This window comes from Carassius carassius, chromosome 9 (genome assembly GCF_963082965.1).
Source record: "Carassius carassius chromosome 9, fCarCar2.1, whole genome shotgun sequence".
NCBI classification, from domain to species: domain Eukaryota; kingdom Metazoa; phylum Chordata; class Actinopteri; order Cypriniformes; family Cyprinidae; genus Carassius; species Carassius carassius.
The window spans coordinates 25,508,972-25,629,398 of record NC_081763.1 but is presented as its reverse complement, the minus strand read 5'-3'; the positions used below and the strand labels follow the sequence as shown (position 1 = coordinate 25,629,398).

The following is a 120,427-nucleotide window of genomic DNA, read 5'->3' as shown; positions in this document are numbered from 1 at the left end:
TTTAAATAAAAAAGTAACTGCAAGTGAACATTACCAGGGTAAACTTCTACATACATGTAGGAGAACATAGATATAGATAGATATATATATAGATAGACAGTAAATAAACAAAATAAATTAACTGTAAATAAACATTAAGAAAGTAAAGTTCTACACAGGTAAATGGGAGAGTGTATAACAAATAAATACATACGCAAGTAACTAGAAATACCTTTGAGCAGGTAAACTACTAAAGAGTTATATAAGAGTGTAGACTATAGATAGATAGATAGATAGATAGATGAATAACCTTTAAGAGGGTAAATTTCTATAGAAGTAAATGGGTGTAAATAAATAGACAGACAAACATAAATAACAGAATAAAATTCTATAGAGGTATATAAGAGAGTGTAGACAATAAATAAACTTTAAGAAGGTAAACTTCTATGGATGTAAATTGGAGAGAGTGGTAAATAAAAAAATAATAAAAACCAAAAATAACTATAAATAAACTTTAAGAAGGTAAACTTGTATAGAGGTAAATGGGAGCGTGAAATAAATAAATACATAAATACATTTTAAGTAATTATAAATAACTTTGAGCAGGTACAATTGTATATATTTACATGCTAGAGCAGAGCAAATACAAATTTGCGTTCAAATTTGCTTCAGCAGCATAAGAAAAGTCTATCCACAAGAGGAAGACAATTTAGAGAGAGACGTCAACTTTACGGTGTCTCCCTGATTCTCTGTGCTGTGCTGCCCTCTGATGACGAGAGAGAGAGAGAGAGAGAGAGAGAGAGAGAGAGAGAGAGAGAGAGAGAGAGAGAGAGAGAGAGAGAGAGAGAGAGTTGTTGTGGTGTGACGTTGGAGCTGGAAGGAGAGAGGCAGTAGCGGCCACATCCACTACTAACAGCTCTGTAATGACAACATTACAATGACAACATGCCTCAAGCCGTCCATGGCCAAGACCAAGAGCCAAGCTGTGAGTATAGGATGAAAAATACAACATTATATTTCGAGGAACCGCATCTTTATTTGCACTCTTTAAATTAGCCAGTTGCTATCTTCTTCTAGCTAAGCAGCTTAGTGTTTTGGGAGGGGTTTTACTTTAGTAAGTTTTATTCTGTAAATGTAACTTAGTTAATTTAAGTGATTGTTTCGTTTTAGAAGACGAAGGGCACGGGCTTTTTTTGTTTCAGCATTCCCAATTATTTATGTTATAAAATTTTTTTTTTTAATAAATAAAATCCGTGATTTGACATAGTTTATCGTTCGTGCACGTAGTCATGTCATTAATTTATATAGAGTGTCATTTTATTTTAATTTCTGTGGTTGTTTTGATATGTAGCTACTTTGTCAGCTGACAGGCTAAAAACAAACAGCAGTGCTCGTGAACATGCCAGAGGAAGTGATGCAGCAGCGCAGAGTCGGTTAATGATGGATTTGTTTAATTTGTTTAAGGTGTCCTTAGTACAGTCACCTCATGAAACGGCTCTCACTAGAGACGTGTTCACCTGACAAACAACACCATCAAATTTTACCATCCCTATACAAGATAATGCAACTAAAAAGGCAACTCTGACAGTCTCTACTGCTTTACAGCAGAAGAGAAATGTAAAAAAAAAAGTTTATCATTATAGATCGACACGATTATTAAGCCCTTATACAGAATCTAAAGCCGTGGAGTCATCTAGGATAAAACAGCAAAACAGACTAGAAAACGAAAGACAATTTGAGTGTTTTATTTTTATCTTTTTTTGTATTGTTTTCTCTCTTGGCTGTTACTTTGATTAAAAACAAAATGTCAAATAAATTAGCATGTTTTCTTTTTTTACCAACATGTTTAGGATATTTGTTGCACAAATTTACAATTTTTTTTTTATGAAAACCTGAAAGAGTCATGGAAATTAATAAAATCTTAAATAGTATCCTGTAAAATTTCAATAGAATTTTTCTAGAATTAAAAAAAAAACATTTTAGTATGGAAGCCCATTTCTGCCACAGTTCTTAAATCCATTGCAAAATCATCTTAATTTCTTTCTTAACTGAAATATGAGATACTAAGTCATGATATACAAAACAAATTGAAATTATGGCAAAGAGTAAATATGCTATATTAAGTAATTGTGACAAAGTTCTTTTATCTCATAATTTAGACTTATTATCTTCTCATGATTGTGGTTTCGTATCTCATAATTCTGTCTTTATATGTTGTATGTTGTAGTAAAAATGCTAAATATATTAATTCTAACTAAGATTTAATTATGTAAGCAATAGAAATCTACACAATGATTTTTAAAATACTTATTACGTGTCACAAATGAACTCACTAAAATATATGGGCCAATAGAAAAGGCCCTGTAAATATTTCCTCAAGATGAATATCCTGCCAATAAATACTAATGTTAATTAGACCAATGCAGCTATAGTAGGAAAAGAGTGTTTCTAATCTGCTTAAGAGTGTTGTTTATGTGACCACGTATTTGATAATGAGGCACGGCACATGCAGGAAATTCGAGCTGCATCTCTTACCTACAAATGCACTGAATGAAACAGTCATTGTGGCTGTGTGTGCTAAACAAGTGTTTACAGTCTTAAAGATATTATCAGACATTTGCAGCTTGTACAGTATGTGTCAACATATTAGGCATCTACAGAGACATTAGTGTCTCACAAATGTTTAACTGCAATATGCAGACAAGCTAGACATTGTCTGCGTGTATTATAAGCTGTCATGTGTCTTTTGCTGTGTTTGGTTATGATTAAGAGTTGTTTTTTTAAAACATAAAAGCACTTTGTTTAGACCTTTATGTATGTGAAGGCACTTTATGACCAGGCCTTACGACTCGTTTGCGTTCATGCTTAGTTTGGCAGCCTGTCAACCTTTACTATAATGTTCTCTCATGCATACAGTGCTGTTATTTGCTTTTTAAGTCACCCTGTGCTGCCTGTTAAAATTTCATGTCAGGGTATTGTATTTGTTGATCAAAACCTGACTTCCTAATCTAGTTTTAAATGCGGCGTCCAAGAAAGATGTCCATTGTGCGATCAGATTACAACATGGTACTCTATTTTGAATGCATTGATCCTGAGGGAAGCGGATGACTTATTCTGCAGCTTGTAATCAATCTTGTTTTAGCCATTGTGTTTATACCACTCTAATTTATATAATTAATGTGTTATAAAGCAGGGCTATACATTCCAACCATTTCACTAGTCGACTTCGACTCGACTTACATCACATAAAAACCGACTTTAATAAATCAGAAGTCGTTCAACCCCTAAAGGTGAGTGACAGCTTTAAATGATTATTAAGGGAGTTAACAAATGTGATATTGATTTAATACAACAGTTCAATAAACAAGAAGTTAATTGTAAGTGACTCCCATCCCTCATGAGAATTACTGTTTTATTGTAGTAAAAGTGTAGCAACCATGGTGTATTGATTGCCATTTGTCTAACCACAGTTTTACTACAAATACAACTACCAAACACCTTTTAATTTTGTTATTGATCAGAAGGTGTTGCTGAATTTTTTTGACTGTGCTCCTAAAAAGAAAAGTAAACGCAGAGCCCTGTAAAAATAAGTGATGTAACCTGTTTATACTTGAAGTATCTGTTCAGATAAGTGATCCAAACAAAAACGACCAGTCAAGTTTCATATTGAGCTTATATTCTGACAAACATAATGTCAATTGATATTTTAATTGAAACTTTTAAATAAAAACCTTTGGTAAAACATGACATAAATATGAGAAATTACGAGAAAGTAACTCATTATGAGATAACATGTCCAATCAGATTATGAAATAAAGCAGAATTATGACACAAAACAGTTCAATAATCATTAATGACTTATGACAAAATTATGACCTACAAAGTAATTATGACCTAAAAAGCTATACTTTTTATCTCATAATTGTGACTTATTTTAAAAAATTATAATTATAATTAATTATTTTGAGTTTATGTGGTGGACGTGGCTTTCATATATTTGAGATATTAATTGACAATAAATATTTTGATAATTTAAATACATAAATGCATAATTATAAGAATTAAGATTATTTTGACTGGCTGGTGAACTAAAAATGGCCAAAAATCATCATAGGATGCTATTTTTGTCACTGCATAATGCAGTTTTCATACTATGGATGACTTCAAAAATATTATTTGAAAAACAATTATTCAGAATTTTTTAAATAAATATAAATAGTAATAAAAAAAATTAGAAGGTGTGTGAAAACTGGTGCTGCACTTCTGTCTTTTTCTTTGCGAACAGTTTAAATTCCTTCTACCTTTTAATAGGTCATTAAGCTTTGTGTATATGACACGATTTCTACTTTTTCTAAAAAAAAAAAAAAAGCTCATGTAGCATCCATGTTGTCAGTTACAGGTGGGGGGACAGTCCTCTTTAGTTTCTGTGGTTGAGTGTGTTTGGCAAAGTGCTATTGGAGAAGTGCCTTATGTAGCAGGTGTCTGGAAAGTACCAGGGCTTTACACTAATAACAGAACCTTTTACAATATGTTTTTTTTTCTCTCCTCATTTCTCATAGTAAACAAATGAGGAGGTGATCAACCTGCTGTGGGGAAACAGGTCTTTCTTTTATTTCCATGGCTTTGGGTGTTAAAGCTAAAAACTGCCTCATGTTGATACAGACATAACCTTTTATGTATATAAGAGATTTATATGTCTTTAAGACTTAAGCCTCGCAGGTCACTAAACAACATGCTCCTAACTGGATGGATGAATTATAGTTAGTCTTGTCTATCAGATTCCTCTTTGTGAAGTCATAATTATTAACACACTGATGTCATATTGCCCCATATAAACATAAAATGGCATTTGCAAGTAAATGAATAAAGAAAGAGATTTGCCTACAAGAAAGAATCCTACTGTACTAGCTTGCTCAGTAATAGTTCCTCTGCCGTGAATGGGTGCCGTCAGAATGGGAGTCCAAACAGATGATAAAAATATCACAATAATCCACAAATAATCCACATGAAGTGAAATGCTGTGTGTTTTTAAGGAACAAATATGTTCAATGCTTTCTTCAGTGAAAAGGATGCCGCGTCTGAATCGGGGTAGAAAAATGCAATGCTTATAAGCAAAACCTTTTCAAAAACAGTTCCAAACAAAATGTGTTGGATGGATTTATTTTGATGTGAGCGGACAACAGGGGACAGCCTTTTTTACTAGAGGAAGCATTATTATGGATATATTCTGGCTTGTATTTTAGCCAGAAGCAGTGGTTTAAAGTTAAAACGCTTTAATGATGGTTTTAATTTAAATTGGAGACTGGAGTGAATTTAAACTATTTATGTGTAAAATTATAAATAAGTAAAAAATGACTGAAAGCAGCTCCGAAACGATCACCTCACAAGTTTTGTTGTGGTTAGCATTTAAAGTGTGGTTACACTTAACAGTGCCACTTAACTGAAACGGTGGTGCAAAAATGATGTTTTCGTAACTTCAACAGGGTAAATATTTTGCGTTCTCTGCAATGTAAACAAAGGCAGGTCTGAGTGAATGAATTTGAGTACTCGTAATCCTGGGTGAAAACAAACACAGCCCTCCCCTCTGCGGAAGCTCTACTGTACTTTATCAGCTGCTGGTTACTGCCTCCAAGGTGGTTTTGTTCCTCATTGCACTTGTACCCGCATGTCTGAGTCTGTGTCATGTTTGCTCTCTCTGTGTGTTTTGCTCGTTCAGTACGATGCTGCTTCCATCCGGCCTAGCGTGGTGTTGTGCTCCTGTGCTTCTTCATCAATGGTAAGGACTCAGCTGAACTCCAGCCTTCCTCACTGTCTCAGTATGGAGGTCCGCGGGGGTGAGGCAAGCGTTCAGCCAAAGACGTCTATTATCAAGCCTCCACAGTCACACAAGAAGGAGGACTTCAGCTTTGGCAAGATTTTAGGGGAGGGTTCCTTCTCAACAGTGGGTACAATTTTTTTTTTTTTTTAGTAGCCTAGTCGTCAGGATTTAGCAGTAAAATGTTTAATAACTATTACACAATTAACAGTATTTAATTGGGTTCAAATTGCAAGTGAGTTTTGGTAGATCGATTTGTTGCAATAGCTCAATGCGTTTGAATTGCAGGTTGTACTGGCAAAGGAACTGGCCACAGGAAAGGAATATGCAAGTAATGGGCATTATTGTATAGTATTGCATTGTATTAAATATTGTAAATAAAAAAAAATAAAAAACTAATCTAATGTCAATATGTTTTCCAGTGAAGATTCTAGAGAAGAATCACATCAGGAAAGAGAATAAAGCACACTATGTGATCAGAGAGAAGGATATATTGTCAAGCATAGATCATCCCTTTTTCGTAAAGCTCTACTTCACGTTTCAAGATTCACATAAATTGTGTATCCTTTTCAGAGTTGAACTGTGGTGTTGAGCTGTGAAACTGTGAAATGAAATCAAGTCTGTGTTTGTTAAACTCTTTATTACTTTTTTTCAAAATGTTCTTAACTTCTAATCCATCAGATTTTGCCCTCAGTTATGCAAAGAATGGAGAACTACTTAGATACATTCGCAAAATAGGCTCATTTGATGAGACTTGCACAAGATTCTACACTGCTGAGATAGTTTGTGCACTCGAGTATTTGCACGCAATGGGAATTATTCACAGGTAATTTACACCTTTCACTAACTAATATGACTTGAATGGAAATACATTTGTAATGCGTTTATATATTTATTTATTTAACTTTTTTATTTTTTTATTTAGGGACCTTAAGCCAGAGAACATTTTATTGAGCGAAGAGATGCACATTCAAATTACGGATTTCGGGACCGCAAAACAGTTGTCGATGGACAGCGCTCAAAGTAATGAACAGTTATTTCATAGAATTGCTTTGCTCTGGTTGTTGATTGTTCCTAAAGTCGTTAACTTCCTTCAACCCCCTTTTAGGTCAGGCGTGATGCGTCTGTTATCTATAGATACACTCACAACAGCTTTCAAATAACATAAATATAGGACATCTATTATTTCACTTCGTGCACATATATGAGTTGTCAGCGAGGTTACGGTCACTAAAGATATTTAATTTTGCTTGTGCCCTCCTGAATCTGCTGTGTGTGTTGGTTAACGTCAAGATTTGTCTTTCCAGCAAGAGCCAATTCTTTTGTTGGCACTGCACAGTATGTTTCTCCAGAGCTGCTGACGGAAAAATCAGCCTCCAAAAGGTTTTAGCATTTAATGTGCAATATTGCCAGATTAAGATGTTAATAAGTTGCTTTGAAATCGTTTTTATTATTTTTATTTTTCTCTTTTAGTTCTGACCTCTGGGCACTGGGTTGCATAATCTACCAGCTGGTGGCCGGATTACCTCCGTTTAGAGCTGGGTAAGTTACTGATCAGTTTAGTTCGCTTAGTTTAGCTTTAGTTCAAGTAAACATTCAAAACAATGTGGTGATGGTGCTTTGTGCTTCAGCCGAAGGACTGGAGGTTGATCACTGTTGTAATCGCAGTTTTAAAAAACATGGTGTGAAATAACAGGAAGTGTTGGCTTTGGTGTTTATGACTTGTTTGTGTAGATAGTACAGAGGGCTTCTGAGGAAACCCCAACCACTGGGTCACATGACCCGGTTGCCGTTTTGGTTACATTACAACCAATGTATTGGCTTGGATGGCAGTTGAAAACAAAACGCTCAACCATGTGACTGTTTCTTAACCCTTTCTTTCTCTCAGCTGATTCAGAGCTCTCTGCTAGAGACTACAAACCATTCAGTTGATATTGATTTAGTTCAGTTGGTCATTTACTTTTGCCGTTTAATAGGAATGAGTACTTGATTTTCCAGAAGATAATAAAGCTGGAATATGGATTTCCTGAGAAGTTCTTCCCTAAAGCTAAAGATCTGGTGCAGCGACTGTTGGTAAGAGTCTTGGTTTCTTTTACATATCATCACTTTCAGTCGCACAACTGTGTTGAAGCACACTCATTATTTTCCTTCTGATTTCAGTCTTTGGACCCTAGAAAGCGGCTAGGATGTGAGGAAATGGGTGGGTTCAATCCACTGAAAGGCCACATGTTCTTTGAGACGATCTCATGGGAGAACTTGCCGGATCAGACTCCACCCAAGCTGACCCCTTACCTACCAGCCATGGCTGAAGATGATGAAGAATACTATGGCAACGTTAGTTACATTCGTCATAACTTTCATGCACAATACTGTGAAAAATTACATAGAAACAGTGTTTTGATTTGTTTTGTTGTTGTTTTACAGTTTGTATTTGTATTTTTTATTTTGTTGCTCTTTTTGGGGGGGGGGGGGGGGTTGTTTGGTTTTTTTTTCTATGTTTTTTTAGTTTGATGTTTTTGTTTGTTTTGTTTGGTTGTATTGTGTTTTTTGTTCTGATTAGTTTTTAAATAGTCTCATGTTTGAAGAAATCCAAACTGACCACTTATTAAACCGATAAAAACTGGGTCATACATTACAGAAACCTTGATCATGTTTCTTTGAAGTCTGGATGAGATCAAAATTGATCCTATTTACTTTGTTGGAACAGGTTACTAGTCTTTAGTCTTTAACAAATACTTTGTTTTCCGTAATCTAGTCAAAATATGAAAATGTGCTTCCCCTCCAGAATGGGGTATCTTCTAATGACGTCAGCAGCTTATTCCCTCTCTTCTGACCATCAGTCTGCTGTGAGCTAGAGACGGTGCTAAAATCAAGGCCGCCGTCTATTTTCTCTCATTTAAAATTCTTTTTCACTCTTGAGATGCAAAGTAAAATCGGCCATGACTTGAGCTTAAACTGAAATATTTAAGTGTCTAAGGTCAGTTAAAGGTAGAGACTGTGAGCTAATAAGTGCAGGCTCGCTGGGTCTTGTGTACTGATTTGCTGTTTTATTTGAATCCCACAGTATGAAGATCTCCTCAGTCAGTTCAAGAGCCTGCAGGTGGTCGCATCGAGCTCATCTCAGATCGTCCCACTGAGATCCTGCAGCAATATTGAGCAGTACATCCATGACCTGGACAGCAACTCCTTTGAACTGGACCTGCAGTTCTCCAGTGAGGAGAAACAGCTTCTGCTGCAGAAGCAAACAAGTGGCAACCCTTGGTATGGTATAAGCTTCATTCAGAAATTTGTTGATTCTGGTTAAATATGAATGTGTCATCCTGTAGTGACAGTGCAGTTTAAACACATTCATTTTGTTGTTACACATAGTAATGGAGATAATAAAGGATTGCGTGTGTATGTGCTAATAATTATCTTTTTTATCTCTTGCATTTCCTTTTAGGTTTTTATAGCATGTCGTAAAATGAACTCTTGATCATTATAGTTATGTTTTCAACAACACAAATAGCACTAAATGCCAGCTTGTTATTCATTAACATCTGCTATTTTATCTGCTATCTTAAAGGCACCAGTTTGTTGAGAATAACTTGATATATAAAATGGGACCTGTTGACAAACGAAAGGTAAAAAAACATTTCTCCCTGGTTCTTATCTTATACGGTATCTCGAGTTAAAAACAGGTGCATGTTTTTCTTTTTTTTCTTTTCTTTTCTTTTTTTATAAGTTGAGTACAAAAACAAATAGCACCCTCTTTTGGCTGCAGTTGGTAGTGACAGTAAATGTTTTTGACCCTTTCTTGTTTTTCATTTTTTCACAGGGACTGTTTGCTCGACGCCGTCAGCTTCTACTGACAGAAGGGCCACATCTATATTATGTGGATCCTGTGAATAAAGTACTAAAGGGGGAAATTCTATGGTCTCCAGAGTTGCGTCCTGAGGCCAAGAATTTCAAGACGTTTTTTGTCCATACGGTAAAAATTATATATACTTTTGTAGGTTATAAATGGAATAGGTTACCCAAAAACTTTTATTTACTGAAAATGTATTCACCCTCAGGCCATCCGAGATGTAGATGAGTTAATTTCTTCATCAGATTTGGGGAAATTTAACATTACATTACTTGCTCATGAATGGATCCTCTGCAGTGAATGGGTGCCGTCAGTATTGAGAGTCCAGACAGACACAATGATCCACAAGTAATCCACACGACTCCAGTCCATCAATTAATGTCTTTTGTGAAAGTTACATATTTGTAGGAAACAAATCCATCATTAAGATGTTATAACTTCAAACTGTCGTTTCTAGCTAAAATATGAGTGCTCCATCCATAATATTGTTTTTTTTCCAGTGAAAAAGTCATCTGTGTCTGAAGCAGGATTTATTTCTCACAAACATATAGGTTTTCACTTCACAAGACATTAATTGATAGACTGGAGTCATGGTGATTATTTGTGGATCATTGTGTCTGTCTGGACTCTCAATACTGACGGCACCCATTCACTGCAGAGGATCCATTTGCTGAGCAAGTGATGTACTGCTAAATTTCTCCAAATCTGTTCAGATAAAAAATAAAAAATAGGATCTAGGATGGCCTGAGGGTGAGTACATTTTCATCAAATTATCATTTTTGTGTGAAGTTTTCCTTTAATTAATGCATCATACTGGATGATTACTAAATATAATTTATATGACATAGTATTATTAACATGGTGCTCCAAAGTTATATATCCAAAGAAAACATGGCAATATCATGCTAGTGCTTGGGAGTTTGCTAAATTCTGCTAAATCTTTTCATTGTTTTCTCGTGTGCAGCCAAACAGGACATATTATCTAATGGATCCCAGTGGTAATGCAGACAAATGGTGTAAGAAGATTCAAGAGGTGTGGGGAACAGTATATCACTAGTAAGAGACTACTGACATGCCGGGGCATCAGAAGACCACTGCAGTCAAGGCAAGTCTTAGGGGTCTGAGCCCTTCACCATTCAACTACCAGTCTGGAAGTCAACTGCGTTTATTGGACTAATGCATCAATATTCCTTCTTGAAGAGAAAATATGTTTTGTTTGCTATGTTTTTGTCATAGATAGCAGGTGTAATATAAAAGCAAAGTTCTGTAAAACTCAGCAAATCCACAATTTGTACACTATATATGGGTATATAGATATGTATAGGAAGTATCCCCAAAAGCTTGGGGAAAAAACACTCAATCTGTTGCCTTTTAAAATAATAAGGATAGCTATATAGGACACTCAGATGATCCTACAGGTCAAGTAAATATTACATTGATACAGATATCATTAATATATTTATATTTATTCTCTAAGTCATGTTGTTCACCTGTATAATATCATATTACATGGAAATATTATCATCAGAAAACAATCACCTTAGAGCTGTTTAATGGGAGTAGTATTTAGTATGAAATTTATCCAGCAATGGATTATTATTATTATAATTTTTTTTTGTTGTGGTTTCACATGTGAAACTTGCACTGGGTACCTTAAATCTGCTGTTTATATATATTTATATATATAAAATGTTATTTATAAACATGGTTTAGTTTGAATACAAGTACTTGATAAGGTACGTTACACAGTATACACTGCAAGCGGGCAGCATTCGGTGTTGCAACAAAAGCGGATGGCTGTCATCAGTCATGTTTTGTCATGCCGGGTCACTGTCTTGCAGTGTAAATATGGTGTTATACCTACAGGATTTGAGCTGTGAAGAGAATCGCAACTGTAAATAAGGGCCGTGTTTGCAGATACAGTTTTTGACCACTTTATTGTACATTAAAAAAAGATGTTGGTCCAGCACAGACAAATGGAAATGCTGTAACTAAGTGAGAATCAAACACAGCAGTGTGTTTTTCCTCTTCTGTTGTGTATTCTCCCTGCATTTTCTTTGAGGAATTGTTCAATCGTGTATTTATAATTCGACTAGGTTTGTCAACGAATGTAACTGTGATGTACAGATGATGTATTATTCAGAAAGTAACACAGTGTTACTGGATTTGCACCTTGTATAATTTTATTCTTATATAAGATTATTCGCTGGCAGTTGGCTCAGCCTGTAGTACCTAATATTATTTAAATTCTAATATTCAGAGATTTTAATTGACTCATGTTCAGGGGCCACGTGTTGTAAATATTGAAATGTAAAGCCTTCGAATGTGAATGATCGCTGTAATATTTTGCAAGAATTTTTTTATGTGTCCTAATCAGGTCACTTAAATTATATCAGATTCAATTGTTTATGCCCTTGGGTTTCTGTGCACCTTTAATGATACTGAAGAATGTCCAGAAGAAAATAATGTTAAGGCTCATAATAAATGTGTATATGATTAGTAACATCTTTCTGCTTCTGTTTTTGACAGAGTGTTGGTAGCATGTGCAAGACAGCAATGCTAAGACAACAGCTCCCTATAGACTTTTTTTTTTTTTTTTTTTTACATTTGGTTCTCTCATGCATGCTGGCTGTTTACATTTCTAAACATCTTGCAGCGCTGAAATGAGGTCATACTGATTGAACTCACCATTCAGCTTTCCAGATCTTAGGTAAACATATACAGTAAGAGAATGCCCGCAGGCTTGCCTACACAGAAAAACAACAGCTATGAGAAACACAGCTCACTTTATACAGACAGTAGCAGGACCATCATGTGATGATAAATGCCTGCTATTCACTGTACTGTCATTTGTATGATCAGTCTTCACATGGCTTCGATAATTATTGCACATGAGAACACAATCATGCACACTCTCATAGCACTGATGCATATAAATGATCTGATTAAAACATAGAAGTATGACCTACATAACTGTACTTAGCTAAGCCATTGAAATATGCACTGTTCTGTGTAATTGATTATCAAACTAATCCATTGATATATTAAATGTTAGTAATGTTTATCTGATTAAATCAAAGAAATACTACCTGTATCGTTATGAACGCCCGGTACAAAAAGCTTTTGTAAATCATAATTATGACAATAAAAGTCAAAATGATGATCAAGTCATGTTTCTTGAAAACTCATAAATATGAGTCATAAATCTATGTAATAAATTCAACTTTCACATTTATGTCCTTTGTTTATCTTTCCTGATTTGCGACTTTGTATGTTTTAAATGGCTTTTTATATAACAACTTCAAATTTTAATCAAATAATTATGACTTAGTGGCTCATAATTTATTTATTGTCATATTTGACCTTTTATCTTATAGTAATTTATAATTATGACTTTTTTATCTCATGATTGACTTTTTTCTCATAATATTGACTTTATCTAACACATTTTCATAATCATGTGCTGTAATAAATGGAAAAAGATACTGGTAGTTTTCTACCAGGACATAATCTGTTAAATTTACAGACATTTTCTTTAACCCTAAACACAATGCAGTTTTACTTTCTATGCCATGATTGCTATTTATCATTGAGTTATTTTATAATTTCAACTGTTTATGATTATTATTGACTCTGTATCTAATAATTTAGACTTTTTATGTCATAATTTACTTTTTGTCTCCAAATTTCGGCTTTTTATGTCATTTTTTTTATCACGTTGTTATGATTGGCCAAAGCATGATTTCCCTCACTTATATCTTTCTTTCTTTTTATTTATACAGCACATTTAATGCAACTAGCCTACTGTTGCCCAAAGTGCCTCACACTTCACATAGTTTACTTATGTAAACCTTTGTAATATTAACAATTTGACAAGCGTTAATTTGACTGAAATACTGATTGAAATACTCTTTCATAAGTGTTTGACAGATTTTATTTATAAATTTTTTTTCATAGAGGCCCAAAGTACATCATGTGGCTGTTTTAAATACCCAAACAACAATGACGTCCTTGTCAGTCCACTTCTGCTTTTTTTGTTATTTTAATAATTACATAATTTCTTAGAAATAGAAAACATGAATAACACGGGCAAAAAAAGAAGTGAAAATTCGTGTAGGGTATAAAAAAGTCTTAACAGTTTGAAAAATAAAAGAAATCGAACTGCCTAGATAGGTCATCATCGTTCTGGGCATCTCGGGCGCGGGAACAGTTTTTGGTTGCCGACAGTGCGCGGTCTGGATAGTCAGCAGTGTGTTTGGAGACACAGCCTGTGTATCTGGCTGGAATGGGAGGGCACAGCGAATCTCAAACTCCGCGCACTTCCTGCTCTCGCTCAGTTCTATCAGTAGCGGGAGAACAGTGGAGGGATGGCGGAGAAGAGCCCTGACCCGAGCGGCTCGAGCGCCCGCAGGTGTCCCGCTCTTTTTCTCGGAGAGAGATTGCTGCCGTCTGGAAGCGACTTGTCCAAATGGGTTCGTCTGAACGTCGGCGGCACGTACTTTCTCACGACGAGACAAACGCTGTGCAGAGACCCGAAATCTTTCCTGTACCGCCTGTGCCAGGCCGACCCCGACCTCGACTCTGACAAGGTATTTAACACCGCGAGCTCTTCGCTAGCACACAATGAACAATAACCGTCACTTCGCGTATCTGGACTTAAAACATTTAAGTCAAACCCGGAAAATCTCATGACGGGTCTGCAGTGTTTCATTTCGCTATATTGATGTATTTTAAAATTGTAGCTAGACGGCTAGCTGGTAAAGTTACTATGAATTGAGCTCCTTTGACTAGCTTAGCCTAACTGATAACACTTGATGTAACATTAGGATTGTTCGCCAAATAAAGTCAGATGTAACGTTAGTTAAAGAGGTGGTTTGCAATATATTTTGATTATCTTCAGCTCGTTTAAGCCTTCAAAGTTTAAATCCGAGAACTCCTTTATTAGTACAAACTTACATGCTACATGTCAAGTGCTAATTGAACTTATAACTTAGGCTACTAGTGTTGTTCTCATTAAAGTTTAAGTATTAAACACTACTAACTTAATGCTTGTCCAAGTAAACCTTAAATATTACAGCGATTACTAGCCTTTATTGGTAACCGGTTGTCTGAATGGAAACTTAGAAACTAAGTTACTAGTTATGAGCTACCTGATTAAACCATTGACATTTTGGTAACACAAAACTGTTTAAAATCATAATGATAATAATAAACCATACTCTTACAGCATTTATTATTATTGTTTTATGTCTGCAAATGGTACAATGGTTTATTTTCACACTAATGGTTGTACAATAGCTAACAATTCATGATTATGTATTTATGACCAATTAACCAAGATTATTAAAAATTGACTTGTTGGTATGTTAGTTTATAATATCTATCGCATTTTTGTCTTATGTGAAGTTTTACCGAAATATAAAGTGTTCTTACTAGTGTTTATCTTAATAAACCAAATATTAACTAGTGTGTTAAAATTGTTAAACTGTGCTATACCAACCCAGTTAAACTATTTTATTTATGTTTATCAGACTAAACCGTAAAGATATGAACTATATTAATGTTACTCATTCTATTAAACAATTAGAAATAATTTTGCTAGTGTTTTTCTGGAGTAAACAATGAAAACCATTGGGTTGCTGGTCACTTTGTTTATAAATGAGTTTACTTATAAATGAGTATTACAAAGTAGGGAAATTATATTTTTGTAATATTGTTTTATGTCATTTACGTTTTTAAGGGAGTCATTCCTGCCACCAAAAAGGTAAATAACTAAATTAATAACTCTTTTAGTACTCAAAACACACCATAATTAGAAGGAACTGATCCAGAACCAGAATCCATTAAACTGGTTTCATTGGTGCTAATATATGTTATGCACAGAGTGTGATTATTTATCATGTCAAACAAGTATATTGGTCTTTTTAATAAATTAATAAGTAGTTTCTTCTTTGTGATAGAAGAAGAAATAGGGTTGCCTGTATGCTTTTAAACTTTTAAAGGTCGGTATGCATCATTTATTAGGGCACCGGCGGTTGAAAGCCACTAAAAACAAAGAAATTCTGCTGTCCGACAAAAATATTTCTTATAAATAAAGAAGGGTTCGTTACAAACAGAAATTGCGTGATTTAACTTTACAGTTTCATTTGCTTTTGTTTGAGTGTATGTTTGTGGAATTAAGCTCACTTTTCTGACCTCAGTATTGATCCATGGTAATGATGTTGTGCTGGAGATGGATCGGCGTCCCTATGGGCTCTGCAGCATGCATGTTAAATGTCAGCCACACCTTGTCTTAACAGACACTCTTCAGTACTGATCAGACTGTTTATTTCTTTATAAGCTCTATTTAATAAAAAAAAAATCTATCTGATGAGGTCATTTAAGCCTGATTGAAAAATCCACATTTGAATAAAATGGTGTTTATTATGCTGAAATCCTTTGGACTGATAACACTCTTTCCTCGTCCAGGATGAAACAGGTGCTTATTTGATAGATCGCGATCCCACTTATTTTGGTCCGGTGCTCAACTATCTGAGACATGGGAAGCTGGTGCTGAACCGAGGCCTAGCAGAGGAAGGTATGATGGGAATGCGATCAAGAACTTCAAGATATGTCTGAACATGCTGTTAGATTTCTTTCGTTTTTTCCACTGGCAGCTAAATTCAGTCGTAACTTGTTTGTAAGCTCTACGTGTTCTTGACATAAAGCTTTTTTGTCTGTGGTATGTGGTTTTTGATGAAATAATGAATCCGTTTCATCCATCAGGTGTGCTGGAAGAGGCTGAATTCTATAATATCACTTCATTGATTAAACTGGTCAAAGACAAAATCAGGGAGAGGGATTGTAAAATGGCTCAGGTAAGTCAATTTGAGTTTAAGTTATAATGGCTGTAATTTACTTAATTTTGTTCAAGTTTGTTGTGCTACTTCACTTCTAAAAATCAACATAAGTTTGAGGTGAATTTTAAGTATATTATGTACAATAAGAACAAAATTAATATGTAAATCCTAAAAAATATAGAAAAAAAGTTGTGCTGTAGGGGTATAAAAGTGTATATCCACTTGTGCTTATTGGAAAGATGAAAAAAAGAAGAAATTCCAAAGCACTCAAATGGTTGGAAAAAAAAAAGTTTTAATGGTTTATTTCTTAAAGGCTTTTCATTTTCAAATACTTGAGCAATACCCTGTTTTCATAAATCTCATGTGATTTTTTTTTTTAATTATTCAAATATATCACACATAAATCGTCCATTAAAATAAATAAATTAATAAAAAAAAAAGCAGAGTACATTTATGTAATTCATTCATTAATCCATTCTTGCATAAATTGTTCAGTATAATTCAATCTAATTTTTGGAATTAAATTTATTCCAGAATGTTTGCTTTCTTTCCTTCACAGATTATTTATTATTGTGTTTCATGAATTAGGGCCCATTGATTTCAAACATATTAACAAGTCAGTAAGATTCTGCAAACTTGTTTTCTACATGGGTTTGCCTTTCCAGGTCCTTTCAAAATGCTCTTGCAGTATCCCATGACAAATGTGTCCTTTGAAATCTGCCTTCTCAGCGTAATCTGATGACTTTTATGGGTCCCCAGGAATGACCAAGTCGTTTTGTAGTTAAATCAGAGCTTGTGCCTTGCCTCTTCATATAGTATTCTTTTGTCTTATCATAAGTTTTTCCTCTTCGTTCAGCTCCCCGTGAAGCACGTCTACAGAGTCCTACAGTGTCAGGAGGAGGAACTGACACAGATGGTCTCCACGATGTCAGATGGCTGGAAGTTTGAACAGGTGATTAGAAACACTAGAGAGCATTGGGATTACTCTCGTTTCAGCTTTTTAGCAAACTGTAGAATTGTATTTGGGGATGCACAATATACCAGTACCATATTGGTTACTGGCTGATAATAGAGACTTTTCAATTAAATATACACTACTTTCCAAAAGTTTTGGGTTTTTCTTTTCTGGGAATGAAATGTATATTTTTATTCAACCCTGAAAAAAATTTATCACTGTTTTCACAAAAAAATATTAAGCAGCCCAACTGCAAAAAATTTATTGTAAATGTTTCTTGAGCAGCAAATGAGTATTAGAATGATTTCTTAAGGGTCATGTGACACTGAAGACTGGAGTAAAGAATGCTGAAAATTCAGCTTTGCATCACAGAAATAAATTACATTAAAAAAATATTTATATAGAATATTTTATTATTAATATTTTATTTAAAAAAGTATATAATTTAATATACAATATTACTATTTTTACTGAATTTGATCAAATAAATGCAGCCTTGGTGAGTATTAAAGTAATTTAACAAACCCAAACTTTTAAAGGGTAGTGTATTGGCAAATGTTTTATTATTATTATTATATTTGGGGGGGGGGGGGGGGGGGCTGAAGGGGGGGCATTTTTTTCAAAAATATATATTCATCGCAACTAAAAGTTTGATCATGCACTGTATTTTTGTTTCAACAATTGTGTAATTGCACTATAGCTTACACTGCGCAAGCCTGATTTAGTGAGCTGGATGTGAGGTTCACACATACTCTGTTTGTAGTGTGTTTGTAGTCCATGTCCGCTACAGATACAGCACGGACTGTGCTTTCACTGTTTTTATTTTATTTTTATTTTTTTTGTTACTTAAGAATCACAATGTTGAAAAAGCATTTTATTAAATTTTTTTACACAGTACAGTAATACAATCTTTCATCAATTATTCAATGCTTTTTACTTTTGCATTTACTTTTAGATTTATATAAAGTTGGTAAAGCAAAACATTTAAACTACTTTTCTTACGTTATCACAAACATTCTAAATTAAAACTTACCATTGACAGAAACGGTCAGCTCCACTGCCTTTTCTTTTGCATTTCAATCTTTATTACAAGCAATACTGCGGTTCATAAAGAACTTTAATTAAGAACATTAAAATTATTGCCTCGTTTATCTAAAAGTGCTCTTTTTCCTTTAAACCTGGCCAAAAAACCATAGCCTATGAGTTAGTTGTGAAACACAGTAGACTTTAATTACCGTATTTTCCGGACTATAAGTCACACTTTTTTTCATAGTTTGGCTGGTCCTGCGACTTATAGTCAGGTGCGACTTATTTATCAAAATTAATTTGACATGAACCGAGAGAAATGAACCAAGAGAAAACATTACCGTCTCCAGCCGCGAGAGGGCGCTCTGTGCTGCTCAGTGCTCCTGTAGTCTACACTGGAAACATAGAGCTTCCTCTCGCGGCTGTAGACGGTAATGTTTTCTCTCGGTTCTCGGTTCTAAATAAATGCGACTTATAGTCCAGTGCGACTTATGTTTTTTTTTCCTCATCATGACGTATTTTTGGACTGATGCGACATATACTCAGGTGCGACTTATAGTCCAAAAAATATGGTATATGCATTTATGGTAATTACTAATTTTTAAATGTAATTACAAAATTTTTGTGTCAAGGCATGTTCATATTTACTGCAATCCGCTGTTACTTTTAATTCAGCGCATGCAGCACAGAAAAAATAGACTGTGTGGAAATGATCTCTGCACTGCTACAGACACACACCGCTCCTTAACGCAATGAGAGACCGCAACATTGTGTGCAGTGTGAACGCTTTAGTCCATTAACACAAGCGCAGAAAAAATATGCCCCACATACGCACTGCAAACGGAGTAATGTGAACCTGGCATTATTATGTGTGCGCTGCAAGTGTGCATGAGCGCATGGTCTTGAGCATTGAATGGTTAAAACACTGGCAAGAATTAAAAAGAAAAATTCAATTCATTAACTTTAGTGACGATGTGACACTTCCTCGTTAGTTCATAGGAATATTCCTGTGTCGACTGTGCAGCATGCAGCTCGCTTATAGAGCAGACGCGATGTGATTTGAAGCCATTTGCATTTTGAGAGAGGAAGAGAGTGCACGGTGATTTATTCACGCTATTTGTGAAATCATTTCTCATAGTGAATCTAGTAGTCATTAACTTAATTAACTTATTAATTGAACTTACAGCTGATTGGTCTGTTAGTGAACATTGTACAATAGCATGTGGCTTCCAGTGTGGACGGACGTTAGCCGTTGTGGTCATCAGTTGTGTTCATTGTACACCGGGTCTAACAACTTTAATATGCTGTTCTTTTAAATATTGTGGTTTGGACATCTGTGATCTAAAGCCAGTGGTTGAAATGGGTGCTTCTGCTGCTTTCAGTGGTTAGAAGTTACTTACGGATTCAAATTTGGGGATGCTCATTTTACTGCCCTTATGACAGTTTGCAAAACATTTAGTGTTGACCTGATTTCTGAATCAGTGGGCTTTTTCTTTCTCTTTAAACCATATGAACCAAACCAGCTCGGGTTTGTACACACTGGCATCCATCTATTGAAAAGTCAAAAGTAAAAAAATTGTGAATGGGGATGTTTGCTGTCTTTGTGGTGTCTAGATGGTGTTGGCCAATCATTGTAATATGTGTGGTTTAGAAGGGTTTTCCCCTGCACACTGATTTAGGTGTGTGTGCCCTCCTGATCTGCTTTTGGCTTGTATTGATGTGTTGCCTTGGCAGTTAAGGTGACAGTATGACAGATATACTTGAAAACGCTGTGCATAGAAATTGTTATAGATACAAAGTTGTGTTGTTGTTTCCATCATTAGGTGTCACCATCCAACATTGTTGGATTATTTTTAAATAGTTAGAAGTTTATATATATAAATTATGGCATTGAATTTCTTCCCTCTTTTTAGTAAATCGTGGACACATTGTAATTAATTTGTACATTCATTTTAATTCAATCAAAACAAGGAAACAAATTAGTACAATCTGGCAGTGTTTTACTAAAAGAAGTGAACAAATTCTTAATTCATGGCCACAATTTAAAAAAATTGATGGAACAAGTGTATATTATGGAGGGCTCGACATTAAGCCTTGACGTGCTTGTCCTGTCCTAAACAGTTACTAGTTTTTTGGCATAAATGTAATTTATTCTGAAGCAATGGTCTCGTCAATGCTTTATCAGGTGTTTTTATCAGACACTTTTTTTTTAACTTTATAAAGGGCAATATTTTATTAACCATATTAAATCTACGTGTTGTCATTTAAGTCGAATTCGTAAATTTTATCAATGCATTAATTAGAATATTAAGATGCTGTATGGTTGTTACCATTCAGATGAAGTAAGTATCAACAAACTCCATCTTTCCACTGCAGAGGAAACACAGAAGCTACATCAAAAGTGCCATTTAGTTGTATTTACTCAGACTGTTTAATAAAGATAAGAGGTTCCATAAATGCATTTACACAGTAAAATTGCACATGCATGTTATAAGATTAATGTTCCACTTTTTTAAACATACAAATATGAAATGTTGGAAAAATGCAGTATTTTAAAATATGAAACCAAACCACCAGTAGGTGACGGCAAGTTACTGTCTTAAAGATCCCGTTCTTCGTGATCCCATGTTTTAAACTTTAGTTAGTGTGTAATGTTGTTGTTAGAGTATAAATAATATCTGTAAAATTCTAAAGCTCAAAGTTCAATGCCAAGCGAGATATTTTATTTAACAGAATTCGCCTACAAAAAACGACCCGTTTGGACTACATCCCTCTAGTTCCGGCAGTAATGACGTCACTAAAACAGTATTTTGACTAACCTCTGCCCACATGAATACACCAAAAGGGGGGCGTGGTTTTGTTGCGCTCCGACGGAGAAGAAGAGCTGCGTTTGTGTTTGCCATGTCGTTGAAACGCTGTTATTTTCATCTCGGAGTCCAATCATCTTTGTTTGGGCTTCCCAGGGACGCTGTACTTGGAGATTAATGGTTACAATTCATGTTTAACTCGGTTCCCGAAAATTGTAATCCACATGTAAAACTATGTGCAGCACATTTTGCTGAGGACAGCGATCTTCCTCAATCTCAATCAGTTTAATGCCGGATTCGCACAAAGATTATTCTTGAAAGATGGAGCAGTTCCCTCTTTGTCTGGAGAAGGCGTTGTTTATTGACCACAACCGGTAAGTGTATTTTATTATTTAAGTTGGTGCGTTTAACAGTTTCTGTAATTATTACACAGAGCAACGCTGTTTAGCTTTGTTAACTAGATGTTAGGGCTGTGCAAAAAAAACAAATATGATTTTCATGCGCATCTCATCAGTAAAAACGCTCCTGTGATTATAAGTACATCTCCAGCAGTTTTCAAAACAAATCCTGCCCACTTGCTTCTCAAAACTAGTCCAATCGCGTTTCCAGGAGGGCAGCGTGCGCTCAGCTGGTGTCGCATCACAACACAGGAACCGCTGGCACAATCAGAACTCGCTATGTATTTCTGAAGGAGGGACTTCATAGAACAAGGAAGTCATCAGCCCGTTACAGATAGGTGAATTGTGTGAAAAATACTGTTTTTTTACACACGAAACATGAACACGTTATATTTCACACTGTAAACAAAAAGCTTCAAAAAAGCACGAAAAACGGGACCTTTAATAACGGGACCTTTAATAGACTAACCTGATTCGTTCAGATATGCTGAATCATTCAATAACAAAACACTGTTGTGTGTTGCTCAGAGGTTCGTGACTGCTCTGCTGTAGCTCTGCTTCTCTAAAATGTAAGTCAGTATATTAACTACTTATTGAACTACTGTTGCATAAAGTCATTGTCACATATGCAATCGTGCTAATAGATTGGTTGTGTAATGTTGCTTACCTGTATCATATATTATATAGAAAATTTATCTTTTTTGTTCTACCGTAGTGTGTATATTCATGTTTGTTTCTTTGTGTGTGGTGTTGTTCTTATTAAATTTGATTTCTCTGCAAGTCTTGACCATGATACTGTCAATACATTATCCATTATCAGTCACAGTGCTGCACTAGTTATTGTCTGTTATGAATGTATTAATTATTTAACTTGTCCATTTGGGCAAGTAAAATTCTCTTTCCCTTGCCCCTTCACAAAATCCACTTGTCTGGCACAAGTGGCAAGGGACAAGCATTAATGTTGAGCTCTGTTATGTTAGTATAGTGATAGATGATGTTTGCTTTGAGGGTGGAGCCTCAAATGTTTAGCACTGAGATCAATATCTAGCATCTATGAGGAGTGTTTATTTTTTTGGAAGTTTGCTTTTATTTGACTAGTTTTCTAAACAGTGTTTGCTTTTATTTTACATTATTTTGACAAATGTAAAATATTTTACATATTTTGCATTTATTTTACATATTCATACTCTTGTGGTGGAAGGGTAAGGCTCAGAAACAAAGTGAAGCTTTTACGCTTTGGGTGTTTGAGGGACAAGCTGTAATTTGTGGTGCGATGGGTAGTGTCTGGAGTTCAACAACCTGTGCTGAGTGAAGCATCTAAAGGAGCGTCTGGTGGTTCAGTCTAATCAGTACCTGGAAAGTGAAGAGACCGAGGCATCAGTACTCAAGTAGAGTCAATGATAGCCTTCTTGAAATGTTGCTGATGAGTTTTGCTGATTTTCTTCATCTCACTTGGCCACTTGACTTTTTCCATAATATCGCTCAGTGAAACACAGACATTGACAATTCACCCCTCCCCCAACTTCAACCCTCATGTTGTCATGATTAGAGTTTTTCTTTACACCAAAATATAAACAAATGATTTAAAAAAAAAATTTGCTTTGTGATATAATTATATTAAAACGTTGTAATTTATCTTTATTAAATCAGCATAAACAATTGTATATAAATACAGTTCAATAAAACAAATATTACTATGATGTACAAATACTTGCAATGCAATTTAATTCATATATTTTTTATTATAGTTATCAATAAAATTCAATAAATTAAATATTACTAATACATACAGATACATGCCATTTAATTTCCCCCCATTCATTTCCACAATACCACAAAATTAATGTTATTTTATGCTATGCAAAGGGTTTTAAAAATATACTTCAAGTTAATCAAAACTTATTATTATTAAATTTTATTTTTGGAATTTGTGGTAAAATATGACCTGGACAAATGTATTAATTTTTTTCCAAATGGTTCTTTGTGGTCTTTTTTGATGTAAAGCATCCCATGATTGGGATTTGGTTTTTATGTGTACTATTTTACACACTATTACAAACCAAAGCAATGCAATTATATCTTATGCAGTCAAATCAGTTCACTTTGGAAATACTGTCGTCATGTGTTTTCCTTCCCTCTCTCCTGCCAGTTGGTTAGTATCGGCTCTTCGTACAACTACGGAAACGAGGATCAAGCAGAGTTCCTGTGCGTGGTCTCCAAGGAGCTGCACAATCAGTCATACGGCACAAACAGTGAGCCCAGTGAAAAGGCCAAGGTGAGGCTGACAGAACCCTTCCCTCGTGCACAGACAGAAATAGTCACTTGCGCACATATCGTAAGAAAATATCCCAGAGCTCTGCTCTTCAGATGGTCACATGGCATCACAATACTCAGAGTTGATTAACCAGATCAAATGTGTTCACAACTGAGTGTTTTGTTTCCCTGCATGTCGTGCACACTAAGGATGTGGAAATAGTTTTTTTTTTTTTCGCCAGTGTTTTTTGGTGAGGAATCATTTACATATCACTTAAGCTGATAATTAGGTCTCTGCTGAATGCTGCAGGCAGTGGCACGCGCTCCCTCTCTCTCGCTCTCTCTCTCTCTCTCTCTCTCGCTCTCTGTTACTAATACTCAATTTGATGCATGTTGTTTGCCTGTACTCATGCCTATTAGAAAGCTCTAGAATTCTATCCTCAGCTCATCTAGTCTGCTTTCGGATCCCAGATAATGATGGAAAAACCTGCTCAATATTTAATGCTTCCCCATCAGATACTGCAGCCAGACGTTTCCTTCTGTAGATCTTCTTCTGTGGCTTCATTTGGTTCTGTTTCAGTAGTTTTTGACAGCATCAACAGGGGTCATGTAAAGTAATAAACATGTTGGGATGATATCAGCAGGGCATTGTTGTACACTTCCTGTGAGGTCCACACAATCACTTGTACAAATAAGCAAGGCCTCACTTCAGGGCTGGGTGATTATAGGAAAAACAAAAATTCTGATTTTAAAAGATGTTCAATATTCTTCTTGATATTAATTTATTTATTTTCTTTCTTGCTTGTTTACAGCAAGAAGTAAAACACAGTAGCAAGGCTTCTTTTCCACACAGTTTCTTACAACATAGAGATTTAAGACTAAATGTGAATGTGCATTAATTCATCCCACTCACAAAAAACAAAAAACAAAACAGATTTAGTAATCATCAAAATTAATCAAAACAGTGAAATGCAAACTCAGAATATGACGCAAACCTGCTATAACTAAATATAATAAATAACACAAATGTATCTATTACCATTTTATTAACAGTGTCTTTGCTGCTGACCTTTAATGATCCAGTTCAACCATACTAATAATTAAAAATGACTTTAGATAAACTAACAATTGTGCTTCATTGTTTTTTTTGTTTTTTATTGCTGAAGAGTGTTGAAACTTCTTCTCCTGTTTTCTACTGTACAGACGTGAATTTACTTTTCCTTCAGCCTGAGGTTTATTCATTACACTTTTTGGTGTGAAAGGGCTTTTACATTTGCTATAAATAGAACTTCTTATATTAAAAATTAACGCAATATTGTAAGGCATTACTTTTAAAAGTAACTTTCCCCAACACTGTTCATAATCTATCTAATAACTAAGCATAAAGCTGAACTTATTTTAAAATTAAATAAAAAATAAAAACTTATTTAAAATATGAATCAACTTATAATATCTCAACATTAAATAGATGTTTTGTATAAATTTTATATTTTATTCATTTTTATTTACATTTAATATTTAAATGAATGCTCTTTTAGATTTATATATATATAATATTTTATTTTTATTTTTTTTGACAATGTATTTTGATATACAGCCATATATTTACACATTTTAAAGTGTTTTCAGAAATATGCAAAATACGGTTTTTATATATATATATATATATATATATATATATATATATATATATATATTTATTTAATCCTATATGGAATATTTTATGTCTTTATCTGTTTTATTTAGACATGCTCACTTTCATCATCCAACACATTCATTATCAGTTATTCCTCTCTTGCAGATTCTTCAAGAACAAGGCTCTCGAATGTGAAACAACTGAGATATATATCCTCCCGTCCTGTAATTACGGGCAAAACCAGATGCACCATATCACACTGAGAGACAGACAACTGTCAAGCGGAATGACAACCTATTTGGAATGGTATTCTATTTTGTTTTAGATTAACTGACACTTGTTAGTGCCTGCACAGTTATACTGGACTGTTGTTTCTTGTTGTTCTGACATCGGCTGATCTATCTGAATCGTTTTGTTTGAAAGGTAGGAATATGCATGTCATTAGTAATCTGAGCAAAAAGGGCCTCAATCACGCCTGGTCCAATCATGTTTACTCAGGGTCTCTTATCAACTTTCTCAAAATATGTTTATCATGTCATCTGTGGTCCAGTGAGCAAGTTTTGTCAAAAATAAAAAAACAAACTGAAACCTGTATATTATGCCAGAAAGATAAACCTCATTTAAAATTTTAATTAAGAGCGTGGAGTGTAAAAAAATAAAATAAAAGTATTTTTTGATTAATATTACATTATTAAGGTGGCTTATATATAACATTGACTTGTAAGGGACGGTGGATTTTTATAGCAAGAATTTTTGATTTAGTGTGTTTGTAAGAACGTATTTGATTTTATTTATTTTATTATTATGATTTTTTTTTTTTTGACTTGCATAGTGTTAGTTTTTTATACCAGGAGGGTGAAAGAACATCTGTAACGGTTTGCCTCAAAGTGTCCTCACATTTTGTGAGGTTTTACTGTTGCTCCTTGAGTTAGTTTAAAACAAAAGAGAAAAATGTTGTCTTCCATCCCCACATTTATTCCACTGGGATTTTGGATAAACTGGAACTATTTGTAACTTTTTAATTTGTTGTCAAATGAAACGCGTTGACTTTGAGACAGAGCTAGATTTGGTTTGAAGAATTAAGGCAAAGCCACGAGGGCATAAATGATTTGTTTAGGCAATACCGTTTCGAACAATGCTTTATTTACATGACAGCGACTGTTAATTAATGGCCTTATGTTCACACTTTGGTAAGAGATAGAGACTCTAAAAGAATGACAAATTAACATCCACAGTTTAACACTGCAGTTTTTGATAAGTTTCGGCTCGACTTTTTTCAAAAGTTGATTCCAAATATACATAATCCAGTCGTTTATTTAAAAACATTTTGACAATGTTGCCTTTAATAAACCTACACAAGTTCTGAATTTCATTTGGAATTGTGATCAGGGAAATAACACATAACTTTGCTAGCCTACAAGCATATCTATTTGACGACATGTATATAGACTAAAGAGCATCATATTCAGTGCATGTTATTTTTCCTTATCCTCTCCCTCTCTCTCTCACACACACACACACACACACACACACACACACAAAGGGCTTTTACTAGTGGAATACAAGCTATAATTGTTTTGCAGAGATTCATCTGATCTCTTAATATTGCCTGATCAAGGCGAAGTTTACATGGCTAGTGTTTTATAAACAATAATACTACACGTTTACTTACCTTGACTATGTGACAGCACATGCTAGTTTGGTTTCAAGACCTGTATGTTTACATATCCTCTCAGTTACCTGGTTTAACGTCAACCTTGTGTCTTAGCAGCTAGAGATGAGGTTTGGATTCTTATCGGTGGAGTGTTAAGTTGCTTGCTCACTGAGTCAGTGTCTCGTGGTGAAACGTGCCTCTGGGATGGCCTCCGAGGCTCCACAGCGCGTGGCGTCCAGACAGTGCACTGAAAACGCCCCTCACTCACCACTGACATCCAGGCTGCGACACTGGAGTGTGATGGTCATCACTGTGTTGGGTGCTGCAGCCCTAAAACTTTTTTTTTAACATCCTGCTTCCCAGATCTTGGTGGAGAAAGTAGGATGTGCACACTGATGCACCGATCTCACATCTCCTTTATGTCTGCTGGACTTATGTCAGCAGCCACGGTCTTCATTTCAGTTGCCCGCTTGCATAAACTCATTTCTGATGGGCCCTGGTGAGTGTTGTTTTTTTTGGGGGCAGGTGTCCACCTCGGATTTTTTTATTTCTGCGTTTCAAGCGTGCAATCTGCAAAATGTAAATGCAGACTGAGATGTCTTTTGCTCCACTTTGTCACTGCTGTTCCTATACTTATTATTCTCTAACATGTTTATGTATTTTTATTTTTTTTTATGCTTACAATTTGTGTATTCACATAGTATATTATATATGTAATTGCAAGTTACGACTGGGGAAAATGTATATGATGGTAATGCTAGAACCTGGTCAAACTAAATAAACACTTTTGAACTCTGAAACAGTGTTTTTCTTTCTTTCTATTTGAAGTATACTGATATGCATCGTTTTTGTCATTTTAATCTAAGCTTGAATGCATAAATGTAGAACTTAAAAGCGTCTTAACTGTAGTGACACAACTACAACAGCAGAGGGCATTTTAAGGTATTTAAGAGTTGGAACGGTGGTTTTTTTAATACATATATATTTAAAAATGTTTATATATATTTATATTTTTTATATTAAATTTGTTATTTTATATATATATATATATATATATATATATATATATATATTAGTTATTTTGTATTTGAATAATTAATAATTGAAATATTTCAATTTAGGATTTTCTATTTGTCCTTAATTTATCCAGGAAAATAAACTTTCTGTGATTAAACAGATTAGCGTCTTTTTCTGAAGTGCTGGATTTATTGCCTCCTTGCTGAATAAAAATATTAATTTATAATTTGATACAAAACCTAAACTGTATAATGTTATGAGGATATTTATACACACACACACACACAAATTCTTGAATCTATTCACTTTCCAAAGAAAAAGAGCTAAAATGAGCTAAACATATGTTTTGATTTGATTTTATAATTTTGTTTTAATAATATAATCCCACCATGCATCATAACGACAATGCCAAATTCAGTAAATTGAAACTTTATTGAAACAATTGAAACTATTTCCCCCCCTGTAAAAAATTCCAAAAAACACCTTGCACCTCTTGTGGCCCCCTGGGGGTTCCAGAACCTTTTAAAAATGGTAATAAAAAAACACTACCCACAATGTGCAACGTTAAATCTCTCTTACAAATGCGTAACAAACTTTAACATTGCAAGCTTTTAACATTACTTTGTCCCGAACTGATTCTAGTTTCTCTTGAACAAACGTGTGTTTTTGACTGCAAAAAACATTCTGCTCATGCACATACAGGGAGCTTTGTGCAGGTGCACTTGTGCAATTTCCCATGACATTTCAACATGCTGCGACACGCTTTTCTGCCTTGTGTCTTTGCCTAACGGGGTGCATACTCTGTTCATTAGTGTGGCAATGCCCTGTCCCTCCGATGAGTTACTGCACTTTGACTCTTAGCAACAAGCCAGCCAATCCTTCTATACAACCTGCTCCAAGCTCAGATTTCTATTGGCCAAAACATCAGAAGAGATAGATTTATTAGGGAGCAGCACAACAGCTAAGCATTATTAAAGAGAATTTGCCCAAACAGGACAGCCCTGTTGCATCTCAGCCTGTTTCAAAGCCATTTATGTAAGAAAAACAGTGCTTTTGTAGGCAGAGAAAGCTTTCAAAGAGATTGTTTTCCCTCGTGAGATAGCATTCTGAATGTGCTGACATAACATTATACGTCTTTTTCATGAAAAGGTAGAAAAGGTGATAAATGACTTGCCTTTGAAATAAAGGAGTCATTTTCTGCTTCTGACCTCAGATGACGTATATCACGCAGTGCTTTGAGAATCCACAGAATTATCACAATCCACAGGGGGAAAAAAAGCTATGAAGATATAAATGAAGTCATTAAAGGTCATGCATTTTTAATATGTGTCCTATATTGAGCACCCCAGCTATTCTTTATTACATGCAGAAGAGAACAGTTCTGTGTGTAGATGGAGTGTTATGCAGATGGATGGGCTACAGGGGAAGAGCAGAGAGCTTTCTGCCAGACAGAGATGCTGCTCTCATGTTACACCAGACCATAGTCAAACGACCTTGAATGTGTAACAACTGTGGTGGCAGGCCAAACCAATGCCTGATGGTTCACATTCAGTACTCTTCTACATGTACTTGTACTAAAAATTCCATAAATAAATATACAGACACCCCTTAAAAAATTATTTTCTATACCCACTGTATATATATAAATAACATACAAAAATAGGGTCTTATTGAACAAAAGCATAATGCATTAGTATGAATAGCATCCAGTACCCTTTTATTGATAAATAAATAAACAAATACAAAAATTTCTCCACAAATACTGGCTATGCAAAACCACTAAGTAGGCCACTTCCCAAAGCATAAAAGTCAGTTGGGTTAAAATCCTGTTTGACAAGATTTTCTAATTAATCTAAAACAGGTTTCTTTGCCATGACCGCCTCAGAATCACTTTCCTCTCACATCCTGGATACCGTGCACTGCTGAACATCTAATGTCTTTTCACAGTTTTCTCCACTGTCTTTTTTTTTTTTTTTTCAAATAGTCTTTGAGAGAAATTGTATTTAATGTTAAATCTTTCTCTCAAAGTTTATTTATAATGGCCCTCCTCAGAACGGATTATTTTTAAAACAGCCGAAAGCCTTTAGTTATGTCACGATTGCTAGCCAGTTGCAGTTTTTCGCCCACAATATTAATAAAAAAAAAAATAAAGATAATGCTAAATAGCTGTCCAATAAAATATGAGTCAAAGGGCCACGTTTCTAGTTCGATGAAGTGCTCCTTGGGGCTGTGAAGGTACAAAACCGCTTAGTAAACTGTTTTAAAACTCTTTTATGTTATTGCCGTGCCCTACTCAGTACTTCACAGCTCGAAATCAAAGTATTATGACTCGCTAAAGGTTCAGGACACCACTAATCTACGAACACTACAGTAGCTGCTAGGAACGGACTGCTGCTGGGCTGTGACGTCACATCGCACCGCCGCCCTCGCTGTTGCCAGGTCCGCGGTTTCCCCGCATGGATTGGGTTACTTTAACACTGTTGCCGGAGATGAAACCGTAGACTGTATAAACGAAGCCAATAACGTGATATTTAACCCACGGAAGGCGAATTTTACCAAGGGAACCCGCCAAAAATGTGTATTTTGCTCCCGGAGTAGCAATTGGGCAGGTTTTATTGTAAAAACCTGGCAACGCCCGCCCTGCAGTGTCAGTGATTTTAGAAAAGCGCTCGAGAACGAGACGGCCTACAGACACAAGAAGACCACCATCGAAATCCACCAGACACCTTACGACTGGCCGGCCGAGGAGCAAACCGCCGAGTCAATGAGAACACGCGGAAACGTATGGGATTCGTGATGCACGCCGAACTCTCGCTCGGTCGCGCACATCTGCTGCTGTAGCATCGGGCTCGCGCGGGATATAGCGGTCTGTGCCTGCCGACTGTTGGATGTGAGATCCGAATAGACAAACTGAAGTATCTCGCCTGCGCGTCCAGTCTGAGCGCGTATGCATAATATTTAGCGGTCGGAGCGGAGCGTGATTGCCTGGGTGGAGTTGCAGTGCATCGCACAATTATGCGTGAAGAATCGGCTAGCGCACTAGCATCGCGAGCTAAGCACTGTCCCGTATTATGACAGTGATCTGTATGCCTACAGCGTTTGATCACGCGCGGCACTCTAGCGCATTTGACTTTGATGCGGGTGCTGGACACGATCTCCGGTAGAAATCCACTTTTGGCCGTGATTTAATTGACATGGCAAACGGTTAGCCCGGGCAGGCCTAGCTAGCCACTGTGTTAGCTAGAAGAAATCACTTCACCGGATTAGACAGCATGCAAACCCTAACGGTTTGTTTTTCGCGAGAGGGGCCAGTGAGCGTATAATATACAGTGTGTTATAGATGCGGAGCGTGTAGATGGCGGACAAACAGCTGCTAGTTAGTTAATAACAGGCTGTAAGGTTACTGCCAACTTGACATAACAGGTTTTGATATCTGAAAAAGTGGCAGGCGTGCGCATTTCACAATGCATTTTCTCAAGGCAAGTTCAGGTTGTGTCACTGAAGCAAACGCTTGGATAATAGAGGCACTGCCCCCGGCTAGCTAGCTCTCCGTGACTTTTGCGAAGGGAACATGCAAGATCTTGAGTCGATTTTATGCTCTAAATAAGCAGCCAGCGTTTGCACTCGTTTAGCCTCGACTGGCAATTGTAGCTAGATTCTCGCTGGGAAGAGGGGATGACCTAAACACTCCAAACATGTCCAGCAAAGCTTCGGGTAAAGAGAAGAAGTCCGGCTTCAGCAAGAAGCTGTTCCGCCGGGGCTCGGTGCGCTCCGTGGGGAGCTTCATGAACAGAGTCCTGAAGACCCTCTCCACGCTCTCTCATTTCGGCTCGGAGCTGCACGCGCCCGAGGGCGACAAGGACGATGGGGGATTCACAACCTTAAAGAACGAAGGCAAGGGGTCCGTCGCGTCGGACGACAGTGACTGCGGGGGGTTTCTTCCCGGGGACAAGATCCCCGGAGTGGCCGGTTTGAAAAACCACGGCAATACGTGTTTCATGAACGCTATTCTGCAGTGCCTGAGCAACACGGAGCTGTTCGCCGAGTATCTGGCGCTGGAGCAGTACCGAGGTGACCAGACGGACGACGAGAAACCTAAGACGAACGGGGTCGTGCAGAGGAAGGGCGGTCAAGACGGAGGAGAGGTGACCGAGCAGCTGTCGGGACTGGTCCGAGCCCTGTGGACCTTTGAGTACACGCCGCAGCACAGCCGAGACTTCAAAGTAAGTTCACGCGGAGGGGTCTCGTGACGTCGCGGGCACGCCTGGGAATATTTTACCTGTCTTTAATGTCTCTCTACCTGAGAAATTCCACCCAAGATGTAAAAAATAAAACCACAATCGACATATAATTGCCCTATCTTTAACACTGTATCATCAGGTTATTTTCTCCAGATGTTTTGGGAATGTCCAATTGTTTTTAACCTATGGACTGTGAATTCTGTTTTATCCTTTTTACTACAAATTGATTACACTTCCAATCCAGGTTTATGTCTTCTCAGGGACGATTCTAATTCCTGTATAAATTCCTTTAAGAACCATTCAATGCACCCGTCTCTGTGACAGCTAGGCATGTCGACTCTTCGGAGTCGGATCTTTTCAGTGAATCATTTTAACAGCTTCATGAATTTCGTTCACGAGTTGGAATGAATCAGTTCGAGCTGATTCAATTAACTGATTCGGTTATGTCACTTTATCAACTCGCCAAGATATATTAACGGGAAATTACTGGTTTTGAGTTTTGAATATCTTCTTGGATTCATATTGGAAATAAGTAATTTGTGGAAGCGTCTCGAGCACACAAACAATAACATTTTGTTAGTTACTAGTCAGCTTTAAGATATGATAAGATGTTTTTTTCGTTTTATATATTTTATACATCAGGCTTTTGTGGCACATATAGTATTATATAATATGAAGCTCATACTTAAGAAAAAAAAATCATAATTTTGAGCCTCAAACAAATTGTTGCAGATGTTGTTATTCATATGGCCAAAAAGTAAGATAGAACTTTATCAATCTTGTAAATCAGTGAGATGTAAATAACACAATAGCAAACTACTTGCATAACAGGTATCACTATATTTCTCCCAGTAAGGATTAGTTTTATGACCAGATCTCTGTAGTATGATCAAAGTGTTGGGGAGAAATATAATGTAATGCAAAGCAATTATGACAGAGAAATGTAGAAATAAACATTACTCAAAAGCCTGATCATATGTGATACTCAAAATTTAATGATTTTTCTTATGGACAATTAAGTAAACCTAAGTTTCTTCTCTCAAGTAAATTTTCATCTTGAATATAGTTACTCATAACTTTTAAAGGCCTTTTTTCTTGCTTGAATAAGTTTGTAGGATTATGAAATGACAGTAGGCATGTAGTAGATTATGTAGGTTTAGGTTATTCAGCAAAATATTCACCATGTTGATAATTTAAGACCTTAGTGAATCATGTATCTAATATGATATGCTTTATATGGTTAAAAGCACATTCAAGTAAATCCTTAAAAAGCACAGTTGTCAACACTTAGATGTTTTCTATATCTGATCTTGCGTATGTAGATTAGAAACATTTATGTTTAAATACTTGGACTAATACTCTGTGTGTGTGTTGTGGTAGAATGCTGTGGCCAAGAGTGCCCTGCAGTACCGGGGAAATGCCCAACATGATGCCCAGGAGTTCCTTCTCTGGCTGCTCGACCGTGTCCATGAAGACCTCAATCATCTTGTACACCCTAACATCAGAGCCTCTATAAAGGTATGGCTGATTTCTTAGTGAACTGACTAAGTTGGGTTTAATGACCGAATGTTTTGCTGATGCATGGCTGTTTGGTCTAAGGATGCCATACAGTACGTTCATCTCTTTATTTCAGATGAACTAGAAGACTGTTAACCACTCTAGCGGTTTACATAGTTTTTTTATTTTCTTATTTTAACAGCAGCTCCATAAAAGCTTGGGATTTCAATCATTTAAATAGCAGAACAGGAGAAGAGCCAAACGTGGCTTGATTTATAGAGCCATTCAGGCCTGGAATGGCATCTAGGAGTCTCACATCAGACATCAGTCTGACAAAGAGCAGGACACATGTTTAGGAAACTTAAATTCTCCCCTATATCAAATGCATGGGATGTTAAATCGCATCCTATGGCCTGTTCGGAAGAGGGCTCGTTGGGTTTCTTTTTATAGGCTGTGGTGTCTAGATCAGGGTCAGCCCCTTGGGTCAGCATGCTCTCATGAGGTCATTCAGCTTGTCCGATTGATTTAGTTGTACGTTGTGGCTTCCTGGAGTGTGTGCCAAGAAGCACCATGCTGACTGACAGCACTGCTCTGAAGAGCCAGATGCTTAGATGGATTCTTAAACTTATAGAAGAACACCAGTCTCTCAAATTATTAATCACTTACAGTGTCTTGGCATAATATAGGGCTTTTATTTATTGACTCAAGCTCTACCCTTACGGTGCAGCATAATCATATAAACCTTTACTCTGCCTTCTGACAGCAGCTCTTCTGTGCGCTTGGATTGTGTACTATTGTTTTTAGATTTTTTTTCCCTCACTTAGGCTGAATTTATTTGATCAAATACAGTAAAAGCATTAATATTGTGAAATATTATAATTTAAAATAACTTTTTTTTTCTATTTGAATATAATTTAAAATGTAATTTATTTTTGTGATGCTAAGCTGAATTTTCACCTACTTGTGATTTTCTAATGATCCTGGAGACACTGATTGGCATGCTCAGGTGTGTTTGATTAGGGTTAGAACTAAACTCTGCAGGAAAGTGGATCTCGTGGGCCAGATTTGAGGATCCCTGATATAGGCTGATTTGCAGCTCAAAAACATTTCTTATTATTATCATTTTTGAAAACAGTTGTGCTGATGAATATTTTTGCGGAAACCGTTATACACTTTTCAGAATTAATATAAATTTAAAAGAACAACATTTATTTAAAAACGGAGATCTTTTCATCTCCATTACAAATATCTTTACTGTCAATTTTGAGCAATTTAATGCATCCTTGCTGAGTAAGAATTAATTTCTTAGTAAAATAAAAATAATTCTGACCCCAAACTTTTGAATGGTAGTCTGAAGTTTGTATTTTGTAACTGTTCAGCAAAAATATTAATTGTAAAATATATATGTTCTGTAATATTTGGAGAGTTTATTTTGACATACCCCTTGTGAAGATCATGTGCGCCCCTGCTTTACGTACTTGAACCTTATCTGCCTGTACATGACACATTGGTGTGGTAAGTGTTTGTTATGTGATATGCAAATCTGTCATGCATATTTAATAGTTGACCTTCAGCTGGGTTGTCTTGAGTTACTGACAATAGTGTTGTTAAATAGCACCTAACATTCTCTTGTTTGTCACCATAGCCTCCTATCGAGGAAGATGATGGAGCGTTAGAGGGACCTTCACCACCTCTTTCCGCTGGCTCGTTTGTCCAAGAGCTGTTTCAAGCTCAGTACAGGTAATGATCACTGATGTCTGTCTGTCAGCTGTATTAAATGTTTGTCTGAGTTGAAATTGCTCACTGTGTCCTCTATTGATTCCAGATCGTCACTTACCTGTCCGCACTGTCAGAAACAGAGCAACACTTTTGATCCTTTTCTTTGCATCTCCCTCCCAATTCCATTACCTCACACACGGTAAGTACTGATGTCAGAGAGACCGCCATTTCATTTAATTTCTGTGTGTTTTGATCTGGTGGTGTAGACATAAAGACAGATTGATCAACTGTCATGTCTGTATTAATAATGTGACTGATTATCAGGGGTTGGATGAATATGAAGAAATATGCTCGGTCACCTCTGCTGAGTTTAGATGAAGTGTTCGATTTCCAGGTTCGTTTGGATTTCATGACTGTTGGAATAATGTTGTTAATTTAGTCTGCTATGGACTTTCACCTTATGTTCATATACAAATGTAGGCTTTTTTTTTTAACTCATCAACTTCGGTCCTAGAGGGCCACTGTCCTGCAGAGTTTAGCTGCCTATAGCTTTCTAGTAGTCCAGAAGACACTGATTAGCATGTTCAGGTGACTGTTTGCTGCTCAAGAAACATTTCTTATTATTAATGTTGAACACATTTGTTCTGCTTAATATTTTTATTTAAAATGGAAATCTTTTGCATTACATTACATGCATTATAAAGTTATTTTAATGCAACCAATCTAATGCATCCTGGCTGAATAAAATAATTAATTTCTTCAAAAAAGAAATACCTTACAGACCCGATACCTTTGAACAGTCATGTACTCATTCTTTGAGTATGATGTTTTTGAGATTTTGTTCTTGTTTAAAGAAATTGTGGACTAAATACAATTGAGATCTTGATACAATTGAAAATATTGAGAGCATAATATCATGTTGATTATCAAAGAAAATAATTTCTGAACAAAGGTAAACAAACAAACAAACCAAAGGTTATGTACAGTCGTGGCCAAAAGTTTTGAGAATTTCATAAAAATATTGGAAATTGGAAAAGTTGCTGCTTAAGTTTTTATAATAGCAATTTGCATATACTCCAGAATGTTATGAAGTGTGATCAGATGAATTGCATAGTCCTTCTTTGCCATGAAAATTAACTTAATCCCCAAAAAACCTTTCCACTGCATTTCATTGCTGTCATTAAAGGACCTTCTGAGATCATTTCAGTAATCGTCTTGTTAACTCAGGTGAGAATGTTGACGAGCACAAGGCTGGAGATCATTATGTCAGGCTGATTGGGTTAGAATGGCAGACTTGACATGTTAAAAGGAGGGTGATGCTTGAAATCATTGTTCTTCCATTGTTAACCATGGTGACCTGCAAAGAAACGTGTGCAGCCATCTTTGCGTTGCTTAAAAATGGCTTCACAGGCAAGGATATTGTGGCTACTAAGATTGCACCTAAATCAACAATTTATCATCAAGAACTTCAAGGAAAGAGGTTCAATTTTTGTAAAGAAGGCTTCAGGGCGTCCAAGAAAGTCCAGCAAGCACCAGGATCGTCTCCTAAAGAGGATTCAGCTGCGGGATCGGAGAGCCACCAGTGCAGAGCTTGCTCAGGAATGGCAGCAGGCAGGTGTGAGCGCATCTGCACGCACAGTGAGGCGAAGACTTTTGGAAGATGGCCTGGTGTCAAGAAGGGCAGCAAAGAAGCCACTTCTCTCCAAAAAAAACATCAGGGACAGATTGATCTTCTGCAGAAAGTATAGTGAATGGACTGCTGAGGACTGGGGCAAAGTCATATTCTCCGATGAAGCCCCATTCTGATTGTTTGGGGCATCTGGAAAAAGGCTTGTCCGGAGAAGAAAAGGTGAGCGCTACCATCAGTCCTGTGTCATGCCAACATTAAAGCATCCTGACACCAATCATGTGTGGGGTTGCTTCTCATCCAAGGGAGTGGGCTCACTCACAATTCTGCCCAAAAACACAGCCATGAATAAAGAATGGTACCAAAACACCCTCCAACAGCAACTTCTTCCAACAATCCAACAACAGTTTGGTGAAGAACAATGCATTTTCCAGCACGATGGAGCACCGTGCCGTAAGGCAAAAGTGATAACTAAGTGGCCCTGGGACCAGAATGTTGAAATTTTGGGTCCATGGCCTGGAAACTCCCCAGATCTGAATCCCATTGAGAACTTATGGTCAATCCTCAAGAGGCGGGTGGACAAACAAAAACCCACTAATTCTGACAAACTCCAAGAAGTGATTATGAAAGAATGGGTTGGTATCAGTCAGGATTTGGCCCAGAAGTTGATTGAGAGCATGCCCAGTCGAATTGCAGAGGTCCTGAAAAAGAAGGGCCAACACTGCAAATACTGACTCTTTGCATAAATGTCATGTAATTGTCGATAAAAGCCTTTGAAACGAATGAAGTGCTTGTAATTATATTTCGGTACATCACAGAAACAACTGAAACAAATATCTAAAAGCAGTTTAGCAGCAAACTTTTTGAAAACTAATATTTATGTAATTCTCAAAACTTTTGGCCACGACTTTACAGTAATACTGTTTGGTTCTGCTTCACCCCTGAAGTGCTCTGATGCTATTTTTAAGAGGCCAGTGTAGTGGTTGATCAAGAAGGGCACTTGGTTTAATCCAGAGGCAGTTTTAAGATTCTGAATCTATTAGTAAACATTTATGTTTAAAGAAGCCGTGCTATTAGAAGACAGACAGTGATTTGCAGCACACCTGCCACTCATAGTACAGCAGAGATGATGAACTACTAAATAATAGTCCCTGGGAGAGAAGAATAGCTGGGCAGGTTTCACTTCCACATCATTATTGAGTAAAACCCTTTTGGTGCCTTCATTTCATCCCTAATCCACAAAGTTCTACATCACAGAGAGGAATCGGGGGTGTTTTAACCCATCCACCCATTGTGGGTTTCTGCACTGTCGGCATCTCTAAGCTCTGAAAAAACATAAGTGCAGAGAGAGACTAGATTTGGAGCTCATGCTCTGCCAGCATGAAGAATGACCGATCCGAAGAAGAGGAAATTTCGTCTGGAGGTTCAGCGATGTGCGACTTAAGCGATAATTGCCCTGGTCATCACAGTCTGTGGGAGTAGATTTCATTTGCCCCCTCCTTAATTTTGTTTATCCATGCTTAGCAAGTGCTGTTATCTCTGCATATTATTTCATAGGTCATTTATTCCCTACACTTCCCTGATATGCCACTTCACATGGGCAGATATTGATGAGGAGTTGTTGATTTAGTTAGCTTTCGCCTTCTGGGGCCACTGCACACAGCTTTTCCTCTTTAGAGATGAGTTTGCTTCCTAATGCGTTTAGAGATGTGATCAAGCATCATTAAAGCAATTCCAAATGCTTTTATTCCTTATAGGCTTCTGAATGTAATACAAGGACCTTAAGTAATGTTTTACATTTGTATCAGCTCTAATTTCAATTTTTTTAATTTTTATTAAGTTTAATTATTTTATCCACACCTGAATTACAGAAGATGTTTTTGCGCATGAATGTAGTTCTATTAGCATTAGTCTTTAAAGGGATAGTTCAACCAAAAATTTAAATTGGCATCGTGTATTCACCTTCATGTCATTCCAAATGCATACGACTTTCATCTGTGGAACACAAATGAAGATATTTTTATTGCAACCTTCATTGAAATATCTGTTCTACCAAAATGTTCAAACCTCAATGAGACCATAAAGACATTGTAAACAAATAAATAAATGCATTTCTGAAAAGTCCCCAACCACTTTATACAATAAACAGATTTCATTTAGGCTTTTATTGACATATAAACATTGATCAATGTATATACTTAAGAGCACATCATATGTGGTAAACAAGAGCTCAAAAGTTATCTTGTGTCAAGATAGTACAATTGAATTTGATTGAACCATCTACAACCCGAATTCCGGAAAAGTTGGGACGTTTTTTAAATTTTAATAAAATGAAAACTAAAGGAATTTCAAATCACATGAGCCAATATTTTATTCACAATAGAACATAGATAACATAGCAAATGTTTAAACTGAGAAATTTTACACTTTTATCCACTTAATTAGCTCATTTAAAATTTAATGCCTGCTACAGGTCTCAAAAAAGTTGGCACGGGGGCAACAAATGGCTAAAAAAGCAAGCAGTTTTGAAAAGATTCAGCTGGGAAAACATCTAGTGATTAATTAAGTTAATTGATATCAGGTCTGTAACATGATTAGCTATAAAAGCTTTGTCTTAGAGAAGCAGAGTCTCTCAGAAGTAAAGATGGGCAGAGGCTCTCCAATCTGTGAAAGACTGCGTAAAAAAATTGTGGAAAACTTTAAAAACAATGTTCCTCAACGTCAAATTGCAAAGGCTTTGCAAATCTCATCATCTACAGTGCATAACATCATCAAAAGATTCAGAGAAACTGGAGAAATCTCTGTGCGTAAGGGACAAGGCCGGAGACCTTTATTGGATGCCCGTGGTCTTCGGGCTCTCAGACGACACTGCATCACTCATCGGCATGATTGTGTCAATGACATTACTAAATGGGCCCAGGAATATTTTCAGAAACCACTGTCGGTAAACACAATCTGCCGTGCCATCAGCAGATGCCAACTAAAGCTCTATCATGCAAAAAGGAAGCCATATGTGAACATGGTCCAGAAGCACCGTCGTGTCCTGTGGGCCAAGGCTCATTTAAAATGGACTATTTCAAAGTGGAATAGTGTTTTATGGTCAGACGAGTCCAAATTTGACATTCTTGTTGGAAATCACGGATGCTGTGTCCTCCGGGCTAAAGAGGAGGGAGACCTTCCAGCATGTTATCAGCGTTCAGTTCAAAAGCCAGCATCTCTGATGGTATGGGGGTGCATAAGTGCATACGGTATGGGCAGCTTGCATGTTTTGGAAGGCTCTGTGAATGCTGAAAGGTATATAAAGGTTTTAGAGCAACATATGCTTCCCTCCAAACAACGTCTATTTCAGGGAAGGCCTTGTTTATTTCAGCAGGACAAAACCACATACTGCAGCTATAACAACAGCGTGGCTTCGTCGTAGAAGAGTCCGGGTGCTAACCTGGCCTGCCTGCAGTCCAGATCTTTCACCTATAGAGAACATTTGGCGCATCATTAAACGAAAAATACATCAAAGACGACCACGAACTCTTCAGCAGCTGGAAATCTATATAAGGCAAGAATGGGACCAAATTTCAACAGCAAAACTCCAGCAACTCATAGCCTCAATGCCCAGACGTCTTCAAATTGTTTTGAAAAGAAAAGGAGATGCTACAACATGGTAAACATGCCCCATCCCAACTATTTTGAGACCTGTAGCAGAAATCAAAATTGAAATGAGCTCATTTTGTGCATAAAATTGTAAACTTTCTCAGTTTAAACATTTGCTATGTTATCTATGTTCTATTGTGAATAAAATATTGGCTCATGTGATTTGAAAGTCTTTTAGTTTTCATTTTATTAAAATTTAAAAAACGTCCCAACTTTTCCGGAATTCGGGTTGTAATTCATATGGATTAGTTTTGCAATGTCTTGTTATGATGGAATGAACTTTCAGTAGAGGGACAGATTTGTTTTGATGATGAACAAAATTCTTTTGGAACAACATGAGGATGTGCAAATGATGACAGAATTTTCATTTCGGGGGGGGGGATGGACCCTTAGAGTTAACTTTCAGGTAGTAATGTGAACTAATGGTTCAAAAATCTATGTTAGCAATTACAAGTCTGTAGGTTTGCATGTGGTGATGCATTAACTTTCATTATTAGCACTTGTTTGCTCCAGGGCGACTGTCTCTCTGAAGTTGCTTTGGATTAAATAGTTGTATTACTTGCCATCCCACAGGCCTCTGTATGTGACCGTGGTTTATCAAGGCAAGTACTCTCACTGCATGAGGATCGGTGTGGCTGTACCACTCAACAGCACTGTGTCCAGACTGAGAGAGGCCGTATCACGTGAGACCAAGATCCCACCAGACCAGGTGCAGATTCTACAGGGTTTTTCTTGCACAGTACTGCGATGTTGTTTTCATCAAATTCCAATCTTTGTATAAAGATCTTTTTCTGTTTTCCTGAATACAACATTGATTCTCTGCTAATACTGAAGTGTGGACACTAAGGGTTGATTGCTGTTTGTATGTTCGTCTTCCCACATGATGTCATCAACCAAAGCCGTTTCATGTTTGTTTGCCTTGTTTTACCGAGATGTTAAGTGTAAACCACTTCTGACCATCCGTCTCTCTTATGTCTGTGCAGTTTGTCCTGACTGAAATGTATTACGACGGTTTCCACCGCTCCTTTTGTGACGATGACGACGATCTTGATATCATTCAAGAAAGTGACTCAGTCTTTGCTTTTGAAACTCCTGAGACTTTTAGATTAGAAAACATTCGCTCTAAAAGAGGTACTCTTTCATGCATTGCACTTTGGTTATAGCTCAAAGTATGCATCAGTTTTGATGTGAACGCTTAGCGCACAGCCAAATACTTCTGCTTTCATAGTATTCTCCATTTGATAACATGCAAACACAGATGGTCGAATTGACACGTGTGCACTAGAAAGTTCGATTTTTGTTCAGTGTTTGGTATGTGCCATTTCGCTCAAAAATTTGACCAATAAAAATATTTGTTCTTGTTCAAACTTGTTACAGGTATCTCTTTACTTGCTCATCAATGTAGGCGTCTGTTGTTGTTACATCTCCAGTAGTTTGTTGTTTTTTCAGTTCAGTTTCTTTTTCGACTGTTAAACCATGGGCCGGGCCAGTGTTGCCCCCTTTTGGAGCAATTAATTAGTGCAAAAAAAAAAAATAATTCAAGTCGCCTGTGTACAGAGTACGTGCAGTTAGAAAAATCAGGCTGTGACAGCATTTATGCAACTGTATGCAAAACCCTGGCGTACATGTAAAAACCGAAGTATACTTTGGGCTTAAGAAAAACAATGTTTATCAAGTGATACTAATTATAAGCAATAATTTATCGAAAAATAGCTAAAGATAGTCATTTGTCTTTGAAAACATACAGGTGCATCTCAAATTAGAATGTTGTGGAAAAGTTCATTTATTTCAGTAATTCAACTAAATTTGTGAATCTCGTGTATTAAATAAATTCAATGCACACAGACTGAAGTAGTTTAAGTCTTTGGTTCTTTTAATCATGATGATTTAATTATTAGTTAATTAATAGTTAATTTTGGCTCACATTTAACAAAAACCCACCAATTCAATCTGAACAAATTATAATACTTCATAAAACCAATAAAAAAAAAAAATTGTGAATTGTTGGCCTTCTGGAAAGTATGTTCATTTACTGTACATGTACTCAATACTTGGTAGGAGCTCCTTTTGCTTTAATTACTGCCTCAGTTCGGCGTGGCATGGAGGTGATCAGTTTGTGGCACTGCTGAGGTGGTATGGAAGCCCAGGTTTCTTTGACAGTGGCTTTCAGCTCATCTGCATTTTTTGGTGTCTTGATTTTCATTTTCCTCTTGACAATAACCTATAGATTCTCTGTGGGGTTCAGGTCTGATGAGTTTGCTGGCCAGTCAAGCACACCAACACCACGGTCATTTAACCAACTTTTGATGCTTTTGGCAGTGTGGGCAAGTGCCAAATCCTGCTGGAAAATTAAATCAGCAATTTCAAAAAGCTGGTCAGCAGAAGGAAGCATGAAATGCTCAAACATTTCTTGGTAAATGGGTGCAGTGACTTTGGTTTTCAAAAAACACAATGGACCAACACAAACAGATGACATTGCACCCCAAATCATCACAGACTGTGAAAACTTAACTCTGGACTTCAAGCTACTTGGGCTATGAGCTTATCCACCCTTCCTCCAAACCTTAGGACATTGGTTTCCAAATGAAATGCAAAACTTGCTCTCATCTGAAAAGAGGACTTTGGACCACCATTCCTTGTGAAGTTCACTCAAATTCTTGAATTGTTTTTGCTTGACAATCCTCACAAGGCTGTGGTTCTCTCGGTTATGCATCTTTTTTTCTCCACACTTTTTCCTTCCACTCAACTTTTTGTTAACATGCTTGGCTACAGCACTCATTTTTACAGCCAGCTTCTTTTTCAATGAATGTCTGTGGCTTACCCTCCTTGCGAGGAGTGTCAATGATTGTCTTCTGGACAACTGTCAGATCAGCAGTCTTCCCCATGATTGTGTAGCCTAGGGAACCAAACTGAGAGACCATTTTCAAGGCTCAGGAAACCTTTGCAGGTGTTTTGAGTTGATTATCTGATTGGCATGTCACCATATTCTAATTTGTTGAGATTATGAATTGAGATTACGATTGTGAATTGGTGGGTTTTAGTTAAATGTGAGCCAAAATCATCACAATTAAAAGAACCGAAGACTTAAACTACTTTAATACATGTTTCACAATTTGTGTTGAATTACTGAAATGAACTTTTCCACGACATTCTAATTTGAGATGCACCTGTAGAAACTAAACCTATCTTTTATTAGGAGCATAATAAAAGTAGATTGGAGAGTATGAAATGAATCTTGATACTATTTGTTAATTTTTGTTGTTTTTAGTGATGCAAGTAACATTTTTAACCATTTCCAGGGAGCCTCCTTGCTAATCTGAATCAGAACAATGTGAAATACGGAGTGGAGACAAACCGGACGCCGTCTTTCATGCAGGGAGCAATGAATCCAGTATCTCCTAACAAAAACACTGGATGTGAGAAAATGATTCTGCTGATTTGTAACAGAGCCTGCACTGGCCATCAGGGACGGAGGTAAAATTATTGTCTTTCCGACATGCTAACACAAGAGTTATTTTTGACTCAATGGCTGCATCCGAAAACTGAAAAATGCTGCCTTCGGAGGACGCATTCCAAGGTAGGAAGGCATCAAGGCACGTCCGAATTCAAAGTTAGCTTCACTTCCTGTCTCCTGAGATGCCTTCATCTGGCCGGTTTTTGAAGGCAGCATAGATGTATCCTTCGCTGCCTTTGATATCCCACAATCCTGTGCGTTCCATTCCGTGAGAGTTAAGACAAAAAATAAAGATGGCGTCTGAAAGTTGCAGTTGGGGGTCATTTTGTGTGTAAATGTATGTTTCTGATCAACGTTTTTCACTTTTTATGCCATTTCTAGCGAGAAATTAATATTGCAGTAATGAAATATACACCTAGTTATCACCAAAGCTCTCTATATTTTGCTGTAGATCATTAAACCATTACGCTGCTTCAGAAGCCTGTCCGAAATCAGTTTCATGAGGTGCCTTCGTGCAAAAACGCTGCCTGCAAAGTCATTGCCTGATTAGACAGCAAGACAGCAAGTCACCTGCCTAAGTTTTCGGATGCAGCCAATGTCTTGCATGGAGAAAATGTTATCTCGTTGTACACAAAATAAAAGACAGTAATGTAGCACAAAGTGGAAAATCAATCCAGTACTTTTTGTTTTTTGCAGGTTCGGTCTTCCATTTGTACTATATCTAGAGCGCACTGTGACATGGGATGTGTTACAGAAAGAAATTCTGGAGAAAATGCGTCACCTACTAAGGCCAGGGGTTTACATTCAGGTCAGTGAAACCTCTACTTGAAATGCATCTTTTTTTTTTTTCCTCATGTCAGTACGATTATGACTTCTTTTCTTGCACTTGTAATAAAGAGGATTGGTTATTTTAGGTTGGACCCTTTAGCTTGCGTGTGGTTGGAGTGGTTGGAATCACATATCTGTTGCCACAGGATGAGCAGCCACTATGTCACCCCACTGTGGAAAGGTTTGTAATGCATGACCACTGTGTTCCGAGCATATTGTGTGAACTTACATTTCAGGTGTCCTACTGGCAGATTTAGACATGTATATTGTTAGTGCACATAGACCGTTCTTCCACAGGCAAGCAAATAGTCTGTTATTACAGCAGGATTATTAACTACACAGACCTCCAAAGTCTTTTATATTATGCTAGATGAATTAATGAGTGTAGATGAAAAGTTTATCTGATTCTGATCATTGAATTTAACAAATGTAATCAAACAAAATACAACAATGCTTGATTCTTCATTTTGTTCTGTTAAGCTCCAAAAATAAAAGTTATTTTCTTGGCAAACTTGTCTTTCCTTAATTTTTCCTTATTAGAGCATATAAATCCTGTGGGCCAGGAGGACCTCCTCATGTTAAGATTGTAGTGGAGTGGGACAAAGAAACCAAGGAATAGTAAGTAAAACTAAGCCACAATTAATAACTTGTCTATAGTTTTTGTTTTGATTTGGTTTGGTTTTGGTAGTGGGCCCAAAATAACATTTAGACAATTAAACCACACTTAAAAATCGCTGAACATCATTGCATTAGATCAGAGTCTTCCAAATTGGGAATTTTATTTGTTTATTTTTATTCAACCATTATTTACCCAGGTGAGCACGTTGAGAACAGTTTCTCATTTGCAACGGTGACATGGCCAAGATAAAAGCGTTGAGGTACAGAGAACATAAAATTACACATGTAATTACAAGACAAAGAAGTACACAATAAAAAATAATAACACAAGAAAACAATGTGCAGGTCATCAGATCAAACAGTTAGGAATTTGTACAAATAGTGCAACAGATGTCAATATATGAAGGTAGATGTTTGGTAATAAAATAAAAAATAGGGTCTATGCTGAAATAGGCTGAGATATCTCACTGGAGTGTGCGTGGACAAAAACAATAAACAAAAAAAACACACTTTATGCACAGACGCATCTTGGATATATTTGAATTAAAAACCCCTGGGGGTTTGCGAGGGAACTGCAGGGAGTTAATGAGTAGTTGAAACGCTAATAACAAGATAATTAAATTAAATGATTAAAAACAAAATTAAAATGAATACTTTTTTAATAGTAAAAATTATAAAATAAAAAGTTATTTTTTTAAATGCTTATTTAGAAAGATTTTTTTTTTCTTGTCATGTGACCATTAACTGTGAACATGCAAGTGTATTGTTAAATTATGGAAATATTATACTAAAATCTCAGGGGGGTATTTTGATTTTAGGTCAAATGGGTTCAGCTGAAAGAAAAGTTTGGGAACCCCTGCATTAAAAATAAAAAAGGCTTTTACCCCTGCATTAAAAAATAAAATAAATAAATAAAGGCTTTTAGATTGCTACTTGGTTTACTTGTTTGTTTATGAAATAAGCTTTGTATATATAATATAATAATATTATAAAATAAATCTGTAGGTGAATGTATAAATTTCAATAAAATTCAATACATAAATTTCAGAACTAGAAATTTCAGTGAAGCTAGAAAAGAAGGGTAATTTAAATTATTTTATATTAAAGTTCGACACTTTAAGCGTCAAAGGAGTTTCTTGACCACATGTGTGCATGTATTAAATATTCTCTGGCAGACTGTTAGAGAGAATACCTTGCAGATATATATTTAAAAAAAAAATGGGGGTTCACAGACATGCTTGATTGGTCTGGTTGTTTCCAGTGTATGTTCTGATTTCCACAGCTTGTTTGGACACACTGAGGAAGAGTACATCCCTGATGCTGAGAGTGTGTATCTGCACAGAGAGCAGCACCATCAGCCGCAGGCCTGCACCCTCGCTCAGTGCTTCCAGCTCTACACCAAAGAGGAGCAGGTAAAAGTCTGGCAGAATAGTTTTATCCACTTAAAGGATTCATTTATCCAAAAGAGAAAACTGTCATGTACTCACTTTCATGTCTTTCCAAACCTGTATGACTGACTGACTTTTGTTGAAACCCATAAAATAATAAAAATTAAAGGTGATCATGGCTGTCAAACAAGATTTTCAGTGAATAACGGCTTAAAATTCTGTCTCTTGCTCGCACAATATGCAGTTTATGTTTTTCTGCCATCTTTGGAGCTTGACAGCCCCCATCCACTTTCATTGTATGGAAATGAACAGCTCAGACATTTATCCTCCTGTTTTCATAAATAAAAGAAATCCATACAGGTTTTGAATGACATGACAGTGAGTAAATGATGATAGAACTTTGATTGTTTTGGTAAGCTATCCTTTTAAAAGAGCCCTCACACTCCTTTAATTTCTTTAATTTCCACTTTTCCAGAGCTGCCTTTGTGGGCACATATGCCAAGGTTATTTCTGCTGTCAGTGCTGTTTTAAAATTGCTAGTTTTTTTGCAAACACATCTTTAACTCTGGAATAGGTCCACACATCGTATAAATATACACTGTGGTTAGCCAGAGCCGACTTCGGCCATCAAAGGAAGGGTTTGGAACTGGCTGTACTTTAAGGAAAACTAAGAAACAGACAGATTTGTAAATGCAAAATCTCTCTGACTGATGTTGTTTATGTCTGCTTCCTCTATGCCTTCCAGCTGGCCCCAGATGATGCCTGGCGCTGCCCACATTGCAGGCAACTGCAACAGGGGCGGATCAAACTCAGCCTGTGGACCCTGCCGGATGTTCTCATACTGCACCTCAAGAGGTTTAGACAGGTGCTGTTCTAATCAAATCACATCAACTGCTCAAATGGTGCTATTAGCAAGTAGTGCAAATATGTGTTAGATTGGCCTGTGGTGAAAGTTTGGCGCCCACTCCGGGGAGGATCCTTTGACTGTTTTGAAGGTCTACCTGGAGAGCTATGTATTCACAGTTTTTTTGGATAAAAGTGTTTAATGTGTGTAAATGACTGCATGCTTACTAATGTGTGCACCTCGTGTCTTCAAGGAAGGAGACAGGCGGGTTAAGATGCAAAACATGGTGCGATTTCCTTTGATTGGCATGGATATGGCTCCTCATGTGGTGAAGAGAAGCCAGAGCAGCTGGAGCTTACCCTCCCACTGGTCACCATGGAGACGACCTTACGGACTTGGTCGTAACCCAGACGACTACCTTTATGACCTCTATGCTGTGTGTAACCATCATGGCAACATGCACAGAGGGCATTACACGGGTAACACCTTAGCGCACTAAGAGCTTGGATTTACTTCAAAATGTTATTACCTTCTTGATTGGTGGATTTGATATTTCAGTCCTTTCAGTCCCTGTGTTTTAACTCCTAACAGCATACTGTAAGAACTCCATTGATGGGCAGTGGTATTGCTTTGATGACAGTGAGGTTCAGCCTGTAGCTGACGAGGATGTCTGTCAGCAAACTGCATACATTCTGTTCTATCAAAGGAGGACAACTATTCCCTCGTGGTCGGCAAACAGCTCTGTTGCAGGTGACTCTTGTTCCTCATTGAGTTTTGGGTTGACACAGTTTGTGGACTCATTTGTCTTGTTCATTTGAAAGTCTTGTGAAGGGTCTGGCATGTGAACCAATTGACCCTCTTTTTCCAGCCCAGTGAAGCTGCTTCATATTAGTGTGACACTCTTTGACGAGACTTTTGTAGAGCCCATTTCCGTTCTGGAGAGTAAAAAAAAAACAGAATAAAACGAGTTTGATGGACTGTCTAGACATATCTTGCATCGAAGGGCCTCCAGGTCATTTATGGACATCAAGCTAGGAAAAATGGGATCTTAAGTTATGAGCACATTACAAATAATTCACCCAAAAATGAAATTTTCTAATTTTTCTTTCCACACTATGGAACCAAAATATTACATTATGAGGCTGATTTTAATCTTATCCCCCCCCTCCCCCAAACCAGTTAAGTCCCTGTCCTGCAGCCAATTTAAAAGATTTCAGTGGTCATGTCAATCACCGTTCTGATTAATCCAGTGAGAAATGTAAAGTTTTAACTTTACTTCACAGAGGACTATGTGATGTAGTTGCCCAGTGAAATCAGCTAAATTTGTTTGGGGAACAAAAAGTCATGTGTTTTGTGCTTTGGATAAAAGCATCTCCTAAATGACTAAATGTAAATATCAACATCTTCATATTGAACAACCCTGGTGATCAACATTGTTTAGTCTATAAATTAACGAATCCGTATATGAGGAATACTGTATCAAAAAAGCACTTTTAATACTAAGGGACAAAGAGTGGACAGAAAATGTAATGTTTTTTTTTTTTTTTTTTGTGAACACTTCTGCAACAGTGCAGAACATGGTCATATAAATGAAGATCCTTATTTTAGTTTTGTGTAATTGTCTCAGGCTCGACCAGCTCATCTTTATGTGAACACTGGGTTAACCGGCTTCAGGGCAGCAGGCCGCCCAGCCTGGCCTCCGGAGCCTCCTCAAGACGCACATCCCTGATCTCTTTGGCAGAGTCAGTGGAGTTTCCCGGTGATCGCAGTGAAGATGATGGTGAGGAGCTTAGTATGCCTCTAACATGGATACTCATCTTTCTGATGTCTAATATGTAAATCTTTAGAAGTTAAGTAGTACCATATTTTGCCCTCATCTTTCTTGTGTCCTCTTATTCTGTGTGTTGTGCCAGTGTTTTACACTTGCCTTTCTTTATTATGTCTTCTCTCTCTTGTAGCTTTAGCGCTTACTAACACAGGATCTCCCGCCTTGCTCAGTTAAGACAAAACTGCATGCCAATGCTTTTTTCATTCAGACAAGTGTCAGCACATTAGTTTAAATTTCTCTTCTATGTATTAAGGAGGATTTTCAACGCGGCCCTTCGTGAGGAGCATCCAGCAGCAGAGCTTGTCCTCCAGATCGTCGGTTACCAGCCCTCTGGCTTTCAGTGAAAACGGGATGAAACCTTCCTGGTCCTTGTCACAGAAACTACAAATGAGATCCAACTCGCCCTCACGATTCTCTTTGGACTCGCGCTCCTCCCCTCCTCTCGAGAGGATAGGAGAAGCTTGTGATGACAAAGTGTCCATGTCTTGCTTCGGCAGCTACAGCAGACATGAGCGTCAGCCCAGCAGTAAGGCCCCGCTGGCCATGATGGAGGGTAACGGTAGTGATGACGGCAGTGGGAAATGGATCCTAGACGAGGCCTATTGCAGAGCTCCCACACCGTCCGACCGGAAGAGCTCTAAAGGTGAGCCCATCGACAACAACAACCAAATTAATGCTGTGGACCAGAATGCTCTTGGAGCACTCTCCAAAGAGCAGAAGCATAAGAGCTCCGTGTCGGAGAAGAAAACTGAAGGATCCGCCAGCAAGAAGAGCTCCACCAAGACCAAGGGAGACCAAGAGAAGCCCTCGAAAAAGCGCCAGAGCACCTGTTCTGTAACCAAGTCTCCATCCTCCCAATTGTCTTCCAGTCCTCAAGCGAAGGGCACCAAAGCGACCAATCTAAAAGAGAAGAGCAATTCTCCCAAAAGTACGAAGGGTACACCTTCAGGAACGCCCTCCAAAAGGAAAGAGTCTTTGCAGGCACAGGAGTGTCCAGAGTCTGGAGACACAAAGGGGAAACTGTCCCTTACTTCCACACCCCAGTCCTCTGCCTCTCCCTCGCCCACAACAAAAAAGAGCTCCTCAGTGGCTGAGAGGAACTCTGTGTCTGGCAAGAAGAAGCTGGTGGAAAGAGGCTCCAGTAAGGACTTGGCGCACGCCAGTCCCCTGGCAGAGAGGTCTAAAGTCAGTGCCACTCCTCCGCGAACATCCCAACCTAAAACTGCCGAGGCAAGGCGGCCAGTGAGAAGCTCTAGCAGTAGTTCCTCAATCACCAGCCTGCGTTCCCCAAGCGTCTCCTCGAGAGACCTCCGCCGCAGCAGCAAATCCGAGGACAAGGGACTCTCTTTTTTCAAGAGTGCACTTCGGCAGAAAGAGACTCGCCGGTCGGCCGATCTGGGCAAGACCACGATTCTCGCCAAGAAGGCTGTCGAGAGGACTGCCAAGTCCAGCAGCCAGTGCAGACTCGATGCTGACGGGGGCGAAGGCTCGGGAAACTCTTCCCAGCAGGTCTCTCCGGAGCCACGCTCCTGCAGGGCTGCCACCGATGAGAAAGAGTCCTTGAAGACCTCCACCCCTAACAAACACTCTCTCTTACCAGTAGGCAAGTCCAAGTCTTCCAATTCTGAGGCTAGCCTTCAGTCTCCCATCAATGGGAAGAGACATCTCGAAAGGATCTCATCCTCTAAAAAACTTTCTTCCAGCATGCAATCCTCTGCACGGCCAACATAGACGCCTCAATGAAATTTAAAAAGCATTTCCATTATTTTCTGTAATGCAGCTATTTTTTGACGTGCCTAAGAAGAATATAAAGTATATAGTATATACCTGTATTTTACTTTTCTCAAAGAAAATATGTAAATTATCAGAAAGCGCCTTTCTATCCTGCCATGGAGCCAAATCATTGCCTCTGGCAAGGTATGGTAAATGAATCTACTACTGTTCACGACTCTAAATAGGAATGTTTTAACTTAGCACTTTGTATATATTTTTTCTCCCTGGAATAATGCTTAGATGGTATGGATATGTACAATACTTTTTAACTTGGTACCGTTCCTTTTTATTTGGACAAGTCACTTATAATGAAATTAGATTTTTGCGATATTCCTTGGAGTACTGTACCAATTCACTCCATACCTACACTTGGTGCTATTTACAGTCCAGTGTTCCCCTGGCACTGATACAGTATGAGATTGAGTTACATCATGAAACCTGACCGAATTTGCGACTGTAGACTTAATGGGGTTCAGCAGAGAACAATCTCTTTGGTACTTCTCAAAGCCTGCTCTCCTACCCCAACTTTTGTTTTCTACTCGTGAACAGTTACAAGTGTCCCACTAGCATAACTGCCCTCAGAAATATGCGCAACAATGCCAACTGCAGACCTAGCTGAATTGTTGCTGTATGAATGTGATCTTTCAAATGGTAAATAAGTGGAGGACAATCTTTAAACTCACTCTATTTAATTTATTCCAGCAAAACGCTGTGTGATCTCCTTATCTGGATATTAATGGAGGCAGTGTAAGCCCTGCATGAATTTTTGTATATTTTTGTTTTTATAATGACAGTTTGATAATACTAATAACAGCCACATAATCATACTTGAACCATTTCATGCCCGCCAAATCCAATTCCAACATATATGAACGGTTTTCGTTTGACTTTCTTCGAGCTGGGGATTAACCCTTGTGCGTTTTTATCTCCCATATTTATCTGTGGACAACCAGTGCAATAGTTTTCAACACTTTAGGAGAACGGATATGGCCTTCTGTATTTGGGGAACATGTTGAACTTAGTGTTGCTGTTTAGTGGTGGGAAAAAAACAAAAAAAAACATCTCATCAGTGCAATTTGAAATTATTTTCAGGACTGTAATGGCTCACCACAATAATGGATTCATTTAAAAAAAAAAAAAAAAAAAAAAAAAAAAATATATATATATATATATATATATTTTTTTTTTTTTTTTTTTTGTTCTGCAGAAAGGCCTTTTACGTGCTTGTCAACACCATGGAGTTCACATAAATATATTTTCATTCTTTCTCAATTTAGCCTAGACAAATTCATTCATTCATTTGGACTGATTCAAAATGTTATGTACGACAGGAGAAATGTAGGGTTAAGCAAGTCATTATTGGTACATTTGCATAATAGTGTCATTACGTTGGCCGCTGTTCATCTGGCTGCCCTGTGATTAAAACATTAATCCAAGCGCCACTGACACCACTGTTGAACCAATCTCATTTTCATGCTGCTTTTCAGCCTGAGAAAACCTCTTTCACTTTATCTTAAAATAGATACTTTAGCAATGAACCTAATGTGTAGCACTCTGCCTTTATTTATTTTTTACGCAACAGGCTTATATTGTGTGCACTGAAAAAAGTATTTGTAAAAAAAAAAAAAAGTAGAAAAATCAGTATTGCATAATAATATTAATGCATGCACTTAACTATGCAAGTGACTTGCTGAAGAAGATGAGTCTGGTTATTAATGTCTGATGATGATTATTATTATTATTATTATTTTTAGGAAAACAGAGCATGAATTTATTGCTTTTTTTGCACACTTTTCCAACTTTTAATTTTTTTAATATTGTGATATGAAAGCATAAATTATTAGCTTTAATCATATGTATTCCAAAATTCGCAATTGGCATTGTATTTTCATGCTATTTTTCTTTCTATTAAAACTTTACTTTAATTCATAAGCTGTTCTTTAGGGTTAAGACCTCCCTGTTTCCATGTGATAAATTTAGTTTTTATATTTTTGTAGTCATAGCCTGTTTTGGTTTTACACATTTCGCTGGCGTGATGTGGTCTGGTCATGCTTTCACATGTAGTATGTAGGGAAATGTCATTACTTATATCAGCTATGTAATTTTACCGTCAGCATTCAATCAGTGCACATGATTCCTGTATCGCTTGCAATGCTGAAATACTAAACACTACATTCACTTTGTCACGCTTTCACGTCATTCCATGTTTTAGGATGTGAATTTCTTGGACCATGAATTCAGAGAAGTGCTATAACCCTCTCTTAGTCTTATTGCATATGGGATGCTTTCAGTGGCTCAAATGCTAATATGACATGGTCTTATCAAGTGTTTGGATAGGACAGATGATTTAATCATGTTATTGAAGCTGTATCAGTCTCATGGTATAATATGTGTGCTCATGGTTTACACACTGGACTGTAATGATTTCTCTCGACCCAGAGATGTTTTCATGTATTGTTCACGAACTAGTACCTGCTTTGGTGGGTTTAGAGCTGGGCTGTCATTTTATTATATGACCATCAGGTCAAGGTCAACCAAAAGAGGAAAATAATATTTAGTTAGAAAAAGCGAAAACCATGTAAATGTTTGGTTGCAAATGAGACTGTGTCAAATGCTTTTTGTTAATTTATTTGTATGTTTTATGTGTATGCACTTTTATTTTGAATTTTTTTTTTTTTTTTTATAAAGAATGCATTTCTTTGAAAAATCATTTGTATTGATAATATTGTCTCCCTAATGTAAGTTGGAGGTTGAATTATGATTAAAAAATAGACCTGAATTAGAGGTCTTGCCTCAAATTTGTTCTCGAAGTAATGTTTTGATTTATTTTATTTGCTTGGCTGGGGTTTGACTGTTTCTTTGCCACAAGCACTGTAATATCCAATGCTGACCACAAGATGGAGCTTTCCACCATGCTTTTAAAAATAAGCAGCGATACAGAAGATTTCAGATTAGTTCAAAGCGGGCAATTCTAGACCGTTTTGGAAGTGTTTCGGTCCTTGGCAATCAACTAATATATATACATATATATATATATATCCACTCAAAAATGAAATTGGCCAACTTTCTGGCCCCAATGTCATTTCAAACCTTTTGATTGTCTGTAGAACACAAAAGAAGATATTTTAAAGAATGATGGGAACCAAACAAGTTTGCCTCCTGTAGACTTCCATTGTATTTTTATCGATAGGTACCATTTTACCAACAAGTTACCAACATTCTTCAAAATATTTTCTTTCTTCTGTGGAACATAAAAGAAAGTCATATAAGTTAACATGAGGGTGAATAATGACCGAATTAACATTTTTATGTGAATTATTCCTTTAAGTGAATGTAAACGGACCAGACAGAAGCTAATCCAAATGCGCTAAATGTGTGATATTCACATTAAATTAATGCGACAGCACCAATGTTTTACATTTTCACATGGTTTGTGCATTTTCACACTTGTAAACTCTCCGTCTGAGAAAAGCGTCTGTTGTTCTGTGTGATTGCTTGAATAGTGGCCCAAATGTTTTTGCACTGCAGAGAAAGCGAGGCTATTATTTCATTTTTTAGGCCTCAATATAATCTACACTTCAATCCGAACAAACATTTTTTTCCCTCAGCATCCCAAGCCTCTAGGGACAACTACAATATTTATTGTTTGCTTTTAGCTTAACTTCACTGAGTTTTCACATTGCTCAGCAGCAGTGTTGGGAAGGTTACTTTGGAAATGTAATAGGTTACAGATTACAAGTTACCTTGTTTAAAATGTAATAGTAGTGTAACTTTTTCAATTACTTTATTAAAGTAATGTAACTAATTACTTTTGAGTACTTTTTGATTACTTTTATAAATTTGTGAAAATTAAAGAATAATAAATAAAAGCATATACAATAGGGCTATTCAATTGGCGGCCCGCGGGCCACATGCGGCCCGCCAATCATCTCCATGCGGCCCGACGGCACCAACCTCCCTCCTCCTCTTTTCGCTCCGATTGACCTGAGAAACGTTTTACGTGTGAATATTTCAGCAGTTATTATATGTGTCCCGAATTTATGTCGACTGAACCAGCGATAGGCTACCAATCCTTCGTGAATGAATCATTCTTTTGGTTCGATTCTTTCTAAACGCGCTTGCATAACGGTCTAAAACTATTCGGATTCATTCGGACCGCTCCGTAACTGAATCATCTGAAGCGGTTTCTCGTTCAGTACAGTTACAACAAATAGCGATGTTTTCAGTTGTTTCACTAGTTGTTTAAACACGGCCCAGCGCGGAGTTGCGTTTACTCCCGGTCCCGGGCACACTAATACTATTAAACAGCGTTGCGACAACCAGTGGAAGCGTTTCAGTTCGACAGAAACATTTCTGTTACAAACCACAAATCACTCGATGATTTAATTAGTATTAAATCGGATGAAACAGCCTCAACATTCCCAACAAGACTGATGAGGAAAGCAGGAGAAACATTGTGGCATGACCGAAATTAGAAGACTTTAAATCCCCTAATCACCCTTACAAACATTTACCACATTTACTGTAGTAATTTACCATGGTTGGGCAGAAATGTGCAATATTTATATTGAATACTATGTAGTAATAAATAAATATAGTAAATATATACTATAATATTATTTAGTTTAATAGTAAATATAGTGATTTATATTGCATTGGTTTTATTAGGTGGGTAGAGGAATATATATTTAATGCTTGTTATGAAATTATGTCAGTTTCTTTGTAAAGGTGCGTATAGTTTTTAACTTGTGTTTAGGCATTTTTTATACAGTGGGAGCCTGTGGTTAACAAGTCTCACTGTCAGAATATTTTCATTTAAGCATAACAATTATAAATAAAATAATTATTATTTCTCACCAACAGCTATAAGTTTGTATAAATAATTTATTTGTTCCAAGGAAAATAGTTGTACACAGCTGTAAATTATCAAGTTTTTATTTATTATGGTTTTATATATTTGCATACTGTTGGGTACCACATTTCTAAGTAAATACCACACTTCTTTAGGGTTACTTTAGCTTATTTATTGAAACTGTTATGTTTCAATAAATAAGATAAACCCCCAAACCAACCCACCGGCCCACCTCAACTTTTCGATTTGATAATGCGGCCCTCGAATGAAACTAATTGAATAGCCCTGATATACATCAACTTAAATACAGTTATCTAATAAGCATGTGACGTATTCTGTGTAATAAACTCCTGAAATATTGGTGTTTTTTTTAAACTGCTGTCTCTTTGTATATGATGATAGTTTTCTCAAAATAAGTAAAATGCATGAAGTGACACAGAGCAGTTCTAGAAATTATGTTTATGTGCTCGTGTACTCCTATATTGAGATGGCAGAGGTTGAAAACACTGCGAGCTTCAGTAGGCCTATTGTAAATGAAACCATGTCTTTGCCATTAATTTACAGGAGGGGCGGACTGGGAAAAAAATTCAGACTGGAAAATTCAAACTCATACAAACCAGTTCATGGACAAAACTATTTTTTGTATGGACCTGACATAAAAAAGGTCTAAATCTTTAATTTGGGGACATGCAAAATAATTAAAAGTTGTCTCCTGAACTGCACCTTCACTTCCATTTTTCTCTTCCGTCTCTTTATTTTGCCCTGTTATCCATCTCTCTCATGACTTTAATACTCAAGATTGAACAAAACTATACTTTACAATACAATACTCTACAATACTACAATATCTTTATAGAAAAATCCTAATACTGTACACGAGTCATGTTTTTCCCTTACAAAAGTTAAACATGCTTTTATTAGCCTATATAAAAGTAAAATAACATTTTTTTTTTTTTTGCAAATGGATTTTTAAATAAATACATTTGTAAAATAATTTTACATTTTTGGTTACCACAGTTAACCAATAGTAACCATTTTCTCTGGATTTATAGTTAAATATTAAAATGTTAATTTTCGTAAGGGTTGTGTTGCTGTCTGTCGTAGCTCCCCCTAAACCTATTAAAAAAATCAGATTTTATTTCAGCTAAATTACTACTGTAACATTACAACAGATAATAATGATGTCCTTTATATAGTATTTTGAGTGATGACTGATGAGCAACGTGCTGCTGCTTGATTAAATAAATAAAAAAACAAAGACATAAAAGCATCTTTACAGATGAAACTGACCTGAAACCCTGAACAGTAGTTCTGCTTCTTTGCTCCAGCTGTGCACTTCTACAGTCCACTCTCTCGCATTGATTACTCTGAGTCTGATCCAAACCGTTTGGCGGAGGCGCGGAGAGCGCGCGAGTCATGACTAACACTACATGACTTATTAGAGATTTAATTATCAAATGGCGGATTCGCAAATGATCGCTTTAGTACATTCGGCAGGCAATTATACAATAATGATATTAAATAGTGGGGCAAAATCGGCTGCCAGGCCACCGGGAATTGTCCCGGTTCTCCCGGTGTCCAGTCCGCGCCTGATTTCCACAGACACGCAGAATGTGCAAGTCATATATTGCATTTTTGGGGCTTATATTCACAGACACTAGTCCATGTCATGTTTTGATTCAAGTGTACTGACCTACTTTTGATTTAGTCATCCAAAATGTGGCATATTCCGTCCGCGTTAGGCATTCCGTTTTTATGACTGGATTCTACGAACCAGACTGTATTTCCGCATCCCGGAAATTATCAGGGCGGTATGTCTCAGAATAGTCAATGCAATTTGGGAAATAAATCAGTTAAATCTGTATGTGGATGTGTGTAAATATTCAAATGTAATCCCCTTTGTAATCGTTAAAAATTTCATAAATAACTGTAATTTAATTACTCATTTTTTCTTAGTAACTGTAACTAATTACAGTTACAATAATTTTGTAATTAAATTACGTAACGCCGTTACATGTAACTAGTTACTCCCCAACACTGCTCAGCAGAGGTGAAAGCTGTCTCTAAGCAAACTGCGTCGACAAGGTGTTCAGAAACACTGGCAGATTTAATACATTACCATGTGCTGCATTTCAAACGCCCTGCTCTCTTTTCCCATCTTTTTTGTTTGCTTTTTTTAAATACAGCGTCATCAGCATCCTGCTCCTTTTTTCCCCTCTTCGTTACAGATTCTGACAGCCATTTGTGTTCGTGAACAGCCCAGTTCTTCAGAGTGTTTGTTATCATTAGCAGCTATTTTTGAGAACTGGCAAGTGCCATGAGTGTTGAGTGCAAACGCATTGCTGAATATTTAACATCTGCAATATTAATTTACACAGTCTAGGAAGAGGCTCACCTCAAGTGCTCTTTGCACCATTTAATCCATAGATGATTTACATGATTGGAGGAACTTCATTGATAATACTCCTTTCTTTGTGGCATTTTATGTTTTGCCATTAAGTTAATAGCGTTTCTGTTAATGTTTGAGTTGTTTGAGTTTGAGAATTTCAGTGGATTGCTGCATGTGCATTTGTCACTGCTGTAAAGCAGTTCGCCCTTTTGGCAGGATTTCGAACCCACTCCCCAAACTTGCATACTCCCAGAACAGATGTCTAGGGTGCAGTGTGGGAAAGAAACTGATGCCATTTACCTTGTTAGAAGTCAGTGTAACTTCAGAACTGATACCTCAAGGTAAAAACTTTACCAGTTGCTTAACCAAATTATTTAATAAGAATACGGCTACTCTTTTAATTTCCATCAATGGATAAAGTTACTTTTTGCCCCCAGATGTAGTTATGATATCTACCAGCAGGATCTAATGTGGAGCTTCCAGCAAAGCTAACTGGCTGAACCTTCACTCATTGTACCAGGTAGGCATCTCTCAACATTTGTGTCCACTGCACCGCTGCGAATCCCACCCAGCTGTCTATGATCACAGTCTCAAACTGTCTCCACAGCTGTCTCACCTCCACACTCACTGGGAAGTGAGGGCATCTACCGCTCCTCTGCTGATCAGGACTCTTAAGTCTTTACAGGCCAGATGAAGACTCTGTTCATCGCAATTCAGCCTGATTTTGTTTGCTAATTATGACAGTTAGTAGTGGGGATTGTGAGTCATTCACAGGCCATTAGAGCTTATCCCTTGAGGTGATATCATCTGTCACTTTCTCTGCTCCCCTGCAGTGATCCAATGTCTGTGGCATCAGTCCGCAGCCCTCCCACAAGCCCTGAAACAGGAAGCCCAAATCTGCATCCTAAGCCTTGTGCATTAGTTCCTTCTCTTCCTTTTACTTACCTGACTGGTGGTTAAATTGCACATTCAATATGATCAGGATATCATGATATATATGTAGGGAACAAACCTTTTAAAAGCTCCTAAATGTTCCCAACTGCAGTTTCACATCACAGACCATCAAATTATGCTTATTTACCTTTGAGATGCAAATTTTTCATTTTATGCCGCACTTCTTAGTCAAGGGCAGAGGGATGATAAAGTGATGAAAAATGTGTTGAATACTGATCAACAGAGACCTCTTTGTGTGCATGCTGACCTCTAACCACAGCCAGGCTAAGAAAGATAATGCATTGGTCTCATTAGAGGGACAGGGAAAGCTGAGAATTCTTTGAATATGACCAACAATAATAGCTGTTAAATTATCTGGAAAACCATGGATAAAGCACCGTTCACTGAAAACGTGAAAGTTCTGTCATCATATACCCGTTCCAAACTTGTATGAAGTTCTTTGTACCGTTTTTTTTTTTCTTCTTCTGTTGAGAAAGAGAAGTATGCTATTGAGCTCCAAAAGATGTGTAATGGTATTATAAAAGTGGATTGTACAATTTATACAGTATTTTCCAAGCCATTCTTCCAAGTTCGGTCAATCTGAGGCTTCAAGGCTAGAGTCCTGTTCCGCATTAAATACTAGAATGAGAGAGTCTTGACGGGTTTCCAAGTTCTATCCATTGAAACTGACTGGGATGCACTAGGGATGTCGCAAAATACCAGTTTTGATGATAGAGATATTTAAAAAAATATATATAGATAGATAATATGTTAATACCATACATACAAGGATATCTTCAATAATTCACAGCCCTTAACTCTTCTTAGTAGGTGTTGGTATTGCATCTTAACAGTGGTTGTCACCCACCATAAAACAGAAAAAAAATAAAATAGCATTCTACATTTCTACATTTCTTCTGAAAAAGCATTCTGGCTGAATGGGTGATACATTTTTATAAGTGATTACTTTGCAACATTTAAAAAATATATATGTTCTATTTAGTATGAAAGGGTGTTTTATAAACATTGTCACGTTGCCCACCCATGTCAGTTGTGCCATTCATAAATCCTCTCCCATAGCCTCATGAGATAGTGAAGTGGCCATCAGTTGCGCACTTCAGAGTCTCAACAGAAGTGGAAGGTCATCAAGGTACTGTTTAATGAACACAATGAATTTGGTCACACTATTCTGTTCACATGTTGTTTTTTCCCAACTATATAGTAGAAAAGAATGCATATTTGGATACAGCCAGTCTATTGCTACTAATGGTGCACAAAACCAAAAGTGAGACACCCTACCCCAAAAAAACAACCAAACAATAAATAAAATTAGAATAACTATTTTTTTTTTTACCTCTGAAAAAAGACCAAGTCAAATCACCTTTATTTATATAGCGCGTTAAACAAAACAGGTCGTGTCAAAGCAACTGAAGAACATTAATTAGGAAAATAGTGTGTCAGTAATGCAAAATGACAGGGAGTTCATCACTGAATTGGGGGCAAACTTTCAGTACACCGAAAACAGCAGTGTGAACATTCTGCTAAATTTCTGTTTTGTGTTCAGAGACAGAAATACACACAAGTTTGGAACAACATAAATGTCAGACTTTTTATTTTTGGGGTGGACTATCCCTTCAACTAGATGTTGTTGTGAGTTGAGAACTACAGCTCTTTTTAGTTTGCTCACACACTGCTGCTGTTCTCTTTGGTTTCTCAATCGTACAAGAAGTCAGACATTGTCTGGATCTCTTTACATTGTGATTCAATTAAGAGGTAGACATTAGATGCACAGAGGAACCTATGGTTAAGCTCCACTCCAACATGACAAGGTTTTAAGTGGTGCAGATGGCATCATTTACGAACATTCACCTCGTCCGTCGTACTGTGTTCTTCTTGTTTGCACTCAATAATTTCTCTCTCCCACAGTGAAGCTGGTTACTTTAGTAATTCACCAGTGGTTTTCATCCCCTTTGTCCCCTTTCTCTGTCTCGGCCCTGGAGAGTGAACAGAACGGAGTAAGAAAATCAATATTGATTCCTCCAAGGCTAGAGAGGGCAACTATTCAGAGCCAAGCATAGGAACATCAGAGTGAAGAGGAAGAGGACCTTGTGTTTAACATGCTTGCAACAAACCCTGCTAAAGGTCACCAGTGAGATTCTGTTTACAGCCGCAGATTATCAAAAAGTTCCCAAGCAACTGTGTATTTACAGCTTTGTGGAGATGAGCCCCAATTACTAGGAGGCTGGTTGTTTTCTAAAGGTTATTTAAAGGTGTACATTTGAGATCTTGGTTTAGACTGTATTGTGTGCCTGTGAAAAGTTTACTTGGCATGCTTTGTGCAACACATTTGCATCTCTCATTTTGCTCTATTTTCAATACTACATTGTTTCACCTGTCATTGAAGTTAACATGAATCTTAGAACAGATTTTTGACTGTATCTGATTTTTGACTTTATTTCATCCATTGTTTAATGATTGTAAAACTGGATGTTGCACATAAAAATGAAGTCAGACATGAATGCGAGTTTGCAGTCAGGAAATGTTTGGCAAAAGTAGCTGGACTTAGTACCAATGGAAATGCTTCTGTTTCAGTTTGTATTTGTTATTATTGCTGAAATTATTGTTATAAAGCATTTTTTGAGTTGACTATCCCTTTAAAGCAATGGTTCTGATTTAGAGGGCCTGGATCCACTAGGGGGCCTCAGCACACTTCCAAGTGCCACAAGATGGCTTAAAATTATTAAAATTATATGTCATAAAATACAGAAGCATTAAAAAAAGATAAAACAACCCAAAATCAAGATATAAGCTGAAAGCATACATCTTTTTGTAATTAGTTTCCCTCAGCAATTGCCATTTGTATTTATAAACCGAGGTTCCCATGGCTCATAAGCCTGGATATAGCAGGCAATTGTAAAAGTGTAATTTCTAGACCTAAAAAGTCATGAAAATTTGTAGTCTTGAAAAGTGTATTATGAAAATAATATTTTATATATATAACATCTTAAAATAGTTATATTTTCCTGTAAGTTTAGGTAGTAAATATCTTTAGGGGCTTTTACATATCATATTTGACAATGAAGGCCCTTGAGGTCAAAAAGGTTGACAATCTCTGAGAAGAACTGACTGTTTGTTAACAGTATTGAATTGCACTGGCAACACCAGCCATTAGGAATATGGGTTCATTTCCATTTGAAGAGTTTCATTGCAAAATGAGATATATCCATTTTGAGAAATGTTGGTTATTTGACATTATTATTTAAGACATCAACAGTCAAGTTCATTCACAATTTTTTTTGTACATTTAACTATTACTTGAGCTCAGTGAAGGCCAGGGACACAATATTCTTAAAATCCAGGATATTATTTTATTTAATTTTATGTCCATAAATAGTTCATAAATAAGTCAAAAACCATGCCAAAATGCAACATATTTATCTTAACATTGTCAAACATCTTAAATTGGTTAAAAAACAATACATCATAAATATATGTTATAGTATATACAAAGATTGATTAATAATAAGATTCTGAGTTAGTTTTGGCCAGAACATACACAACATAATTTTTTTTTTTTTTTTTTTGCAAAACTCTATATATCCACCTTAGGCTATAGTCTACTACTGTAATACCATTAAAGGGTAATTAAACCCCTGGTCAGAGCCTGACTCCACCCACTGGCAATATTTGAAAAATGCTGAAAAGTGGGCAGAGCACAGTGGAGATCGAGGGGATGAATTGAGGGCGGGGCTGAGCGGGTGGGGCGTGAACCTGAGACCCGCAGTGACAGATTGATTGACAGCTGCTGTCAGAGTCGCTAAAATGGAGAGTGACTGTAGTGACGCAAGTAGCTTTGCAACAGAGCGTTCATTTGAAGTAGAGGACTTATATATCATATATCATATACCATATCAATTCGAGCCGCTGGTTCAAACTGCGGTCTTAACTCCCGCACTGCGTCGCTTTTCAGCGCGAGCTGTGTGGAGAAGCCCATTTCCACCTCCATTGCATTGGAGAAGCAATCCAGCGTAAAATGCAGTTTGCACACTCCAGCTCTAAGCGGGAACTCGCGGTCTTCCAGGCCAAATACATGCAACCACTGGCGCCTAATTGTAAAGTCTGCTGGAAAACTATGCAGTCCAGCAGTGCTGTCGCAACCAGCAACACTACACCTACGTACCATCCTGACCACTGTACTAAATACAGATAAATCTACGCTAACTTGAAGCTATCCTATCCTAACTGATGCAATACTATGCTACCAACTATGCTTCTAACAATACTAACATTACACTAACAACTATGCTAATTAACTACATAGGCTACACAAAATAATCTAAATAACTATATAATTGCTATGCTAAATAGATGCTATAATAGTCTATCCTGGACGTTTTCAATACTCGCAATTCCAACTCACTGACTCACTACAGTGATTTTGACGGAACAAGATGGTTTTATACTGCCAAGGGCGTGGTAGCTCGTACCAAGGGGCGTGGTGAGCTGGAAACTGCATACGTCACCTGCCACCGCTTACCTCACTTGCCACCGCAACATCCAATAGGAAAAATCAACTGCAGTAGCCACCGTTCAACCTGAAGAGGACAGCACTCAGACGTTTTTACACCATATATTGTAGAATTAAAACACTTTATATTCCAATGTCAAAAAAGTTACTCGAATCAATGAACAGCACTAATAAAGCCCCATTCTTACAGACCATTAACTAAAAAAAGTTGGTTTAGTTACTCTTTAAGAAAAGCTATTGAATCAATGTTTTGTTTGTGTGTGTGTGTGTGTGTGTGTGTCTGTGTGCTTGTGCTTCACATAGGGACAGTGGGCATAAAAAAAAAACAAACAAAAAAAACATGACATTTATGCAAAGAGTCAGTATTTGCATTGTTGGCCCTTCTTTTTCAGGACCTCTGCAATTCGACTGGGCATGCTCTCAATCAACTTCTGGGCCAAATCCTGACTGATAGCAACCCATTCTTTCATAATCACTTCTTGGAGTTTGTCAGAATTAGTGGGTTTTTGTTTGTCCACCCGCCTCTTGAGGATTGACCACAAGTTCTCAATGGGATTAAGATCTGGGGAGTTTCCAGGTCATGGACCCAAAATTTCAACATTCTGGCCCCTGAGCCACTTAGTTATCACTTTTGCCTTATGGCACGGTGCTCCATCGTGCTGGAAAATGCATTGTTCTTCACCAAACTGTTGTTGGATTGTTGGAAGAAGTTGCTGTTGGAGGGTGTTTTGGTACCATTCTTTATTCATGGCTGTGTTTTTGGGCAGAATTGTGAGTGAGCCCACTCCCTTGGATGAGAAGCAACCCCACACATGAATGGTGTCAGGATGCTTTACTGTTGGCATGACACAGGACTGATGGTAGTGCTCACCTTTTCTTCTCCGGACAAGCCTTTTTCCAGATGCCCCAAAGAATCGGAAAGGGGCTTCATCGGAGAATATGACTTTGCCCCAGTCCTCAGCAGTCCATTCACTATACTTTCTGCAGAAGATCAATCTGTCCCTGATGTTTTTTTGGAGAGAAGTGGCTTCTTTGCTGCCCTTCTTGACAACAGGCCATCTTCCAAAAGTCTTGGCCTCACTGTGCGTGCAGATGCGCTCACACCAGCCTGCTGCCATTCCTGAGCAAGCTCTGCACTGGTGGCACTCCGATCCCGCAGCTGAATCCTCTTTAGGAGACGATCCTGGCGCTTGCTGGACTTTCTTGGACGCCCTGAAGCCTTCTTTACAAGAATTGAACCTCTTTCCTTGAAGTTCTTGATGATCCTATAAATTGTTGATTTAGGTGCAATCTTAGTAGCCACAATATCCTTGCCTGTGAAGCCATTTTTATGCAATGCAATAAAATAGTTGACGTTTGTCGCGAAGCTCTCTCCATCTAGAAAATGCAACACTGATATTGATCCTCGCTCTTTTTCTCCTCTTGTCCCAAACTCTTCTTGGGTCTTTGGTTGGCCTATTTACGGGAGCTGTCCTTGTCCACAGAACCAGCAGCAGATGGTAAACAGTAATTATGTTCCATAAATAAGTAACACAATCCACCATAAAACGTGCAAGAAGAAGTAAACAAGGAACTGCCAGAAGCAAGCTAGTGGTTTGCTGGACGCTAGACACTACTTCCGCATTTGTCCAAGTCACTGTTGTTATGTGGTTTCTACGTCAGTAAAGGCGGTCACAAAGGGTAACTGACGTCATTGACAGGCGACTGCCCTGCCCCGTGTCACTGTTTAGAATGGGGATTTTCTCATGATTTACAAGTAGTTGAAAACATTAGAGATATTGTTAGTAATCAGCTGGACAAAATATATAACACTAGCCTAGTGGTTTTTGGATATTTTACTGCAAATATCTTACAAATTGTTCCTTTAACTCTTTCCCCGCCCGCATTTTTGAAAAAAGTTGCCAGCCACTGCCAGCGATTTTGATGATTTTCACTCAAATTTGATGGACTCCGGTATATTTTGCTGTATGAATATTTGAATATGCAATACACCAAAATAAAGTTAAGAGCCTCTACTTTTAAACAACAACAAAAATTTGTTTTATTCTAGCTTAAAGCATTCTCTTGTTTATCTACACTTGAATATAGTTAGGTTTCATAAAAATGCATAATTTTGCAAAAAGCTGTAAAAATCAAATTTTTTTCAAAAACTTCATCTGGCTAATGTTCTGTATGATTATCAAAGCATAAATCCAGTAAATCACTTCCATCAATACCTCCAAAGCTTGCACAGACATATACCACTTCCTGGATCATCATTTTACTCTGTAACATTATCCATTTTTCATTTATATGCTGTCTTTTGCTGATAATTGCATTGTTTTTAATATGCATCTGTTTACATAAGAGACAGCTCGTTTCTCCGTCATGTTCATGTGTGTTTTTGTTTGGGAGGTTTTGTACTTATTCAGAAGATGTGTAATAGCGCCCCCGAGTGTATAACAGTGAAAACACGAAAAGCCGTAAAAACTTGTCAATGGCGGGGAAGCGTTGTCTTCTAAATGACGAGATAACTCGTCAATGGCGAGGAAAGAGTAAATAGTGTGGATTTTAATATCAGGTTTACTGTTTGAATTATACGGTCAGCTGTTTCACTCCATCTCAGTCCATGCCTGGACACATTTCTCTTTCCTCTGGTGATTCTGTCATTAACTTAGTAGAGTAAGAGATACATCAGGAACAAAACACCCAGAGCATGACCACAGATAAAGAGGTCCGGGATCTTTCTCTCCTGTGGTGCGATGAGGTCAACTGGGCCGACAGCTTTTAGATTGATGCCGGACATCCTCCCAGACCACCACAGAACAACACGAGCAGTAAACCGAGACCCCTGCAGGAATTTCTGGACACTAGACTCTCTGTGGTCTTGATGAGCCTCTCCCCTGCTTCACACCCTGATCATCAAGGATTGTTTCAGGACATTTATCCTCTAAACCCTCCCACACTGGGGAAGACAACATGCTCAGAAATCACAATGTGAGCATGCAGGAGGGAAATATTTTGGGGGCCATTGTTCTTGTTTTTGAGATGACTTGCTATAATTTCCTTTTCTTTCCTGTCTGATGATATCCGTAGAAACAAATACAGAGTTTATCTAGCATGTAAACAAAAGCACAGAGTTTGACCGAGATCCCCATAACAGCAATCTAAGCCCAAGCTTGATTTTAATATAGATCTTTGGGGTTCATGTACTCAGCCATTAAGCAGAGCTCAGATGCCACGATTCTATCACTTCTCATGCTGCTCCAAGATATTGATGCTCAATCTGTTTCACTTCATCTAGCATCCAGAGGTTTTTCATTTAAAATTATTTGCTGTTATTCTCAGTCTTTCTTAGTCATTGTCAGACTGTTTCATGTGGGCAAAATTAATATTTTAATAATGAATGCTGCCTACATCCCACAGGATTTTAAACCAGATTCACAAGAAGAATTAGTTAATTTGCAAACTTAGTGTGCTGTGACATTGATAGTAAAGACTTTTATAATGATAGAAAAGATTTTTATTTCAAATAAATGCTGTTCTTCTGAACTTTCTATTCATCACAGAATCCCAAAAACAACACTTAAAAATGATTTTTCAAAGTTGTACATAAAGCAAAGATTATTAAAGTATGTTTTACAGCAAGATGTTATTTCTTCAAGAAAATAATCTTTGCGAAAAATTTCTAAATTTCACATTTACATGTCTTTTTTTTTCTTCAGTGAATGTGACAGTTAAGCAGCACAACCGTTTCCAAAAATATTAAGCAGCACAACCGTTTCTAATACTGATAATAAGAAATGTTTTTGAGCAGTAAATCAACATATTAGTATGATTTCTAAAGGATCTTGTGACACTGAAGACTGGAGTAATGATGCTAAAAAATTATTTATTTTTTATATTATATATTATTACATGTTATTATATAATATAAAATTATATGTAATTATATATTATTATATGTTATTATATATATATATATATATATATATATATATATATATACACACATACATACATGTATATATATATATATATATATATATATATATATATATATATATATATATATATATATATATATATATATATATATATATATATTCAAATAGAAAACCATTTAAATTGCTATACCCCAAAATTCTGAATGGTGACCATGATTTAGTCTCATTGTTCCAAATTGTGTTTTTACACAAATCATTTGCCCCATTCATAAAATGAGTTTGGATTATTTGGTCATGCATCAGATTGATCTGGATCTCCAGGATCAACTTGGTTTCTAATGGTTTCAGCAATGGTTAACAGCACAAGCAGCTTAAATTCCAGTCTGATCGTTACACAAAGCTACTATATGGCCTCACAAGACTTGCTATGGACTTTTTAATGCTGCATTTTTGTCCTTGTTGACGCTTGAAAGCTTTAGTACTCATTCATTTTAACTGCATGGGGGGAAAAAACACCAACCAGCAGTCTTCAGATTGTCTTTTGTGTTCCACAGAAAAGAGAAATTCATATGGTTGAGAACAAAATGAGGGTAAGTAAATGACAACAGGATTTTACTGTCCTTTGAGTTCCAATTCAAAATGGCATTCTGTTTGCTAACTGAATTCAGGAATTTAATCAGACTTTCCAGACATTCTCAATTGGGTTCTGAATGGTGCACAGCCTTGATGTCTGTTACTGTCTGAGTGTTTTTGCTTCTGTTCACAAATAAGGGAATTATCAATAATCAAACAGCGTTTCCACTGGCCTTCATTTGTACGCTGGGAAGCCCAATACATGTAGAACAGCCTAACACAGTTACTTAGGATCAAATCTCATCTTCAGACTTATGCAACAATCATGCCAGCATGTGTGTTTGTGGTTGGTTTGTGCGAGAAAGGGATGGACTTCCTTTTGATCGGCCATGCATAATTACAGCAGTTCACATGTCCTACTGATATATCCCTGCAGAGAACTGATGCACATTCATTCATCATGACAGCAGTTACCGAATGTTTTGACTGCTGCTTCTGAAGCTTTCACTCAGATTTAATGAAGCTTCTGTACCTGTCACTTATGTCATATTACAGCTCTCGTACTTTCACAACTTGATTAATATAATTCCCAACAAAGGCTGATAGCTGGGGTAAACATATTTTTCTCTATGCATTCCACCATTTCCTAAAAATGTTGTTGCTGTTGTTTTGTCATATAGCCTAATATTCTTGGCATCTAATATATAAGTCTTTGCACTGCTCATAACAGGGTAACGTCTCCATGGTCATGCAATGGTGCACCTGGAACACTGTAAATATTTAATATCATAGGAAAGCAGTGTTGTGCCTGAACGCGTTCATTGAACGATAGTTCATGAACGCGTTCATATTTTGGGCGAACGTGAACTGAACGTGCTGTATTAATGCCTGATGAACGTTACTGTGAACTCGTTCATTCTGGTGTCTGTGAAGGGCACGCTCTCTCAGGTTAACTTCATTCAATAGGGTGCCAGATTTTCCAGGTGAAAACCCGGCTAAAACACACCGTAAACGGGTCTTAATATGTAGCGGAAAAACACCCAATCTGGCTACACCGGCCACCAGTGTCGCTCCGCCGCATGCGTGACGCGTCATCAAAAAAAAAAAACAGCAAACGACAGCAGCATGTAGCAAGAAGGCGTATGATCATTTAAAATAATTTTATGATGTTTATGACAAGGTCGGTGAGAATGGGAGACAAAGCATTAAAGCAACAATGGGGAAATGCTGTCCCCTCAATGCTAATGTAAACCCTGGTTGGATAAGGATTCAAAATTGGATATGAAGATGAAACCTGACGCATAGCTTCATTGTTAAAACTGATAAAATAATTGCTGTCTTTGATTCTATATGGGCTTTGGCAATAATTTTGAAAAATAATAGCTCACAGCAACGTATGGAAAAAAGAACTATGAACTAGTTCATTTTTGGAACTGTGAACTTTAGTTCAAAATTTTGTAGTTTGAACTATGAACTGAACTAGTTCATTTTAAAATTTGTGAATTGAACTTTGAACCAGTTCATGTAGAAAGTGAACTTTCCCAACACTGTAGGAAAGGAAGAGGCTGAAGAGGGTACCAAAATGAACACTTGCCAAGTGCCAAATTTGAGAGAAAATTTTCTTTGATGAGCAAATAAATGTTTAGATGTCCAAAAGGGACAAATTTTTTATTTTCTTCTTCTTTCTCTCTCTCTCTCTCTCTCTCTCTCTCTCTCTCTCTCTCTCTCTCTCTCTATTAAAATAAGATGCCAATGGTGACTTTGAATACATTTTTAAATAAATTTTTTTTTTCAAACATATTTATGGAAATAAGGAAATGGAAAGAGGTGAAAAAAAATCAATCAATCAGTTTGAACTGTTTGCAAATAATATTTTTATTTTCAAATATCCACACATTCGTGAATGAGTGAATAAGTATAAATATTATTGCAAAAATATTAAACGTAATACTAGCACCAATATTCAAAAGTTATATTTATTATTGATCATTTTTTCTTTATAGATTATTGATAGATACAGTATTAGATATAGAAATAAACAACTGTATGTTAATCAGGCTGGTTGCCATGGTGTTTACAATACATGCATGCATGTTCTTCAGAAAAACCCTCCAGATCCTGCAGAATCTTCAGTTTTCCAGCATCTTTTGCATATTTGAACTCATTCCAGCAGTGACTGTATGATTCTGAGATCCATCTTTTCACACTGAGGACAATTGAGGCACTCAAACGCAACTCTTAAAAATGGTTCAAACATTCACTGATGCTCCAGAAGGAGGGGGGTGAAAAAGTTTTCACCCCCGTCTCTTCTGGTCGTGGATCATCCAGGCAACCACACACGGGATTAAGAATATCAGCATTTTTTTTTTTGACTAAATGTAAGCAGCTTTTATGTTGAATATCTTACTCAGGACAGTACTAAATAAACAAAAAATTTGCATTTTGCTCTTATTTTGTTAAAATTACTCACATTTTCATAAATTCTGCAAGGTGTTCACAAACTTTCAAGTTTCAAGACTTAAATTTTGATATAAAATTAGCATTTTTGTCAAGCTCCTATGTTCATTTATTTCACTGTAATGTCTTAGAAAATGACCCATGCATTGCCATTAAAGTAAAATCACTGAACCTTAACATAAGAGCCTGATAAAAATGCTAATTTTAGAATATAAATTTGAATGGCCCTTGGGGGCTTTTGCATTTGAGCTATGTGTGTGTGTGTGTGTGTGTGTGTGTGTGTGTGGGATTTTTAATGAAAATTTTGTAAAATACATTTTTAAGGTGTAAATAAAAAAAATGATGGCTAATTTTCTCAGTTCACCATTGGCAGGGTTAGCAAAAATGTTCATCTTGGACGTTGCATTAGGGCCATTTGTCCTTTTTATTGACTTACATTTGTTCAGTCTCATAATTACTTTACAAATAAAATGTACTGTAACAGGAAAAAAAACATTATTACACATCTAAGTCCACTAAACCATCCCCCATCTTCTCAATGCCTCCCTAAATGGACAGTTTCATTTTCATGCAGTCATGGAGGCTGAACAGAGCTTTATCAGGATCCATAGCCCCTTGAGTGATAATATGGGGCTGGGGAGCCAGATGCCCTCATAAGCAGCCCTCAACATTATTTATTTATGGACGAATAAGTTCAGGCTCTTCTAATATTTCTCCAAGCTTAGCTTGAATAGCTCATGGGGAATGTGAGTCTTTGTTCTCTGTTTCTTAATTAACCCTGTCATGGGGATTAAGGTGATGTTGAATTGGGTATTTTTCACTCCTTATTGCTCATCCTGAGTTCATGACTCTAATTTCATTTTCTGAAATATGTTGAAAGATACCAATTGCAAGAATTTCATTGTACTGAAATTGTACAATACATAGTTGTAATATGTATTTCATTCACCCACTTGCTGTTTAATTGCCAAATTGATGTGGAAACTGTATAAATGTATATTTAAATATCTTTTTCTTAACACATGAAGTGATAATATGCAAATGAATGTCCTTGAATACAGCTGCCATTTAACAGCTTGTCTAAGTGAGAAAACTGCCTTTAAACTCATTGTCACTCACGAAGCAAACCTACATTATGGTAGGTTGTCATTAAAGGACTTCTTGCCACCAAGCCTGTGGGGGAATATAAAGGAAGTAAAAGCTCAGGGGGTCTAAAAATTATCTTTAAACTGAGACACTCAAAATGCAAATGCAAATACATTTACTGTTAATGACTTGGTCGTCAACTCTTTCTCCCCCTCACACATTTGCATTATAAATATCACCTACAGCAGCTCTGGAAAGTAAATTGGTGCTTTAATAGATTTGTCAGCAAGAGGGATTTTTCATTACTTCTATTAGGATGCAGCTGCTAAATTCTTCAGTACCAGAACAGGAACTTACAAAGACAATAAATAATTCCGTATTACCTCTGTCTCTTCAAAAGCAATTAAATATTTTTGAACTTATGTAAACCACTAACAAGTCCAAATAAATATAAATTAATGAATCCAAGCAGGCTGAAAGGTATAAGGAATATTGTTTACAAAATTATAATAAGCGCGTACGTCTTCCAAACGGTTTACCTATATATATATATATATATATATATATATATATATATATATATATATATATATATATATATACGGTGTTTATATTTTGGAGCTGTCAGGACAGATTTTGCAGAAATTGTGTACATATGTCATTTGCCCGTGCATTTCTCATTGTATCTGTAAACAGGGAGCAGTAGCTCTGGCTATTTAGGCATGTTTCTGACAAATCGTTGGTTGTTTAAAAAAAAAAAAATGAAAGTGACATAATAAAACATGAATCAACAGTGGCTTGGCTTCTTAGAGTTGGTAAAAGATAATAGCAGGCTGTTTTAACGTTTAATCTATAAACCCTAGTATCTATTTTCATGATACTAGTACTTATTATTTAGATACTAGTATCTTTTCCATTAAGTACTAGCACTTATTCATTAGCTTATTCAATTTGCTTTTGTGCTTTGGCTGGCACAGAAAACAATGTTCTTCCACATAGTTCAGTTTTAAGCAGGATTTCTACTTAAATAATTCTTATAATAAACATGCCTGTATACTGGATATTTAATAAATAGAAATCTGAAGCAGTTTCATAAATTATTTGAGTTGTCATTATTGCACATAAAACTTAATTACACCTTATTATATTTAGCATGTTTATTAAGTGACATCCTTATGCTAAAATAGTCCTTTGAATAATAGAATGTTGCTTTGCATATACTGTATTCATACATTTCCAGTCTTTATTTAAAAATGAATGAATTTATTAATTAGACAATGTGTAAAACATAAGTTATACCCTGGATTATTCCTTCAGGTTCAAGGGAAGTACACTTGCATAATTATTTAAAAGCTTGTCTCGAGATTTTGGAAAAATTTTGTGAATGCTGTGATAGTTTCCATAGTCTGTTAGTTTCATAGTCTCATGCTGTACTTTGAACTGTCATCATAAAGTAGACATTGCTGTTTATTTTGAATCCTTACACAGGACAGGGTTCTCCATTCAACATCAAAGCAACCGACCACAGTGCTTTCTCTGAGGAATGCTCAGGGACCATCTGAGGTCCAGCAAATCAGTATAAACACAACATCTACTGTAATTATTCTCCATTTAGATTTTAATTTGATTTGGTTGATTTCTCAAATTAAACACAGCCAGTTGATTTGATTACGATGGATGGTATTATGAATATGAAATGAAAGATATGAAAGTACGGTGACCCATACTCAGAATTCGTGCTCTGTATTTAACCCATCCAAAGTGCACACACACACAGAGCAGTGAACACACACCCAGAGCAGTGGGCAGCCATTTATGCTGCGGTGCCCGGGGAGCAGTTGGGGGTTCGGGGCCTTGCTCAAGGGCACCTAAGTCATGGTGTTGCCAGCCTGAGACTCAAACCCACAACCTTAGGGTTAGGAGTCAAACTCTCTAACCACTAGGCCACGACCCCCCCCCCCCCCCCCAATGTTGCAATGTTGCTAACATTGCAACAACTGAAAACATAATTGTCAAATGACAATGAACTTGGGTTTCTATGTTTTCCAATCTTAGTTATAACTGATAATACCTCAGTAATAATCATTAAATGAAACTCACTTTTAATTCAGGTCACTAACACTTACATGGCATAGTGTTAACTAAATGCTTCACTCAGACTGTCTGTCTCAAAGAAACTTCAATGCCACGTCCCACAACGACAGATGCCACAGGCATCTTTGCTAGACCTGAGCGTATTGAAACATGTTTTGACTCAGTTGTTATGCCATATTTCTCCTGTTTGAACAGGGCATTTGTATCTCATTTCATTACTTGTCATGTAACAGATGCTTTCATCCAAAGTAAACTGCTGTACGCTAATTGCAGGAACAGTCCCTCTGGAGCAATCTGGGGTTGAGTGCCGAACACAATGAGGGTGAAATTCCCTCAGTAACTTTGGAGTTCACACTGATCCATACCTGGCACTGAACCTGTGATTCTAGCAGCACCAGCTCAGAGCTTTAACAACATGAGTAACATCATTCCAGTCACAGTGTTAATTATTAATGTGCACTTGATGTGAAAAATGTTGCAGGGTTGATTTTAAATAAATAGATATTCCAAAATTACACTTTTCAGGAGCGACAACCACTTTTAAATATGGGAGTGAATCCCCTAAATAATGCTTTTGAATACAGTGGTAATCATAGCTACAGTACATTCTGGCATCTTGAGCATTTAGTATCCATAATTTTTGATGAAAGTAATATTGCAGTATTGTAATATAAACACTTGTTATGTTAGGTGATTTTGACTAAACCACCATAAGAGTCGTCGTGTTTTGTTTATGTTTGGAAGGTTGCTTTGCAGAGTGCACTCTTGAAGTGTAGCCATGTCCACTTAATATGCAACTCTTATCAAGCATATTTGGGCTTGTGTGGGCTCTCCTCATAAAGTGATCCATTTTATGGAGTTAATAAAGTTAGCAGGTGCAGGTCGCAATATTTTGAGATGTGGCTTATTTCCAAGATATTGTTTTTGGATTTAAATTTGATGTATGTAATTTGACATCTAAAGGTTGAAATGGGTACTGCAGTTCAAAATCAACTTTTTGGAGAGGGTTGTTTCTCCCACCCCGTCCTCCTCAGACTCAACATTCATGCGGGTTGCCAGATTGAGGATAAGCAAAAGGAACAAGCACAATTGACCCTTCACAAGGTCAGGCAGGATCCACAACCTATGACCCAGTTTGTTTGCTGGTTTCCATTGCTGCAATACGCTGTTTTCTGTCAGCTGGCAACCTGGGGGGTCGAAATATTAGGGTAAATTGTCAGTGGGAGGAATCACACAGACCAAAACAAAAACAGACATTCCGACACAGAACGCTACTGATGTACTGATGTAGCATTGTTTTTTGGAGACACAAGTATGAGATCTTATAGACTGGCCCCATTCACTTCCATTGCCTCTTTAAGCAATTAAAACCCTTTAGACAACTGCATTTACATCACAGTAAAGTTGTTAAATTTTCAGATCAGCATTTGTTTCATTGAATTCACTTGTTGGCAATCTCATTTTCAGAAGATTGGCATCTCCATATGCGATTGTCAGTCTGGATGCGCCTCAAGCTGTTTTGAACAGTGCATAATCTTAAGTTTGTGCATTTAAAATATGCATCAAATGTGCAACTTCAACAGGCTTTTCAAGGTAATTGACATTTTAAATGTATACATTTTTCATAACTGCTTTTGACAGCAGCCTTCCCGTGTTCTGTCCAGCCTCTCAAGCGAAGAGTCATGAGAATGATAATGAATGGAGCATGATAAATTATAGATTGTGTTATACTAGAGGAGTGTGAGGTTTTTATTGTGTGGGTGTTTTAGGGTATTCACCTCAGATGTCTTTTACTCTCCCAGAATCCCTTTCTCTCATGACCCAGGTGGTGCAAGGGCACACTAAAGTCTCTAACAAACCCACATTGTTTCTTCTGAAGGTAAACTTTCTCTTCTCTGCTTTTGCAGTATCACTAGCAAACTGTGTGATGCATATCACACATTACATTTCTTATAGAAGTATTAAAAGGCATAATATTATGCACACAATTAAACACATTTCAAGGAAACTCACAAATTATTAATATAGTAGCTGTTTTCCTACACTCCACTATTTTTCACTATTACAGTCATCAGTATAAAATAATTGGACTCTGAATGCTAACTGCAAATTGAGCCTGTGCATTTAATTTGCATAGTGACTTCAGTAATATGACTGACATCTGTATTTGAATTATCATCTGGTTTATGTAGCATTAAAATTCCACCTTTGTAATTAAAACGAAAGCCTCTAATGAATAAAATATCAGCCTATACTTCCACTACATAAATGTTAAACCTCTTTAGCTACTTGTGAGGATTTCTAAAGTTTTTCTTTTCATGTATTTTTAATTGGATCTTTAAAAAAGTGTGAAACTGAACTCCATACAAAGTCTTGACGTGCAATGCGGAGGCAATTTACGGCAATTTAGCGTGGCTGGAATTGAGCAGACTTCTCAGGCACCTCTTTTATTTTCATACAGGATCTAGTGACAGTAATGAATCATAATTAAGAGCATACTGCAGTGTAAGCTCCCAGTTTATTAAACAGTCAGCAGCTCATTGCTTTTGATCCTCAAGTGCGTCATAGTAACTGATTATGCCCAGACGTGCTGATATTTCCCTTTACCCATCTCCAACGTATCTCTTCTCTTCTACCTTTCACTCGTTCCTTCACAAAGATTGTGTGAGTTGATTTCGACAGACAAACAAACAAACATGTCGATGGGCTTTTTTTAAAAAAAAAATGCTTCAAAAATGTCAATAACTGCAAAACAAACAAACAAATAAATAAATAATGTCTCTTCTTGTCTCATGGAGTGGCACTGATAATGGCCGATCATAATTTTAATAAAAGCATTTGCATATATTCTTCATTTAAAACTCGTAAAATATTAACACAATAACAAATAATAACATTAAATCATTCAAATATATATTTAAATACATACATACAGTGGTTTTAGGTGTAATGGCATTACTGTATGTCAAATTAAATATAATGAACACATTGATTGATATACATATTTATTTACTCAGTGCAACTTAAAACATCCAATTAAAAGATCATTAAAAGAACTTTTCCATGACATTGTACTTCTTTATGAGATGCACCTGTATCTCTCATTTTGATTCCTTCTAACAAAAGCAGATAGCTATGTGAATGGTAATGTAAACTATGTCGATGTAAGCATGAGAGACCTAGCCTACATGAACATTCATTTTGATCTTGTGAGTTGAATAGACCCCAATGAAGCTCTCACATTGTGGGCACATGAGCAGTTGTGTCCATCCGAGCTGTGACTGGTCATTTACCGTTTTTTGTGTACAGCTTCGGTGTCCCTTTTTTTTTTTTTTTTTTTTAAAAGTCTCCGTTGTAAAGAAGTATGCCATAAGAAAAGGAATCACTAAGTTTGAAAAATGATCACCCCCTTGTGTGATTATTTTGTTGAAACACCTTTTGCTTTAATTAAAGCCTTTAGGCCGTTGGGATATGTATCTGTCTCTACCAACACATCTAGACTTTGCATTATTTGCCCACTCTTCATTGCAGAACTGTTCAGTTAATCATTTGTGGACTGCAGTCTTCCACAGATTTCTCCCCCCATAACAGGATAACCAGAGTGCTTTACAGTACTTTATGGATAGTGTTATTTGGATTGCATGAGCTGTATTGGATTTAGCCTAGACTTATCGTTTGGTGTTGAGGCCAAATAATTCAACTTTAGTCTCATCAGCCTCAGAATCTTCAAGTTGTGAATACATGTGGCCTTTCTTGAGGAAAGGCTTTTTTCTTGCAATTCTCCAAATTTGTGTTATTGTTGTCACGACCACTCTTTGTCACAAATTCCTGCAACTGCTTCAGAGTTGTGGGTTTACATCAGAGTTTCATAAATTATCATATCTTTATTTATTTGTGATGTTTCTCTTTACCCTTCTCTGACACATCTCTTCTCTTCTACCTTTCACTGATTCCCTCATGAAAATAGTATGAGGGAGATGACTTAGACAATCAAACAAACAAACAAACAAACAAACATGTCACTGGTCTGCGCTGTGGAGACTGTAGTGACCTTGCTGTATATTCCCTCTTTAAATTTAATCATCTTGTCCTCTGGTTTCTTACACAGGTTCACATCGAAGATGCCTAAGAGAACGCTGTTGTTCATTGGGACCTTCGTGATCTTGTGCTCAAGCTTACTGTTTTAATCTCAAGTGCCAAACTCAGATCAGATGTATTGAATAGCTGATTACAGCTGATAAGCATTGTGCTTTTACCACAGATGTCCTCAAACTTTAGTTTAAAAATAAGCCTGTCAATATACATAAGCAGAAGGTGAGGAGATTTGCCAAGCCATAGGCTGTCAAGCAGCCTGTGCAGACACTAAACGCTGCACGCCTCTAACATGGCGGCATTTGCATTATGTAACACATCAGCTGCCGTTTCCTCTCCTGTTCTTTTTCAGGCAGCTCACTGTGAGCGTATACCCTGTGGCTATATCACTGAATGTGAGATAAAGACCCTTAACAACAGCCAAACGATGAGGTGTTTCCTCTTTGTGTTATGGTACACGGACAGCTAAGCTGTGTCACCTATAGTTAAAAATAAGCATTTTCCATCAGAACAGTGCTAAGTTTCACATCTGTTTCCATCAGGAACATATCCAGAGTGCTGTCTGTCACATTCCTGTAAAGCTCAGCCTTATACTCTCTCCATCACAAGTTATCCAGATCTGAATGTATTAATTTTGTTCATTTTTGGCTTCTTTTCAGACAAGCCTTTGACAAGTCTTTCTACAAAAAGGATGCTTTTGTGTCTCTCATGAACATATTTGCAAGAAAAAAATGCCTTTAACTATGAATAGTTTTTGTTAATCCTAAAATCTTAAACTTAACTTTGCTATAATAAACATATTCACTATATGAAACACATTAGTTTATTAAAACAGTTTTATTTATTTGTTTTATTTTAAGGCATGGCATGTCAAGGCAAGGCAATTACTCCAGTCTTCAGTGTCGGATAGAAATCATTCTAATATGCAGATTTTTTTTTAAATTAATTAATTAATTAATTAATTAATTAATTAATTAATTCATTCATTCATTCATTCATTCTTACTGCCCCTAAACTTTAGTACAGCAGCGTACAGTATTTATAATTTATTTTACAATTATTATTTTTATCTTATTTCCAGGATTGAACTAATTTAATGAATAAATTAAATATTATTATTTCAGGTTTTTGGACTATACTGTATATTTTTGTTTAGCTTGAGATGGTATTTTATTTACTGGATGGTAATTTGTTAACATTATATCTTAATCAGATATCTTTCAAAATAATACAAATGTAAAATGAAAAAATAAAAAAGGCATTAATTTTATAGAATGTATAGATTATTATTATTATTATTATTACTATTATTATTTTGTATATTATTTTGTATATCTCTCTATCATAAAACCTGTTTATTTATGATGAAGTTTCAGCACATTTTGCATCTGAGCTTCTGGGAATTAGAAATACTAGGCTCTAGGCACTAGAGCTCATTAGCTGTTTTAGCATGTGTGAAATTAATTATGATTCATTGTAAGGAGGTAGCAGTCAGTCCGGTTGAGCCCACGTAGAGATATGTTTGGTGTCATGCTAAATATGTGCTAGTGTCTCTTGCTCAGGGGGTGGGTGAGTGAGTTTGATCGCAGACAGCCGTTGTTCATCAGAGGGAGTGTAAATGTCCGTAATCTAACACTCTGTCATACCTAGTGTGCAAACGAAGCAGAGGGAAGGATGCACACTCAAATGGACTGAGTGGTAAGCTTGGACTCTGCACTAATGAATGCAGCCGGCATCTTGTGTTACTTAATGCCCTGTACCCTTTTAGCATATAACGTTTGATGGAGGAGAACTTAATCAGAGCTTGGCAGCAAGATTTCCTCTCAGATAGTTGCCCGTCCACTGCTTATCATTCAGATTGACAGGGCTATCCACTGTCTGCAATTGATTAATTGTGGTAGATTAAAAATGGTTTGAATGTGAATGACAGAGATATTTCACTCAAAAATGACATTTAATCACCCTCATGTTGTTACAAACGTGTGTGACTATTTATCTTCTGTAGAACACAAAATAAGATATTTAAAAAAATGTTTCAGCTGTTTTTGTCCTTACACTGAAAGTCAATAGTATCCACAATAAAACTGGACCCTGTTAATTTTAATCGCACAAACAAACAAACAAACAAACAAGATTTCAATGGTTTCACACCTTTGGACTATACTGTATATATATTTTTTGTTTAGCTTGAGATGGTACAATGCAGTTTATTAGCACTTAATCAGACATACTTCAGTAAAAATATGTAAAAAAAAAAAATACATTAAAAAATCACAAAAATATATACAAAACATTACCATATCAAATTGAAAAGACATCCATTTGAATAGATGCCTGCCCATTAAAACAAAACAAAGCAAAGCCAAAATATCTTCTTTTATGTTCCACAAAAGAAAGAAATTCATACAGGTTTGAAGTGACATGAAGGTGAGTAAATTATGACAGAAATTTTATTTTTGGGTGAACTATCCATTTAGATAATGAAAATTATGAATTAATTACTTCTTAGCAATCCTAGTCCTTTACCTCAGAAATATGTTACACACACACGTTTGTTTTTGGGAAAAGTGGGGACATCCCATAGGCGTAATGGTTTTTATACTGTACAAACTGTATTGTAAGGTCAATAATGATTACGACTTCTATTTTCCTGTCCCAAACTATCCTGAGTAACAAAAGGCCCATTTGGCACTCCTGAAGGCATTGAAGTGATTATATCAATCAAGACCTGTAGGCCAGCATGTGTTTACATCGGGGGTCTGCTAATTGTCACACCTTTTGCACAATGGGTGAAGCTGTAGTCTGCTGATTGGTCAGTTTGAATGTCTCACATTTGGGTTTCAGTCACATGGTCAAGGAAGGGATAAAAGAAGACTGTGAATGTTGCTCTAGGCTTTTTCTCTCTTCTGGCTTTTCTTTGCTGACTCTTTCCTTTGCTGGAGCTCTCTTCTTTGGGCCTTGCCCTCTCTCCCTCTATTTCTCCCTCTCTCTATCTCCCCTTCTCTCTTTCCTTCTCAGGTAATATTTTACATACATGTTGCGTTCGATTAACTATATGTTGTACCATCTTTCATCTATTTTGTAACTAATTCAAGTTACAATAACAAAATATTGTTATTAAACCATTTCAATTATTAGTTATTTGCTAACTAGTCTTGACTCAATATTAACTTTGAAGTGCTACCTATTGCAATACAATATAGTCACTTAATAGCAACGCTCTCCCACATATTTAGCTATTGTAAGTGCGCTTATTTCCGTCGTTGGTATAAGTGGCAGTGGGTGGTAATAGACTAGAAATGTACAGTTTTATAACATCGTGCTGATAACGTTTCTTTAGTCCTTCGGCAATCCTACAGCCTGAACCACTGTAGGCAAACCACCCTTACAGTATATTCTATGGCCCTTCACCAACCCTACCCCTAAATCTAACCCTCACAGGAAACTTTGTGCATTTTCACTTTCTCAAAAAAAAAAATGACATGGGTTATGTCCTCATAAGTCACCCTCTCCTTGTAATACCTGTGTCATACCCATGTCATTATACAGAGTTGTGTCCTGATATGTCACAAAAACAAGAACAGTTTTTTAAGCATGTTTCCTTATATAAACCTTCACTGACATCAGGAATTGGAGGCAAGCATTAGCCAATGCAAGCATTAGCCAGGCAAGAATTCTTTATGTTGGACATATTAATTTGGCCGTTAGACAAAGCTTATTAAATATATACCCCTGTGGCCTGAGAGCATGTTTAGTTATTTATTGCTGACTTACAAATTCCATCTCTTTCACAAAATGCATTTACAATCACTTACATGGACGTATTCGAGGTTTACATCAAATCCAATCAAAGAGCTGTACAGTATGGTTGAGGTTTTGACAGATGCAGTAAGTTTACAGACAGAGGGTAATGGAGGTTAATTAGAAACACATGCTTCAGCAGGTTTGATAGTTTCTATGAGCAACAACTATTGACTGAAACAAAACATATAAATGATATAGAAAGCATGAAAAATCTGGACTTGTCTTATCTGTCAGATCGACCAGCTTGGGTTGGGTTGGATGCGAGTTTTGTTTGTTAGTGAAAGCAGATGTTTGTGTCATTTTGTATGTATGAGATTTTCAGCTTTTATGGCATATCATAACTCATGCAAATAGTGATCTGATTTTAAGTGTATCCATAAAAATGGAAAATGGATTACCAGCCAACAATCTCTCTGGGATGAAATATGCATTGAAGAACGGTGACCACGCAAGCCCACAGGAGTCACCACACAGAACTTGTCAGCAATGGGATGAAAATGGCATTTGATTTGAGGGAAAGCAGTGCGTTTTCCATAGATAATGAAACTTAATGAGTGAATGTTGTACAAAATATAGCCCAGAGGGGAAGGAGTGACTCAAATGGAATCGGCTCTAACGCATAATTGAGGCCATTTATTGATGAAAATAAGCTCTACAAAATCTATATGAGAAAGATTAAAAGCCAAACCCAGAACATTAGGACATGGACAGAATATTAATTGCCTTTGAAAAGTAAACAATAACAAGGCTTATAGACCGATAACACAGGACACTATCTCAGTGGAAGATGTATATGATTTAAAATCTGAGATCTTTGTTGGCCACTCATTAAAAATCATTTGAGACATAAATGAATGTGGTCCATCAGTCAAAAACGAAAACTATGTGGTGGACAAAAGATGTTGTGAAACCAGTGTGTTAATGATTATGTCAATGCATTCAAATAATATAATAAAATACTATATTTACTTACTATAATAACCAATTTGCAATATAAACAAGCATAACAGATTTTTTTTTTTTTTTTTTTTTGAACAACAAAAATAAATGGAAGTGAATGACACGTAAGCCTTGCACATTTTAAGTTAGAAATATTGGCACCCACTGTGATGTTAAAAAATAGGTTTGTGATTCATACTTCAGTCAGGTAGGAGGCAGAGATTGGCTTTAGGCTGGCTTGCTGCCATTAAACACAGTAGAATGAGAAGAAGTAAAATAACTGGTTGTGAATGGAAAAATATATTTTGTGCTTCAGTATGTACTCATAAGCACAAGCTAAATGACATGAAATGGAAATTAATTCTATACAATTTATCCATGTTATAATTGACAGCATTCAGATCTAACTTAACAACCTTACTTTTTTCCGATAATCCATTTCACTAAGATGCACGTCACAATACAGAAGAAAAGACTTGTTGCTTAATTCCATTACATCACGACTTTTGTGGGTCCATGCTATTCAGCCAAAGTTGCTTATACTGATAAAAGATGTCCATTTACAGTAAAAAATAAAATAGCAAAGACAGACATAAGACCTGCAAATGCAAGCAAAACAACAGTAGGCCTCCTCTGATTCCAAATGCAGGCAGAGACAGTTGATCTGATGTCTGCGGTGAAGCTCATTCAACAGGCCTCTTCTGTCCGACAGTCTTGACATATGCCAGAATGCAGCGAAGTGTTGCAGTTTCCCTCAGAATGATTCACAGCCAAAAAAATCACCTCTTTTTGCTTCTGATTTCCATTATTCTGTCAGATTCGTCTTACGTGCTTGTAATTCATCAGCCTTGCCGATGCCCTGAGCAGAATCTGAACTTTAGCCTTCCTCAAAGCAAGAACAAAGTAATAAGAGCTGAAAGCCATAAACACTTTTATTTTGAAACCGTCTATCCAAAAGCCAAATGCAATTCTCTCTCCAAGTTGCTGATTGATATTGATGCTATAATTACAATGTGAGATTAGGTATATGAGAGACGAAAACACAACGTGTCTGGATCTTGCAAGTTTGGCTCGTTTCCCCTCAAACTGTTCAAGGTCTATTTTCTGGCTGCTCTTTCCTTTCCTCCATCTTTTTTTTTCTATTTCTTAACGGCTTCACATCTCGCCTCACCCTTTTGAAATGGCTTTATACTTGCGAGACTTATAGTATGCGACAAACAGACAGAGATAGCGTTAGATTCCTCTCCACAGAGGACTGCCGCTCACAGAGAACTTTACAAGAAAAACTGTCACAAAACAACCTTCTTGGGATGCATGATAGATTCATATGAACCGCTACAATACTCCTCGATACTTGATCAAATAATGAACGCTGTGTTTTCCCTATGGTAAGCCCAATTTGTACTGGAAAATATTAGCTTTTTGTGACAGGGTGCTGGAAAGTTGTCAAAGCTTTTTAAAGACTGTGTGTGTGTGGCTTGTTTTCCCTGCAGGATACAAGGGTATAATTATAGGACAAAGCTGGAACAAGGCTATCATTTGGCTGGGCATTGTTGATGTACAGACTGCTCGGGTGAATTCTCGTAATCATTTCTGGCCTATTACTATTAAGAACAGGCAAATTTGGTTTGGTTTTGGTTTCTCACAGTAATGTAAGCTATAATAAGTGATAAGGTTGTGTGTGCGTGTGTGTGCGTGTCCTGCCTGTCTTGTGGTATTTTATCTGCTGTCTTTATCATGCGGATCCATCCCACAGGGCACTGCAGCACAGAGACTTTTCTGCCGCTTCTACTCAAAGACAATGGCAGTTTGCATTGGTGTTTGCTTAAGATTTGTTGAAAACAGCTATGCTGAGAAATGTCTGTCTCACCATGCTTTCCTCTCTTTCTCCACCTTCCTTTTAAGTTCAAACGCCATTTCCTGTGTTTTGACACCAAAGACTTTACCAGATGAAATACAGCAGATCCTTGCTTCTATTTTAACTTCCCAATTGATGAAAGGTGACGCTTGGGATGCTGGTGATATACTGTACGTGCAAATCTTTAGCTGCTTTGTGAAGACTGCAGATGGTTGGGAGAGTGGTGGAAAAATAGATTAAAGAGACATTTCAATGTATGCCAGTCTGGATAAGGGCCAAGACACTGATCTGTTCCCATATTTGAATAATAGTTTATGTGAGTGCATTTTGCCTAAAAAGGTCCAGATTTATTTATTTATATACTTATTTGTTAATTACCGACCTTTCGAGAAATTAAATGTTATTTCCTTCCAGTTACGGTAAGTTGGCAATTCATAAACAGAGTCATTTTAGTAAGTAAATTATGTTATTGCTCAGCATTGCCATCACATTGTAATTAAACAGAAAAATAAAACTAACCCATGACTTTTCTCTTTCAATATGTTTTGTGCTAACACTGTTACATTTCAAATGTTTCAGCGGGTGAAGGTCAAAGCAAAAAATGCCAAAAACCAGCCTTAACAAGCAAATATAACACAACTCCACATTATTCAGTCAATATTTTTCTACTTTGTGCCAAGAAAAACTAATTCTCAAAGACTCCAAGAGCTTCTGTTTGAACCAAATGGTCAAAAACACTTGATATCAAAAGATTATATTTTAATTTCAATAAAATAAATTAGAAATGTTTTAAATGTATATAACCTATTCAATTTTATTGATGATGAGATGGCACATATTTAATAATTAAATATTGAATTACACTCTAAATTGAGTAAAAACTGACAAAAGTTGGGATACTGTACAAATTGTGAATAAAAACAGAATACATTGATGTGGAAGTTTCAAATTTCAATATTTTCTTCAGAATACAACATAGACGACATATCAAATGTTTAAAGTGAGAAAATGTATCATTTTAAGGGAAAAATAAGCTGATTATAAATTTCATGGCATCAACACATCTCAATAAAGTTGTGACAAGGCCATGTTTACCACTGTGTGGCATCCCCTCTTCTTTTTATAACAGTCTGCAAACGTCTTGGGACTGAGGAGACAAGTTGCTCAAGTTTAGGAATAGGAATGTTGTCCCATTCTTCTAGTTGCTCAACTGTCTTAGGTCTTCTTCGTCACATCTTCTTCTGTATGATGCTTCAAATGTTTTCTATGTGTGAAAGATCTGGACTGCAGGACTGCATTTGAAAATAACTTCAAATTTTGATTTCGTCTGACCACAGAACAGTTTTCCACTTTGCCACAGTCCATTTTAAATGAGCCTTGGCTCCGAGAAAATGCTTGCGCTTCTGGATCATGTTTAGATATGGCATCTTTTTGACCAATAGAGTTTAGCCGGCAATGGCGAATGGCACGGTGGATTGTGTTCACTAACAATGTTTTCTGGAAGTATTCCTGAGCCCATGTTGTGTTTTCCATTACTATAGCATTCCTGTATGTGATGCAGTGCCGTCTAAGGGCCCAAAGATCACGGGCATCCAGTATGGTTTTCCGGCCTTGACCCTTACACACAGAGATAGTTCCAGATTCTCTGGATCTTTGGATGATATTATGCAATGTAGATGATGATAACTTCAAACTCTTTGCAATTTTATTCTGAGAAACTCTTTTCTGTTATTGCTCCACTATTTTTTGCCGCAGCATTGGGGGAATTGGTGATCCTCTGCCCATCTTGACTTCTGAGAGACACTGCCACTCTGAGAGGCTCTTTTTATACCCAATCACCTAATTGACCTAATAAGTTGCAAATTGGTCCTCCAGCTGTTCCTTATATGTACATTTAACTTTTCCGGCCTCTTATTGCTACCTGTCCTAACTTTTTTGGAATGTGTAGCTCTCATGAAATCCAAAATGAGCCAATATTTGGCATGACATTTCAAGATGTCTCACTTTAACATTTGATATGTTATCTATATTCTATTGTGAATAAAATATAAGTTTATGAGATTTGTAAATTATTCCATTCCTTTTTTACTCACAATTTGTACAGTGTCCCAACTTTTTTGGAATCGGGTTTGTAATCAGATGAAATAGTTATATAATGTTTAGAATTTCAGTAATCAACAATGGGACACAAATTGCAGTATTTTCTGTGATTATCTTAAATCAGTGGGGACAATGTATTTTGTATATGTTTTTATTTAACACCCTCACATTTTTTTTACTATTATTATTATTATTATTATTAATATTATATCCACTTAAATTCCTTTTGGACCCGAGTATGGAGTACCAGTAAGTCTCAAAAATAATTTTTGTTAAATTATCTATGAAGTTATATTAGTGTCAAAAAAATAAAAATAAACAAAAAGTTATGTATATATCTTCTGAAAAACGTTCATGCAATTAAACAACTTATTTTGTTTGAAAACTTTTCAGAGTAATATTTATGTTGTTTTGATGTTGTTTTGTTAGAGTTTCATAAATTGTTTTTGAGCAATCATGAGTTATAAAATCAAAGCATCACAGTTTTTTGTGTGGTTCATGTGTAATTTTTAATTAAAAAAATCTCGATTTTTTATTTATCAAAAAAGGGGTAAATGCAGTAATAACATCGTAATAACATGGTTACATTCAAAGCTTTTCTTTTTTCAGTTGCTGAGTGAATGTAGAGTGAATGAAGAGTTGCTGATCAGTGGTTTTAGGAAAAAAAATATTTCGTTATGATTGTTTTATAATGGACTGAATGGACTCAGAATGCAAATATCGTATACAGATTTTGAATGCTGCCCTTTAAGGTCAGTAAATCTCAGCGTTATCCTGTGTTTTTTCAAACATGACAAAGGTAAATGTGTAAAAAAAATTCTACACAGTGAAGATACAATTTCCATCCATGTGATCTTTGTTTTCAAGTCATGAATTCTTTTCTGTCAGCACTCTGGTCCATCATCATTGCAGCATGTTTGTGATAAATAATAAACTTTTACTATGGTTTGCCTTTGTTATTTATTGAAATGACCAAGACATTCATCCTCCATAATAAATATGGCATGTAATCAAGAATAGGAAGGTGCTTTCAGTCTTTCCATATGAAGGAGAGAACTGAGCCATGCTTCACTGTCCAGCTCTCATAATGAGCACAATACTTTATTCTCAAGGCCTGAATAAAAATAATACCTGATGAAAATAGACCTTTAAACGAGCTGAGATTCATTATGAAAGACCCTTTCTGGATTTCTGCTTGCTAGCAAACTATAAGCTAAGCGCTAAGTAACGAACCCAAGACATTTGGTTTTATGTGGCATGTTTAAAAAAAAAAATAATAGTAATAAATAAATAAATCTTCAGAAAATGCTATTTTTTTATTTAATTTTTTTTTACCTCAGAACCTTAACATACATTTTAAATGAGTGGTTTAATTTCTCCTTTATTTTTTGTGAGGTTTAGTAAATTAAGCTGTCACTCTGTAAAAGCTGGTTTTTGTGAATAGTTTTGTAAGTAAATTTGTATATAATGACACACACACAGAAAGGGTTAAAATATGTCTCTAATGCTCACAAAAGCTTATTTTTTTAAATAATAAATACAGTCAAAATAGTGAAATATTATTACAATTTCTGTTTGAATATATTTCAAAATGTAATTAATTCCCGTAATGTACAGTAAATCTATATTTAATTACTCCGGTTTTCAGTGTCACATGATCCTTGGCATGATCCAGAAATCTAATATGCTGATGAAGCAATGCTCAAGAAACATTTCTTATTATTATCAATGTAGAAATCAGTTGTGCTCCTTCATATTTTTGTGGAAACCATTTTTTACAGAACTGATGAATGGAAAGTTAAAAAAAGAACCAAATTTATTTACAATATATATATATATATATTTTTACTCTCTTTTTATCAATTTAATGCATCCTTGCTGAATTAAAAAAATGTATATCGTACTAATCATATATTACTCATACATTTTCAGAACTCACTTCTTGAGTGTCACAATTTTAAGAAATGTTTGCTTAAAAATAGGCTGAAATTCTTGCGGTACAGGTCTGGGAACTAAATATAATAACTGAAAATAAAAATGGTTAATTATTAAAAATAATTTGATTATAATATTTTAGGGTTTCGGTTTTTTACTAAAACACATGGGATTTCTGCCTCAGAAGAAATAAGTAAAAAATGGGACAGCAAATTCTATAACATTCATGGTGCCACATGCCTTGGAGTCCGGCTGCAGGATATATGCTAATGCATGACATTATGATGGAAATGATCCCTGCCCTCTTGTAATCTCGCTTCACTGAACAGAGTCCAGCTGATGCTGATGGGATAGTGGGCATGCCTTTATTTTGGTTGAGGACAACCCAGTGCAAACAACATTTCCATCCCATTTGTCCTGATGGGAACACCTCGCATGCCAGACTCATAAAAGTGATAGAATACGGTTGTTGAAAAGAAAATTCATCAATCAACCAATATACGGTCGCACCGGCACTTTCAGAATCATTGGCTCGTAAAGGGCCATTTGCTGCCATTTTACATTAGAAATTAAACGTGTTTCAGAAAAACATCTGGCAGGTGGTTTTGTCGCCTATAGCACAACGCAGCAGCTTTGAAATATGCTGAGACCTGGTCAGCGTGGCTTCCTTTGATAAGTTTCCCTTTAAAACATCTGTTTAAAAAAAAAAGTGAACAGATAAATTTCATTACACGTCTCCATTGCGCTGTTTTCCATTCGTCTCACAGCTTTCCATTAATAAATAAACAAATAGACTTACAGATCAAGGAAAAATAAACGGACAAGAGGGACTGAAACAGTGTGAGATGAGTTTTAGATTTCTCTTTTTCCAGGATGGTGAGACTTATTTTTTTTTTTTTAAACCTCAATCATGGTCACAAACACTTTCGACACAATTCAGCAATCATGTGTTCACCAAGTTACAGAAGAAACTTGGGAATGTTACATAAACTCACAGTATGTGATATAACAAATCTCACAGGATGTCATGATGGCAAGAAATTATGAATTTCTACAGTTGTCAGTCAATCATTTTCCACTCAAATTTATTTATTTTTTAAATTTTTTTTATATACAGGCCAGTCTAAGCCAGCATGTAGGCAGTAAAATCAACAGATTCCTCCTTGTGCACTTTCTGTCCCCCTTGGCTATAAACCTTAGAAGAAACCTAATAATGTTCAGCTTAGCATTAGACAGGGTATATCATGCTCTAATGATTCTCATAGTCTCTAAATAGGGTTTATTTGACATACTGAAGCATGGGATGCATTTTTTCTATGCTGAATTCGACCTGTGTGTTGGGGTTTAATTTCCTTGACTTGTTTCTGTCTCAAGCTTTAATTTGAATGGTTGAGGAATCATTTTTCGTGGAGTTGCACAGTGCCACCGGCAAACTATCTGTAATTGGGTTTGACCTTTAACTGGGAAAACCTAAGTAAGAAATGAGAGTTTTTCTAATGGCAATGGTGAGGATGCTGTGGTTTGCTGAGTGCCTGTATTTCAAACCATTACAATGAGCAACATGCATTAAGCTGTGCATATCACATACATTATGCAGTTGCCTCCAGTTTACAGTTGTCTCTATCCATTTTAGTTTCATAGTCTGTTGTGAAGATGAGTTTTCATTAGTCATAGGTAATACAGACAGGCTGATTTATAAGATAAACTCTCCAAATCCCACTCCTGAATGCAGAATTACTCACTGAGAAAATAAACAAGCCACTAAAATGCTGACACGTTCAATATTTCAGCATGTCAGAAACCAATTCTCAACAGAAAATGAGCTGTATTATTTATTTGAGGATTAACTCATTAAGCTGAATTCTGCATTATCATATTATTATTGTTATCATTATTATTTCAATTTTTGGATGCAAGTCAAGACTTCTGAGTTGGGACAGACCAAAGCTACCATTTTAAGAGATTTGGTATGTTTTAAACTTGCTACTTTTCAAGCATGGCACCATCTTTGCTCATGGACACTGCCAAAAAATAAATAAATAAATAAACACTACTAATAATAAAAATGACAACACAGATTCGAATTGATGTAACTAAAAGAAGTGTTCCAAATCCTTATCCTGACTTCCTAAATCCAAACTTATTTCTAAATTGGACACTTTCAGTAGCATGGGAAAACATAACTACAATATACATTACATTGTAATATTTGTGATTCATATCTTTGCTTGTTATTAGGCTATACACTATTGTTATAAAAGTTTGTGGTGGGTACAATTTATTTTTCAAATAAGTCTCTTATATGCTCATTATATCTCCATTTATTTGATCAAAAATACATAAAATATATAATACATAAAATAGTAAAAATAAATTAACATTGTGAACTATTTGTTTTCTATTTAAATATATTTGAATAAGTAATTTATTCCTGTTATGATAAAGCTGAATTTTCAGCAGACATTACTCCAAACTTCCTCAGTGTCACATAATCCTTCAGAAATCACTCTAACATGATGATTTGCTGCTCAAGAACGATTATTATCATTGTTGAAAACAGGTATGCTGCTTCATATCTTTGTGGAAACAGTAATACTTTTTTTCAGGATTGTTTAATGAATGGTAATGTTTGTATTAATTATATACTGTAGAATCCTTTCAGAAGCATTTTTTTTCTAATAACAGCAAAGAATCAGTTAGCCTTAACTTGATTGATTCTCCAATAGAACTGAATGAAGGGTGAGAAGTTAACATCATATTTATAGTACCTCTGTGTTTACAATGCAGGTAGTAATGGTTATGAATGCTGCAGTGTGAATGCTCTGTTGAGTTCAGTCAGTCACTCATGACATACATTTCACTAGAAAGTAAGCATTTCCTTCTAGCTTGAACCCGTGAGTGCTGTGGAATTGCTAAAATCAATTTTAAGTAGGCAAATCCTTTAATAAGCATAAAAGAAGAACTCCCTGTAGCTAAAACAGTCCAATAAAAAGCCATTTAACGCTAGAATTTTAAAAAATTGGAATATTTATAGCCATATCTCCACTGTAAATCCTTCTTTTTATTTGAATCTTTCCAGTCTGCCCTATAATTGTACAACATTTAATTGGCCCTAAAATATATTTTATGATTCATCCTGTTGTTTAGACAGAATGTTCAAACTGGGTTCATTTCTGCATAGGAATGCAATTAAAGCATCTGTGCAATAATGTCAGTGCCAGCTCTTTCTGTTTTGCTCTGTGTTTTGTGTTTCCTCTTTCCCTGGAGCTGCTGAACTGGAGTCTATGCGCTGGATCTGTCCTTGGTGCTGATTGCAGACCAATATGAGGATCCAAGGTTCCTTTGGAGTGACATGCCTGTAAATGCAGCCCATCGTGTTGCAACAAGCAAAGGAAAATTATTAACTTACTTTTGATGCTCTCTTTTTTCACTTCTCGATTAAACAGGTGCTTCACACAGGCCTCAACATGGTCTTTGTCTTTCTCTGCACATGCTTCCCATGAGATCTGCAGGCTGCTGGGTACAAAGTTCCTCTCTAATGATCATTAAGTCACTGTCACATTATATTTAATTGCTGCTAGCTGGAAATGGGATTGTCTGCACAGTTGTGTAATTATGGTTTTAATTATAAAGCCCTGAGTTGAGTGAGCACTGTGTTATCGGGTAAGATAAGACCAAGGAATGATCGGTGTCTACAACACACACACATTATTGGGAAAGCCTAATTTTAACCCTGCAGCAGGTTTTTTTTTTTCTTTTTTTCTCTCCTGTGGCATATTTCCTATATGTGGAAATAACAAGTTTTTAAAGAATTCACAAAAAAATAAATAAATAAAAAATAAGAATGGTTTCCTTGAATATTATGATCAGACTTCAGTGTTCACTTATTTTACACAGGATAATTGCAGTTGTAAGAGTTTAAAGGGACAGTTCACCCAAAAATGAAAATTGCTTTGGGAGTTTCGAAGTCATCCTCTGATTGGTTGAATTCTATTTGATTTCCGGGAGATGTGTGAAAGAAAGAAGAAAAAAGCCATTGTACAACTGTGACAGTGAGCACTTATCAGGGTCAACAAAATCCTGGATGTTAAGTATGTTAAGTTCAAAGCACCAGTGTTGCAATAAACTTGCACAACGTTCTTGAATGAATTGCACACTGGTCTGTTATTGTACAGACATTGACTTTACATTTCCATGCCTCTAAACATGATGCTGAATAAAGCAAACTGTATATATTGGTCAGACAGCCCCTCCGGCAGTCCTCGGCCAATGGAAGCTGTGATGGAGTCCAGAAGTCTTGCCATGTGAGAATAGTAGAATAGTACTAACTTAATTATTTTGACATTTTGGGACTTTATTTGACTCTCACATCACAGAATCAGTTAATTTACAGCACATAGAGACTAGATATCATACGAAAGAGACTGTGTCTGGTCCCTAAACTAGCAAATACAAAAAAAAAAAAAACGTCCAAATCAATTTAAGGGTAACAAATTAATTGATTTTCTATGAATAAAAATGACCAATGATATAAACCAATGATTAAGCTTAACGTTTAATGAATATTTTACCTCTTTTATCAAACCAAAAACCTCAGCATGTAATAACCCACAAAACTGTCTAACACTAGATGGCTGCTCTGTCAATTCTCCGTCAACAGATAGGAACCTAGGTGTGCTCTTAGAAAACAATCTTTCTTTTGAAAAACACATTTTTTCATCAAAAATATATATAAATTACGACCTATGCTTTCTATGCCATATGTAAAAATGTTAGGTCATGCATTCATGACTTCAAGGTTAGATTATTGTAATACTTTATTGGGTTATTGTTCTGTGCATTTAATAAACTAACTCCAGCTGGTTCAAAATGCAGCATCTAGAGTTTTTACTAGAACCAGGAAGTATGGCCATATTAGCCCGGTTCTGTCAACACTGCACTGGCTCCCTATTAAACATTGAATGCATTTTAAAATCTTGCTACTTATAAAGCCCTGAATGGTTAAGCTCCTCAGTACTTGAGCGAGATCTTATTGCATAATTGTTCTTCACGTCTGCAGCATTCTCAAAACTCTGTCCATTTGAAAAATACCTAGAATATCAGAATATACTGCGGGCAGCAGATCATTTTTGTATTTAGTGCCCAAACTCTGGAACAGTCTACCTAGTGTTCTCCAGGAGGTAGACACATTCTGTCAGTTTAAATCTAGATTAAAGATCCATCTCTTTAAACTGGCTCACACATAAGACACTATCACATTTCAAATCCATTAAAGGATTTTTAGGCTGCATAATTAGGTCAACCCGAACCAGGAACACTTCCTATTACACCGATGTACTCATTACATCATAAGAAGAATGCCATCTACGCTAATATAAGTCTGAGTCATTCTTATTCCAGTGTCACTGTAGCCACTCACAGGGTTTCTGCTGGATTGCGTGTGCGTTACTGATAAAAAAGGTACAGTATCTCCAAAATATTCTTGGATTTTATCAATAACGATAATTACAGTAGATTATATTTTATAGATTATATTTCTAAGTGTGTTATTGTGCTGATATCTTAAGGACTACCATGGACAGCTGTTCATATTCTGTGTGGTCAGTTCACAGCAGTAAAATAAATTAATCATTTCCATCAAGTTTCATGGGCATTTTTACCTTTGAGACATTTTTATCTAAAAGTGTGCACCATCTTTTAAGTCAGATTCTTGCATTTGGGTTGTTACCAAGCAAGTTAAATCAGCGTCAACATAATTTATCTTTGCAATGCAGAGGAAACACAGAAGCTGCATTAGAAGTGTTTGAAATGATTTAAGAAGTGTTTGAACTGTTTGAAATAATAAATAAAATGAAAAGATACCTTAAATGTGAAATTAAAACCGCCAGTTGGCGGCTGAAGTCACTGTTAAAGGGGTGGTTCGGGATTTTTGACATCGGACCTCATTTTTAAGTCAGCCTGGTTGTTATTCATCAGTGGAGACTTTTTTAAAAAAAATTATCCAGTCTTTATATTTGGATAGATAGCCGATGCTAAGCTAGCGCGAGTCAATGGGTATATGTTAGCCAGCCATTAAAAACCGTTTTACCCGCTCCACAGTGCACCAAACGCAAATCAATTATAACACTAGACTATCGATGCAAATGTCCGTTGATAGAATAATGTTAGAAATCAAACTTACCTTTCATCACATTGCATTAGTTATAATTTGTTCCCTGTAATCATAAGCCTTGTCGACAGCAGCAGCGGAGTGATATTGATTACCTAGGCAACCGAGTGAGCCGGTTAGCTGGATGTAACGACTGTAGTGCGCTTCTGTTCTGTGTTTACTTTTTGCCGCATTACGAACCGGAGCAAAGTAAAATTCTGCAGCGGCTGAGAAACTAATTCCTTTAGGATCATTGAGATGAAAGGTAAGTTTGATTTCTAACATTATTCTCTCAACGGACATTTGCATCGATAATCTAGTGTTATAATTGATTTGCGTTTGGTGCACTGTGGAGTGGGTAAAACGGTTTTTAATGGCTGGCTAACATATACCCATTGACTCGCGCTAGCCTAGCATCGGCCAACTATCCAAATATAAGGACTGGAAATTTTTTTTTAAAAAATGTCTCCACTGATGAATAACAACCAGGCTGACCTAAAAATGAGGTCCGATGTCAAAAATCCCGAACCACCCCTTTAATAAGTGAGACATTACGATTGAACCGAATCATTTAAACGGTTGATTCATTCGGGAACAAAACAGCGTCCTAGTGTTCAGAGACGCAAACAGTGATGTGGCTGTGTTTGAAATAGATTGTTGGTGGAGAAAACAGGAAATATGGTGTCTAAAACATAATCTCTTAATATTAACTAATTCTTTAACTGTTGTATAAAATCAATATCACATTGTCAATCATCTAGTCTAACCTACTAGAATTCATCACCTAATGTATGTGTGCACTCTGGAAGTGTGTTTTGTGTTTGCTTTTCGTGATATACTCAGGGCTTAATTTGTGCTCATTTTGGCGATTCCCCTCCTCCAGGGGCGGCGTTTCAGTACGGCAGACAGAGATATGTGCCGTGAAAAACTATCCAAAATTCATATCTCTATTATAATTCGTTATTATTATTTTAAATCACAGGGTTTTAGAAATATTTAACCAATGATAAGTATTTAAAGGAGCTTGTAAAACTTCGTAATGACATTGGATCCTCAAGCTCTCGCGAAACCTCGTCACTTCACCCCACCTCCACTCAGATTGACGCACGCGCACACCCTGGAGGAGACAGATCTCCGCTTATTTGCAAAGCAAGGGTAAACAAATAACTTTGAATAGTACAGCATTTCTTTACTCAAACACTATGTCTGTAAAGGCTATTGTTTTTGCTTAAAATATACTAAAATATACCTTTGTACGTTTAAAATATCTTGTAAGTGCTTAATCGTTTATATCATGAGATTTTGGCCAAGTGTATTAAACAGCAAAAAAAACAAAAAAAAAACACATAAAATATAACCGTTATATCCTAACCTGTAAAAGGTGGTAATGGCATATAATGCACTGCACTTTCCTCTGATGTGGACAAAACACAGACCTCCTCATTCGCTGGCCAAAGACCTTGCTAACTCCATTTGAGCTTGTTTTTCATATAGCCTGATGTTAATTGCAAGTGTCTGATACAACACAAACACTGATGACGCAGTGTTGTTTAATTATTGATTTGTTTCCCCTATTCTTTCTTTTTCCCCCTGTATTTTAGTAGAGTGTGCAATGAAACTGTTTTATTTGTCAACACCCACACTGTAAACCCTAATGTTGTCTTGACTTAAAAAATCAAGTAATGTTGACTAAACATTACTTAAAATTTTGCGTTTTGGCCCTGCCACTTAAAAATATGAGTTAATTTAACTAATTTACCTTCAAAATGCATAAACTTAAGATTTCAAGTGTTGTGAGCTCAAAATCATGAGTAATCCTTTGGAAAAACTCAACGTCACTCTGTTCTTCCTTTAATGTGATTGGCCATGGGAGGAATTCTGCCTAGCAACAAGAGAACAAAAGCACTGATTGGTGGATTACAAAATTCGTCCTTTTGGTCTGTTTGGTTTGCTGAACTACATTTCAAGATGACGTTTTTTTTTGTGTATTATGTTAGGTGAGTAAAGTTATGTAGATATAAAGTTGTTTTGCATGATTTCTACTAGTGAAATATGTTATCCTTGTGGTACGTGATTTTGATATGGTATGATTATTGAAACGACAACTTATAGTATTTGATGAAGTGGCCCAATCGTTTTCCTTTGAGAGAAAGAACATGGCAGCTAACGTTACTGCTTAACTCGTTAAACCTATACACTGGAAACCCTAATAAGTTGACTGAGCTAAATTGATTGAGTAAACTCGTTGCCTCAATTTAATTGAGTAATGGAGTCTCCCAAAACTTACATATTTAAGTTTATTTAACTTGACGCTTTTGTAGAAAACCCTAATAAGTTGACTGAACTAAATTGATTGAGTAAACTCGTTGCCTCAATTTAATTGAGTAATGGAGTTTTCCAAAACTTACATATTTAAGTTTATTTAACTTGACGGTTTTGTAGATTGTACTTAAATCACTCAGTTCACCAAACTTGGTGCTTATTTAATGTACTTAAACGATTATGTTCACTTAACTTGGTATTAATTTCAAGTGTACTTATATATTTAAGTTAACTCAACATTTAAATTTAACAGAAAATTATGTTCTTATTTTTGACCGCACACTTCTTGCACACTGAAGTAAAACAAATAACAGCATATTTAAACTTTGACCTTTTGACAAAATGTCACAATATTTATGAAAATACAGTAAACCCTATACTGCACTGTAAAAAAAAAGTTGTGTCAACTTAAAAAAATAAGGCAACTTATCGCTAGCGCTTTTTTGAGTAAACTTAACAAAAAATTACTATGTTTGCGTATTTTAACATCAACCTAATCCATTGGGCAAAGTTACGTCCAGTGGACATCTTTTTATGTCTTTGCAGACGTTGAAAAGATGTCCACTGAGGAGGCAGAATGTTTTATGATGTCTTTTTTAAAATGTTTTTTATGTCTTCTGTACGTCCGATATAGACGTTCACAGATCCTCCTTACAAGGTTTTCTGTGACTTTATTTCTGTCAGACATCTAGAGAAGCTCTTATTGAGAATTAACAGAGGTTTAAATGTTGATACTTTATACATTTGAAGTCACCATTGTGGTGGAAAGTGTTTGGTTTAGTTGGGATCTTGGTCCAGTTACTTCTTGTGTAAGCTTGTCTTTTGCTGCTGTAACAGTGTATTTTAAAACACTGTTTTTGTGGTGAAGAAAGACAAACTTAAATGAGCTCAGGTGTCATCAGCTCTTTGTTGGTGTTAGCTTGTCTCTTGCTGCTGTAACTTGTGTGTTGTAAAACACTGTTATTGTGGCAATGAGAGTTGAGATCAGACATGCACATCTTGCTTGTAATGGTGACAAGTTAAAATAAAATGTATTGCTGCAACTGTGGATTCACTTTTATGGATAGAAACCTAGTAGATAAAATAATGTACTTACTTTTTGAAAACAGATCACATCGTCACAAACAGACATCAAGATTTTGGATATGCATCACATCAATGCTGACAATCAGAACAAAAAAGGCTGTAAAATAAGGATGAGTTTGTGCTATGGAGCTCTTATGTTTGTCACCGTTGTTGTGATGCATATGCTAAATCTAGAAGTCTGTGTGTGTGAGTACTTGATTCTTTTACTAAAAATATTTCAAATGCATTCATTTTGTCCATCTTCAAAATAAGTATTTTGCTCTTGGTGCCTGTTAAAAATATCAAACAAAACTTATTTTATGATCTCAAATACGTATTATGTGATGACTTTCTCATCAACAAAAAACTTCTGATAACACCTGAGCTCATTTAAATTTGTCTTTTTTCACCACAAAAACAGCGTTTTAAAATACACCAACCCAGCAGCAACTGGACCAAGATCCCAACTAAACCAAACACTTTCCACCACAATGGTGACTTCAAATGAATCAAGTATCAACATTTAAAACCTCTGAGTGATTTAGGTAGAGTCTACAAAAGCGTCAAGTTAAATAAACTTAAATATGTACGTTTTGGGAGACTCCATTACTCAATTAAATTGAGGCAACGAGTTTACTCAATCAATTTAGTTCAGTCAACTTATTAGGGTTTTCAGTGCATCAGACATCATATTGTTTGTATTTCGTTGCTTAAACTATGGAAAATAACTCTTATATAATACTTGTGAGTCAGCTTTATACGCGCAAGCTTTGGATGTGACTGTGAGGGCACATAATACAGCCTTTGGAGCGCGTGCGTACCAAATGGCTTAACATTCTTAAAAAAGTGTGCAAATTATTATACATTTTTGTGACCCGATTAGTCAAGTGACAGTTCTGTCAGCTGTCCTGAAATGCGAGTGAGTCTTGTATCGCAGCGTGCAGGTCACTGATGAGAAGCGCGCTCTGAGAGAGTTCATGTATTCAAATGACTGATTTAATCTTAGACTTTGTGTGGATTTATTTTATTATTCAAACCTACAAGCTATGTTGAATAAATGCAGGAATTTCATTCATTTAATTTCGTTTTCATTTCATTGCATGGCATTTCCATGTTATTCATGACCTTTTAGACCCCATAAAAGCAACTGATGCACGCTCTTAATCACTTAAACTGGTCCACCAATGTGATTGCGTGAGTGCTCCGTTACCTCTCCCTTCTGTAATCGCGTGCCGAATCTGTTGCCCCGCTTTGTTCCAGTACCTCGCAATTTACAAATTAAGCACTGGATATACTCATAATATCAAATATCACATCATTAATATTACAATTACGATATTATCGCAGACCATATTGCACACCCCAATGTTTAGATTTTGTCTTAGATTTTGTTAGCATTGTCTTATTTTCGATCCACCAGTCCACATTTAAAGCGTGTTTGCAGGGTAAAAACATGTTTTTTTTTTATTGTTCTGAACTCTGAACAAAACAACAGTTGTATTGAAAATGCTAATTTATTCTCTGCCAGCAGGTGTAACGTTTGGTAGAAATATAACTCTTATATATTTAATATAGCTCATATCTATTCAATTAAATCAGAATGTTAGCCTTCTGAAGTCTAATCGTCACATTCAGCCATATCGCAATTGTGGTCTTTCCATCCCCAAATTTAAGACCTCTTGAAATAATAATTAAGACTTTATTGTACAATTTAAGACATTTTAAGGCCTTCAATTTGAGACTTTTTAAGACCCCGCAGAAACCCTGCAACTCAGATCTAGTAAGCTTCCAAAGCAGATGGTTACCATAGCCACCAAGTTCCAGTCCACATCAAGACAAGACAGTGGATCACCACCTAGAGAAGACCTATGCAGCCCTAAATGAAAGCAGAGTCCATGCTTTCTAGATTAGCCCCAGAGACAGATCCCCTACGAAGACCTCGTCAACTAGAAAGCCATCTGGACAAGACCAACGAGAACCAGATGACTCCTCTGCACAATCTGACCTGTGCTGCAGCCTGGAATTAAACCACACCCTGCTGGTTTTGTCTAGCCAGATGAGAACTGGTCCACTGACGGAGCCTTGTTTCTCCCAAGGTTTTTTTTTTTCTTCTTTCCTTTCACTAATGGAGTCTTGGTTCCTTGGCACTATCACCTTTGGTTTGCTTAGTTGGGGACACTTAATTTCTAATATTGCCGGCTTGATTGCACAGACACTATTGGAAGAGAGCTGAACTGGATGATGACACAGCTGAATCATCAATGAATGACTTTAACTGAAAAAGTGACTGTTTGTTATTGTCCTCTTGCATTAGTGACAAACAATGTTCCCGTTGCTTTGATACAATCTGTATTGTATAAAGCACTATATAAATAAAGGTTACTTAACTTGACTAGAATGTAAGAGTCATTCTCATTCAATTCTAAACGCGCATTCTGATAAATTGTCAGCGCTAGAGATTAAGAGTGATCTCTCGGCTAATCCTACCTGTGAATGTGTCCATGCTTCTATCAAAGCATTACATGGTCAGGAGTCTCTTATACACACGCTCACAAATTCTCACATTCACATTCATTGCATGCAGCTGACGGGTTTGCACTCTGTCAGCAAAGTGTGGCATCACATCTGAAAATTTACATTGTGGGTTTGAGTTGCTAGCTGCTTTCCGTGCCTGTCACACAAATGCACCAGATGTTGAATCCAAGCATGAAATGATTCCACCGAAACACTGACCCTGCCAGTCACAGGCCTCATCAACTTGTTAAATGTCATTCCTTCCTGATAGAACAGTATGCAAAGCAATATGAGGTGGATAAAACATCCCTGCTACAACACAAACACGACCTGAATGCAGTATCAGTGAACACCATGCTGCTTCCCTCAACAGGCACCCTTCAGCATAAATGATAAACATGTTGGTAATTGGACTGGCTGAGATGAAGGAAAAAATCTAGTTGTGCTGGATCCTTATGGATTTGTGACAGGGAGGTTGGCACGCACATTACGGTTCATGCCACTTGTGCAATCAAGGAAATGGAGGGAGAACTAATGGTGGGATTGCTTGTGCACTTAGTGATTTACCCTCCCAAAGGCCCTGTGTGAGGCTATGAGTGATTTCTCAAGTGATATGTCTTGTATTCTGTGAGATATGCATATTCAGCTAGAGGGAAAGTGTGGTCATTGGGTCTTGATTTGGTCACAAAATGCCCAGAGCTGTTAATTATCAGGCTCTTAGCATGGACGATGCATCTGAATGTTCTTGCATCTGTGTAGGTGGAAAGCCGATTAACTAATCAGTATATTGGTCTTGTGTTTTGAGTAAAACCATCTAAACATCCTTAAGACAAGATACATTTACTTGAGAAGCAAAGTTATTTTAACAGAAAAAAAGATACTTAAGTTATTGTTTTAACTAACTAGAAAAACTTTGTTAGTTTTAATTTTCTTTTTAAAATCCTTTGTTTTAAGCATTGAACATGCTAAGCTTGGTTTGATTAAAAATATTGACCAAAACACACACACACACACACACACACACACACACACACACACACACACACACACACACACACACACACACACACACACACACACACACACACACACACATCCCATAGGCGTAATGGTTTTTATACTATATATGATTGTGTACTTCCTTTAGGTGCCCGTTATTGCAGATGGCAAGGTGGATGGTAGTACATTTGGATCCTCAAGGGAAAACACTGTCTAAAGGCAATTACAGTAGAAATTGTAAACCATAACGGAGTGCAAAAGAAAAACTGTCCATGAGCAAAGTTGTTTTGCCCAGTACAGGCCATGTAATTTGCTCTTTTTTTGAATGTGACACATAGATCCTTTTTTTCCAATAAAACCTTCTGGAAGATGGCTAAACAACAAGAAGAGAGAAAAGATTATGTCAAAAGTTTGGCAGAGACTACTCTACTCGTGAACTGTAAGTCTTAAATCCCTCTGCAGGAACGACTCTCCCAGAATATTGTGATCGATATGCTCTGATGTTAGCAATTATGTGATTGAATTATTTCAGTCATTTCGAAGCAGCTGGATCGTGCAGAGGTGATGGAGTTATTTGTCAACAGGGTGCTGGTTGTGATTTTTGTTATCTGAATTGGTCCGGGCACACGTCCAATTAAGTGACACGCTAATATGTCATTTGTGTTTTTTGATGCATTCGAAAAAACTGTAAGAAATCCATTCTGAAGCTGTCCCGAGGACCCACTGATCCTGTGTATTAGATTTGTACTGTATTTGAGAGGGAAACATAATCAAAGTTTCATCAGGACATTTGTTTATCTAATCATCAGATAGATTAACCGCTAATGGAATCACACTAGATCACTGGAAACAATGGTAATGGCCTCTATTAAAAAGCTATCACATGGATTTCATGTAAGTAAATAGATTTATTCCTCAGACTTGCCAAATCGCTTATCACTTTTATGTGAGCTGGAGGGAGTTCAGAGTTTAACTGTATAAATAGCAGAATGCTAATAACTCTAGCAGTAGCTAATTTATACAGGAAGGAGGTCACTCTGCATCAATTCATATTTCAGTGTTGCAGTGCCTCAGTCTCTCGTAATGCACTTATATCATCATTTTTGCCATTTTTAATTATTAATAAGACCATTAGGTCAGAGTATACAGGCTAAATAGTGACGAGGGAGGCATGCTATTAGTTTTTCCATACTAAAACTGAATGCAATTCTAAATCTGACACAAAGTGTGGTTGACTGGCATTTCTAGTTATCAATCAACTATCCATTTTTATCTGTAAACTGCTTTGGCTTTACAGCCTTTTTCAATGTATACTTTTGTAAGGATTGAAATTACTCTAGTCAGAAAACCCCACACAGCACATGTGAGACTCTTGAACTTTGCACTAGAACTCACATACCCCTGTGTGTCTCTCTGATGTCAGATGTGCATTATGTTTTTTATTCAGAAGTGCAATTGTGTTTAGAAAATTGTGCCCATAGAACACACTGTATAGTTGTTTGTGCACATGTGCACATAGGCTAGTTAGTTATTCTTTAAAACACACAACTGCTGTGCTGTAAGTGTTCTTTGAAATGCTTAGGTAAAAGATTGTAGATGCTATCCATTCTAGACCATGAGCCTTGTGTTAAATTTAGGATAACTGTTCCATGTGTGACTATGTTAAATTTGTTTGTCTCCTGCATGGGGCACTTGGCTATTCCTGATATGGCTACAGTGTCTAAAGTATGTAAAGAGCAGGGTTGCCACGCTGTTACAGTGAGATTCACAATTGCAAATGATAAAATTTTACCTGACTAATAATAAATTGTTATATTTTATTTATTCTGATCTCTTCTGAAATCATTATTTGAGTAGATTATTGTGTAGTCTTGTTTTTCCGAAAAACTGCATCCAGGACAATTTCATACTTAAATAGGCTACCAATGTGCGGGGCAGGGGGCTCTCGATTAGGGATCTTCTAATTTCTGTTTGTCACTGGCTTTACAAGTTACAGTCTTCGTGATTTTAGAGGAAAACTTAAAAGTATTTAATCACACTATGTCCCCTGAGTAAGACCAGAACACAGAGCTAGATTGAAATTGAAACTAAATCTTGATAATTTCAGAGGTGCAAGTAAAAGACCTACACGTATTATACCTTCTCCCAATTGGATTCCATCGTTGGGCCAAACTGGATGGTTCCTTACACTTTCATCAATTGAAGGACACATAAATTGGTCTCATGTTTATATGTATTAATACGTAATATTTACAAGCACAAAACTTAAATTTAGACGTATTTCATTATTTAAAATGTACAAATCGCTACGTATTTTTAGCTAAAACATGTACAAATATTATGGATCTTTTGTATCAAGATATTAGTATCAATGCATTTTTATCAGTTTATCAATAAGCGATTAAGATTTTCAGACACCTTAACCTACCCCAAACATAAACCTAACCATTTTGTAGAGAATATAAAAATATATAAAACGTAATTTACCGAAATATGCAGGTAAATAACCATTTTTGTAACAATATAACATTCAAATATTTTTATAGTCGCTAATCTCACTCCTACATATAAACCTAAATGTTTCTGTACAGTATTTAAACATGACAGACAGATAGATGCAATTACAATAATTTTATTTATTGCAAAAATGTCAAAAGCAGTACCAAAAGTAATCCAATTGACAATGTGTTGCAGCAGCGGTTCTCTTTGAAGGTTTGTGTGAGCCAGAGCAGAATTTATGTTGTTAATCACTGAAAATATTATCCAGATTATTTTCCCAATCCACTCTGTGAACACATGAAGGCGCGCGCATCATTCACCTCACCACAAACACTGCATGTCGCAATCTGTGATGAATGCAGGTGAGAGCCAATGAGTGTTCGACTATCCTGCCATAAAACCTGTCGTTTGAAGCGGCAACATTTGAATTTTTTAAAGAGCGTGTCAGTCAGCGCGAGTCTGAAAACCAGTTAGTATCTGATGTGACCACCATTTTTACCTTCGCACATCACATCAACAAATCTCCTTCGCATAGAGTTGACCAGGTTGTTGATTGTGGCCTGTGGAATTTTGGTCCACTCATCTTCAATGGCTGTGTGAAGTTGCTGGATATTGACAGGAACTGGAACACACTGCCGTATACACCGATTCAGAGCATCCCAAACATGCTCAATGGGTGACAAGTCCGGTGAGTATGCTGGCCATGCAAGAACTGGGATGTTTTCAGCTTCCAGGAATTGTGTACAGATCCTTGCAACATGGGGCCGTGCATTGTCATGCTGCAACATAAGGTGATGGGGTTGTGGATGAATGGCACAACAATGGGCCTCAGAATCTCGTCACGGTATCTCTGTGCATTCAGAATGCCATCAATAAAATGCACCTGTGTTCGTTGTCCATAACATACACCTGCCCATACCACAACCCCACTGCCACCATGAGCCACTGGATCCACAACGATGACATTAGCAAACCGCTCACCCACACAACGCCATACACGCTGTCTGCCATCTGCCCTATACAGTGAAAACTGGGATTCATCCATGAAGAGAACACCTTTCCAAAGTGCCATCGAATGTGAGCATTTGTCCACTCAAGTTGGCTATGATGACGAACTGCAGTCAGGTCGAGACCTCGACGAGGACAACGAGCATGCAGATGAGCTTCCGAGGCGGTTTCTGACAGTTTGTGCAGAAATTCTTTGGTTATGCAAACTGATTGTTGCAGCAGCTGACCGGGTGGCTGGTCTCAGACGATCTTGGAGGTGAAGATGCTGGATGTGGAGGTCCTGGGCTGGTGTGGTTACACATGGTCTTCAGTTGTGAGGCTGGTTGGATGTACTAACAAATTCTCTGAAATGCCTTTGGAGATGGCTTGTGGTAGAGAAATAAACATTCAATTCACTCGCTCTGGTGGACATTCCTGCAGTCAGCATTCCAATTCCACCCTCTCTCAAAAGTTGCGACATCTGTGGCATTGTGCTGTGTGATAAAACTGCACATTTTAGAGAGGTCTTTTATTGTGGCCAACCTAAGGCTCAACTGGCAATAATCATGTTGTTTTATCAACATCTTGATATGCCACATCTTGATTATCTCGGCAAAGGAGAAGTGCTCACTAACACAGATTTAGACAGATTTGTGAACAATATTTGAGAGAAATAGGCTGTTGTTTACATAGAAAAAGTCTTAGATCTTTGAGTTCAGCTCATGAAAAATGGGGGCAAAAACAAAAGTGTTGTGTTTATAATTTTGTTCAGTATATATATCTCAGCGAGATCAGATGATACTTCTAAATTATCTAAGCTTACAGGGTGTATTAAAAATGTAAAAGATTGGATAACCAATAATTTTCTCCTTTTAAATTTGGATAAGTCAGATATATTACTTATTGGACCAAAAAACAGTACACAGAATCTCATAGATTACAATTTGCCACTAGACGGATGTACTATTACTTCCTCTACAGTCAGAAATCTGGGTGTTTTATGGCAACTTGTCTTTTGAAAACCAAACATTGCCAAACTACAAAACGTTACGCTATAACACTTTACCTGTTTCTGATATAGAAAAGCTGGTTAAGGCATTCATGACCTCTAGATTTGACTATTGCAATACACTGCCAGGTGGTTGTCCTGCATCTTCAATATACAAGCTACAGGTAGTCCAAAATACAGCGGCTAGAGTCCTTACCAGGACAAGAAAATATTATCATATTACCCCAATTTTACAGTCTCTGCACTGGCTACCTATTAAGTTCCATATCAGTTACAAAATATTATTACTTACCTATAAGGCCCTTAATGGTTTAGCTTCTGCATACCTAACTAGCCCTTCTACCATGCTACAATCCATCACGCTCCCTAAGGTCACAAAACGCTGGACTTTTGGTAGTTCCTAGATAGCAATGTCCACTAAAGGAGGTAGAGCTATTTCGCATTTGGCTCCCAAACAAAGAATATTCTGATAATGTTCGGGGTTCAGAGACACTCTCTGCATTAATTACGGAGCCCCGCACATGACATGCAAGAAACTTAAATAAATTGTGTGCACAATTTACTAATTTGTTCCCTTAATGTGCTAAAATGTGCACACGATTACTATTATGTTCCCTCAATTTACTATTGCTTTCCCTGGAATGAATTAGTAAATCGTGTGGACAATTTATAAATCGAGTGAACGAAATAGTAAATCGAGGGAATGCAATAGTAATCGTGTGCACGTTTTAGTACATTGAGGGAACGAATTAGTAAATCGTGCACACGATTTAGCCTACTATTTTTTCCTGTCATGCCATGCCTGTCATGCCATGTGCGGGGCTCCGTAGTTTATATCTAGATTAACAACACATCTTATTCGCCAAGCATTCAAATAATGCATCTCATAATTTGTGACTGCAGTTGTATCTGATCAAATGCACATTTTTATTCTTTAGCCTGGGTTAAACTAATTAATTTTACTTGGTTGGAACAGCAGCTATGCTAATTATGTCTTTATTTTTTTTCCCCTCTGTTTTGCCCCAGGATTGACATCCAGTGGTAACCAGGACTTACACAAGCTCCAGTCTGGATCCAGAACACCTGAGAAGAGATGATGCTGACCCCTCAGAGGACCTCAGATGATGCCAACCCTGAAACAACATACAGAACTATAAGTTTGATTGCGTCATATAATAATTGTTGTTAAAAGTGTTCATCGTCTGTTTGATTACTTATTTAAATGATTTTTCAGTACATTTCTGTCATATGCACATAAATTGACAGTCACCACTGGTAAGCTACTACTAAATATTGTAGAAACATAATTTTCTGTAAAGTTGCTTTGCAATGATTTGTATCATAAAAAGTGCTATACAAATAAACGTGGATTTATTTGAATATTTAGGTGTCGTGATCATGCCAATTTTGTACGTTTAAATGCTGCAAATACATCAGTATTGTACGTTTTATTGCATGTAAAAATGTAATCAAATGTACGTTTTATAGAACCAAATTTTATGTAAAATGCATACGAATTGTCAAGAGATCATTTTGCAAATAAAGAGGAGCTGTTCAAATCTAAAGTCTGCTTTTGTGTTTATTCTTTTACTCTTGAAGAAAAAAAACACTCAAAACTAAGAAATATAATGAGGAATTATATTGTCATTGATTGTTTGAGATTCATTGTACTATAAAAAAAATATTGTACTTTTCAAAACTTCCCCACAGTTAAAACATTAGTGATACTAGGCTGCCAAAAACACAAATAGCTACCAAATATTTTTATAAAACTGACTTGCACCCAAAACGTCAGAAACTTAATGACGTCAGCAGAAACAGAATACATTTAAACATTTTACAACCCACATTTACACGTCAACATTGACTATGTGGTAAAAAAAAAACAAAAAAAAACACAACATTAAAAAAGTGTTCAATACAATCCCCTTAAGCTATAGTTATGCAAACATATTGCATTGATAAATGCTATCCTAATAGCAAATGACACCAGTGTGCTACATAGGATCTGCTTGGTATTCATTTTCACTCATTACTGTAGGTCTTGTGAATGTTTGTACAGGTTGAGTTTCATACGTGACGAGGCAGCCTCAGTTAAATCAACAAAGTTGTGATGTGCCTAACTAGCCTTTCTATGGGGAGGGGGGTGGGTGCTAATGTTTGATGTTTGTGCTAATTATCCCCTCTGCAGTGACATTAATAACACAATCACATGCTCTGTGAGAAGAGCACGCCAAAGAATGTTTCTAAGGATGGCCTAGAGAAAAAAAGTTTAGTGTAAATATTCTCAGAAGCTTTAAGATCACTTGTCTTTTGTGATCAAACAAACTACTGTACAGGACCGATTCACTTTGAAGCTGACAGGCCTTCTGTTCGAGCCTCTTGACTCAAGATCAGCACTTCCAGCATGTTTGCTACAGATTGGTGTTTGGAGGTGAGGGGACTCTTTGATCAGATTCATGGGCAAAAAAACTAAACAAAACAAAACAAACACATTTGTCCAGTTATTGTACTTTAAAAATATATTTAGGCCTAAATTCAAGATTTATCCATTTGAATTGCAAATAAAATTTAACCCATTGCATTACACAGTTTTAATATAACCAACAAACTACTATATTTTATGTTAATTTGATTCAAATAATTAGTAATTGTTAATTATTTAAATAATACTTAAAACTTTTCAAAAGCATTCACTCAAATTGCCTATAATTATTATTATTATTATTTAGAATGAACCTGTTAATACTGAAAAAAAAAAAATAATATAATTTATTCAGTTAACAAAAATATGAACATCGTTAAATTATGGCTAGCTGTGGAAAAAGCAATATTCAGTTACTTAAAATGTTTGAGATTAAAACTGTTTATAGATCCTAACTATATAAACCTGCATTTGGGAAAAAAATGCTGTAGACACAGTTTTAACTCTGAAATTTCTAGTAAGAAATGAGAAGTTATACACAGAGATGAACATGAAATATTAATGGAAAAACTTACTTCAATAATCTTTGTCTTATTTACAACCTTGAAAAATACCCTTTACAATTTGTTTATTGTGTATTTAAAACATTCAGGTTATTATATATGCATTATGTTAAGTTTATTACTTTTTGTTAAAACTGTGCAATACAAATGGATACATTTTTTACAAGCAATTCAAATTCCTAAAGTCTAAATGTAGGCCTACATATTTATTTGATTGTAATGTGTAGGCCAAGACAGGTAATATGTAATATAATGTATGTTTTCACCCTTTTTATCTATTAGATCTGTTGCCAAATAGATGAACGCATTTGCTGCAAGGTGAGAATTTAGAATTGGTTTGTGGCATAATGCTTCATCCAATTGGTTGCGGTACAATGATAACCTTTTTAGCAGTCTGAGAGCCTGCAAAATGCCAGTGTCAGCACTCTAACACAGGACACAATGCTAAGCAAAATCACTCTCGGTTCTTATCAGGACTCTTTTTGGCAGGCTGGATCAAGCATCCTCAAAAAGAGTACAATATGTTATTGCTTCCCAGACAGCTTTTGCCTGTTCTTATGAAATATTTGCCGACTATAACCGTCGCCCACTGCCGCATATCTAGATAAATGGGAAAGGGTGATATAGAGGAAATTTCAGCCATGATTTCAGATGAGCTAAAATTCCATTTGCGGAGATGGAGGCTGCGCTGCATTGCAAGTAGTGGTCCATATCTCATCATAGACTGTCAGTGGACTCTTGTAAGCGGCTTCTTACAGTAATGCCTGTGACCTTTATATGATGAAGCACTGAGAATCTCAGCCGTGGCATGTGTCTCTGTCTTAGGGATGGTCGCTAGGAAGTTGTTCTGACCCTCCCCAGTGCAAGGATGCGTGACAGAGACCGCAGGGCACCGGAAAGGCCACTATTTATCTTTGTTACACCTTTTCAGACTAGAAAAAGGTTCCAATTCCACGTAGAGAACATGACTTTTTCCTCTTAAGTCAAGCACTGAAGACTGAAGCTAGTGTGCAACAAGAAGTTGCAGATGGTAGGTGACTCCTTGTTTCTGTCCACTATAGTATGTACACTTGAGATGTGCTGCAGCTTGTCGCAGATGCTACGAGACATTTCAAATTGGTGTTTAATGCAGCCAGTCTTAAGGTGACTAGCGAGACTTGCAAGAAAACATACCTGAGCAACAGCCAATTAAATGTCAACAGGACGAAAGAGCACAAGAGGGCAACACAGTGATCAATGAAAAAATATATATAGTTCAGTTATGCTTTTTTGTTTGTTTCAGTTTTTTTTTCTGCTCTTCATGGCTTTCTGAAACACAGATTTAGTCCAGATTACTAACACCTGGACTATGTAGAGAGAGAGAGAGAGAGAGAGAGAGAGAGAGAGAGAGAGAGAGAGAGAGAGAGAGAGAGAGAGAGAGAGAGAGAGAGAGAGAGAGAGAGAGAGAGAGAGAGAGAGAGAGAGAGAGAGAGAGAAAACCTACTGGCCAAGAGGAAAGTTTTTGTAAAGCAAGCGGAATAAACTGCACACATCAGGTGTGGAAAAGAAAAGCAAATGAATGCAAATAAATCAGTATTGCTATTAAAAAACACTATTAAAGGGATAGTTCACCCAAAAATCAAAATTATGTCATAACTCATAATAACTCACCCTCATGTCGTTCCAAACCCGTGAGACCTCAGTTTATCTTTGGAACACAGTTTAAGATATTTTAGATTTAGTCCGAGAGCTCTCAGTCCCTCCATTGAAACTGTGTGTATGGTATACTGTCCATGTCCAGAAAGGTAAGAAAAACATCATCAAAGTAGTCTATGTGACATCAGAGGGTCAGTTAGAATTTTATGAAGCATCAAAAATACATTTTGGTCCAAAAATAGCAAAAACTATGACTTTATTCAGCATTGTCTTCTCTTAAGTGTCTTTTGTGAGAGAGTTCAAAACTAAGCAGTTTGTGATATCCGGTTCGCGAATGAATCATTTGAAGTAACCGGATCTTTTTGAACCAGTTCACCAAATCGAACTGAATCGTTTTAAACGGTTCGCGTCTCCAATACGCATTAATCCACAAATGACTTAAGCTGTTAACTTTTTTAATGTGGCTGACACTCCCTCTGAGTTAAAACAAACCAATATCCCGGTGTAATTCATTTACTCAAACAGTACACTGACTGAACTGCTGTGAAGAGAGAACTGAAGATGAAAATCGAGCCGAAAACCGATTCAACCGGTTCTTGACTCGAGAATGAGTCAATCTTTCGTTCGTTATCTGTCTCGGCTCTGTGTTCATCTTCAGTTCTCTCTAGGGTGGCCATATGCGCCGTTCATACGGGACACGTCTCAGCCAGGATTTTAATATTGCCTAAAACATCCTGAGCATATTGACCAATTACATGCAGGTATTGTACATAATCGACCAATCATGTGGCTGCGTGTGAGAAGGTGAGATCTAGAGGGAACGATCAAAGCGATGCAAATATGCACACGTGTTTGTTCGTTCGATTGACTTGAAGCATCGATGTCCACAAATCCCCCCCAAAAAAACTAAGTGCGCCACAATGCTTCAAGTCAAACGAACGAACAAACACGTGAAAGCGATTGAAAAGCATAAGGAGCCGTCTGCTCTGCTCTTTATAGCTCTCATGAATGTTACACAACGATCAACCTGCACAGTGCAAATAGCCAAAACCTGGATATTTTAGGCATTATTAAAATCCTGGCTGGGACGTGTCCCGTATGAATGGCGCATATGTCCACCCTAGTTCTCTCTTCACAGCAGTTCAGTCAGTGTAGTGTTTGAGTAAATGAATTACTCCGGTTAAAAGCTTAAGTCATTTGTGGATTAATGCGTATTGGAGACGTGAACCGTTTAAAACGATTCAGTTCGATTTGGTGAACTGGTTCGCGAACCGGATATCACTGCAGTGAACGCACTCACAACAGACCCGGAATAGAAGACAATGCTGAATAAAGTCGTAGTTTTTGTTATTTTTGGACCAAAATGTATTTTCAATGCTTCAAGAAATTCTAACTGACCCTCTGATGTCACATAGACTACTTTGATGATGTTTTTCTTACCTTTCTGGATTGGGACAGTATACCGTACATAGATTATCAATGGCGGGACTGAGAGCTCTCGGACTAAATCTAAAATATCTTAAACTGTGTTCCGAAGATAAACGGAGGTCTCACGGGTTTGGAACAACATGAGGGTGAGTCATTAATGACATAATTTTTATTTTTGGCTGAACTAACCTTTTAAGTCTAGGACTAGGCGTAATCTCTGTCTGGCAAACTGCCCCAAAATGATTTATTTGGTAAATATGTTTCTATTGTAGTAAATTGTGCATGTATTCTTATTGCTAATGTGACAGCACATTGAGTGTTGAAGTGGGCATCTGGCTTCAGCAGGTTCGGAAAAAAAGAGACTGGTATCCCTCATTTATTTATTACTGAATTAAGTTAAGGTATTCAATTTATTTTCCTTTCTGTGCAGTGAAAAATGTGAAATGAATAACATATCATCCCAAAACGCACAGTCTTCCAAAGCCTAAGCTCTTTCTCTGAACATGAAAGCCTTTTCAGAAAGTTTAGCTTACAATGAAGTTTTTGATGTAGTCCTTTCCATTTGAAGCGTCCTTGAAGTAAAAGAAGGAGAGAAGAAAATAGGATCGAGATGTTTTCACTAAATGGGTATTCTGCATCCCTCTCAGACGTTGTATCAGCCATGGAGTCACTGAACCAGTTAAACTCCTTCAAAAGCTCCTATAATTTCATCAGATGAAATCTCAGCGAACAATGCTGCAGCATTTCTTCAAATGAGAGCCCTGTTAACTTATATATTTCTGGGTATAACTTATTTATTCTGCTCTTATATTTCAATATATTTCTCTTATATATTTTTTTAATGCTTGGATGTTTTCTGAATGCTTCATCAGGAACAGGGTTGATCAAGTTTTTCTTTGAGGACTTACTTTGGCTTTATTCAGACAGGCATTTTTTAATATACAGTACAGACCAAAAGTTTGGACACACCTTCTCATTCAAAGAGTTTTATTTTAGTTTAGTTTTATTTTCATGACTATGAAAATTGTAGATTCACACTAAAGGCATCAAAACTATGAATTAACACATGTGGAATTATATATGGAATTATATACATAACAAAAAAGTGTGAAACAACTGAAAATATGTCATATTCTAGGTTCTTCAAAGTAGCCACCTTTTGCTTTGATTACTGCTTTGCACACTCTTGGCATTCTCTTGATGAGCTTCAAGAGGTAGTCACCTGAAATGGTCTTCCAACAGTCTTGAAGGAGTTCCCTGAGAGATGCTTAGCACTTGTTGGCCCTTTTGCCTTCTGTCTGCGGTCCAGTTCACCCCTAAACCATCTCGATTGGGTTCAGGTGCGGTGACTGTGGAGGCCAGGTCATCTGGTGCAGCACCCCATCACTCTCCTTCTTGGTCAAATAGCCCTTGATGCCTTCAGTGTGACTCTACTATTTTCATAGTCATGAAAATAAAGAAAATTCTTTGAATGAGGTGTGTCCAAATATTTGGTCTGTACTGTATATATATATAGATTTTTTAATTATCTGATTCATATTACCACCTACAGGCAGAGATGCTGGGATGAGCTCCAGCACCATGTGACCTCACATAGGACAAGCGGTTTGGAGAATGGATGGATGGATAAATGTATCATATTAGTTTAACTGTACAGTAATGCGAAATATACGTGATGAAACACATGAAATTTATAAACCTGGTCCAAACCAAACACACATGGGGTTTGAACTGAATCGAGCAAAAATATATTTTTGTAACTTCTTGCTTTAGGATCATGAATCTCTCCTACAAATATGATGTTTGTGGTCCTAGTTTGCAAGCAAAAACTACACTACAAAACTACACTGTTCTACTTGTATTTCACGATCCATTTAAAAAGCGCATCTTTGAGGTTTAAAGTTTATTAATGTATATATATTTTCCATATCAGCTTCCTGAGTGTTTCATCTAGTCTGCTGTCATTATTTTAAGTCAGCCTTTGATAATATACTACTGTTTAAATGTTTGAGGTTGGATTTATTTATTAAATTTTTCTTTATGTTTTAGGTTTCTTATGATCACCAAGGCTATATTTATTTACAGTAAAAACTGTGACTGTTGCTTGCTTTCAGTTTTACATATTCTAAAATGTTATTTATTCATGTGATGCAAAGCTGCATTTTTAGCATTATTAGCAGTCTTCAGTGTCACATAATCCTTCAAAAATCATTGTAATATGCTAATTTGAGGGTAATTATTAAAAGTTTGAACTACCATTTATTTCCATACTTGCTTTGCTGACACCTGCTTAATGTGCTCAAAACTAATATTTATGTCAACAATAATTAAAAAATCACCCCTTTTGGGATGGATAATTTATTTTGTACCATGTCAGTAGAATGTGACAACACCTCCTTCAAGTGTTTACAAAACCTTTAAATAATGAAGAAACAAGATTTATGCTTTCAATTAAAGTCTAAAATAATCTCCTGTGTAAACTGATATAAAACATGCAGGTAATGCAGGTTTACAGGAAGCCGTGACATGAGCTGACCTTGTGTGAAGTCTACAGTGCTGAAGGGCCGAGACCAGCTCTGAGAACCAGTCTGTGTGTCTCTAGCTGTATCGACCTCTCCTCGGGCCCTTTGTGTGGATCACCTGAAACATATCTAGCACTCCTGTGTCCCCGCAGGGGTTGTTTTTCAAAGGCTTCTCGAGACTGATATGGACTTTCTTCCTCAGCATGCCACTAGCAGTCCATCTCCAATGTCGCCTTCAGTATCAACAAAGCAATTACTCAGAATGATTCCTCTGCGTTATTAAATACCTTTCCTACACAAAACTTTCAAATGTAGAATGTCAAGTTATGAGGGAAAATTGGAAAAGCTGATCTCTGGCAATCAAAGAAAATTAGCCTTTCTGCAAAATGTAATCTTGTTTTTGAGGTCAGAAAAAGCTTTTTTTTATTTCTGTAATGGCAGGTTTGTGAGAAAGACAAAATCCAATAAAGGACTGTCCTGTATTGTAGGCTGTGGGACCCCCACAAGGTGGACTTTGACGCATACATTTATTAAAAAAGAAAGAAAAACCATAACAGTTTTTTTTACTTAATAATAACCCTCATAATTTAACACACAGAATGTGAAATATATCTGTAATTTGACCTCTCAATAATCACCAAAAGACAGATATTGATGCTAAAAGATACTACAAATAAGCTATTCTGCAACAAATAAAAGCAGAACACAATGAAATAATAAACAGTAAACAGTAATTTGCTTAAGTAATAACTACAATGTGCGAAGACTGTCCTGTGCTCTCACCTTTTTGCTATCCATAGATTGCACAGTTCACTCTTCGCTGCTATAAAAACAAAACAAAAAACAACAACAACAACAACAAAAAAACTTATTTGAGACTCCAATGTGTTAAAAGCACTGTCTTTCACAAGATTTTGTGTTCCACTGCACACTAGACGGACGTTTTTTAACGTTGCACCACATTTATAGTGCCATAGAATGTTTAAATGAAAAACGTGTCTTCAATGGATTGTCACGCTTTCTCAAGACAAATCTGGGCAATGGTGTGAAAATGTAAATTAGTTAACTAAACTTACTTCCTAAAAATAAAATCTAACAAGAAAGGTCTGCTCATGAGGTATGTGTATGCTCCTTACTTATGTTCATAGCTGGTTTATTTTTTAATATATTCTTTTAGGTGTTTCCCCGTATTTCTGCTGTATTTGTGCCTCATTTTGTTTGCACTAATCAACATACATATTTATAGGACCTATAGTTTATGACCTGTATATTAATCGCTACACACGGTTTAATAGTATTTTTTTTATAGTTTAATATTCAATCATTTCTAATAGTTTAAGACTTTTCTTTGCGAGTTTAAGTTCTCTGATTTATTGATTCAGATAAGTTTAGGGGGAGATTATCAATAAAGAAGGACTTGGATTTTATTACACAAAGCTAATTTATGGCTTCCAAAAGTTAAAATATATCACATTAATCATATGCACTTCTTTTGAATTCTTTTGACGCTTATCAAGCTCCTCATTCATGTTCATAGCACTGAAAAAATGGCCAGGATATTCTTCTCTGTGTTCTACGAAGAAAGAAGTTCTTTACTTTCTCAATGAGTAAACAAGTATACATATTTTACAATTCCATAGACCTTTTCGTTTTTGTCAATATGTGTCACTATTCTGTCAGAGTTGCTAATGCTGTTTAAAAATGAACTTGACATAAGCAAATTAACTGTTGTGACTAAAATATGCTTTGGCAGCTACAAATTGGGTTATGAAGGCCTACAGTTATTTTATTGTTTGCAACACATAATTCACATGAATGCCTTTTGTATTCAGCTCAATTGGACCAAATTGCTCCTGACTTTTTATAGCAAAAGTACTGCAGTATTTCAGAATTGAAGATGCTGTTGTGCTGTTACACACTAATGTACAATGAGACAACCATGAACCAGTTTCCTTGTTTTCCTTCTATATACTCTAGAACAACAGACAATTCCTTGTTTGTTTCTTTATCAGAACAGATTTGGAGAAATGTAGCATTACATCACTTGTTCATCAGTAGATACTCAGTGAATGGGTGCCATCAGAATGAGAGTCCAAACATCTGATAAAAACATCACAATAATCCAAATATAATCCACACAATTCCGCTCCATCAATTAAGTCTTATGTAAAAAGATGCTTGTTTTTAGAAAATAAATTAAATACTTTGGCATTTTTAACTGTTGCTTCTGTCCAAAATCCATAATAACCATTCCTCCAGTGAAGAAGTCCATCCCCTGTTGTCCTCTCACATCAAAATACTCCGACATATTTGTTTAGAACTGTTTTGGACTGTTTTTTTTTGCTTGTAAACATAAACGGTGCTTGATCTTTGCATATTTCTCTCCTGATTCAGATGAGATTACTTTTTCACTGAGAAAGTTGCATGCACAAACATACAGCTTTTCTCTTTACAAGAAGTTAACTGATGGACTGGAGTCATGTGGATTACTTGTGGATTATTGTGATGTTTTTATCAGCTGTTTGGACTTTCATTCTGACTGCACCCATTCACTGCAGAGGATCCACTGGTGAGCAAGCAATGTAACACTAGATTTTTCCAAATCTGTTTAGATGAAGAAACAAATTCCTCTACATGAGGGTGAGTACATTTACATTTACATAACAGAATTTTCTCTGTTATTTTTCATTCAAATTTGTCATGCTCTGTATATGAACCAAATAGCCTACCACTACAAACCTACACTGCTTACATATGTGGCCTATTTCTAAGAAAAGTTGTATTTCTCAGTAAATATGTTAAATAACAGAAGAAAGTAGTCCATGTTGCATATATGAGAAAGTAATATGGACATTATGTTGAAAATGTAATGAGTAACACATTTAAAACACTTCTTACATGTAGCGTTTCACCCCCAACTCTGCTCTTTGAGATGAATATGGCCGACCTTCACTTGAGTGTCTAGTTTAGTGAGTGTCGCCCAGGCAAAGCCAGTGACAGAAAACATTCCCAAACTCATTCATCAAGCAGTTTTTTTGCTCAGAGCATCTCACATTTCTCTCTCCTTTCCTGTCATATAAATTTTCTAACTTACCACAGATGTTCCTGAGGGATTTTATCACGCATTGACTACAAGAGAATGCAAATGGCATACACAGGCATGAATCTGGGACAAGATGGCCATGACCTGCAGAGGTCTCCTCTCTGAGCCGGGTGTCTGGGGATTCAGAATTCTTCACTGCTGAAGCTTAATTAGCCCAACTCTGTTGCCTGGAGAAGTGTTCAGTGCTTGACCTTTCCTAAAGGTAAGCGACCGGTGCATGTTCAACAGGCCACCGGAAAATGAGCAGCACCAAGGAGGTTTCTGACAAGCCCACCTTGGAGAAGAGGTTGAGATGGTTAATGCATTTGAGCTGGGCCCCAGACAGTGTCTTTGTCTTGTCTAAAGATACCCTAAGAAACATGTGTTACCAAAGAGAAATTTATCAGTATTCCTACTGCTGATCATTAAAGAGAAAGTCTAATGCACAGTAGGCTTTGCATTCATCAGAAGTGGGTTTAAAAACAAGCAAAATGAAGACACTGAAATATTAGCAGATAGTAGAAGAAAGCTATGTTTAAATGATAATATGTTATTAATATGACTGAATGAAACATCTTTGTGTAAGTAACTCAATCGGGGAAAAAAGAAGTTGATCTAAGTGGGATTTCAATATGATTGAAACAGGTGATGCAAATCCTAAAGTCATAATTCACTAAAAATGAAAATCAGTCATCTTTCATCATTTACCCACCCTCATGTCTTTCATTTTTGGAAGAGTGTGGGTAACCACCAAACAGTTGCTGGTAGGCATTGACTTCCATAGTATAGAAAAAATACAGATTTTTCATTTTTGGGTGAACTATCATTTTACTATAACTATATATTTAAACAATCAGTTAAATGGAAGAAAAATATCAAGTTATGATTTGATTTCAATTGCTTTCACTGTTGAATTTTTCAATGCATACTGTACCTTATTAAAATAACAATTGACCCCCAAAAATTAATAAATAATACTTTAGTTCATCAAGGATGCAGTTGATCAAAAGTGAATTGTCTCATATAAATATTTATTTTCATATAAATCAGGGTTCATCTCTATGGGCTTCATTCATAAGCAAACCCATTTTTTTCTTATTTGTAAATTGGGCATTTCCTATTATAACAGCCTATAAAATTCTACCAAAAAAAAAAAAAAAAAAAAAAAAAGGATTTAAAAGGTTAGTTAAAGGTTCAAATGTTAGGATTGGAATAGCCAGGAAATTATTTTACTTAACTCCAACTGGATTTGTCTGAAAGAAGACAGTCATATACACCAAGGATGCCTCAGGGGTGAGTAAAAAACAGTCTAATTTAAATTTTTGGGTGAACTAACCCTTTAAATGCATTTTCTATTGGAATTTGTTCAACTCATGTTTTATCACCAGAACCATGTTGTACTTGTGTAGATAAATTGTGTGTACATGGGTTTCATTGTCTTTCCCCTGCATGGATATGTCGAGACCTTGACTTTATCAAATTTGCTAACTGTGTGCTTCAGCTCTAATAGCTTGCTCTTCATTAGTGTGGCACAGGAGCTGTCAGGGTGAGTATGTCTAGGATAAAGAATCAGAGAAGCTTCTTCCAGGTCTCTCTGTTCCACACCTACATCAGCCACCATTACCACTGCTTTTTAAACCAAGCCACTCCTTTTTATGTTTTTCAATGTCAAAAAAAGAAAAATCTCTATTTTAGGAAAAAGGTGCAGCATTGCTGATGACTGTTGTGAATTGAAAGTCGCTGTATCCTGGAGCTTGAAGAGGTTTGCTCATGTGATCGTTCTGTACATAATAAGAAATCCTTTGAAGGTGGGACATGCCTGTCATCCTATAAATCATCCATAGTCATGTATTCCTCTCTGGCAGTGCAGCCAGGCACTGTTCTCATTATCCGCTGTGGACTTGCCTCTCGGTGATGAGTGGTGAGGTGAGGTGCTTTGATAAAAAATACTTCACAAAGTCGCCGTCACCAT

The 120,427-nt window shown here is 36.5% G+C and overlaps 3 protein-coding genes across 6 annotated transcripts; all 3 read left to right on the top strand.

Annotated features, from left to right (window-relative positions):
- Positions 1-825: 825 nt before the first annotated feature.
- Positions 826-12,144, top strand: pdpk1a (3-phosphoinositide dependent protein kinase 1a). 2 transcript variants are annotated; one of them, XM_059558602.1, is made up of 14 exons: positions 826-964; positions 5,696-5,920; positions 6,083-6,125; positions 6,217-6,354; positions 6,476-6,620; positions 6,720-6,817; positions 7,102-7,177; positions 7,268-7,336; positions 7,771-7,867; positions 7,955-8,128; positions 8,859-9,055; positions 9,360-9,417; positions 9,612-9,764; positions 10,606-12,144. In XM_059558602.1, the coding sequence occupies exons 1-14, from the start codon at positions 917-919 to the stop codon at positions 10,696-10,698; spliced, it is 1,614 nt and encodes a 537-aa protein (XP_059414585.1). In that variant the 5' UTR covers positions 826-916; the 3' UTR covers positions 10,699-12,144. The 2 variants fall into 2 exon arrangements, with proteins under 2 accessions (XP_059414585.1, XP_059414584.1); XM_059558601.1 differs by lacking the exon at positions 826-964 and having other exon boundaries at positions 5,092-5,920.
- A 1,780-nt stretch (positions 12,145-13,924) lies between these two features.
- Positions 13,925-28,009, top strand: kctd5a (potassium channel tetramerization domain containing 5a). The gene is made up of 6 exons (XM_059558600.1): positions 13,925-14,230; positions 16,110-16,218; positions 16,407-16,498; positions 17,337-17,432; positions 23,816-23,941; positions 25,721-28,009. Exons 1-6 carry the CDS (start codon positions 14,009-14,011, stop codon positions 25,748-25,750), a joined length of 675 nt encoding a protein of 224 aa, XP_059414583.1. The 5' UTR covers positions 13,925-14,008; the 3' UTR covers positions 25,751-28,009.
- A 2,660-nt stretch (positions 28,010-30,669) lies between these two features.
- usp31 (ubiquitin specific peptidase 31) lies at positions 30,670-52,715 on the top strand. 3 transcript variants are annotated; one of them, XM_059558598.1, is made up of 17 exons: positions 30,670-32,449; positions 33,848-33,985; positions 35,610-35,704; positions 35,790-35,882; positions 41,532-41,667; positions 41,942-42,089; positions 44,258-44,432; positions 45,109-45,220; positions 45,327-45,421; positions 45,781-45,858; positions 47,141-47,270; positions 47,992-48,111; positions 48,344-48,569; positions 48,682-48,840; positions 49,718-49,870; positions 50,055-50,087; positions 50,172-52,715. In XM_059558598.1, the coding sequence occupies exons 1-17, from the start codon at positions 31,922-31,924 to the stop codon at positions 51,647-51,649; spliced, it is 3,897 nt and encodes a 1,298-aa protein (XP_059414581.1). In that variant the 5' UTR covers positions 30,670-31,921; the 3' UTR covers positions 51,650-52,715. The 3 variants fall into 3 exon arrangements, with proteins under 3 accessions (XP_059414581.1, XP_059414580.1, XP_059414582.1); XM_059558597.1 differs by having other exon boundaries at positions 50,049-50,087; XM_059558599.1 differs by lacking the exon at positions 50,055-50,087 and having other exon boundaries at positions 30,671-32,449.
- Positions 52,716-120,427: the final 67,712 nt, after the last annotated feature.

Bases quoted from the DNA above. Each gene is read 5' to 3' on its own strand.
- pdpk1a (XM_059558601.1), top strand. From the start codon at position 5,645: ATGTCTGAGTCTGTGTCATGTTTGCTCTCTCTGTGTGTTTTGCTCGTT. The intron at 8,129-8,858 runs GTTAGTTACATT...TGAATCCCACAG, and splicing joins ATGAAGAATACTATGGCAAC to TATGAAGATCTCCTCAGTCA. The intron at 9,418-9,611 runs GTAAAAAAACAT...ATTTTTTCACAG, and splicing joins GACCTGTTGACAAACGAAAG to GGACTGTTTGCTCGACGCCG.
- kctd5a (XM_059558600.1), top strand. From the start codon at position 14,009: ATGGCGGAGAAGAGCCCTGACCCGAGCGGCTCGAGCGCCCGCAGGTGT. The intron at 16,219-16,406 runs GTATGATGGGAA...TTCATCCATCAG, and splicing joins CCGAGGCCTAGCAGAGGAAG to GTGTGCTGGAAGAGGCTGAA. The intron at 23,942-25,720 runs GTGAGGCTGACA...CCTCTCTTGCAG, and splicing joins AGCCCAGTGAAAAGGCCAAG to ATTCTTCAAGAACAAGGCTC.
- usp31 (XM_059558597.1), top strand. From the start codon at position 31,922: ATGTCCAGCAAAGCTTCGGGTAAAGAGAAGAAGTCCGGCTTCAGCAAG. The intron at 32,450-33,847 runs GTAAGTTCACGC...GTGTTGTGGTAG, and splicing joins AGCACAGCCGAGACTTCAAA to AATGCTGTGGCCAAGAGTGC. The intron at 50,088-50,171 runs GTTAAGACAAAA...CTATGTATTAAG, and splicing joins AGGATCTCCCGCCTTGCTCA to GAGGATTTTCAACGCGGCCC.